Source organism: Pseudoliparis swirei, chromosome 10 (assembly GCF_029220125.1).
Source record: "Pseudoliparis swirei isolate HS2019 ecotype Mariana Trench chromosome 10, NWPU_hadal_v1, whole genome shotgun sequence".
Classification (NCBI taxonomy): Eukaryota; Metazoa; Chordata; class Actinopteri; order Perciformes; family Liparidae; genus Pseudoliparis; species Pseudoliparis swirei.
Window position 1 is genome coordinate 8,760,956 of NC_079397.1, and position 102,834 is coordinate 8,863,789.

Genomic DNA, 102,834 nt, shown 5'->3' on the forward strand with positions numbered 1-102,834 from the left:
ACGTTTACCCAGAAGCCCCTCTGCATGCCTACACTGGCGTGATTAAAGAATACTAGCCTTGAGCAGCGTTTAGTATTGACTTTCATCCCCACATGCCGATCACGTATTTCTGCCCTGCCTCTCATTGTTTTAAACCCCAAATGTCAAAAAACAGACATGTCAAACTCTTGGTGAGTTTGTTGCATATAATTCAAACAAAAGCATTTTGGCAACGATGCAGAACCCCAGAAAACATTTCTCTCAAACTGTCTCAAGAACAGCATCCCCCGGCTGTTTGGAAGCAACGGTAGTCAGTGAGATGCCTTTCTTCTCCGGGCCTGAGAAGAGATCCAAACCTCATCAGCCTCTTTCCCTGTTGGTTTTAAACACACGTGGCTCGGTGGAATGAGACAGTCTAGGAATCCTTTCCAAACCCCAGTCTGTTGGCTCCAACAATCACTCCTCTCTTTCGTGGAGCACAATTTAATGCACCCCCCTGCCCTCCTCCTCTCGTCCTCCCCAGCGTCCTCCCTCAGGTCCTCAGTTAGTGGGGGCTGGCGCGCTGACAACATGGAGCTCATGCAGCACCGAACAATGGCTGGCGTGATACCCGCTCTGGCAGAATTCGGAGCTGTAATCACGGGACGGAGTAATCCCGGTAGGCTTCTTTTTTTTTTTTTACGTATGTGCGTGTAAGCGGTGGTTCTAAAAGCTACTGAATCTGCTCGCATGCTAGCATGTGGGCGGCTGACTGGCCCCGTCACAAAGGGGTCCTCCAAGTGCCGCTAGAAGTCGGACGCCACTCGACGATCTGATGCGACCGTATAGCATCGACCCTCTGACCGGATTTCTTTCTCCGAGCCGTGTCTTACGATAGCCGCTTGTAACAGCAGCTCGAGACCTCCTCAAACGCATCACATGGGATGTCTGTTTTTTTTCCTTCACATTATTCAGACTCCTCTGGTTGTTTATACGTTTATGTCCATGTGTTAAAGCTGCATTCTCGCTCTTGACCACCAGAAAATCAAACTTAAAGCTTGAAAACGTCAGTCCACAAACCAATGGGTGGCGTCACGGTGACTACGCCCACTTCTGATGTGTCTACGGGGTTAACAGATACGTCACATGATGGGAACACAGACTTCAAAGGCCAGGGATGTATTAACGGAAACATATTGGTTTATTGTGTCTTATTTTTGTAGCACGCTGAAGATGAGGCTAACTCTCTGTGATAAAATTATATATACCATTATGTCACAATGTGGGACTGAAAAGAAGGCAACTCTCACTAGAAATACTCAAGAACTTGATATGAAAAAAATTAAACGTTCACAGTCAATCCCTACTTTCATATTAAGATAATCTACCGCTTCTCAAAACCTACACGGTACGAGAAAATAAAGCCCTATATTTACCAGACACGATGGTTCTCTCTTGTAACTGACACGGCCAACCCTGTGTCCTAATAATGACGTTCCCATACATGGAAACGTCATCTTCAAATACCTTTTAGAGGATAGGCATTGTCTCATTGCGGCCGCAGTTTTAAAACAAAGCTGATTGGTTTGGTAAAAGATCGTGGTTTGGGTTAAAGTGAAGTACATTTGTTACGTAATTTGAGTTACATAACAATTGTTTAGTCTGTCACATTGTCAGTGGTTTTACACGTGACGCTAACAGCGTTTGTTTTAACTGTATATCTTGCTCGATAATTACGGAAATAGAGATATAAATCTTGTCAAATTATTGACCTTCCTGCCTCCAAAAAAAGTCTGTCTTTTCTCACTTTTGCAAAAAAGAAAGACACTGATAATATAGTAATGTTCAATCATCTTGTGCGTGTCTGTGTGTGCATGTGTGTGTGTGTGTGTGTGTGTGTCTGCATATGTTGCTGAGCTCAGCTCCTTTTCACACTCCTCTCTGTTTTTCTTTCTCTCCAACACTCCCTGAGTAAACACCGTTTGCACTAATAAGCCTGACGCAGCCCAGTTTAATTGGGCTTTCATTTCCTAAGCAGGGGAACCGTGAACACGTACACGTACACACACACACACACACACACACACACACACACACGCTCAGCACTGGTTCGGGGGTTATTTATACGACCTCCTTTCTAATGCATGCAGCAGACCTGTTTAAAGGCCCTGGCTGCTCCACATGGTAAAGTGACTTACAGCAGCCATGAAAAGATTTGGTTTCCTGCTCCCCTGAGAGCAGCAAAAAGACCCACATATCTGGCACATCAAACACACACATACACACACACACAGTCCTTTCGTCTTGTACGGTGGTTATGTGCCACACCGCAACCGCCACTGAGAACTTTCTCCTTTTCATACCAACCGTCTCTTTTTCCAGCCTAAGCTTCCAGATCGGTCCAACTTACACACACACACACACACACACACACACACACACAAACACACATACACACAATCACAGTCGGGGAAGGATGGATCAGCGGTTTGGAAAACAGAGAAAAGAAATGTATTCATCTTCCAGGATTTGTTAACAATTTAGATTGTTATTTAAGCACGCAACATTTTAAAAACAATGTTATCTATGTTTTTATGTGGGGATTATCTTATTATTAGCTAAATAAAAGTTAGATATTACAAATTAAACTAAACTAAATACAAAATAGCTTGAGGCTATAAAGAATTAATTATCAATATTATCATTTATATATATTATTAAATATATATTATATAAATATATATATATATAATATATTATGTTCATATATTATATATATAAAATATATTATATATACAATATGTATATATCATATCAAATTTGTAATTTGTGATAATGGGCTACACAAAATAAACTGAATTTAATTTAATTGAAATATATATATATATTACCACCTCCTTTTCAAATAAGACTCACTAATCATTTTGTTTGTTTAGCATGACATATCACAAAATTGTCTAGCAGAATATATTTTATTATATGCACAAAGCAACATGAGTGTTCAGTGCGAGTCGTGTTTGGGTCCATGCGACGAATGTGAGTCCAATATCCGCTCTTTCTTTTTTGCTCCGTTTTGGGCTCCACCAACGGGCTCACTTCTCTGTTTCTTCTTAGTTTGGTGCAGTTGGCTCATCAGAGCCTGTTCCCTGACATCAGCCCATGAAAGCAGTGAAAAGTGAACTCAAAACCTAAAACCTGTAAAACCTAAACAGTGAGCCGAAAGAGTGTAAAGCGGACCGAGGAGCTTAGGGGAACCGGAGACTTGGTGTGAATTAACTATGAAGGACTTTTTGGAGTATCGCAGCTTTAAGCAAGTCAAAATATCTATTTTTTAAAGTATAAATGATTTTTTTGTTGACTCAAGCTGAAAAATAGATTGAATCCCTGATTTAGAAAAAGTCCTCTTCATTGCTCTTCAGTGCCCTGCAAAATCAAATCATCAACCTTTTATACTTCTGTCCTGTAAGTATTCATGTTTATGTTCATGTGATCTCTGTAGTCACAACACTGACGCTGAGGTCCAGTCGGAGGGAACGTGGAGACGAGGAGACGAGGACGGGCTCTGAAAAGCCTCCTTTGTCTCCTCAGACCTGGTCCAGGTTCATGTTTCGAATGGATTTCTCATGGAAGAGTGAAATTAAATGTCTCGCCAAAGCAGATGTTGGACAGAGGCCTGTTGGAGTGTGTGTGTGTGTGTGTGTGTGTGTGTGTGTGTGTGTGTGTCTATCTGTGTGTCTGTGTGTTTAAGTGCCAGTAAAATGGAAAATACTTTCCCAGTCTTAGTCCTTTGTTGATCGTTCATCTCTTGTCATATTCAATTCAATTCAGTTTAGTTTGTATAGCCCAATATCACAAATTATCCTCCGAGGGCTTTACAATTCGTGCACAAAAAACATCCCTGACCTTTGACCTCACATCGGATCAGGAAAAATTCCCAAAAAATAGAAAAAACCCTTTCACGGGTAAAAAAGTAAGAGCCCTTCAGGAGAGCAACAGAGGTGTGCCATTAAACAATCTGTATCTTTACCTGACGCTTCCCTCCTGATGACTCACGTTGCACTCGGGGTCAGTTGAGAAAAGAAAAATGTTGTCCAATCAAATGAGACTTGGAGCAACTAGCTTGACAAACCAGTCACAGGAAGTCACACTTCTCGAAGAGCAATATGAGAGATGTTTTTGTTTTCATTTCCAAAACGCTGCAACTGAGGTCTGATTCATTCAAGGAAAACGTAGATGCATTTTCAATGACCCGAAATGACCAACGGGCAGCCCGGGAGCAGCGAGGCTTTGAAACTCTAAGCCCCGCCCACTTTTAAGTGGTCCTAAGAGAAGGATTCACTTTAAATCCCTTTAAATGTTCATGTACTCCTGATTCTTATTCCTATAGTGTGTGTGTGTGTGTGTGTGTGTGTGTGTGTGTGTGTGTGTGTGTGTGTGCGTGTGTTTGGGTGTGTGTGTGTCTGTGTCTTTCTGTCTGTGTGTGTCTTTCTGTCTGTGTGTGTGTTTGTGTGTCTGTATGTGTGCGTGTGTGTGTGTCTGTCTATGTGTTTGTTTATTTGTGTGTGTGTGTTTGTGTGTGTGTCTGTCTGTGTGTGTTTGTTGTGTGTGTGTGTGTGTCTGTCTGTGTGTGTGTGTGTGTCTGTGTGTGTTTGTTGTGTGTGTGTGTGTGTCTGTGTGCGTGTGTGTCTGTGTGTGTGTTTGTGTGTCTGTCTGTGTGTGTTTGTGCATGTGTGTGTCCGTTTGTCTGTGTGTCTGTCTGTGTGTGTTTGTGCATGTGTGTGTCTGTCTGTCTCTGTTTGTGGTTGTGTGTGTGTGTGTGTGTGTGTGTAAGGTCAGATGACGATAGCAAGATAAACGACGGTGACGATTGGCTTACAGTTTTTGCCTATTGCTTACACACGTTTTGCTAAATTTGGCTCATTGTGTCAAAACTCTACACACAAGCAAAGAAGACACCACACTGGGAAATAAACCATTCACATCTATGTCAAATTGAAACTCTGCTATCAAAACCTAACAATCCTTTGTCAAAATGTCACTCTGATGACAAAATGATGCCCACTTGCATCATATGAATACACTTTCAGATCAGCAGCAAGACACTAGTCTACTTTATATAAAAAACTGCAGTCTTTTGTTTTCAATGTTTTTATTCAGTTCCATAGAGGGCATATTTTCACAACAACCAAAAAAATGAAATACTGAATTCAAAATCATTACATTAGTATATTTTAAAGTACAGTACATTTAGTTAAATCAAAAATAAAACAAACAATACACTACTGTAAACACAGAAAAACACAATTGTGTGCAAGTGGGCTTATGGATCCTGCCGTCTGTTGGGGTCTGGCCACAGGATCTCAACATCACAAGCAATGTCTTCTCTCGCTAAGCATCGGGGGAAATATCCCCTTGTGTGGCGAATCCATCCCTGGATTGACCTCACCTCGATGTCTCCGCAGGCCTGTTCCATTGCCTGCAGAAGAGGCATACGGGCATGTGGTTGGCGGTCATATACGCGCCATCTCCAAACGGAAAATAATTCCTCTATAGGATTTAGAAATGGCGAGTAAGGGGGCAAGTACAGAACTTCAAATTGATCATGGTTGGTGAACCAGTTCTGGACCAGAGCAGCCCGATGGAAACTAACATTATCCCAGACAACAACAAACCTGGGCTGCTCTGGTCCATCCTGTACAACTGCATCATGAAGTGCATCTATAAATGTGATTATGTGTTGCGCATTGTAGGGACCCAGTTTGGCATGATGGTGCAGTCGCCCTCGAAGACTCATGGCAGCACACAATGTGATGTTTCCCCCGCGCTGACCCGGGACGTGCAAAATTGCCCTTTGGCCAATTATATTACGTCCCCGTTGTCTGTTTTTTCTAAGGTTGAATCCAGCCTCGTCAATGTAAATACATTCATGCGGCTGGGCAGCTCCATCCATGTCCAAGATTCTCTGTAACAAAATGTTTTGTAGCTGGCTGATTGGTGTTCAGTTTTGTAAGTAAGTGTTTTCAGGTGTGTGTCTATGTCTTTTCAATTAACCAATGTGTGTTGTATTTTGAATAGATGTGTTTTCCCAATGGTACCCTGAGATTTCATTTTTGAACCAAGTGTCTTATGTATGAAATAGTGTGTAGGGTCTAGGAGCAAGTGTGTTGCAGAAAGGAGCAAGTGTGTTACAGAATTGCAACTAAAGTGCAAAGCAGCGCTTTTGTTTAAGGTATGGTTACACTTTGTTTCTAGACGGTTTTCCTGTTGCCGACCCTCCCTATCCCTGGTTAACCCGCTAGTCCGACTCCCTGTGAACCTACCAGCCCTTCGTCCTGTTGATACTCTGCCTGCCGTTTCCAGAGTGTGGAATATAAGTTCGAAGGATCCCTGGAGTCGAGGGTGCATTTGGGTCTACACACGAGTCGTTACAAAAAGCGACCAACCAGGTCAGACGGTGATGTTGGTAAATCATCTGAGGGGCGGGGCCAGACCGTGACATAATTCTCCCAATTCTTCCCATTCACTGATGTGACGTGGAAGGGAGGGTCCTGTGTGTGTCAGGCATGAGGTGTTAAACCCGGGATCAAAGCCTCCGGATCCGTCTGAGATTTGTTTCAGTTTCCGTCCAGACGTCAAGAAGGGGCGTCGAAGCCCGTCGGACCAGAAGAGTCTTCCAAAGGCATGCTGGGAAACCCAGGAGGCGGGCAGCTGCTTTCCATCTTCAACGTACGGACACGGTGGACAGCGAGAGACTGGAACCGTGGAAACACCAGACCAGATGGAGCAAGAGAGGTGTGAGGCCAGAAAAGGGAAGGGGGGGGCGGGGTGCAGGAGAAGTTCAATGTTGACGAGCACCTCGTGACTTCTATTGATCTCTCTCTAGCCACTGATCAGGAAACAGTTACAGTAGGTGGACATTTCTAAATTGACCATTTGAAACGTTTTCCTCATTTCCATCAGAATCACTTTTTTCTTCTTTTGTTTTCACAGATCCGAAAAACTTAATTGCTTTTCCCGGCCTCACCGCTCCGGACCAGCAGTTTGTCAAAGAGCTCCGATACGCCAGAACTTTGCAATGCGGTTTTCACAAATGGAAACTGTGGTGCTTTAATATCCCGTTTGGCCAAATCTTGGCAAACGTTTGGTTCAGTGTGTTCCCTTCAAATAATTACGTCAGAGAAAAATAAGACTGAACTGTTTTAGTACATTTAGTGCTTAAAAATATACTCTTACAAGGCGTGGATTGTGAAGTTCTCAATAAAGGTCTTTCTGCATTTCCTCCTGCGCCCCACCTGTAGTACCACTGCGCCCCACTAGAGGGGCGCGCCCCACAGTTTGAGAACCACTGGCTCAACCAATCATAACATTCTGGGACAATCCCTCATAGACCCACAGTCAATGTTCAGTTTTTACTATTTCTTTTGATCATGAAAATGATATAAATAACTTTAATACATTTAGTGCTGAAAAATATACTTTATAGAAGCCGTGGATTAGACTCTGAGTTCACGGTAGCTGTACGGAAAGTACTGGTAAAATATGTGGAGGGTCTTCAATCAATCCACACTCAAAAATCGGAAATCTCTGTTTGTGTGTCTGTGTGTTTGTGTGTATGTCTGTCTGTATGGTTGCCTGTGTGTGTGTGTGTGTCTGTCTGTCTGTGTCTGTTTGGTGTTGGTGTGCCACGTGATTTTTTTTTATTGTAAAGAATGTGCCAGAACAAAAAAAAGGTTGAAACACACTGCTGTGGAGGACGGGAACAGGTTTCAACGTGTCACCTCCATGATTGTCATCCTCTTAAAATGTTAAATATCATCAGTCTATAAGTGCGTTCCGTCGGTCACCCTCGGGTGCTGTCCGACATCTCTTGACATGTGTCCAGGATGTCTCGTCTACGTTGACGTTCATCTTCAGGAATCAGAAGACTTTTCAAACGGATGAAACGGCGGCGGATGTCACTTGCAGTAATTTGGACAAGTTGTCAAAGCCTCTGGCCACAAGACAAGCTTTTCTTTTTTTTAAAGCATTCGACCTTTGACCTTTTGGTTGCCCGCCCTGAAATCTGGAGGACAGCGCACCTGCCTGCCACGCACAGAAACAATGACTCCGTCAACAGTTTCTTAGAGTGCGAAACGAATCCCCCTGAAACTGACGTGCTGGAAGGAGCCTGAAGAATTTTAATTGTCTTGTAAAAATATTCAGAGGATTTTCCCTCAGAAAGCTGATCTAATAAACTCACCGCCATGTTTAGAGCTGCCAGCTGGCTGAGCCTCTCTGAGCCTCTCTGAACTACTTCCACCAGGATCTGGAGATCTGGATCTGCTCGTTAACGGAGGCACACGCACACAGCTTCATCTCCATCAGGTCGAAGGGCTACGACGGGCTCGCTGGTTAGCATGCTAATCTCCAGAGGACATAACGTCAACATGTATGTAACCACTTTGAGTTCTGTTGGTATTCAAATGAATAATCTGAGCCACATTTTAAACATTTTAAACATTGCAGGAGAAACCTCAAACTCATGAAAACGAGGGAAACGTGGCGCACGTTAAAAAAAAAGGACTTTCTGAACCAGCTCGCCACCGTCTAAAACACACACACGCCATGCTGTGCGTCCGGACACACACTCACATACTCACACACACTCACACACTCACACACACAATCACAGACACACTCACAAATGTATACTCACACACACATACTCACACTCACAAACTCACCCACACACTCACACACACACACGCATGCACACACACACATACTCACGCACACTCTCACACATACACATACTCACACACACATACACATACTCACGCACATACACATATATACACACATGCACGCACACACACGCATACTCACTTCAACACACTCTCACACATACACACACACACTCACACACTCCCCGTGCCTCGGAGTCCATGGCTGCAGACACTCGTCACGTTGCCTCTGATGGAAAGCGTCGGCTCACATCGTTAGTTCATATTCTGGCTGCAGCGATCACGATATGTTTCAGCGCCGCTGAACGATTGACTTAGCAGACACGCCGAGAGGCCGCGATGCAAAGGAATCCAGACATTACCCAATATCCTGAGAGGGTCAGGGGGGGTGGCTCCTTTAGGCCAACACACACCATGTGACCAGCCGACAGGTCTGGGAGATTCATCCAAAGACGTATGTCAATATTTGCTCTACAATACATCTAAGCAACATTTCCTCATACAAAGGTTAATATATTTAAGGTTGCATATGGATTTCAGAGCCTTACTTTTTATAGCTATAAATACGTAGAACCAATGAGATCAGCAATGTGAGACGCTACTTTCTAAACAGTATTTACGTGTTGGTTGGGGGGGGGGGGGTTCTCCAGTCAAAATAAGTGTGTCCCCTCCCCCCCCCTATCAGCACTCTTAATGTCTCAGCCAGCTGGCTGACCCTCTCACTCCTGACACTTCACACGGCTAACCTGGTGCCCTTTGACCTTTACCCTCCTCACACACTCACACCTCGGGGGAGCAGTAGGTTAGCGTTGGGTGGAGGTGGTGGTGGTGGTGGTGGTGTGGACAGTTTCCAGGAATCATCCCCCCGACCCTGCCCTCTTATCCTTTTTCCAGTTTTCACAACGGGCCTGGAAAGTGCGAGTAAGTGTTTCCTGTGGAAAAGAAGGGAAAAAAGTATTTTTAACAGTGATTTGGCTTCAGCAGCCGAGGTTCTGTTAACAGACGGATGAAAAACAGTCGGCCGGTGCAGAAATAAAAACGCTGTGTCAACTGTGAGAGCACCGATTGAATAAAGAGAGGGGGCAAGGGTCAAAGGTCAATGTTATGAGGATGCTGCATGGTATGCACTGTATAATGGGTATGTATAAAGGTGTTAGCCCTAAAGCTGCCTTCACACCAAAAGCGTTGCGAACTTTTCACGCGAGTCGATCCCATCAGCAAAGTCAATGTACAGACGCGAATGGTTGCGATTGACGCAAAATGTTGCCTCATTCGCCTCAAGGTGAAATATTTAAACTTTGAGTCTGAGTTGTGAAAGCCAATCAGTGTTGAGCTGCTCCTCCGTTGGTGAATCTAACTGCTGCTCTAATGACGCTGGAAGAGACAGTTATTCAGACGTAGTCTTTGAAAGTCACCGAGCTGTGTGAGCCTACGGGTGATGTTATGTATATATATTTACATATATATATACATATGATATGAAAGTTATGAACCTAAACACGAGGGCGTTAGATGTTCAGACGTTTGTGGGAAGTCCTCAACAAGTATAAAGAAGAACTAGTGGGAGATTCTTCCGTGGTGGATAAAGGAAATGATAACTGTTTCCATGGAGTAAAGCCACGGAGATAAGCCCCGCCCCCTCTAAGGCGCAAATGAAGCGAAAAAACCACAATTAGTCAAGCGAGTGAACTCGCTCTTTTGGTGTGAACGCAGCATAAGTGAGGCGTTAGCTTGCAACTCAAAGACAGAATTAGGACTCGTGGGTATGAAAGGTGAAATTAACGTATCCTTTTCGCAACTAATAAGCGTGAATGCACTTTACTTCCAGAGCATCTAGCAACTCATCAAAAACGCCTCCATGAAAGCTGCGGGGGAGAAAAATTGGCACGAATAAAAGATTGTTTTGGAATTGCAAAAGACAAACTCGGCTTAAAAAACGACCAGAGCAATAAGAGCGCGCCTTGATTTCTGCTCCAATCGGCATGCAGACGAGCGGGGGGAGTTTGGTGCCTCCGGGAATGTTTCGCCGTGTTCCACCTTATCACAGCCAGATAAAAACGTCAATTAAGCAGCAGCAAGACGTCGTCGAGGCTGGTGAGGGATGAAAACAGGGCGGGACCAAAGTGGTGTAAAACGTTCTCTCCTCAGCACCTCACAGGCGCCACCGTGTTTCAGGCTAATCTCATCTTCCTATCAACTATTATTACAGTTTAAAGAACACGGAGTGATTCATAGCTGCAGGAAAGAAGAAAAACTACACGCTTTGTAGAAACAATGTGTGGCTGAATGAGTGCTTGTTCATACCCATTCCAGACTTCTGCTCCCGACTTCTATGGATACCACAAAACAGAAAACACGCATGCAGAATGAGACATTATGTCCTCTTCATTATTACGCGTTTTTCTTTTTTCTTTTCTCTTGTGTGTAAACTTCCCGTTCCAGTCTCAGACTTAGTGACAGCCAGCTGATATGTTTATGAAACAGTAAATAATAATATTAATAACTTTACTTATATAGCACCTTTAAAAACAGAGTTAACTAAGTGTTCTACAGAGAATCAAGGAAAAACAAATGGAATGGTAAAATACAAAATAAAGAACAACAGACAAACTAAACAGGGTAACCAAAGAACTGCGTTAAAGGACGACGTCACATAAAAGCCGTTCTATGAAGATGGGTTTTAAGAAGTGATTTAAAAGAAGTCACTGATTCTGAAGGATTGACAGTCGGCTCATTCTTGGCCTATCCATGAGAACTACATCTCCAAGAAGCTGAGGTTTACTTACCGCGCTGGACATAATATGTGTTGCACTGAGGGGTTGAAGTGGGAGCGGTAGGCTCTGTGCTCCTATTGGTCGATATCATCGAACATGTTTCGGGGTAAGCTGTTAAATGTTTTAAAATAAGGCCAAATCAAAAGAGGATGTGCTACACGCCTGGAGGTGTCCCAGATGGTGACGTATCATGCTGGACTAAACGTCCACAGCCCCCAACCCCCATCTATCAGGTCGCGGCCATTACTGAGCTGATATTGAACCCTGAAGTAGAACAGTAGCGCATTCAATTCAATTCAATTTGAATTGAGTTTATTTTTGTGTTGCCCAACTTCACAAATTAGGAATTTACCTCAGAGGGCTTTACAATCTGTACACATCCCTGACCTTTGACCTCACATGGGATCAGGAAAAAGTCCCAAATAATAGAAAAAAAGCATTACATTGAAGCATTACAAAGTTACATAAACACATTCAATGAATATGACATCCAACTAACATTTACGCTTTTATGCATTTATGCGATAGGGAACTTGCGATTTGAGCCATTAAGTTAGGTAACCGAGCCTCTTTTAGTCTGCATGTCTTAATTAACTCTGTTATTATAAAGGAATGGCGTCATGAACACAGATAGTTAGCACTGTTACATATTTGGTGATTAAATACTGAGCCCTGGCTGAAAACATTCATTAAACAATTACTGAAATTACACTTCTGTCTCAGTAAACAACTGACCAATTAAAATCGAGGACACAAGCAACACACAAAAGACTTTTACAACCTGAACACTGCTTGGCTTTCCAGCTATGAACATACTTCCCACCTGCCGCGGGGAACAGCGTGACATCACAACAGTGGAAGCGATAAAGGTCTAACTAGCAGTTGAGGAGCAGTCTGAAAACACGGCACATTCTGTACTTTACGGTTGTTTTTCAGGCAAAGGCAGTGGCGGGCCGTCAGGGCCAGCAAGGCCTTCTCTGCTGGCCTAAACATCATCAGAATATATATTTTTTTCTAAATATATTTTCCCACAAATATGTATTCAATTATTTCCCAGAGTAAGAGTTATTCTCTTAATTTCATAGCGTTCCTCTTGGTTGCGCTGCTGCCAGCGTCAGGTTGAAATTTGGAGGGCTGGTCTTTATGTTAGATCTTTTATCCAATCATATTCAGCCATCGTGTGTTGCCAGTGGGCTAACATCTGCCCTTAGGCCTGCAGAATCAACATTGCGGGCGCTGGTAGCTTCAAGTGAATGGGAATGACAATGTTGTGTCAACCAATCAGCTTTAGAGTTGGCTCCTGTAGGCCTTCTAGCTGGCCCCGGAACCGGCACAGGTTCACGTCTTTTGATTGGATTACCAATATTGAGAGGCGGGGTCTATGGGCAGGTATATGTAAAACCTCAGAACTAGGAAACTGAATTTGATAAAGGAATTAATTCGCGGACTACAAAGCTGTTTTTTCAACCCACAATGAGGAAAGAAAGAAGGATGGATTTTGTGTTCAAATAATCAGTCTTTGGTGAGTAGGCATAGCCTACAATGCATTCTATTTTTTCTTAAATGTGTATGTATGTTTGGCACAAAATAAAATGGCAAATAGCCGATGTTGCAAATTATTTGTTTTCTTTCTTTTATATTCAGTGAATAGTTATGTGTCTTTATCATCAAGGTGAAACTGCTTTGGGTGCGACAATGCCCTGTTTAGTGAACAAACTAGTGCAAGTGACTTTTTTTTCTTCTTTTTCTCCGTCCTGATGCGCGCATTCTGCAGCGCGCGAGATGGAAAGCCGAGAGAAATGACATGCTGTTGTGTAGATACGATCAACATCAGACGGCTGTTTAGTTTAATAAATTAACAAAGACGTGCTATAGAGAAAATGACGGGGGCGGGCCAATTTTTTTTAATGTCATGCGATCTACCAATACTACGCCGCGATCGACGTATTGAGCAGCCCTGGTCTAAAGCCATGGCATCATAATGATAGTAATAAGAGGTGGATTAATTCGGGTGGGACTGTGTAGGACCTCACCGAAGGCCCAGGCCCCAGGCCCACGGCCCGCCACTGGATTTGATATGTACAGTTATTGAGGCAGCACCACCTGGAAGGTATGCGCTGTGATTAAGACAGAAGTCTGAACAGCCAGCTAAAAGTAATGGTAACAGTGCAAATATTTAAAGAGATAAATGTTTAGCTCTTTGATGGATTTGTGCCAGAATAGTGTTGATAAAAATTAATACATGGTTGACATAGTCAGATAAAAGTATGAATACTTGACAGTTAGATACAAGTATGAATACTTGACAGTTAGAAAAAAGTATGGATACTTGACAGTTAGATAAAAGTATGAATACTTGACAGTTAGAAAAAAGTATGGATACTTGACAGTTAGATAAAAGTATGAATACTTCTTGACACAGTCAGATAAAAGTGTGAATAATTGACAGTTAGATAAAAGTATGAATACATGGTTGACATAGTCAGATACAATTATGGATACTTGACGGTCAGATAAAAGTATGGATACATGACAGTCAGATAAAAGTATGAATACATGGTTGACATAGTCAGATAAAAGTATGGATACATGACAGTCAGATAAAAGTATGAATACATGGTTGACATAGTCAGATAAAAGTATGGATACATGACAGTCAGATAAAAGTATGGATACTTGACATAGTCAGATAAAAGTATGAATACATGGTTGACATAGTCAGATAAAAGTATGGATACATGACAGTCAGATAAAAGTATGGATACATGACATAGTCAGATAAAAGTATGGATACATGACATAGTCAGATAAAAGCAGTGGCGGGCCGTGCATTTTCTATCTAGGCCTTCAATGCCGTCTTACTACAGCTGAACAACCTAATGTAAGATATTAGTTCACCAGTGTTCCGGTGCGGGGCTTTTATTCTGAAGGAGCAGACGGAAAAAGATAAAGTTGTCGTGTTTCTTGTGTTATTAAGTAACGTAAAACCCTCAGTTACACTGAGAATTCAGAGAATCGTATCGTACATGTATATATTTTATCGATGTATGTGTGTATTTATACACACATACATCGATATAAATATGATGAAGATGAAAGTTCCTGTTTACCCAAACACATGACACAATTAATGAGTCTTTTCAATATGTCCCTCTTGTTCTTCACCTGTTCATTGTGCAGCTCCGTTGCCGCTTGTTCGTTGATCTGTAGATCCGCTCCGTGTCCCCAAAAGTTGTCAAAGCACCGATATGCTTGTAGGTGCCGAGTCGTACTCTAGTGTCTCGTTGCTGCCTCGGTTAGACAACTCAAGTTTGCAAAGCCAGTGTGGCTCCCAACACCAAATCGATCACTTGCAACAGGCATCCCCAGCAGTCCGGTGTGCAGAGCTTCACGGAGCCTGAGCCATCGGTAGCGCTCGTAGTTGGAACTTTGAAAGTGGCGAACGAACCCCTGTCCCGCCTGTGACGGGCTTTGTAGCGTCAGCGTCGGTCTTAAAGTTCGTTGAGAATGGCCTTATAATTATATCCTCGACCAAATCGATATCTTCTCCTCCTTCCGCCATTGTGGGTTGAACAAACAGCTTAGTAGTACGCAAATTATTTCGTTTATCAAATTCAGTTTCCTAGTTCTGAGGTTCTGCATCTACCTGCCCATAGACCCCGCCTCTCAATATTGGTAATCCAATCAAAAGACGTGCAGCACTCCGCCTGCTCGCTGCTCCTGTGCCGGTTCCGGGGCCTTCTAGAAGGCCTAGAGGAGCCAACTCTAAAGCTGATTGGTTGACACAACATCGTCATTCCCATTCACTTGAAGCTACCAGCGCCCGCAATGTTGATTCTGAAGGCCTACGGGCAGATGTTAGCCCCCTGGCAACACACGATGGCTGAATATGATTGGATAAAAGATCTAAGATAAAGACCAGCACTCCAAATCTCAACCTGGCGCTGGCAGCAGCGCAACCAAGAGGAACGCTATGAAATTAAGAGAAAAACTCTTACTCTGGGAAATAAGTGAATACATATTTGTGGGCAAATATATTTAGAAAAAAATATATATTCTGATGATGTTTAGGCCAGCAGAGAAGGCCTTGCTGGCCCTGACGGCCCGCCACTGGATAAAAGTATGGATACATGACAGTCAGATAAAAGTATGAATACATGGTTGACATAGTCAGATAAAAGTATGGATACATGACAGTCAGATAAAAGTATGGACACATGACAGTTAGATAAAAGTATGAATACTTGACAGTTAGATAAAAGTATGAATCCATGACAGTCAGATAAAAGGAAGGTAAATGGTTGAAATAGCTAAAAGTAAGGGAGGATATGTCTCAGAATGATAGCTTATCTAAGTTATGGATATGTGGTTGAAACAGCTAGCATGTGCTCCTGAGTAGTAGTTGCCCAAATGCAAACTGACCAACACATTGACAGTATAATTTGATAAAAACACGATTGTAAGAATACCATTTATCATATAATAATAGTGTGAATTAGCATCTGATTTAATATCAGCTTAATGGAATGCATTTGGACTTTGACGGATGATGTTGATGAAGGGGTACTTCAGTTGCATGTTTATTTGTGTTGACCTTAAAACAGAAAAGTTTCAGCTCATCAGGTGTACCTAAAAGTAGCATATGGTCACGGTGCAGGCTCAAACATGTTGGCTGTCCATATTCAATTAACCCTCCTGTTGCCTTAGGATCATTTTGACCCGATTAAATATTTAACCCTCCCACCGCCTTAGGGTCATTTTGACCCGATTCAATGTTTCACCCTCCTGTTCCCTTTATATTTACTAACATATTTTACCCTTTGGGTTAAATTTGACACCAGCAATTAAAACCTCCAGAAAATTATTAGAATTAATATTGTTTTCCAAGTTTAAGTGTGAGGCACTTTATGTTTGTTTGTTGACTACCGAAAGAACACCGACATTAAATATTGAATTAACCCTAAGGCGGCAAGAGGGTGTAATATTGATTCGTGTCAAATTGACCCTAAGGCAACACAAGGGTTAAAATCAATTCAGTTTATTTTATACAGCCCAATATCACAAATTAGGAATTTGCCTCAGAGGGTTTTACAATCTGTACACGTACGACATCCCTGGCCTGGGCATCAGCAGGACCATGACAGGAGGCACCAGACAAAGTCAGGTCCAATGGACCCTATGGGACGTGAAGTCACAAAGATTTCGGGGAGGAAGCAGAGTTAGTAATGTGTGATGGAGAGATGACAATTCATCCATAAGTAGCGGGAGAAGAGGAGATAGGTGCTCAGTGTATCCTAAAACGTCCCCCAGCAGCCTATCAGCCTATAGCAGCATCTCTTCTGTTGATTCAAGCCCTGGAGACTTACAACCACTATAACAACAGTAGAACATTGCAGCAAATTGCAATTATGTTTGGACTGTCAGGCATTTGTTTTTTCTCATTCCGAAGGTTGTATAAATGTTTGTGCCTCACCTTGAGCTCACACATCAATATGTGCTTGTGCTGGACTACAAAAGGGAGCTGCAGTAATGCAATCCGTTCAGATGCCGCTGATTTCTCAGGTGTGCTGAAGGCCAAAAGGGGCGTAGATTCACCGGCAGGTATTCAGTCTTTACCGATCAGGCAGAAAGAACATCGTAACAGCCGAGAAGACGACGTTCCCTTCTGCTGCTGCTTCCTCCTCAAGGCCTGACGCCACATTTGCCCGGAGGATTCGGTCAGGTCGAGTCAGGTCATTGTCTTGTTCATCCGTTGACGAGCGAGTGCAAGTTCGCTGAGTTTAGAGTCACGGTCGATCATCGTTTATTACCGTGGAGGGTCCAGGAGACGCTCAGTGCGGTTGACGATGTTGGTTTTGAGGATTTGTTTGTGATGTGAGGGATAATATGTCCTGCAGTCGTGAGGAGAGGGTCAAAGAGTAATTTTTGTCTTCAGCAGTGACGAAACCACCTGAGAATCCAGGCAGGGATCACATGTTCATGGGCTCGGGGAAGTCGGGGACGTTATTGGTTCTGACCTCCCTCGCCTTGGATCGTCTGAAGAACTCATTCAGCTCCCTGGCAGAGGGACACCCCTCACATTCGTTCAAGGGTCCAGTCTAGTATGTCGCTAGAAAGTGAGCCTCATACATGCTCTTGATACCGGCCCTTGCGGTCCTGGCATTTCCCCTCAGTCAGGGCTATGGCAGGAGGCACCAGACACAGTCAGGTCCAATGGACCCTATGAGACGTAAAGTCACAAAGACTCTGGGGAGGAAGCAGAGATAGTAATGTGTGATGGAGAGATGTAAATTCATCCATAAGTAGAGAAAGAAAAGGAGATAGGTGCTCAGTGCATCCTAAACGTCCCCCAGCAGCCTATAAGCCTGTAGCAGCATATCAAGGGGCTGGATCAGGTTCACCTAACTATAAGCTCTATCAAAGAGGAAAGTCTTTAGTCTATTCTTAAATGAGGTGACTGTGTCTGCCTCCCGGACTGAAGGTGGAAGCTGGTTCCATAAAAGAGGAGCTTGATAACTGAAGGCTCTGACTCCCATCCTACTTTTTACGACTCTAGAGGCCACAAGCCCCGCATTTAGTATTCATTGTCCCTTGTTACCAGAAGTGTCCTCATGACATGCACTCAAGGATAAGTATCTCACTACCGTCCTCATCCCGGACCTGGAAGTGCCTCTCTGGCTGAGACAGTGTTGTGATGTGAGCCACAAAGGCCAAAGTCTTCTACGTTCTCTTTCGTGGCTTCTACGGGATGAAAACAGCCTCCAACTACCAGGAGCATTGGCATCATTATGGCAGGAAAGGCTTAGTCATTCGCTTTCTCCATAAAATAATAATAAGTGGGAAAACGTATCCCTCAGAGCAGCTGATTGACGGCCGGTCCTCTTGGGATTCCAGGCTGTCTCGAACCTGCGTGGAAATAGAGAGCGAGGCTGGCTGCTGCCGAGCAGGCGTGCGCCTCAGCAGCTGAGACTCAAACGGAGGGGGAAAGCGTCTGGGAAGGAAACTCTGCTCACTTCATTTGCACTGGAGATTGGGTCAGGGAGACTCCCTTCCGAAAATACAACCAGATGGCTGCTTTTGAAGTGTTCCCGTGCATGGGTGTGTGTGTGTGTGTGTGTGTGTGTGTGTGTGTGTGTGTGTGTGTGTGTGTGTGTGTGTGTGTGTTTTCCACGGGCGTTGTCGTCCAGAAACATAAGCTTCATTCCTCTCAGACCAAAGCAAGTCTGGTTTACTGTAAGTGTTGGAGCAGACGAGAGGCCGGAGGCCAGAATCTAAGCTGCCTGGGAATCATTAACTGCAGCAAGGACTCTTTCATTCAGAAAGTCTCATCAGCACATGATGCGATGCGAGTGTTTCTGGTCTGTGTCTGTCTTTTGAGGTGATTTCTTCAGGTTCTTATTGAGAAGATGTGCTTTTCCTGGGTTTGTGACGTTGTCTTCCGTGGAGTCGTGGTGAGTTCCTGGCGTTCGCCATCATGGTCAGCACATACCAGTGTAATGCTAACATTGGTGCTTGACATGGGAAACGACAACAAATGTTTTACTGCTCTTTTTTCGGATTCTTTCGTAAAAATCTTCATCCAAAGGACCGAAGCTGCAAGAAAACTCACGTAGCGAGTTGGGTCGTCTTTGAGGTTTGGACATAAAAGCAACAGCTGCTGTGTGAGACACCTCCACTCATGGAGTCTTTCTTTAAAGTGTTGCCATCCTTCAGGCGGGGATGGGAAAATCAAACCTGCCCGACGACGTCAGAAACAAAACAGAAGGTCAAAATGCTTTTTTTAAAATCAACTATTGAATTTGTTTGCGTTTTCATCTTTTACTGACTGAACTTTACTCTGTAAGTAAGATATGGAGATGAAAAACTCTCAAAACAACAACAACATGTTCCTACTTCTGAGAGCAAAGTGTTGTAGTTCATCCAAGAATGAGTAAAACCAAGCGCACCTGAAGGCAACACGTTCATGAAGGTTTCTGACAGAAAGGTCCATCTCGCCCAAGTTCAATTCAATTCAGTTCATTTTGTAAAACCCATTATCACAAAATAAAAATTTGCCTCAGAGGGCTTTGCAATCTGTACACATACGGCATCCCTGTCCCACAACAACAACAACAACAACAGTTCATCAGATGGCACGTTACACCTGTATATATGGATATATTTATGTATCGTATGTGAATATTTACAGGCCAGAAAATATAAAACAGCAACTCTGTGCATCGGGGAGAAAAAAAACATCTCTTCATTCAGTAAATACAACAACAAGAAACATATCTTCATTCAGTAAAAAAAAAAAACATGTCTTCATTGCTGGGATCCTTGAATACATAGAGGTCGATTTAAGTTAGTTTTTTGACCTCAACCCATATTTTAGTCATGTTTCATATCGGGCCTACATATCATATCATATTGGTGTGGACGGAGATGTTTACACAAGCAAACTAAACATGTAGGTCAGGGGTGTCCAAACTTTTTGCAATGAGGGCCAATTGTGATAAAGTCAAGATGCCCGAGGGCCAATAGTTCATTTAACATTTTTTTAAACCACAAAAGTTACATGAATATAGACTGTTATAAAACAATGTATTTTAACTGTCACAATTACTTTTATTTTTTAAATGACAATGTAACCACATATAATCGAACCAAGTCTGCCTTTCATTCAGTCAGATAACAATGAAAACGCTGTATATAGAATACCTTACATTTCTATGAGTTACATAACGTTGCTTAATGAACATTTTAAATAGGAGTTATAAGTAATGCAAAGTGGTCTGTTATCATTACACTTACAAACTAATTAATTTTGCCCTTATCTTTTACGAGATCTTTTCAGAAACACAATAGTTTGTCACATCTACAGGTTTTTCACTGTTAATGACATATGTTACCGTTCAACACACTTCACATTTAGCTTATTGTGGCTGCAATTAACCTGTTTTGCACTGAATACCTTTTCAAGATAATATCAATAAAGTGCAACCTGTGACAAATTAAACCAAATAAGATCAAGAATTTGGGCATAAAGAGTTTTACTGAGTGTTAGTTACACTGCATATATTTTCAAAATAACAAAAACGCGCAACCTTTGAAAAACAAAACAAGTGCAGATATGTTTGAGTCATCACGTTTTACTCTGTGTGATAAAATGGGCTTTCCACTTCACCTCTTTTTAAAACGGGGTTGCAGGCTTGATACGGCCACTCTCCATAAAACTCAATGTTGAGCTCTTGTTTTGAAGGGCAACAGCTGGAACGCTGAGAGGTAACACCTGGCAAGTCGCCAATAATCTAGTCTGTGGCGAATGCGCAGCGTAACCGGTTAACGCTGTAACGTACACATTTACACGAAAGTAGACGACAGGCATTTCGCTCTTTATTTATTAATGACTTAGTTTTATGTCCGTGTAGTTTGTAATATGTGAAGTTCTCAAACAAGGTCTTGAAATAAAAGAATCTGCATTTCCCCTCGCGCCCCACCTCGTCTCTGCTCTTGAACCCGGAGCAGAGAGCGACTCTGAGACGACGTGTCTTCACCACCGTGGGAACGCAGAGGTGTCGGTTTGCTGTTCACGCGACATATTGGACGCTCTCTGCCGGCTGGTTGGAGCGCGCTCACCTGTATGTGCGCACCTGTCTGTGCGCATGGGGGCGGAGCTCCGCCGGGATACCGAGAGCCAGGAGAAGTGTGAACGCCACCACGTTGAGACAGAAATGACATGCCGCTGTGTCGATACAATCAATAATATACGACCGTTTAGTTGAATAAAACAACCTGACATTACTTATGTTGTAATCTGGCGCTATAGAGAACATGTCAGTGGGGCGGACCCCCACCCTGTTCTCATGGTAGGGGAAACACTCGTAATTCCCACCGCTCCTGAAAACGGCGGCCCTCACTGTCAACTTTTCTCCTTTTTTTTGCCGTCGCCATGGCAAATAGGTTTCGAGAAGGGTTCACGCCACGGATGCAGAGCCAGATACATTAGAAAGGAGGAATTACGTCTTTCAAATTTTTATGATTTCTTTATTCTGACAGTACTGGCGGGCCACAAATAACACATTATATGACCGATGTCGCGGGCCATATGCAATCTGACTGCGGGCCACCATTGGCTCGCGGGCCGGACTTTGGACACCCCTGATGTAGGTGAAGATGCACTAAAGGGTCTAAACAGGTTTTTGGATGGTCACTAATATAGATTTTTTGAAATCTTTTTTTCAATTCAAACTTGGGGGAGATGTTTTCTCTAAACTAGAGAATAACTATTAAAATACCACAGAGGCAGCTCTCGACATTCACAGCAGCCCAGATCCTGAGCACTGGACCATCACAACATCCAATAATTGTTATCCCATTCTCAACAAAGCCTCGGGTTCCTGTCCGCTAAGAGCCTGGGAGTGAATATTGGACTTAATAAATGTTGCTAAATAAGCAATAATTTAATCAACGGTTTGCCGTAGCGATTTCTGCCGGTTATTAGGAAAACTCAGAAATGAATTGGCCTGCTGGTCTTGGTTGTCTGATGCTTTAGGATCCCACAAACACCCGATCTCTCGGTGCGTTGAGACGATGGTATTTTTTATTTAGAAGCCAATCTAACATGTTGTTGGACACATTGAATTATTTCATTCCCATTTAAGTTAGCATTGGGATAACCAGAAGTTAGCATTGGAATAACAGAAGTTGGCCAATTAGCATTGGGCTAGGCAGAAGTTAGCATCGGAATAACCAAAAGTTAGCAAGTTAGCATCGGGCTAACAATAAGTAAGCAAGTTAGCATCGGTATAACCAGAAGTAAGCAAATTTGCATCAGGAGAGCAGGCGTTAGCGCGGATAACCAAATTTGCTTGTCAGACTAACTAGGCGTTGGCGGTATAACCAAATACATGTTAGCATCGAGGTTACCAGAAGTTAGCCTCGGGATTACCAGGAGTTAGCATCGAGATACCTAGAAATTAGTAAAATAGCATCAGGATAACCAGACGTTAGCCTCAGCATAACCATTTCTGAAATTAGCTTTGGGTTAACCAGAAGTTAGCTTTGGGAAAACCATAATTACATCGGGTTGGTTTCCACAGCTTTAGGTGGCGATGCAGATAGAAGACCTTTTGATCCACTTTCTGAAATGTCCGGTCTTTTTAGGCTATAACTAGAAATAGGCTCCTCCCCCGCTGTAGCCAGTGGACTAAAATAAATTAATTTGATTTAAAAAAAAGACATTTGTTGGTCCAAAAATTAAAGAAAATAAATGTTTATGTAAATAAAATCACTCAAGTTGAGGCTTTTTCCATCCGTCATTCTGTTCTTCTGAGTACTGAACGTTAATTTAGTCCTATGGACTAAAGTTTTATGGCCAAGACCCGTTCATCGCAAAAACGTGAACAGATCTCTGCACTTAAGATTTAAAGGTGAAACTTCATGACACGGTGGTTTAATGCGGTTAGAAAGGTTCTTCAAGGTAAAGATATTAACTTTTTAAGATTTAAGAGTCGCCTTTTTGAATCTCTAACTGTTGTTGAATCAAAACCCAACAGACGGCAATTACAGGAGTTCAAACAGCCTGCTGGTATTCCATCATCACGATGCTGTAATAACCTGAAGTCCTTTGGGTTGAAGTGGGCCTGATCACTGTGTATCGCAATGAATGGAGAACAAAGAAAAGTGATCACACAGTTGGCTTTTTGACAAACTTTAGTTTTTACTTTGCAGTATAGAAATCATTTGAGCCCAAGACGTGTTTGATTAAGACAGAAGAAACCAAACGGGCTCTCATCAATTCAATACTGCTGCAGTACACATTTTGGTCCTTCGTAAGCGATTACAATGAAGCACACGTCCCACCAGGCGGCTGCTAATGCTCCTCCGTCACTCACTGCATGATACGGGAACTCACATCTCTGATGCATTATGGGATCTACAGTCGCCCTCGCATGGTTTATGAGATGCGACGGAAAGGGGGTCGAAAGAAAACAGAAAACACATGGACATAGAAATATCACGCCCCTCCCCCTTCTGAACGCTGCTCGCATGATTCAACTTTTAAGACGCTTCTCTCTCACCCCGACATGAAATAATACTTGCAAAGACCAATAACTGATGTATAGATATTATTTATCTTGCAAATGCATTTTATATATTGACGGAACAATTGGACGACGACCCCCCCCCCCTCGCTGACACAAATTCCCCCCACTTTGTAAGAGTTTTATGAATTATCATTTTGCATCTTTGAATTATGCATCATCTCGACACGATGGGGCAGAAGAATGTCGGGTATTACTGTATAAGAGGCATAACCCCTAGTGTGGGTTTTAAACACCTAGCTCCTCCCCCTGAACCACATCCAACAACACTATATCATATCTATATATCATAAACTTCCTCAATGGGCAGCCGGCCCGTCGGTGTGTGAATTTTTGTGTAGTTTTCTCTTTTACTATTTTTGTGTAAGATGCCAGACGTCGTCGTCGTCTGTGGTGATCGGGGGCGATGTCGCGGGCGGCGTCTCCGCCTCTAGTCGCAGGCGTCGCCGAAGGTGTCCTGCTTCTTGCGCTCCATTTCGGCAAAGTCAAATTCTGAGCCCGTCAACCTCCGGTAGATGTCCTTGATGTCGTCGCACGTGGTCTCGAAGTGAGTCGTGGCGTCGTACGTGTGGGAGATGAAGACCTGGGAGAGAAGAACACGGATCAAGGAGGCCTTTCATTGGCCGAAGAAGAGCTCAGATGTCGTCTTATAGCTTCAGAACTAAATGATCTCAAACTGTTTTGCTTCTCGATTGAAGAGCAACTGATGTTTGTTTTACAGCCGGAAGGAATCAAGACCACAGAAGAATTTCCTGTGCAGACGGCGTGTTCTTACACAACAGCAAGTCATCACTTCCTTCTGTAACAAACCTCCTCCGTAAATCCTTCGCCGGGGGCCCAGATATTAATTTAAAAATTGTACGTTTACCAGGAAACAGCACAACAGTTTCATTCTGAAGTTAATTTATATCAAACGCAGTTGATAACCTCTAAAAACAATGAGCTGGACAAGTAGGATGAAGGGACCGGACATCCTACATTCTGAGCAGAAGATGTTCACCGTGAACCACAAACAACTTGTACGCCTCCACAGGCAGAGAGGAGAAGAAGAGCCCACCTGGCTGTCGGTGCCCATGTCGGTGGGGGCGTACTGGTCGCTGATGCTGACAAACTTCTGCTCGATGGGCATCAGCAGGTCCAGGGCCGGCTTGATCTCATTCTCGGGGTCTTTCGTCTCCACCGTGGTGCTGATGATGGCGATGTATTTGCCCTGGGCCGCCACGTTGTGCGCAAAGGAGATCATGCAGACGTAGATGTCTGGAAAACAAAGTTGTGTGACAGTTAATGTCTGCCGGTTTGTTCAAATAATTAGTCCATGATAGGTTTAACAGAAATCTAATTATTTAAAATGCACCACCGGTCAAAAGGTTTAGAGCACCCCCATTTCTCAAGTTTTTATTGAAATGTAAGCACTTCCGAGTCCAGTGAATAACCTGAAACAGTGTTGGGAAGAACTTCCTGAACAATATTTTATTTCCATTGTGGAAATATTGTGTGTTCGGCTGTTATATCTGAAAATGGTGTCAAACATTTAGATTTTGTTAAGCAAAACCATTCCATGTTTTTTAAAATTATTATCTCCAATTGTTTATTTTTTCTATGCATTTTTTCTATGCATTGGGAAATGAAACTGTGTACATTACAATAAAAACTGGAGAAATGTAGGTGTTCTCTGTTGAACCCAGAGGTGTTGCTCTGGCTTTGTAGTCTTCTAGATAATAAAGACATGGCAGAGTATTCATGCATTGCCCGTGTGCACTCACCGTGCTTCCGACCGAGCTGGCTCTGGGGGATGATGATCTGGCAGGAGTTGATGTCGCCCGTGTTGGCGACCGGGTGGTTCATGATGCAGATGACTCGGATCACCTGGCCCACTTTGGTGGCACGGTCCATGGCGTAGCTGGGGTCGCAGATTAGCTGCTTGCACCTTGCGATCTGCGGTCAAAGGGTCAGAGGTCACGGGAAAGGTTTAACCACCTGGAGGGGTGATGTCACTTGAGCAAACCGCTCACCTCTCCCTCGGACTTGACTCCCACCACCTTCCCATCCTTCATCACGATCTCGTCGATGGGCTTGTTCAACATGTACGTCCCGCCGTAGATGGCGCTCAGCCTGGAGTGGAAGTAAAAAAAAAAAAGAAGTGAGATATGTCGCTTCCTCTGGGGTTTTTGAGGGCTTCTTAAGCCTTAGTATTGTAAAAACAGACGATGACATAATTATTGTGGGACTTTAATATGAAGGATACTTGACGGCTCACAGATGAGTTCCTGAGTTTTAAAAAGGAGCCCATTGATTTTCCTCTGATCTTTAAGTAGATGTATGAACGTTATAATTATGTGTTAAGATTATGACTTACAAATATGACCACATTCGGGCCAATCACATGCTAAAGAACTTAAAAGTACATGAATTCCATGAGCTGTGTAGGCAGTGAACCACGTCGATAACGGATCACATGACAATATCTTCCTTTGCACTTTTGGTCATAAACAACTGTAGTTCTACACCTACTAACCGGCAAACTGCTCTAAGTATTTAAAGTTTGTTTTAAATGATGCAACACATACAAAGCGTCCCCTACCTGGCGAACCCCTGAGGCAGCTCTCCCAGGCCGTACAGCGGGTAGAGGTACGGGCTCTTGCCGTATCTGGCCAGAGACTCACTGTACAGCTTGATCCTGTTTATCGTCTCGATGCAGGGCTCATCCAAGTAGCTGCGTGGAGAGAGACGCAAGGGTATCACAATCACGTGCAATTAGGTTTATTGTCAAAACATAACATTTATGGAACGTTTGCAGAGAGCACTGACTGGTCTGTGCGGTAGAGGGCGAGGGAGTGGCCGGTGAAGGCCATGACATCATCGCCCAGTTTGAACTTTTGGTAAATGGTCCTCATGGTCGTCTTTTTGGGGTCCACGTCCTCCATGGATTTGGGGTTGTTCTCGTCGAAGTTGGAGATGAACTGGAGGAAGTTTTTGAAGCGCCGCTTCTCGAATATCCCCATCAGACCTTGGAAGAGGCCGAGAGTTTTAGTTCAGAGCGACTAAGTGAGTGAAGAGCAAGTTTTACAACGTTAACCGGCAGCGGAGGTTTTTTTCTGGGTGAGACCCAAACAACAAACTAACGAGTCACCCAGAGACACGTGCAGCATATCAAATATAAAACATCTCCTCAATAGATTTAAGCGTCAAACGTTGTTATAATCCCCCTTTGGTGGTTTGCCACAACGTCCTTAAATAACTTACTTGATGACAGAGCCTCGGTCTCGGTGGAGGGCACTTTATGGATTTTTCCCGCCTTGTACACAAAGCTGCCCTCGATCACTTTGAAATCCAGGTACTGGGTCACCTTTGTGATCAGCAGCATGCGCACCAGCTGACCTGAGGGGAGGAGACATTTTATATATTATACGATAGTGTAGCTCGCTAGAGCCTCAAACCACAGTCTGTCATCTAAGTTTACAGGTCCGCCGGTTTGCAAAGATATCACTTTGTTACCGTGTGAAGGCCAATATGCTAATGATCTTAGAATGGCGGGGGAGGGGCTTACAAACAGGGATGCAGAATGAGGGCTGTTGTTTCCAGAAGAATGTTTAAACCGGGGCTCCATTTAAGTTACAACATGCTAAAGCGTTAATATAAAAATGTTGCCTAATGGCACCAAAAATAAACTGCACATCCCAGCATCTGACGTCAGAGAAGCAGAAAGCGTTCCGGTGTAAATGTGATGCTAGTTCAGTAAGTGTTTATTTTGTTTCTTACAATTATGTAATCTCTCTTGTCCATGTTTCTATTTTTTACCATGTAAAGTGCCGTCTGCACCCTTTAAAGTGATATGCAAACCAAATGTATTATTATTATTCATTGAATGTCAACCTCCATGTCAATTTAGACTCTTTTGTTACTTGTGGTTCCATTAGCTACTTAAAAGAGGCATTACATTTCAAATATATAGATATATAATTAGATTTATTAACACCCACAACAAGCTAAAGCTCACAGCTTTACTGTGACTATTAAAACAGGTGAGTTAGCAAAGTAATACCATTGGCCATAAGGAACTTGGGGATGAGATCCACATTCCAGTCCCGGCCTTTTCCCATGGACTCAGAAGGTTTACCCGGAATGTCGAAGCGCTTGTAGAGCTGGAGACGTAGAAGCAGAAGTTACTCACAAAGAACAGACAACAACTTACAATTACACCTGAGGAGCGTCTCAGGAAACACAGACAGCCTTAAAATGAAAACAAATCAAAGTATGTTTACACATCTTGACTACTACTTTCTTATATATATATACACACACACATATATATATTAGGGCTGTCAGCGTTAACGCGTTAATCTATGCGATTAATTTGGCCGCGATTAACGCACTAAAATATTTTAACGCAATTAACGCAACTTTGTTTACTTCCGGTGTGCGTTGAAGTTTTTGCACTCCTGTGAGTGTCAAGCCGCGGCAGTCCGCCTCCTTCCTCCCGTCTGCTCCTCGATTCACAGAGAAGCAGAGGGTGACGTGTCGGTGACGCGGGACGGAAGGTGCAGGTGACTTTTTTTTTTGCTCCGCCCCGATGCGCGTGCAGACACGCCGGCATGGAGCTCTGCGGCGTGCGAGACGGAGAGCCGAGAAGAGTGAACGACACGTCGAGACAGAATGACATGCTGCTGTAGAGACGACCAACAACAGACGTTTAGTTTAACAAAAGAACAAAGACGTCTTGAAGAAAATAACCTTAGCTACATCACTTCTGCTGTAATCTGGCGCTATAGAGAAAATTACAGGGGGGCGGGGCCTCACCCTGATAGAATGGTGGGGGAAACACTGGGATGTGTCATATGCAAAAGCCTTTAAAAGGTGAATTTACATGTTTTGTAAAATCGAGAAAATGCCCCCAGCCTCCAGAGGGTTAACGTGACATATGTGTCAGTTTATCAAGGCCACTTGTTCTGCTGCTGTTCAGTGTTAAAGATGACAGGACCAATGGGGTCTCAAATATACTTTTTTTACTAATCTGGATGTTTCACTGAAGAAACAATTTATCATCCACGATATTAAATCCCTCACTGGCACTTTATAGATAGGAGCCTCTTTGAAAACACAGCTCTGTGTGAAGTTTTGTCTTTAAAAAAAGAATACAATTAAACAAGTGTCTAAAATACACGCTAAGTGATTACTCGTTAATTTAGAAGATTTAGTCTTTCGAAGAAAAGAAAAAAACTTTTAATCGCGATTAATGAATTTCAAAATGTGCGATTAATTAGTTCATTTTTTAAAATCGATTGACAGCCCTAATATATATATACATACAGACACATGGATAGATATGTATATGTATTATATATATATACATACTTACACTTGCATATATTATATATATGTATATATATATAGACACACACACGCATGTAATATATATACTGTTTTTAAAGGGGCTATATAAATAGTAATTTCTATTATGTAAATATTTGTGATGTTTATATATCCCGGAGTCTGCTGTTCTGGTCCTCATCACATTCCAACCAATGGGACGGCCCTGTGTCGCACAGCCAGCAGCATCAACTCACATCCTCCAGAGGCGTGATGGAGGCGCTCTCAGCTCCGTAGTAGGAGTTGCGGTCCATGTGCAGAACCTTCTTCCCCTTCACCGACATGATTCCTGATAAAATGCATTCCTGTTGAGAGGGAAAGAAAAGAGATGAAACAAAAGCATTAATAGGATCCTGATGGTGAAGCGCCATCACCATAGTAAACAGACGATCCACATTAACCACTTTGTTATTAAAGAGTTACCGACGGGCTGCTGAATGTAAAACTACAAATCCTGCTCCATTTTCGTACTGCGTAGCCTCGTTCGGATGTCCCCCTGAGGTTACTCACGATCAATATGAAGAGCGTGAGTAAATGATAAAGATGGCTTTGGACAATGAATTGACCAATTTACAATTTTTACAGAAATACTAGAGGGCCGTGTCCGAGAATCCAGTTGTGCCACACCCAGTAACAACATGTGTGACATGATGCTGCGGAGCCGGGCGGATGATTATAGCCTTCACATGACTTTAAGTCTCAGAGCTTTGGGCATGATGAGGGGAAAATGTGCATGTGGAATTCACACAGACCCAAAAAGCCATAACGTGATTACTGCATATATCATCACTTCACTCTAAATGTTTGACTACTCCGATTCACAGCTCTAAGGTATGGTAGAACCCGTTTCTCACATGACCAAACAAACCAGAACAAAGCTTCATAGCTTCGACTCGGTGACGTCACCACTGAGCACTCAGTGTGGAGACTGTGGTCTCTCATGGCACAGGAAGTGTCGGCGTGCCATTCGTTTCTTTCAGAAGAGACGGATTTCTGTTTGTCAACCACGAACCAAACACGTTTTACTATTTTGACAATACATGTCGTCTCCACACAATCTCCACGACAGGCTCACTAAAGAGCATGTACGGAATTTTGTTTTGCTGCTATCGAAACGTTTAAATCGTCCCCTTCACGACCTCAATGACCGACATCCTGCAACATCTAAGCCAGCTTTCTGCATAGGCACTCTCCCAAAATACCCCATGGGCCGGTGAAATCGGATCGCCTCTGCAGAAGTCTGGGTTTGCCTCTATTGTCTGAACATGCGATGCCGTCGACTAGAAGGACGTACAAATCAAATCTCTGGGGGAAGACGGTCACCGCCGCTCCTTTGAAAGCCAGCTGCTCGTATGAATACAGGCTTTGACACGAGGCAGCGGAGTCATCGCGACATCAGCCAGCTAGCAGGGGCCGTGCAGACAGAGGAAAAGACAAACTGAGCCACTGTACAGAAGCAGAACATCGAGCCAGCATGAACGCCAGTCACCAAAGGCAAAACTCCTCAATTCAACACGCAAGACCCATAAAAAACAAGAGTACGAGAGAGGCGGCAAAGTCCAGCGCTGAAGACAAGGGCTGGATGTGTCTCAGCGGTTCAAAACGACGCCATCACATGACGAGCACTTAAAATCACGGCAGGACTAGCCTTGCTTTCAGTTTACGACGCGGAGCAATTCAAACCCATTCGCCAACGCTTTCAGTCACAAGAATCTGTTGGACTTTGATTTGACGTGTTAGATAATAATGTAATAAGTAATAGATCGCGTGCAGCTTAAAAGGTATACATGCAAAACATGTGATGAGCCTATAAAATCAGATGGAAATGTGTTGGCTTCAGAGCCAATTGGATTTTTGACAATAGTTTTCCAGCTGATTTGGTTGAACATTAAGTTACAGTCGTAATGCAAATATGTTTAGCTTTGTACTGTTTGATTCTTTTTGAATGCACGCATTGCATCCATTTCCTCTTCTTTATTACCATTTACTTCTTTTGATGGGCACAAATATAGCAACTGTAGGAATGCAAAAGTTATCAAGTACTGGGGAAATAATCACTTTATATACTTTTATACACCGAATTACATTTTAAGGCCGCAACTCACAAATATTTTCTTTTTGGAGTAAACTACCAATTATCTGGTTGATAAATTGCAGATAAAAACAAAACACACCACCAAAAAGTCTTAAATCTAAATACGTTTTACATAAGATTGAGATGTGGAACAAGCTCCCAGTTTAAAAGGTTGGAACCGGAGAATGTTTGGCATCATGATTGATTAATTATCAAAAAAGTTCTGACCGGAGAATTCCACAGCACTTGTTTTTTTTGGAGGCTAAGTTAAGATGTGTCCATCACTAGTATGTTCCCCACTCCCACTGGAGATTTGCCATCAGTCAGTGTTGGCAACGAATTTCATTATCGATTCGTTGTGTCGTGCGATTATTACGGCGCTCAATAAGTCACGGAGTATAAACAAAGTTGAGTTGAGCGCAGAGCGGCGCAGGGGAAACCAGAGCAGAGCGGAGGGAGAGACGGAACGCTGCGTTGTGAGAGCCAATCAGCGCTGAGCTGCTCCTCTGTTGATGAATCTAATTGGCTGCTGCTGCTCACGTGGCGCTGGATGCGGAAGTCATTCACGTAGTCGGAGACATTCACGGAGCTAAGTGCGCCTCCGGGTGACGTCATGAACCCAGACACCAGGGCGCTACATGTCACGACGTGTGTGGCATTTCCACAAGAGGATAACGTAGAAAACGTGGTTATTTATTCCGTGGCGGATAGCGGAAAATATTTTTCCGCGGAGAAAGGCAACGGAGATAAGCCACGACGACATTCGCTATCTGCGCGTGCAGACAACATTTAACGGAGCCGAGCAGCGCGTGCGCTCTGATCGCTCTTTTAATGAAGTATCGATACTAAAAATATGCGAAATCACATCGTTTTTAACGTACGGGTACTTTGTTAGCATCACTACACCGTGCAGCGTGACAGCAGCAGATGTAGCGGACTACATTCAAGCTAACCTAACTTCCCAAACGCTGTGGACATCTGAACGCTGATTGGCCGAGACGAGTCTCACTGTAATCTCAACGGCAGCGGGCCAGGTGAAAAAAGAAAAAAAAATCGGAACGCGTCTCTGATATTGTTCAGGGGGCCACATGGGGACCACTGCTCAGGAGAGGAAAGCTGTCAGTCTGTTTGTGACGGGTTCATCCACATGCTGACCAGTGAACAGGTTCATCACCATGGTGACCAGTGAACAGGTTCATCCACATGCTGACCAGTGGGTCTCCAGGACCTTTCCATGACTTTAAACCAAATTTCCATGATTAAATATTTTGTGAAAACTCTGTCTATACGTGACAAAGTGAGAAGATGTAGTGTTTAAAATAACAATGAGAATTCCAAAGCATACCGTATATATACCGTGTAAATTAACATTTGAATAAAACAAATGTGCATTACTTTTCCAAATATTTTGGGATTTTATTTTTTTCAATTACTTTTCTAGGCCTGCTAATAGCCATTTAAAGATTCCATGACTTTTCCAGGTTTTCCATGACCGTACGGACCCTGTTTTGAATAAAGGGTTGAAAATTACAGTTTTTATGTTTTTTTATCCGATTAATCGAAAAAATAATCAACAGATTAATCGATTATCAAAATAATCGTTAGTTGCAGCCCTAGTGTGCACCTTTTATATTATGAGAGCTGGGTGTAACCTGTTGAGTTAGTAGTCATAGTAGTCCTAATATTAGTGTGTAACGTGAAATAGAAATCTGTCAGAAATACAGAAGTGAAGTCACTTCTTTAATGGAACTGAAACCCAGTGACGCTTCTGTGCTGCGGTCTGCAGGGCTCTGGAGGCTGGCAGTCAGTCTCGCTCTCAGATTACTAGCCGTGTACTTTCGCTTGCTCAGTCGTGGTGGAACCACACCCAAATGTGAACTAAAGCAACACAATTCCCAATAGAACTTCACCAACCACCTTTCTGCTCTGCGCCATCGCCCTGCTCCGATCCTGAAGCAAAACACTGCAACTCAACGATGTATGACGTCATGAAGAAATATAAATGTATAGAAACTTAACACGGCTGTGTTGAACCACAGATGCTATCAGAATCAAAACTGCATACTAGGGCTCTGCAGACTAAAAAAAAAATCAAGAAAGTCAACAAACTGCTCCAAGAGTTGACAGGAAGCTGCCCACTGGTATCACGCTACTTTCATGACGTCACACGCCAGAAGGACCGATGAGCCAGGAATGCGGATGTAGAAGCCGTTGTTATGAATGAAACAAAGCAGCGTTTGATTCCTTTATTTCCACACTACTCTCATACACCATCTAGTGTTAATCCGGATTCTTGTGAAAATATATTAGTGTATTGAGATGAGATTAAGATGCAAGTCAGGAGGCCTGTAGTACAATTAGGTCAATGCTGACACGTTTATAATCCGGGTAAACATGAGGAACAGCAAATGATCTGTCACACATCCTCCTCAGCTTGTCTGGATTTTAATATGCGAGATCAAACATAAGGAGTCCAAGTTATAAAGATCCTGACTGACAGTGACAGAGTCCACAGTAATCATGTGGCATCTGATAAGGAGACAATGTGGTCTTTCCCTTCAGAGGGACGAGGCGTCGTTCACTTTGAGACGGTTATTAAGATGATGTATTCTTACTCCTCCGCCTGTTGAGTCCATCGCACAACAGGAACTCAAGGAAGCCTTTGCTAGCTAGTTAGCGAGCTTCTTCGTGTTTTTTAATACTCCCATAAGTGGCTGGCTGTGACATTTACACCGAGACTGGGATAAAGTCGACAACCGGGTTGACAGGCAGATTAGCCAGTGACGCTGACACGTCGTTATTCTGTTGTTAGCAAGCCAATTAGTTAGCTTGGTTTGGGTCGGCTAACGTTAGCGGACTAACGCTAACCATCTTATCTCGACCGAATGTTTCGCGGCCTAATAACCGGTTAATTCACCGGGGCCTCTGCACGCGCACAGTCCCCGATACAACGCTGCTAAAAAGATACGGCAACGGCGTGTGAGTTTCAACGTAACCGGAGAACGCGAACGTTCACCGGTTATCTGCACGGGCGTCGTTAGCATGCGCAGCTAACCTGGTGCTAACAGGTAGTCGCTCGCTCTTAGCGGCTAAGCTACTTAGCGCTAGCGCCGCTGATCAGGCCTCGTTACTTCAAGGCGCTAACTGCGTCGGTAACAGGTTGTGAACATTACTTCCACGCAGCAAAAAAAGCGTCGTTTGAAATCCTTCTCACCGTGAGCCCGGTGCCCAGGACGATGACGTCGTAATCTTCATCCATTTTTCCAAGTCTTCGCTCCTCCGCTACTCTGAATATCGGGAAAGAAGAAAATGGAGCTCTGCGGGGCTGGAAATGAGAAAGGGGGCTGCGGTTGAGCGTCAGGCGCCTCGGAGGGGGGCGGGGCTTCTCAGCTGTCAGTGGACGAATAGAGTGGCGCAAAGGTGTCCGTGTGAAAGAACAATGCGCAGATATGCAAAAATACCAGAGGGATCAGCAAGGTGACATTACTTTTAATCATTACAGTGTCTTAAATGACCACTAGCCTCTACCTGTACATATCTTAAGATTCAGGTTATGCATTTAGATATTTGACTACATATGTACTAGATATTTGATTTAAATGAGTCAACTGGCCTTAAAATATTAATTAATTGTCTGCCACATGATCTAAAACAACCGGTGCTATTGTATATTATGTATTGTTCTCAAACACTGTATTGTGTTTAATACACGGTGACGCTCATTCAATTAAGTTTAACCTTTGTTATAATGTTAATTATTTGTAGAAACAAGTCACGTGTAACAATGTGTAAATGCATTGCAGTCATGTTCTATATATACATACATCCCCCCCCCCCCTCTGTTAACCCTCTCTCTCCCAAGTAGGACCCTACAACTACATTCAATATTCCATTCAGATTTCCATTACTTTTCCATAACTTTTGGGATTGTATTTTTTTTCCACGACTTTTCCAGGCCTGGAAAAAAAACATTTTAAAATCCCATGATTTTTCCAGGTTTTCCATGCCCATACAAACCCTGCTTGGTGACTTTTGAAGTTATATTTTGTCTAATTCAAGGTCAGATCCGATGTAATAAATGAGATTGGAGGTCCCCAGATTCTGTCATTCAAAAACACACAACACGGTACACGTTGAGGTTTATTCCACACTAAATTGATTGACTTTAATCACAAGGAAAGGTTTCGGGTGCCTGGCCGTGTCACTAATGTGACGTCACGGCAGGTCTGGTGGGCCACTTTCAAACACTCGCACCACGTCTGGTTTCCTGGCGTGCTGCATCGCGGTCGCGCCACACGTGTCCTCAGAGTCTCGGAGTCCCAGCTGCAGGAGGGTCCTGGCGGCGGCGGCATGCTGCCCAATGCAGGCCATGTGAAGGGCTGGTGGAGAAAGAGAGGAGAGCACACAGGATGACCTTTGACCCTTGGGGAGGCCATTTTTTACATTTTCAAAACTGTCGCATTGAATGTGGATCCCCCATTGGCTGTCACTCTTGAGCTGCTCCACATGTAATAATCACACATCATTTGGCAGCCTTTATGTTTTTATATTATTTGTAGGGCTGTGTAAACGATTAAAAATTTTAATCGGGTTAATCACAGGTTTTTGTGGATTAATCATGATTAATCACATATTACCGATATTCTCGGTATATTTTGTGAGAACATAGAGATTTATGACAAAAGACGGATATATACATTTATACATTCTTCTATACAATGGTGCTGCAACTCAGCAGTTATTTAGCAGTTTTCTTCCATATGGAACATTAATACATCTTCATCCTAAACAGAATGTTTAACCCTCCTGTTACCTTTCGGGTCAATTTGACCCCATGCAATGTTTGATGTCGGTGTTCTTTGGGGTCAATTTGACCCCAGGCTGTTTTTCACTGTGTCAAACATATAAGAAATATCAACTTTTTTATTTATTTAAAGGGCTATTTAGGTAGTCAACAAACAAACATAAAGTACCTCACACTTAAACTTGGGAAGCAATATTAATTCTAATAATTTTCTGGAGGTTTTAATTGCTGGGGTCAAATTGACGCCGAGGGTAAAATATGTTAGTAAATGTAAAGGTAACAGGAGGGTTAAACAGAACATTTTTCTCTTGTTTGTCAACCATTAACTCCACCATGATACAATCTAAAGGCCTCTAGTCTTCCTCTAGCAGCTGCTGAGGCAAACTGACTGTGGGTTTTCTTCATGAACTGGGCCGTGATGAAAGGGACGGCGCGGACACCGCTGCAAAGCTGAAACCTCACCGGCCCGGACAGGTGGACAGATTGACAAGTGACTTTTTGCTCGGTCGATGCGCGCGCGGAGCTCTGTGGCGGCGAGACGGAGATCGATAAGTGTTAACGCAACGCGAAGAGACAGAAATGACATGCTGCTGTGGAGATACGATCAACAACAGACGTTTAGTTTAATAAAAGAACAAAGACGTGCTATAGAGAACATGTCAGGGGGCGGGCCAATCTTTTTAATGTCATGCGATCTACCAACACTACGCCGCGATCGACTGGCAGGTCGCGATCGACGTGTTGAGACCCCTGATCTACAGGAAGTAAAAGTCGTAACAAGGTTTCCGTAGGTGAACCTGCGGAAGGATCATTACCGATGAACAGACCGTCTGCATGAGAGCGGACAGAGTTCAGATTGAAGTGGTGGATTGGAAGCTCATTCTGCGCATGCGTTAAATGCGTTAAAAAAAACCAACTAGTTAAACCTGTAATTGAATTAACTGAGTTAACGCGTTATTTTTCACAGCACTAATTATTTGTATTTATTATTGTCACCTGCTGAGAAACACACTCTGGTTATCGGGAGCTCTATAGTCAGGAACGTGAAAATAGCGAAGCCGCGGACCAGAGTCGTGTGCCTCCCGGGGGCCAGAGCGGGCGACGTGGAGTCTTGTTTGAAATTGCTGGCTAAGGACAAGCGGAGATACAGTCAGATTGTAATACACGCTGGCGGTAATGACTCCCGACTATGCCGGTCGGAAGTCACTAAAACGAATGTGGAATCGGTGTGTGCTTATGCCAAGACGATGTCGGACTCCGTAGTTTTCTCTGGTCCTCTCCCCAATTTGATCAATGATGACATGTATAGCCGCATGTCGTCATTCAACCGCTGGCTGTCGAGGTGGTGCCCAGCGAATAATGTGGGCTACGTAGACAACTGGAAGCCTTTCTGGGGGAAACCTGATCTGATGAGGAGAGACGGCATCCATCCCACGTTGGACGGAGCGCATCTCATTTCTGCGAACATGAACAAGTTGATCACCGGACTTAATCCATGACAACCCAGGGTTCAGATCAGGAACCGGGAGCAGAGTTGTAGTTTAACATCCTTCTCTGCTCTTCCATTCGAGCAGTTACCCACCCACAACTCTAGAGTAGAGACTGTGTCTGTCCCACGGCCACTTCAATTAAATAAATCAAAAGTAAACAGAAGAGGAGTCGTACAAAATAACAGTATACAAGTTAACACCATCTATTACACCTGTCCATCCTGGAGAGGGATCCTCCTCTGTTGCTCTCCTGAAGGTTTCTTCCCTTTTTTCCCCGTGTAGGGTTATTTGGGAGTTTTTCCTGAACCGATGTGAGGTTCTGGACAGGGATTTATATGTACAGATTGTATAGGCAAAATTTGTAATTTGTGAGAATGGGCTATACAAAATTGGAATTGAAAATATGAATTAAATATTTCCTCACGATCAGATTTAGGGAACAATCTAATATTGTCACAGTGTTCTCAAATGAACTGTATAAATAATCATACCTGCAAACTCATGAGGGGTGAGAAAGGTGACAACGGGGGGGACTTTCTTTTTGTTGTTGTCACGACATCCACGTTGTTTGAAGCCTCAAAGCTTTTAGAACCACAACTACGGTCATTTTATTGTTCTGACCACAAATTGAAATAATGATAAACAGTTTAAGAACAAAAGGTCCTCCTCTGACTCAGCCCTGTAATGATAGTAGGAACAAATATACATTGTCATTTTATATAATATGGTTAAAGTCATTCATGAACCAACTTCCTTTGTTTTGCCTGAACATTCCTCATGGACTTCTCCCTGAATCTGTTCTGTCTCTACCTGTTTGTCACGATACTCATATTATAACTTCTATACATATTACATACCTGCCATAAATATCATGATACCCGATACCAGAATTCAATACCATAAAAACAATATGGTACCATAAATACGAGACTGGTATATTTATCTATAATAGTAATAAATGAAACATCTGTATGGATCACTTTTTACCAACTTGTTCAACACTTAACAAATGTCAGTAATATTAGTCTTAATACAGCAGGATATGAATGAAACTACATGGTTCCATCATAGCATTGATTATACACTATGAGGCCGTTAGTCTCTGACCAGATGATACACAGTTCATCAGGATGAGCAGCTGGAGAGTTACACAACTTTACACACTGAAACATTTACCTTCTGGCATCTTTTCTTTTTTTTAAAGCCAAAAATTCCGCCACTTAACGCCTCTCTGTGAGCGCAGACAGCTCGACACGGAGCGGCTCTGATCGCTCTCTTGATGAAGTGTCGATCCTAAAGATATGCTAAATCACATCGTGTTTAACGTACGGTACTTCGTTAGCATCGCTACACCGTGCAGCGTGACGGCAGCAGATGTAGCGGCTAACATTCAAGCTAACCTAACTTCCCAAACGCTGAAGACATCTTGACGCTGATTGGCCGAGACGCGACACGTCCCATCAAAGATGTTTTATTGAGAAGAGCTCCACTCCACATTTTCTCCGCGTCTCACTGCAATCTCAACGGCAGCGGGCCAGGTGACCCCCCCCCCCCCCAAAAAAAAAAAACTCTTCGGATCTCCACGATTCACGTGGATGACCTATTTTGAGTTCAAAACGGTGAATTTCACCGAAAGGTTACAAGTTTGCAGGTATGAATAATAGTGAAAAGGACACAAAATGACAGAAGGTCGATTAGCCTGATTTAATTATGTGCTTTTCTCTGAACTTGAATTTTCATCGTTGGTTATTTACTCTTGAATAGTAATATTATGAAAGAGATACTTTAGATTGTAAAGCTTGCATTTGATCCAATGCTTACCGGTTCTTCCCTTTTGGTCCCGAGCGTGAAGATCAGCCCCGAGCTCCAGCAGAGTGTGTATCGTGGACGTGTGGCCCTCCTGGAAAACACACATTGTGTGAGGAAGGAGAGCATGTTTGCATATGGTGCAATGTACATGGTTGGTCTTGAATATTTCCATATTGTAATCTGATTACTGGCACTATTGTGTACACAACGATGGCATCAGTTATAGAGAGTGATAGATAATATCACATATGCTCAATTCAATTCAGTTTATTTTGCTAACTCCCCTCAGAGGGCTTTACAATCTGTACACACACGACATCCCTGACCTTTGACCTCATATCAGATCAGATCAGATCAGGGAAAAACTCCCAAAATGAGAATCTGTGTACCCCCTTAAGGTACAAGCAGGGTTCATACACATGTTGACCAATGGATTTCCAGGACTTTTCCAGGACTTTAAACCAAATTTCCATGACCAAACATTTTGTGAAATCTCGGTGTATACTAGAAAATTACGTATTTAAACTAACAATGACAATTCCAAACCATACAGTATAACCTTAAATGACACAAATGAATGAGAGACAATAGTTTGATTAAAAAATAAACATTTATATATTTTCAGTTACGGTGCGTTCACTTGCAGCGCTGAGAGTATGAAAGCGTGTCATTCTTTTAAAAGCATATTCATTATTTAAAACTCAGCGTAAATGCACATATATGAATAGAACACGACTTTTCCTAAACTTTGAGGATTTTTTTCTCTTTCAAGGACTTTTTCAGGCCTGGAATAAACCATTTAAAATTCCATGACTTGTCCAGGTTTTCCATGACCCTACTGACCCTGTACAAGCACCCTGGTTACTGCTCTGACCTTTGCAGCGTAATGCAGGGCGGTGAGCTGGACAGCGGTGGCCTTCTGGTTCACGTCGACACGTAAGTCCCGCACCAGGAACCGCAGCGCCTCCTCCTGGCCGGTGACGGCGACTTGGTGCAGCGCCTGAGCCCCGAGCACGTCAGCCGCCGTTGGAGATGCCTACAGCACGCACGCACACACACACACACACACACACACACACACACACACACACACGGTGCACATGAATACCTCTATTTCTGCAGAAGCCGAGGTGGTCACTGAACTGAAAGGCCTCGTTGTACCTGGTGTTTCTCTAGAAGCAGCCGGGCCACGGACACGTGTCCGTTCCTGACAGCGTCCATGAAAGGAGTGACCCCACAGCTGTCAGTGCAGCCTGGGACGTAGCCACATCTGGAAGAAAGAGGGACAAGGTGACCAGGGGCCTCATTCATAACGGCGTGCGTAGGATTTGCGTAGGAAGGTTGCTTACGTAGTAGAAAGCAAAAAAATAGGTACAAAAAATTTACGCCATTTTCCCATTCATAAAACCTTGCGTAAATGCGAGGGAAGTGCGTACCGCACATCCTACGCCGGTTTCCCTTTATAAATCACAATCAACTTGAAATGCGGAGCAGCTTTTATGGTCTTCCGTCACACCCATATTTGCCCATAAATAGTCATTGATACCATAATGAATATTCATCAAACTACACACAAACTACATCGAACATGGCAAACAAGGAAAAGAGGCAAAAAGAAACTTTAACAACTGTGAAGTAGAAATCCTTGTCGGAGAATCGAGACGAGGCAACACATTTGTTTGGTGGCCATAGCATTGGCGTAACAAATGCCAAAAGGCAAGAGAGTGGCAGCATGTGACAGATGCTGTCAACGCTGCATCAGCACAGGGTCGCACTGTTGCGGAAATCAAAAGAAGTGGTCCGACATTTAGGTGGGCGCTAAAACGCCTGGCATCACACAGGCAGAGTGTAAAGTGTGGGAACAGGAGCACCGGAGCTCACCCCTATGGATGAAAGGCTGGCCGGTATAATCGGCGAGTCCCTGCTGAGTGGAGTGGTGACGGAGGCAGATGGGGACACTGATGTTAAGGTTGCACCGACTGAACTAGGTAACCACATTTATATACCCGTGTTTGAAATGAGAGTAAACCAAATGTATTCAAGTTGTGTGATATCTGCTGGTATGTAAATAAAACAATACGTGTATTTCGAAAAACAAATCATAACTTTATTAAGAAAAAAGAATTAACAAGATGCTGGTTCCACCAGGGTAGGAGGACCTCGCGAGGAACCTCGTGCCTCGAGCCCCGCTGCCTCCACGGGCACGGCACCTCCTGCCTCCACGGGCACGGCACCTCCTGCCTCCACGGGCACGGCACCTCGTGCCTCGAGCCCCGCTGCCTCCACGGGCACGGCACCTCCTGCCTCCACGGGCACGGCACCTCGTGCCTCGAGCCCCGGGCCCGGCGTCTCCACAGCACCTCCTGCGCAGCCCTCCAGCAGCGGCCGTGTCCTCACAGATGCAGTCCTGCAGAATCAGAGGGACACACTTGCTGCAGTACACGAGGTTGCAAGAGAGCTGGGACAAATTCGTCATGTGTTGGGAGAAATATGCACTTGTTTAAAAGATATAGCCAATAAATAAGTTGTTTCAATACCTTGTTGTGTGTGTAGATTGTTACGCATCACATCCAGACGCTGTTGAACTCCACCTGGGTGTGGGTGTGGATGTGCATGGGGAAGGGGTCTGGCTCGTGGCGGTACATGCAGCCTCAGGGGTAACGGCACATTTTAAGGAGTGCCAAATTGTGCAGCACAGCACACGGCCTCACAATTTGGCACACCTTCAAATCAAATCAAATTTTATTTATATAGCACATTTAAAATAGATTTTCGGTCGAACCAAAGTGCTGCACATGCCTTGTCCGGTTTATAGCAAAGCTTTCCTCCTGTGGCATCGAGGCAGCGCCACCTGCCCTTTAGCAGGCCTATTGAGCGCTCTACCACAGCTCGTGCCTGGCTGTGGCGAGTGTTGTAATTTCGCTCCTCTGCGCTCTGCGGGTTGTTGAACGGGGTGAGCAGCCACCGCTTGAAGGGATATCCACTGTCACCTGTAGTGTTGATACATAGGTTATATAACGCAGCATATATACATTATTAATTATTTAGAGTTTTAAAATCTTACCCAAAAGATACCCATCACGCACAGCTCCAGCCTCAAGTCGGCCAACACTGCTGTTTCGCCAAATGAAGGAGTCGTGCGTTGACCCAGGCCACCGAGCAACCACATTGGTGAACAGCATGTTAGCATCACATATAATTTGGACATTAATCGAATGAAAGTGCTTTCGATTAACGAATGCACTTTCATTGATACTGGGTGCCCTTACAGCAATGTGAGTGCAGTCAATGGCACCGATTACATTTGTGAAACCGGACATTGCTGCAAATTGCATTTTTATTTGCCTGCTCATCCACCGTGTAAGGAAACTTTATGTATAAAGGCGACAACGCAATTATACCTCCCAACACATCTGGCATAATACGGCTGAGGGTGGGCTGGGATATCCCGACCTATCAGCCATTTCCTCTGAAACGTGCGGTTGCCAGAAATCCAAGTGTTGTCAATACTTGGATTGGAACCGCACGGCTCGGTTCCTTCGGTGCTCCGCTCTAACTCCGGACCCAACACAGCACACAGCTCTAGTAAACGGCTCTTGAAGTCGGAACCGGCTCATGAGCCACTCATCATCATTGGCCAGCAAATCTTGCCGGTCTCTGAAATTACGCACCCTCCACACTCTTCCATTTGCCAAGTCCTCTAATAGTGCCAAATCAGCCATTGTGCGTCATTACGCATTGTGGCACGTCATTTTATACACACCCGGCCACCTGATTGTATATGATAAGGTACAGGTGGTGAAATGACCCTGCTTTTATTGACTGGTCCATTTGCTAGCCATAATAAGACGGAGATTCGTCCTAATCATAAGGAATATTAATAGTTATATGGCTTCCTTTTCACTCTATATGTAAGGCACCTAAAGCTGAATCTGTGTTAACCCTTGTTTTAGCCTGCTACTGTTAGAAGTTATTATCGATAATTGATTTTAGACCATGAAGCCTTCCTAATCACAGAAACGTATATAGTTGCACACCGAGGTGTGCCCGTCACCAGACGCACATGATATATCAGTATAGACGTAATTCTGTCCTCCTGCTTACCGCATCATTTATGAGAATACATTTCATAACATTAACACAACATATTCGAGGTGGTTTTAAATAACATATCCGTATTTATTTATTTCTCCAAGTTATGTGTCTGTGTGCACTGAGGAGTCGCAACAGAAGTTTGTTTAATCATTTTAAGATTGGCTTTAATCAATGTTTGAAAAGTAGTCCTTCATATGATAAATGAGTAACATATTGATGGTATTATTTCCACATATTTCTCTCCATTCTTCCTTCTGCCAACGGTGTCGCAGTTTCTCGTCTCTCCTGTTGTTGTGCTTAGTGCGTACGCATGGGTTCGAGTTTGCGTGGAGGACCGCACCTTTTCCAGTCAAGTTAGTATTTTATAAATCGCAAACCTTGCGTAGAAACGGCGTACGCCATTTTTTCTTGCGTAAATCCCTTTATAAATGAGGCCCCAGGTCAAGGTGAGGGTCAGTCACACAGAAATATATCTGTGAGCTGCAAATCACTTTAAATCTCAGAAAGTACGGGGCTATATGTAAATGACTGAGAAGGTTCCGTTAAAAATGGTGACTATTTCCCGTAAACCTTTGTAAGTGACGTTGTATGTTTTGGGTCCTTTTATTTTGAAGCTCTTCTGGCAAGACAGGAAGTAGATGTAAATCTCCTAACATGACTTCGCAAAAAGTTCGTTATTTGAGGGAGTACTGAAGGAAAAAGTGTTCATGAGTATTTTTCTTACTCCATGAACTGCTAAGCACCGAGCTGGAACGGGAACAAGGTACTTTGTGTTTTATTTGGTCTTTGACGACATGTTTAGTGACTTTATTCTTTAATTAACTTGTAAAATATATTGTGATGAGATGCTAATGCTAGATTTTAGTATATACGTATATAAGAAAGAAAAAATGTTGTGATTAATATCCACGTGTATGTATGAATGTCATCTAATTAATGTTTACACTCGTAAGAGCTCATTTCTGTTTTATTTGTTCCATTAGCTCTTACGGTGATTTCTGGAAATTAAATAGAAAAAAAGAAACTCTTAAATGTATGTCTGTCAATAAGACTCATGCTTGAAAATGAATAAAGGAAATTGTGGAAACATCAGAACGCTTCACTATTGTCCGGCTGGGGACCGCTACACGATATTTATCCCATATAAAAATGAACACTGACCTTTGACTTTTCTAATTAGTTAAACCACAAGTGCAGGTGGACGTTTGCGCCACATTTGAAATGTGTTCACATCAACTTAAAAAATGGAATACACTTGCACGCAGCTGAAATTTAGCCTTAGCTAACGTTGACACATTTACCCCTGGGTTGATTAATGTGTACGGTCCCTGTACAAATAAATAAATAAATGATAAAAATGATAAATGATAAACTTGACTTTCCATGCAGTGGGTTTAATGTACACACTACCAACCTACACACAGAAAAATGAAAGTGCCATCTGGAACCGCAAATGGTTCTTCAGAGTGCTGCCAGAGAAGAACCATTTTTGGTTCCACAAAGAATCTTTCAAACCAGGGTTCTTTCATGAACCATTTCCATAAATAGTTATTCAAAAAACCTATAAAGGTGTCTCAAAGAACCTTGAAAAAATGGTTCTTTAAGGCACCATTTCCGGTTCCACAAAGAACCTTTCAAACCAGGGTTCTTTAATGAACCATTTCCTTTCAGAGTTCTTCAAAGAACCTATAAAGGTATCCAAAAATAAGCTTTAAAAGATGGTTCTTTAAGGCACCATTTCTGGTTCCACAAAGAACCTTTCAAACCAGGGTTCTTTAAAGAACCATTTCCTTAAAGAGTTATTCAAAGGTGCCTCAAACCAAAAATGGTTCTTCAGTAGGTGATGGTTCTTCGTAGAACCACAAAGCCTTTTAAGGAACCATTTAAGAGCCATTATTTTTCTGTGCTTACCTCTCCAGCAAGATCCGAACAACCTCCTCACGGCCGTGCATCGCTGGGAGGGGAACAGAGAGAGAGAGAGAGAGCTGTTTATGATCTGAGGATGAACACAAAAGTTCCCTCGCACTACAGGAGAAAACATGATGTCACTTATGTAATCTCCAAGTGTGTGTGTGTAGTGGGCTTCGGTATCCGTGGGGACCGTGAGGATGATTTCTACCTGCAGTGTGCAGCGGAGTCCTGCGCGTCTTGCTCGCCGTCCTCCAGACGTCCGGTGCGGCAATGAGCAGGTGGCGGACGACGGGGGGGTCGCCCTCCCTGCAGGCGACGTGGAACGAGTTCCAGCCGTCCTTGTTTTGCAGCGCGGGATCGGCGCCGCGGCGCAGCAGCTCCTGGACCACGCCGAGGTTCCTCCGGGTGCAGGCCATCATCAGCGGAGTCCTGAGAGAAGAGGCAACCAATGAAATCAGGTGTTGGCAGTCCAAGAACAAGCTCACGTCAATAAACAGTGAGGACAGTTTTCGGGGGGGATATCGGGGTCTCTACCTCCTTCTGTCTCATGGATTGTGGAGGTCTAGATCGCGGTCCATGCCTACGACGAATTATTCATACATTCTAATGTGTTTATGTTACTCTGTAACTCTGTCCATCTGGTCACTTGACATATATTCTTTTGTCCATCCTGGAGAGGGATCCTCCTCTGTTGCTCTCCTGAAGGGTTCTTCACTTGTTTCCCCCGTGAGAGGGTTTTATTTCTATTTCTTGGGAGTTTTTCCTGATCTGATATGAGGTCAAAGGTCAGGGATGTCTTATGTGTACAGATTTTAAAGCCCTCTGAGGGGAGTTTGTAATTTGTGATATTGAGCTGTATAAAATAAACTGAATCAAATATAGTAAATATATAGAATTTTTAAAAAGAAATTAACTTTTCAATAAAAATATAATGATATGAAGCCACCATATATAATGAGGGGGGGGGGGGGGAAGATACTTGCAAATAGAAGAATATACTTTAGTATATACTATAATTTGCAAATAGTTTAGGATAAATAAAATGCCTTTTTTTAAATTTTCAATTAAACTAATAGAACAGTCACCATCAAATTAACTGGACATTTTATTAAAAATATAACGGTATGAAGAAAAAAAGGTCTCTTTCGAGCCGGATTTGAACCAGCGACCTAAGGATCTCAGCCTGTTACCTCTACAGTCCTCCGCTCTACCAACTGAGCTATCGAAAGGAACTGATACACCACCCACAACAGTTCATTTTTAAAGCCGAAAGAGGGCGCTACATGTGTGCACGCAGGTGTGCACGCGCACGCTCACGCTCACACTCACCAGTCGGCTTTCTTCAAGCTGTCCACCGCGGCTCCCTCCCGAAGCAGATAGCTAACACACGCCTGGTGGCTCATGGAAGCGGCTTCGTGCAGCGGCCTCTTGTAGTCGTTGTTGTGCACCTCCACGTCCGCGCCGAGCTGCTTCACCAGATACTCCACGATGTCCAGGTGTCCCCGCCGGGCGGCGTAGTGCAGCAGGGTGTCCCCCGACCGACCGAAGTGCGTGCTGCCGGCGGTCTGAACCGCCGCCGAGCCGCCTGAAGATATCGCTTCCTCCATGGAGCTCAGCGGTCCCTCCTGCGCGAGCTTTACCAGCAGCCTGCACGCGCCTTCGTCCATGTTGAAGGCCGCAGCGAGAACACAACGAGTCAAGATGACAGAACAGTCAGCTGGGCTTCTTGAAGACATGCTTGAAAGCGTTGTTTACGTTGTTTACGTTGAATAACAATTATGTGGCCGACTATGACCGTACGCTGTTAATCCTGTCCACCCATATGCAGTTCCTACATGTTAACACAAGGTGGCACATTAACATTAAAAGGCATTATTAAAACATGTTGACCAATGGATTTCCAGGACTTTTCCAGGACTTTAAACCAGATTTCCATGACCTAACCCATGAAAACGTATTTAAAATAACAATGAGAATTCCAAAGCATTCAGTACAACCTTAAATTACACAAACGAATGAGAGACAATAGTTTGATTAAAAGAATAAACATGGATGTCTTTTCAGTGAAGGTGCGTTCACTTGCAACGCGAAAAATATGTGAGGATGAAAGAGCGTCTGACTATATTTTGAGCGTCATTAATTTAAAAGCATATTCATTATTTAAAACTCAGCTTAAATGTACATATATGAATATAACAAATTTCCATTACTTTTCTAAATCTTTGGGGACATTATTTTTTTCAGGACTTTTCCAAGGCTGGAAATAACCATTAATAACCCTACATATTATATGTAATATGTAAGATCACATCCAAAACCGCCAAAGGCTCCTTCCCCATCTCCTGATCCTCTACTTCTCAGAGCACAGTCATCTTCGAACTCATCCTTCATTTTTTATCTCAACTAACACCTGTACAGTTTCGTCACAGCTTCAATAGCACGGTTATTACCGAGGCAACACAGCCTGTCCACAAGCACTCAAAACCACTTCTGTGGACCCATTTTACAATGAACACACACAGTGTCACTGTGTGACTTCCTAAAGCTGTCGCATGTTGCATTTTAGAATAAATTCAATAACTTCCAACACTAAAAGCAGCGGGGTAGCCACTCCCACACAACTCATCACTGCATCTTTGTTCAAATATATATATATATATATTTTGTTGTTGTTGTTATCACTTACATTTTTTTTTTTGTTTAGACATATTACAAACAATAAATACAAAAATGTCAGACATAAACATAAAATATATATATATACATGCAAACACAAAACAGGACACAATTATATATATATACATACAATATAATATGTATATATACATACATATTTATATATATATACATATATACATGTACACACATACATACATACATACATAAAAATACATACATACCCCAAAAAACAAAAAGAAAACAGAAAAAGAAAAGAAACCCCGGTACCCCCTTAATTATCTTTTACTTGTAAGTGTGTATATAACACCCTGCATCTATATTTCCGTCATGAGTTTGAGCCAATCTGTGAGCGTCAAATATTTGTGATGGACTTTGCATACAGGAATGAAGAGTAATACCACCCCCACGAAGTTGGGGTGTATACAGAACATTACCTTCAGTTGCTTGGAGGTTGTGTAATGGTGACACGCTGTCACTATCTACAAAGATTGCAAATACAATTAACAAACAACCACGATAACATCAACTTAAAGCACATTTAAATATAGTAGGGAGTAAGACATGGAAACATGCATACAAACCAAATAAAATACAAAATTAGGAAGAAGGGATGGAGGGGAGAGGGGGGTGTCTCCCAGTTCACTAGTTCTCTTGTTGGATTGCAGCGCTGTTCAAATAGTTAATAAAAAGTCTTCCAGGTCTCTTCAAAAGATTCACTGGAATCTCTAAGTGCAAATCTGACCTTTGAGAGTTTTATTCAGGATCTCTTTTTAATCAACCAACTGTTGATGTGGGTGGGAGAGCGTGTTTCCACTTAGTATGAGGCGTCTATCTAAAGTAAAGGCCAGGATGCATCGCCCTGTCGATGGCACATTGTGTATTTCCGGTGGTCACTGCATCTTTGAAGGGGGCCAATAATAACCTGTCATGAGGTGTCACGGATGTCGCAGCGAGAGAGGACCCAAATGCCGACATAACTTCTGCAAAACCAATATTTTATTTCCACAAACTAGACAGGACGCCAAAACGCAGACCAAACGGTACGAAGCCACACTGGGAATGAGACGAACAGGGTTTACATACACTTGAATTCTCTGAAGACTAACACCATCCAAGTATTGCCACTTTTCCAAATGCTCTTCTTTGATGAGGTCATCAGTGCTAACAGGCATCCTCTCTGGCAAATCAGAGAATTGTTTTTCCCAGTCGGACTTCAAATCTCTAAATCCGTCAACATGTAACTGGAAACTGTTGCTCCTGGTTCTTAACTGGATTTGGGGTTTCTGTCCATTCAGATTAAGCCTCCTCCTCATCATCAGGTTTTCAGAACAACATGTTGCTGTTGCTGCACTGCCTGGATGTAAAAAAGCATGCAGACTTGGTCTCCCTCATTGGATTTCACCTGTATTGGTACGATAGGCGCTCGGTGAGTCGTTTGTTTGGCACGGCGGTCATTGATTGTGTTGTAACTCTGCAATACTTCCTTCTGGGCACATGACATCTTTTGCTTCTGTCCATCCTGGAGAGGGGTCCTCCTCTGTTGCTCTCCTGAAGGGTTCTTCCCTTTTTTCCCCATGAAAGTTATTTTCTATTTCTTTGGAGTTTTTCCTGATCTGATATGAGGTCAAAGGTCAGGGATGTCTTATGTGTACAGATTGTAAAGCCCTTTAATGGGAGTTTGTAATTTGAGATATTGGGCTGTATAAAATAAACTGAATTGAATATAGTAAATATATAGAATTTAAAAAATAAATTTAACTGGACATTTCAATAAAAATATACCGATATAAAGCCACAATATATAATGGGGGGGGGGGGGGAGATACTTGCAAATAGTAGAATATACTTTAGTCTATACTATAAATCAAATATGTCTTTTTTGAAATTTTCAATTCAACTAATAGAACAGTCACCATCAAATTAACTGAACGTTTTGATAACAAATATATGAAGCCATTCAATGAGGGGGGAAAAGAAACTTGCAAATAGAAGAATATACTTAATTAGTTATATCTGTATTACTTGGGAGATTTTCCTGATCTGATGTAAGGTCAAAGGTCAGGGATGTCGTATGTGTACAGATTGTAAAGCCCTTTGAGGCAAATTTTCAATTTGTGATATTGAGCAAACAGCGGACGTGTTCAATAGAAGTTGTTACAGTAATATGGTGACAAAGTGGTGAGACCTGGGTGAAGATGAATGTCATTGATCTGCCTGACTTCACTCTTTAGTCGTGATGGAGTGCAACTGGAGAAGCACATTTAAGTGGTTAACGAGGTTTGAAAGAAGAAATTCAGACGTCATCCACTGGCTTTACTCACGCTCTGTGCTGTCAGTGGGTAAGCGGCAGAAACCCGGGGAGCTGAGTGCTCCAGGCAGAGAGCGGCAAGGCAACACAGGTACAAATATATATTGTTTCTTGTTTCCGGTGATGTTGCATATCACTGTGGACTTATGTAGAGACTTTGGATCATTTTTTATAAAATACCGTATTGAACACTTTTTAACACTAAATGATTCCAACCATGTCTGATTGACCTCTCCGGTTGTTCTGTGTCCGGGGGGGAGGCAGAGATGGAGGCCTCGCTGGTGGAGGTACATTACCAGCATGCCAGTCTGCACTCTCGTGGGAGTCTGGTGCTTCTTATAATGCTCAGAAAGGCCTTCACTTCCCTTCCTGTGGCACGGCTGTAAAGCACATCCGGCGCCAGGCAGGCGGCCAAAAGAGCTGCGGACAAACTAACCCGGAGGTAAGGAAAGGGCAGATGGCTGGATAGATGACCTGTGGATGGACGTACTGTTGTGGACCAACAGTATGTCTGTTTTTGGGTCTTCAAGGTGTCCCTCAGAGGTCCATATATATATATTGATTTATTTATTTATAAACACTATATATATATACAATTATATGTGTATATTCAAATTCAAATAATGTTGCATGCTTTGTAGAGTAATCCTCCCTTAAACATGTTTTAGGCTGTAATAAGGAGGATTTTTAAGGAACATCCCAAATCCTTTTTGGTCACTTGCCATTGATTATGCAGCCGAAAAAACCTACAGCCAGACCGCTGCTGATTGGTCCATGGACAGGCTGCTGTTGATTGGTCCATGGACAGGCTGCTGCTGATTGGTCCATGGACTATGATGCAAATGAGGACGCTGACTGGCTGAGTCCTCTCCCCGTCTCTACCCTCTGCTACCGGTCTGCATCGGCTCTGTTTGGACACTGCAGGTACATATTTATATATATTAATCTGAATAATGTCCCCGGTTTAGTAAGATATTTTATTAATGTTTCGCTTGAATGTCACTGTGTATGTACTGTTGCTGCCCCCTGATTGTGTCTATTGTTTCTGCGTGTTATGCATTACATATAGCTCAGTACGCGAGACGAAGACCCGTACTGTGTTTCCTGCATGTTGATGTCGGCCCGCTCAGAGGATGGATGCTGTGGATCCGAGGCAGACGTGAGCGCAGCGTCCCTCCTCTCCGCCGCATAGCTGCCTGGCGCCGGGCACACAGCAGCACGGCCCGCGCCACCGGAATGCGGGGATTTAACCTTTAATTCCACCAGTGAGCCGGAAAGGTTTCTCTTTGCCAGGGTATTTACATCTATCCATATGTTTTATATTTATATATATTTACATATTTATATATATAAATTATGGTCCCGACGCTGCTCTCCAGAGGTGATGTGAGCTGGCGCCGCAGAGAGCTGTTCGTGTGCCCGCGGTGCTGATGCGGCTCTAACGGGGAAGCGAGCATGGCTGCCGGGAAGTTGCTGCTCTACGCCGGGCTCTCTCTCTCTCTGTGCGCCCTGGGCATGCTGGCGGTGGCTCTGTGCTCCGACCACTGGTACGAGACGGACGCCCGGAGGTACCGGGAGCGGTGCCGAAGCTTCTCCAGCCGCCGCAAGGACCCGGGCTTCATCTACATCCCCAACAAGAGCCTGCCGCTGCGGGCCGCCAGGAGCGGCGGCGGCGGCCCGCAGCGCCGGGAGGAGAAGCTGCTGCTGGCCCGCAGCCGGCGGCAGTTGTTCGCCATGAGCGCCGCGGATGAGTGCAGCCGGCGGTATAACTCTACCAACATGGGGCTGTGGAGGAAATGCCATCGGCTCGGCTTCGACCAAGGCATCGAGGACCTCATCCGTAAAGGTGAGGATGCTAAAAACAACATGTGTGTGTGTGTGTGTGTGTGTGTGTGTGTGTGAGATGTATATAATGCTGCATTGTGATGATTGTTAATTTGACCAAAGGGCATAACAAGGGCATCCAGATATGTTTCTTGCTTCATGTGGAAAACATAATGTTTTTTTCTCAAGGCTGCCTGAGTGGATATGAAGGTCTTGCTGTGAGAAGAGGGGGTTAATTATGACGTATGTGCCTGCTGGCCTGCTGCCCTGCAACCTCAAACGATGATAAATAAAAAATGCATTTCAGGATGCATGGGCTTGTCAGAAACCACAGGAAAAGGTGAAGGCCACTCAGCTGTTTATGTGAGGTCATGCAGCTTCCACACAGTTATTTCAGTAAGTGGTGATGGAGGCCTCCATCACGTAGGTCTGTGGAGGCTTAATGGTGACTGCATTCATCTAAATTGTTGGTACTTCATAATCCTTCTTTATTTCCATACTCTGGCACACTATGTGTACAGTGTTTTTTATATGCTGGAATAATGCATACAGACAAATTTGTATTTTATGTGTGCACAGCGTGACCATCTTAAAAATGGGGGTGGAGGGAGACGTTGTTAACATTGGGATACATAAGATAACATGTATCCACTGTTATCCACTATTCATTTGGGAATAACATGACAATATAATTCTGAAAAGATACTTGCTATGTTTGGTATCTATTTTTATTTTATTTTATTATTATTCTAAAACCATAACACAACAAATGTTGAGGATGACTTATTTTAATTCCTGCCAACTAAAAAGAGGCAACATGTTATTGTATTTTTACGTGACTGAACATACATTGCCGGTAATCCTTAAATTCCAGGCTACCCCACGTAACGTGATTGCTAGAACAACCTATGACAAAGGTGCAATATTCCTTCTTGTCAGCTGGTTTTGAAACTGAAAATAAACTGGGGCACATTTCTAATATTTACGATTAAATGTGTTTCGTTGTGACATCACAACTATACAAATTTAAAAGGCACAATATGTTAATATGGGCTGTGTGTATTTCTCCACCTATTGAGCCTCACGCTGTTTTAAAATATCACTTAAAGCTGCTTCATAATTAAAAAACAACGACATAAAAATCTCACTTAGGACTCAAATCTGGATTTAAAAGACTTAATGCTTTCTGTTGTGTGATAGAGCATTGTACTTTTTTTTTGGTAAGGCCTGATTTGTGAGACATATTAAGAATTAAGGAGATCTGCTAAGAAGAAGGCAATAGTATTAAACAAAACATTATTTTATAACCAAATGGTGAGTGTCGGAACGAATAGATGGTACATTCAGGACTTTCCTGCTCAGCTTCCTCGTCCCCTCAACAGTCCAATACAATGCTGGCATCACTGCTGACGCCTAGTTGTACCCTCACTCGTGCACCAGACCCGAGATACGTTAACTCCTTTCTCTTACTCCCATTAGAATTTCCATTTTTCATTTTGACACGAATACTGAGTAAAATCGACGTGTTTATTCAATCGACTGCTCTCTTGTGGACAAACACTTGTTTGGCATGATATATTTTGTAATAATTATTTATATAGCGCCTTTCAAAACTAAGTTACAAAGTTAATAAGATACAGAACCAGAGAGGTAGAGCAAAATGGACTTGAGATTGTACATGTAAAACTAATAAAATGGGTTATATGTATAAGCCATACGGTGAAAGTGAGGATACTGAATTAGCTCCTAATACTTCCACACAGGCCTGGTGTGTAATGAATAGACAGAGAGGCTGATGTCTCTGATGGAGGCTGCTGGTCTGAGTCCATGCTGAAAGAGGAAAGTGTGTGTGTGTGTGCGTGTGTGTCTCTGTGTGTGTCTATGTGTGTGTGTGTGTGTCTGTGTGTATGTGTCTGTGTGTGTGTCTGTGTGTGTATGTGCATGTGTGAGTATATGTATACGTGTGTGTGTGTGCTCATGTGTGTGTATGTGTCTGTGTGTGTGTGTATGTATGTGTGTTTCTGTGCTTATGTGTGTGTGTCTGTCTGTGTGGGTATGTGTGTTTGTGTGTGTGGTGCAGCAGCTGTGTCTCCCTTTTGAGGACACCTCAATGGCCTTGATGGCCGACCATCTGCAGCCCACAGTCAGTGATCAGATGAATGCCTCCATAGAGGATTCCGATCTATTCCACCTCTCGGCTCCATCGGCGTGGAGAAGTGCAGCGGGGGGGACGGGGGGGACGCATCGTGATTGTCATCACGATGCGTCTGACAATAACTTCCCATCGATGAGTCGATGAAGATGGAACTTTATGTTTCTATGTGCTCGACGTGTGCAACGGTGTGATTGGTCGTGCCACAGTGGCGTTCAGCCAGTCGACCAAAAGCAACTGTTGGTATCACCAGAAGGTCGTCCTTCAATCGGCGGTTCGATTCCTCGGCTCCTTCAGGCCACGTTGATTTTTTTAATTATTATTTTTATTCAAAAGGGACCGTGTACAGTTGAAACACCATTTGATGCACCGAACTACGGCTAATTTGCATCTATAATTCCTTGACAGACCATAATAAACATAAAACAATAACACACATAAAACAACAACAAACATAAAACAACAACAAACATAAAACAATAGTAAACAGTAAAATATAAGACACAATACAACAGTAGATGTGGTAAGAAGAACACAAAATACACACAATGTGAAGCCACAGTACAGCACATTAAAAGTAAGTAATACATACTATTAAAAGTAAGTAATAAAAACCCTTACAAGTAAGTAATAAAAACCATTACAAGTAAGTAATACGAGACATAATAATTTGGCTCAATGAGTTCAGCGCTGACCAGCTTTCAACAGATGTGTCCTGGAGCAAGACACCTGACCCCACATGGTCCCGTGGGCTGTGTGAGGCGTGTGATTGGTTAGTCCTGATGGACAGGTGGTACCTGGCATGGTAGCTCCTCCCATCAGTGTATAAATGGGTGTGAATGAATGAATGCTGTTAAAGCACAATACAAGTACCATGTGCTATGCTTCATCATTAATATACACATATACACATTCATACACACATATACACATGTACACATTCATATACACATTCATACACACATATACACATATACACATTTATATACACATTTATACACACATTCATATACACAAATACAAATTCATATACACATTCATATACACATTCACATTCATATACACATTCCTACACACATTCATATACACAAATACAAATTCATAAACACATTAATATACATTCATACACACATTCATATACACATTTATACACACATTCATATACACAAATACACATTCATATACAGATTAATATAAACATCCATATACACATTCATATACACATCCATATACACATTCATATACACATCTATATAAACATGTATATAAACATCCATATACACATATATATACACATTCATATACACATTTATATACACATCTATATACACATATATATATACACATTCTTATACACATTAATATAAACATCCATATACACATTCATATACACATCTATATAAACATTTATATAAGCATCCATATACACATTCATATACACATCTATATACACATTCATATACACATATATATAAATATGTATATAAACATTCATATTCACATTCATATACACATCTATATACACATTCATATACAAATATATATAAATATGTTTATAAACATTCATATACACATTCCTAAACTGTACGTTGAGTGTCTCTTACAAGGAGACATCGAGTAGGGCATCGAACCACCGATCTCCTGAGCCACAGCGACCTGAGTTAGCTCTGTGTGTTATAGACGGAACATAATGATCATTTTTAAGGGATCTGGGCTGTCAAAGGGAAGAGAATAAACCTTTTCCTCCATTTTAATCACTATGCTGTACAGACGAGATGCTTTCTGTCTGATTGGCCCAGTGCAGCTGTTCCATAACTACTGGCTGCCGGTATCTTGCGTACTGTTATGATTTATGTGAAAAGACAGGAAACATCATGTCATCATTAGCCACAAGAATAACACACAGTACAGGTTAAGACACAATACGACAGTACAGGTGCTAAGAACACAACATACACACATACATGCACCAAGTTTGTCCAAATATTGACTAATTACTCTGCAAAAGGGGAATGTTGTAAGAGATATTTATTTGATATTTGTATTTAGTTACAAGTAGTACTGTTTAATTATTCTAGTTGTTTTCTTAAGTAGGTTATATTTTTTGCTATATTAGAATAGCTTTTTCTTTTGATAGTTTTTAGTTTAGTTTAATTATTTGTTGTTGTCTAGATATATTTAGTCTTTTGGTTGTTCATTTGTTTGCTAATTGGATAACACTGTGTGCACCTGGGGTGCAGCGGGTAAAATAAGTATTGAACACGTCACCATTTTCCACAGTAAATATATTTCCAAAGGTGCTATTGACATGAAATGTTCACCAGATGTTGGTAAGAACCCAAGTAATCCATACACATAAGAAACCAAAACAAATAAGCTCAGAAATTAAATTACGTGTAATAATGTGAAATGACACAGAGAAAAAGTATTGAACACGCTTACTGATATTTATTTAATATTTTGTACAAAAGCCTTTGTTGGCAATGACAGCTTCAAGACGCTCCTGTATGGAGAAACTAGTCGCATGCATTGCTCAGGTGTGATTTTGGCCCATTCTTCCACACAAACAGTCTTCAAATCTTAAAGGTTCCGTGGGCCTCTTCTATGAATCTTGATCTTCAGTTCTTTCCAAAGATTTTCAATTGGATTCAAGTCAGGTGATTGGCTGGGCCATTCTAGCAGCTTGAATTTCTTTTTCTGAAACCAATTGAGAGTTTCCTTGGCTGTGTGCTTGGGATCATTGTCTTGCTGAAATGTCCACCCTCGTTTCATCTTCATCATCCTGGTAGATGGCAGCAGATTTGTATCAAGAATGTCTCGGTACATTTTTCCATTCATCCTTCCTTCAATTATGTGGAGTTTGCCAGTACCGTATGCTGAACAGCAGCCCCGCACCATGATGTTTCCACCTCCAAACTTCACTGTTGGTATGGTGTTTTTAGGGTGATGTGCAGTGCCATTTCTCCTCCAAGCATGGTGTGTATTATGGCATCAAAAGAGTTCAATTTTGCTCTCATCTGACCAGACTATATTTTCCCAGTATTTCACTGGCTTTTCCAAATGTTGTGCAGCAAACTTTAGACGAGCTTCAACATGCCTTTTTTTCAGCAATGGAGTCTTGCGTGGTGAGCGTGCATACAGGCCATGGCGGTTGAGTGCATTACTTCCTGTTTTCTTTGAAACAATTGTACCTGCTAATTCCAGGTCTTTCTGAAGCTCTCCTCAAGTGGTCCTTGGCTCTTGGACAACTCTTCTGATAAATCGTTTCACTCCTCTGTCAGAAATCTTGCGAGGAGCACCTGGTCGTGTCAAATTTATGGTGAAATGATGATCTTTCCACTTCTGTATTATGGCCCCAACAGTGCTCACTGGAACATTCAGAAGCTTAGAAATGCGTCTGTACCCAATGCCATCAGAATGTTTTGCAACAATTACCATGCGAAGGTCTTGAGACAGCTCTTTGCTTTTACCCACCCTCCCTTTCTTCATGTATTTAATACTTTTTCCCTGTGTCATTTCACATTATTACACATAACTTACTTTCTGAACTTATTTGGTTTGGTTTCTTTGTATATATGGATTACTTTGGTTGTTACCAACATCATCTGGTGAAAATGTCATGTCAATAGCATCTTTGGAAATATATTTACTGAGAAAAATGGTGACGTGTTCAATACTTATTTTACACGCTGTATGTAGGAGTAGACAGGTACAGGACCAGCATGCACCTGGGGTTATATTCAATTCAATTCAGTTTATTTGTAGAGCCCAATTTCACAAATTACAAATTTGTCTCAGAGTGCTTTACAATCTGTACACATAGAAAAAAGGGAAGAAACCTTCAGGAGAGCAACAGAGGAGGATCCCTCTCCAGGATGGACAGGTGCAATAGATGTCATGTGTACAGAAGGACAGATTTAGAGTTTAAATACATTCAATGAATATGCACCTGGGGTTATATGTAGGAGTAGACAGATACAGGACCAGCATGCACCTGGGTAGTCTTAGCACAGGAGAGATAGCATAAGAGGAGTTCCTTTGTTTCCATGCTTGTTTGCATGTTTTGTTTAGTGAAATATATTCTCATAAAAACAAAATCCCGAATGGACAACGCCTTCTCTTGGCTGAGTGAACCACAAACCCAGAGTGCAACCTGATTCATGTTTGTTTTTGAATTTTCGTAAAAATGGCTACTGCACACATGTCGCAGTTGCAATAAACATAATTGAATATTTAATTCTGAAGACAGAAGAAGGACTGTAGATCTCTTCCAATGTACTCGGGGAGTGTTTGTGCATCAAGATATCCTCTGTATGCTAACGCGCTGCAGTCATGTTGTATTCATGTAAAGCTGAGAGTGAGCTCATGCATGTGTGCAGACACAGGGTTCTCTCGTCTTCGTTAAATTATTCAGATGCATGTGGCCGCTCTCCTCATTAGTGCCCCGTCTGAGCCTTTTAGTCGCTCCTACACACATTTACACCACAGACACAAACACAATACCTCAATACCTCATTTCTACGTTTAGTTCAAGGATGCTAAACACAAATGCGATGAAAATGTATTTTCAATAAAGTCAAGTTAAGCGCACTTAAATAAATTGTGATTGGGTTCTTTATAGGACTGTACTGTATTAATTAATTGTATTATAGTACTGAAGCTTCAAATCTATGTTCAACATTGACATTCAAATTAATTCAAAATCAACATTTGAATGTTATGCAGCTACTTTTTTAAAGCCAGTATTTCTGCACAGTTGCAGATAATGAACAGAATTTACACTAATTTTATTATTATTATTATCAGAGCCGATTTGTCCTTCAATCCAGGGATCAGTGGTTTGCTGCCTAGCTCCGCTACAGCTCATGTCCATGTGTCCACACTTAACCCACATCGCTCCCGTACGCTGCCAGAAGACAAGAAAAGAGAAATTCAACTCTGTTTAGTTTGTATAGCCCAAATCCACAAATTACAAATTATCCTCAGAGGGCTTCTGTACACAGAGACATCCCTGACCTTTGACCTCACATAGGATCAGGAAAAAAATCCCCAAAACTACTTCTACTACTATACTACTACTACTATTACTGCTACTACTACTACTACTTCTACGACTATACTACTATTACTACTATACTATGACTACTACTACTTCTACTATACTACTACTATTACTACTTCTTCTACTACTACTATACTATTATAGTACTACTACTATAACAGTAATCCACGGAGCTACAGTTGTTCTTTCTCTATTACTCATGAGTAATAGGCCGCTCTTGCCTTCTTATATATTTTAAGACTCGCCAAACTAAGTGTGATTTTTCCTGATTGGTGGAACGCCAAATGCTTTTAAGCTTTCAGGATGTTTGCTTTAGGTTGCGGGAATGAATCTCTTCAATCTCCTACAATAATAACCGTATCAATCATTATCCACATCCACATGAGTATTACAATCTCCTACAATAATAACCTTATCAATCATTATCCACATCCACATGAGTCTTACAATCTCCTACAATAATAACCTTATCAATCATTATCCACATCCACATGAGTCTTACAATCTCCTACAATAATAACCTTATCAATCATTATCCACATCCACATGAGTCTTACAATCTCCTACAATAATAACCTTATCAATCATTATCCACATCCACATGAGTATTACAATCTCCTACAATAATAACTTTATCAATTTTAAGGACGAAACTTGATAGAAACTCAGAATACGGACGTAGTGCCCGGTACACTATAACAAATAGAATTGGCTTTATATTAGGCTCAGACATAGTATTTAAGTCTTCTATTCAATTGTTACCAATGAGGATAGTGTGTTAGTGTTAGCGTCCGGCCTTTAGGGATAACGCACTGGACCTAGCATCTTTTTTTCAGAGCCCTGGCGGTACAAGCGGCTGTCATAAAAGTTCTGATTTTAGTTGAACATCTCATAATTTTTCAGAAAGATGGTGTCTCCAGTGCCCTGCCGGTGTTTTTCTGCATGCACAATGATGCCATTACCATAGAAACAAGCCTCAGAGTACCCTAAATATGTGAGGTTTTGGGACAGGGATGTCTATGTGTACAGATTGTAAAGCACTCTGAGACAAATTTGTAATTTGTGAAAATGGGCTATACAAATAAACTGAATTGAATTGAATTGAATTAAATACAGTTCTGATCCGTAGCTAAGACTTCTCTGCTGGCCTAAACAGAATCACAAAGTTCAAGCTATTTTATGATTTAATTTGTTTCTCACAAATACACAACATATATTATAATTATTTTTTCCCTATTGGCTTGTTTTCTCATTGCAACGCTCCTGTCTTCCTCCGCCCACTGTTGAGACTCCGCCCACTCCTCCTCTCTACCTCCATCTGCCTGATGGATCGCGGAGGTCTCCATCTTGGAATATGCCTACTATGAACTATTCATACACTCTGTCATATTCATTGAATGTATTTTAACTCTAAATCTGTCCTTCTGGTCACATTACATCTATTGCATCTGTCCATCCTGGAGAGGGATCCTCCTCTGTTGCTCTCCTGAAGGTTTCTTCCCTTTTTTCCCCCCTGAAGGGTTATTTGGGAGTTTTTCCCTGATCCGATGTGAGGTTTTGGGGCAGGGATGTCTATGTGTACAGATTGTAAAGCACTCCGAGACAAATTTGTAATTTGTGAAATTGGGCTATACAAATAAACTGAATTGAATTGAATTGTTGCTCTGATTCCAGTGCAGCTTGTTTTAAGGAGAGCTTTTATCCAATCAGATGTCACCTCTATGGCTCTATGTAAGAAGAGAGGCCTTCTGGGTAGTACACAGGGGACGTTATCGTCTTCAACCAATCAGATCTTTAGTTTGACTTGCTGGGCGTATTCTTTGACGTGCCAGGGCTACCGAGAAGGCCTTTATGTACGACAGCGTTAACGTGCGCTGTGATTGGTCCGTGGGTCAGTGTGACTTTTGTCCAACAGAGAGTAAGTTAGCAGAACTCCGGAGTAGTAAGAAGAGTTCAGTTGAAACATATGTAAGAGAAGTTATGACATTTTTAGTCTTTTGCTTGATGTGGTTTTCCTTTTTCTAGCTGTGTTCTTTTACACTCAATGGCTGAAGGAGGCGGAGCAATGGACTCTGTGGCAACGCCTTCCTCACGGAGGACTTCTGATGTGAATGATATTTGAATGGCTCTTGGTTGTGCTGTGTTTTAATGCCACAGTTTGGCATGATTGTTTTGCCATGTTTTGTTCTGAATGTGACAGGTTTTAATGTGTTCTTGTCATTGTGTTAATGACGTTGACGTGAACTACGTGCATTGTTCGTTAATGATGCAGCATCCCGTCGTGAGCGTATTTATTTATCTGCACCCTGCAGGTAGAGTATTTGTAGGTGTTTTGCGCTTCATGTAACATTTTATTTCACTTGTCAAATGTTGCAGTGTTATGTGTTATGTAATAACCTGTAGCTGTGGCATCATAATGAGGTTATTAGGTTGATCAGGTATAAAATGCTGATAGCTATGATTGTTCCTCCAGCTTTGCAGATTCGCTGTATGATACCTGAGCATATGTCATATCTATGGAATAATAAACGGCTTTTGAGTACAAACAAAACACATTTTTTTTTTTTTGTGTGAAGAAGATGTGCCGCTGAGGCTCTCTGTCACATGTTACTGTCACTCTGTTTAAAGACCAGATCAGTTTGTTGTAAACTTCACTACGGAGCGTGAGTCGGTGGCTGAGACTTTAAACCCTACTTGTCATCATTCATCCATTCACACCCTGATCACATCAGCAGTAACCAATTCAGTTTATTTTATATAGCCCGATATCACAAATGACAAATTAGCCTCTGAGGGCTTTACAATCTGTACACATACAACATCCCTGACCTTTGACCTCACTCAGGAAAAACTCCCAAGAAAACAGAGAAAAACACTTTGACGGAAGAATCCTTCAGGAGAGCAACAGAGGAGAATCCCTCAACAGGATGGACAGAAGAATATATGTCATGTGACCAGATGAACAATATGTCACATGACCAGATGCACAATAGATGTCATGTGACCAGATGAACAATAGATGCCATGTGACCAGTTGAATAACAGAAGTCATGTGACCATATTAACAGAGTTACAGAGTTACATAAACACATTCAATGAATGATCGACCCAGCGATCCTCTGATTGAAGGACGACCCCGCTCACCACTGAAACACAGTCGCAGTACAGACACAAACCGTGTTATGATTTCACGTCAATGGACATTTCTATTCTTTAAATGTCCGCTCTGTCTCCAGTGGCAGCTCTCCAGCCTCGTCTTCCTCTCTGGCCCCTTTAATCAAATGCTTACGAAGTCAAGACGTGGCTGTGGACCTGTGGGAAGAGCCGGCATCAATCAGAGCCTTTTTCTGCTCTGCACAAAGACCGGAGCAGATGAAGGGAGCTCTGTGGCCACAGCTGCCTCCCTTACAAGAAAAGGCCTTTTTATCGCTGTAGACCGTGGGACAATACACAAATTATGTCCCATAAAAGGATCATTATTGTGAAAGTGGAGCATCCAGGCTGGATGTTAGTTATCTTTGCTTCGAGCAGCTCATAATATTGTCACTTCAAACCAGAGATTAACACTGGAGGAGCTGGATGAGAGCATCATCATCATCTGCCTTCTAAGAATGACTAAGCACCCTGGTTACATCCCCTGTTTTGTGTTGTCATGGCAACATGCTGTGACCATTTGACGGATGATATTCAGGCGAGGCAAGAGGGGATCGGGATGAGTGTTTACAGCCCGCAGCCAACAGCAGAAGGTCTGAGGCTGGCGATGATCCTCGGCCCAACGAGGAATCCGTCGACAAAATAAAAGCCTGAAAAGTGGTTTGAAGTTTAAGTAAAAAGATAATTTACTTTGAATTTGGTCAAAAGCGATTACACATTGAAAAAAATCAATATCCCATGGACTAGAGGTTCACAGACCGTAAAACTCTCGTAAAGTCGAAAAACTCAGTTTATATAGCTGCTTTGAAGTCCTTAAGTTCCAGTCTGTCATCAGACTGTGACCTCAAGCTGCGACCTCAGGCTGTGACCTCAGGCTGCGACCTCAGGCTGTGACCTCAGGCTGTGACCTCAAGCTGTGACCTCAAGCTGTGACCTCAGGCTGCGACCTCAAGCTGTGACCTCAAGCTGTGACCTCAGGCTGTGACCTCAGGCTGTGACCTCAAGCTGTGACCTCAGGCTGTGAACTCAGGCTGTGACCTCAGGCTGTGACCTCAAGCTGTGACCTCAGGCTGTGACCTCAGGCTGTGACCTCAGGCTGTGACCTCAGGCTGTGACCTCAAGCTGCGACCTCAGGCTGTGACCTCAAGCTGTGACCTCAAGCTGCGACCTCAAGCTGTGACCTCAAGCTGTGACCTCAGGCTGTGACCTCAAGCTGTGACCTCAAGCTGCGACCTCAGGCTGTGACCTCAGGCTGTGACCTCAGGCTGTGACCTCAAGCTGTGACCTCAGGCTGTGACCTCAGGCTGTGACCTCAGGCTGTGACCTCAGGCTGTGACCTCAAGCTGCGACCTTAGGCTGTGACCTCAGGCAGACTGTGAATTTAAAACATTTTACCAGTCTGGATATGCATGTCAAAATTAACAACTTTTGGCATATGATAAAGCCCCCCAAACATGTTCAAGGATTACACCGTAACCAGTTTGAGATCTGTGGAGGACCCACTAGAACCAGTACTTGTGTACGGGTAGCATCCTTCTGATCCGTTATAAACGTGTGGGGTGGGGTGTGTGATAAACCAGAGGCAGTCTGCATGTGGGTCAGCTCTGTGAGGGAGGTACTGCTTAGAGCTCCAGCTGTCTCACAGTTCGTAGACGTGGTGTGACACACATTCAGGAGACTGGCCAGAGAAATGTGTTGATATGGATTTCACATGTGAGATTTGCCATCGGTGGCTTGCACTGGCGAGTTTGGACATGGTTTGTTTCAAACTGTGGTGTATGGGGGTTGGATAGGATACGATAGACATTTAAATATTTGCACAAGTGAGTTGTGTGGTGTGAATTAAGCGCTCGTTGGTTTCGACCTTGGACTGGAGTTTCACAAATTGATGAAGGAACAGACTTTGAGACCCTGAGTTACAGAGTTAGTCTGTTAAAGGACAGAGGGTGTGATATGTTGAACAGATGTTGAAGCCCTTTGAAGCAAATCTTTGATTTGGGGATTTCTAGACCACAATTAGTCCGCCCACAAATTATGTTAGAACCACTCCCTTCCATTAAATGTGAATGATTTCATCGCGACCTAGAATGGTGGCAATTTCAGGCAAGAGACCCCAGGAAAGTTCTCAGTACCTTTTATGGTGCAATGGAGGCGACTATGGCTCAGTGGTAGCGTAACGGATCGATTTCCCGTCCCCACAAGACCATGTCAATGTTTAGATGTGCATCACATTTAGCTAACACTTTTATCCAAAGCGATTTACAATCATACACCATAGATACAGCTACGGGGAGCAATTCGGGACACATCGACTAGGGCGGGCCTCCAATCCTCTGATTGACAGACACACCTGCTAACCACTGACCCACAGTCTCCCACGTTGAACCCAAATTGCTCCCGTAGGCGTTCCGAAAGTGTGTGAATGTTAGATAGTCCCATGGGCAAGTTGCACCTTGCATGGTGTGAATGGGTAAATGATGACATATAGTGTTGAATTTCAATTCAATTCAATTCAGTTCATTTGTATAGTCCAATTTCACAAATTACAAATTTGTCTCGGAATGCTTTACAATCTGTACATATAGACATCCCTGTCCTAAAACCTCACATCGGATCAGGAAAAACTCCCAAATAATGAATGGTCGTAAGACCAGAAAGGCGCAATACGAGTACAGTCCATCTACTATTTAACACGGGGTACACCGCCTGACCATGACCCCTTGTCCATACACATTCAATTCAGTTTATTGTGTATAGCCCGATATGACCTTTGACCTCACATTGGATCAGGAAAACTCCCAATAAATAGAAAAAAACCTTTCAGGATAAAAAAGGGAAGAAACCTTCAGGAGAGCAACAGAGGAGGATCCCTCTCCAGGATGGACAGAACAATAGATGTCATGTGACCAGATGAATAATAGATGTCATGTGACCAGAAGGAATCATTACAGAGTAACAACACATTCAATGAATATGACAGATTGTATGAATAGTTGGTAGTAGGCATGGACCACGATCCAGACCTCCATGATCCATCAGGCAGATGGAGGTAGAGAGGAGGTGGGGGGGCCATAGCAGGAGGCCTCAGACACAGCCAGGTCCAGCTTATAAACAAATAGCAGCATATCTAGGGGCTGGACCAGGTCAACCTGATTCAGCCCTAACTATAAGCGCTATCAAAGAGGAAAGTCTTAAGTTACTCTTGAATGAGGTGACACATGCGCTGGCTTGTCATGATAGAGATTTGCATTTCCAATTCTACAGGACTAACCGCTGGAAGCAGCCCACTAGCAGCGAGTCAAGCCAATATCCATCTTTGGAGATGGTTATCTCGGCATGGTAATGGAAACGAAAAAGCAGTGCTAATATTTCACTGAGCTCAGCCAAGACTTCCATCTTGAAAAGCCCCCTCTCCACTCTGTGTATCCGAGTCGGGTGGCTGGAGCTCATGGGGAGAGAGGTTGTCCTGAGAACTTAAGCCGGTTCGATCCCCGCTCTCCCCATTAGTTTACATGTCGAGGTGTCCTTGAGCAAGACACTGAACCCCCAGTTGCTCCTCGGGAGCTTCACAGCAGACCAAATGTCATGTATGCAGGTAAAATAATATGTAATACAACTAATAAATGAGTAATGTAATGTAACAACATGCATATCTTTGTAAGCCAGGTTAAATTAGCTTGGCTGTTTGTGGCCTTAACGGTTTGCGTGTCTGTGTGTGTGTTGTGTGTGTGTTGTGTGTGTGTGTGTCATCCATCAAGCAGCTAAGAATTCTCCGTGTGAGCACATCCTTCCAGAACGAAACAGAAGCGAACTGAAACCATACTTTGACAAGCTTAAAATCTGATTTAATTTAATAAGTGTTTCATTGTTTTCACTTTGTGGGTAAATATTTAATTTCTGTCATGTAGGAGATTAGTACATTATTTAATATCGGACATAGGAGGGCACCCCGAAGCTTTACACTACCTCTATATATGTAGCGGACGAAATGTGTATAAACACAATGGTACCAACATTAATGAAGCTGCCATATTTATTTATGCCTATGTGACATTTTTTGAAGTGTTGATGGAGCAGCTGCAATGTGAGCAATGCCGAGCTCCTAGGCGAGTGCACAACCCCCCCTACTTTGCTTTTTGCACACTGTCTATATTTAATATTTTTTAATTTGATTTGATTTGTCATTGGTGTTGTGTTTTGTGTATGCATGTGCTGGATTTTCCCAGCTGCTCCTGAACGCATCATCTCACTCTTCCGGTAAGCTTTGGTTGCCAGCTCAACAGCGAGCATGACTTCTTCTTCTCTCCCTCCCGCTCCCTCTTGCTCAGTGTGTCTCATGTATAGTTATCCCCCTGCCTCCCTTAATGATAACGATACATGCAACAAGTGTAGTTTATTTGCTAGGTTGGAGGCAGGTCTAAGTGGGTTAGATGCACGGCCCGCCTGTAAGCTCAGACAGCTATGCTAGTTAGCCCGCCCTCTCCCGTAGTCGGCGGAGCTACAGTCAGCTGTTAGCTGTGCCCGGCGGTAACCGTGCAGCCGGATGGTTGGGTAACTGTTCGCGGGGTCGTAAGTCTACACAGAAGCCCGCTGTGCACCAACCACTTCACGTTTGAACCAGTTTTCCTGCTCAGCGACACACCCGCTGGAACACACCCTGGTTATCGGAGCTCTATAGTCAGGAACGTGAAAATAAGCCACGGACCAGAGTCGTGTGCCTCCCGGGGCCAGAGCGGGCGATGTGGAGTCTTGTTTGAAGCTGCTGGCTAAGGATAAGCGGAGATACAGTCAGATTGTAATACCGGTGGTAATGGAACTCACTAAAATTAATGTGGAATCGGTGTGTGCTTATGCCAAGACGTTGTCGGACACCGTAATTTTCTCTGGCCCTCTCCCAAATTTGCAGACAGACGAATTGTATAGCGAATGTCGTCTTTCAACCGCTGGCTGTCGGTGGTGCCCAGCGAATAATGTGGGCTGACAACTGGAAGACTTTCTGGGGAAAACCTGATCTGATGAGGAGGCGGCATTCATCCCACGTTTCATTTCTGCGAATATGACCAAGTTGATCACGGACTTAATCTATGACAACCCAGGGTTCAGATCAGGAACCGGGAGCAGAGTTGTAGTTTAACACCCTTCTCTGCTCTTCCATTCGAGCAGTTACCCACCCTTGACTTTAGAGTAGAGACTGTGTCTGTCCCACGGCCACTTCAATTAAATAAATCAAAAGTAAGCAGAAGAGGAGTCGTACACAATAACCTTATACAAGTTAACACAATTATTTCAGCAGTGCAACAAAATAGGTCTATTAAATGTGGTCTCCTAAATATTCGATCTCTGTCATCTAAAGCTGTGTTACTGAATGATTTAATATCAGATAATCACATTGATTTATGTTGCCTAACTGAAACCTGGCTGAGCCATGAAGAATATGTCTGCCTGAATGAATCGACTCCTCCAAGTCATATTAATACTCACATTCCTCGAGGCACCGGTCGAGGAGGTGGAGTACAGCCATCTTTGAATCGAGCCTATTAATTAATCCTCAACCAAAATTACACTACACCCCATTTGAAAGCCTTGTTCTTAGTCTTTCACATCCAACCTGGAAAACACTACAGCCAATTCGATTTGTGATTCTGTACCGGGCACCAGGTCCATATTCAGAGTTTATATCTGAATTCTCAGAATTTATAGCAAGTTTGGTTCTTAAAACCGATAAAGTTATTATTGTTGGAGATTATAATATCCATGTGGATGTTGATAATGATTGCCTTAGTGCTGCATTCATCTCCTTGTTGGACTCGATTGGCTTCTGTCAGAGTGTACAGAAACCCACTCACAGCTTTGGCCACACGCTTGATCTTGTTCTTACTTATGGCGTTGACATTGAGCATTTGAGCGTCTTCCCACAGAATCCTCTTCTGTCAGACCACAACCTCATAACTTTTCAATTTATACTACGGGTGTACTCCGTTAGTCAAAAGTTTCTACACTAGATGTCTAACTGATAGTGCTGTAGCTAAATTTAAAGCGATTCCTTCTGTATTTGATTCGATACCACGTCTCAATATAACAGAGGACTCCTGGTCTAACTTTAGTCCGTCCCAGATTGATCATCTTGTTGACAGTGCCATAGGCTCTCTGAGAATGACACTGGACTCGATAGCCCTCTGAAGTAGAAGACATTGTGGAAGAGGAGGCTTGCACCATGGTATTACCCTCAGACCCGGAAACTGAAGCAAGCGTCAGCTTGAGCATATGGCGTTCAACTAATCTCGAAGAATCCCGCTTAGTTTGGCGAGATAGTCTTAAAACTTATAAGAAGGCCCTCCGTAATGCCAGAGCAGCCTATTACTCATCAATAATAGAAAAATAAAAACAACCCCAGGTTTCTCTTCAGCACTGTAGCCAGGCTGACAGAGAGTCACAGCTCTGTGGGCCGAGCATTCCTATAAACCTTAGTGGTAATGACTTTATGAACTTCTTTAATGAAAAGATTTTAACTATTAGGGACAAGATTAATAATCTCTTGCCCATAACCAGTGCCAATCTGTCCTCAAGTGGAATGGCCTTGGAAACCGCTGTATGCCCTGGTGTATATTTGGAGGATTTTCTCCTATCAACCGTGACCAATTATTTTCAACGGTTTCTACTTGAACACGTCTACCTGTCTCTTGGACCCCATCCCGCGAGGCTGCTTAAAGACGTTTTGCCTTTAATTGGCGGCTCTCTATTAGATATTATCAATGTGTCTCTGCTAACAGGCCACGTACCACACTCCTTCAAGGTGGCTGTTATTAAACCTCTCCTGAAGAAGCCCACTCTGGATCCAGAGGTATTGGCTAACTACAGACCGATCTCTAACCTCCCTTCCTCTCCAAGATCCTTGAGAAAGTGGTCGCAAATCAGTTGTGCGACTTTCTACATCATAATAGTTTATTTGAGAAATTTCAATCAGGATTTAGAAAACACCACAGCACCGAGACGGCACTGGTGAAAATTACAAATGACCTCTTAATGGCAGCAGATAAAGGACTCCTCTCTGTCCTGGTCTTGTTAGACCGTAGTGCTGCATTCGACACCATTGACCATGACATCCTGTTACAGAGACTGGAGCAGTCGATTGGCATTTCAGGCACGGCACTAATTTGGTTTAAATCCTATTTATCAGATCGATCTCAGTTTGTATTTGTAAGCGATGACCTCGATAACCACCAACGTTAATCACGGAGTTCCACAAGGTTCTGTGCTTGGACCAATTTTATTTACCTTATACATGCTTCCTTTGGGCAATATTATCAGGAAACACTCCATAAACTTTCATTGTTATGCAGATGACACTCAACTATATTTATCGATAAAACCAGAGGAGAGCAACCAACTCTGTAAAATTCAAGCATGTCTTAAAGACATAAAAACATGGATGACCTGCAACTTCTTGATGTTAAACTCAGACAAAACCGAAGTAATTTTAATCGGCCCTGAGCACCTCAGAGATCAATTATCTGGTGATGTGGATTCTGTAGACGGCATTGCCCTGGCATCCAACACCACTGTAAAGAATCTTGGCGTTATCTTTGATCGGGACTTGTCCTTTAACTCCCACGTAAAGCAAATCTCAAGGACTGCATTCTTTCATCTACGTAATATTTCAAAATCAGGCACATCTTGTCTCAAAAGATGCAGAAAAATTGGTTCACGTTCGTTACTTGAGACTGGATTACTGCAACTCCTTATTAGCAGGCTGCTCTAATAAATCTCTTAGGTCCCTCAGTTGATCCAGAATGCTGCAGCTCGTGTTCTCACTAAAACTAAGAAAGAGATCACATCACTCCTGCACTAGCTGCTCTGCACTGGCTCCCAGTAAAATCAAGAATCACTTTTAAAATTCTTCTCTTAACCTACAAAGCCTTGATTGGTGATGCTCCATCATATCTTAAGGAGCTTGTCGTACCATATTGCCCCACTAGAGCTACGCTCACTAAATGCGGGACTACTTGTAGTTCCTAGAGTCTTAAAAAGTAGAATGGGAGCCAGAGCCTTTGGTTATCAAGCTCCTCTTTTATGGAACCAGCTTCCAATTTCAGTCCGGGAGGCAGACACAGTCACCTCGTTTAAGAGTAGACTTAAGACCTTCCTCTTTGACAGAGCTTATAGTTAGGGCTGAATCAGGTTTGCCCTGGTCCAGCCCCTTGATATGCTGCTATAGGCTTATAGCTGCCGGCGGACGTTTTAGGATGCACTGAGTACCTATCTCCTCTTTTTTTCTCTCCTTAAGGATGAATTTTCATCTCTCAATCACACGTTACTAACTCTGCTTTCTCCCGGAAGTCCTTTTGACTTTCGTCTCATGGGGTCATCGGACCCTATGAGGCGGCATAAATCTATCTGCCTGATGGATCGTCTGGGTCGTGGAATTCCTGCTCATGACTACGCCACTGTCCTGTTGAGACTCCGCCCTCCTCCTCCCCACCGCCATCTGCCTGATGGATCGTGGAGGTCTCCATCGTGGAATATGCCTACTATGAACTATTCATACACTCTGTCATATTCATTGAATGTATTTTAACTCTAAATCTGTCCTTCTGTACACATTACATCTATTGCATCTGTCCATCCTAGGAGAGGGATCCTCCTCTGTTGCTCTCCTCCAGGTTTCTTTCCTTTTTTTCCCCCTGAAGGGTTATTTGGGAGTTTTTCCTGGTCCGATGTGAGGTTTTGGGGCAGGGATGTCTATGTGTACAGATTGTAAAGCACTCCGAGACAAATTTGTAATTTGTGAAATTGGGCTATACAAATAAACTGAATTGAATTGTATATGTACATATATATTTTGTTTTGTATTTTACTTTTATTTTACTTTGTATACTTCTATATCTTTCATCCCTGTTTCTTATATTTTGTGTTTTGTTTTTTATTCTTGTGTGTTTGGTTTATTGGTGCTGCTACTGTCACGACAAATTTCCCCTTGGGGATTAACAAAGTATATATCTATCTATCTATCTATCTATCTTTACGGGGGCAATCCGGTCAAATTAAAGCTTTAAATGTTCACAACAACATCTGACTTTTTAGAAGACCATTAAAAAGGTTTTCTAAAATGTTTCCACTGCTGTGGTTCAGTGTTTCCACAGCTCAGCCTGTTTCCATTAGTATCACTTTGACTATCATTTAGACATCTCAGAATACCCCACATATCACAAGGCACAGGGACTCAGAGACATACGTAATTACACAGTGAATGACTCCCTTGATTGATTAGTTAATAACTTTTGAAGAACATCATTTTTCTGACAGCTATTGTGTCAGAGCATAGAAATGTACTAGATGTCGAAAGTGTTCACACAACAGCATATTTCTATTGTGTAAGGGAAGAAGTTAGCCTTTCCAAATAAACAATATGGAATAATGTTCTCCTAACGTGTTTTTCTCTATTCCAAAGTGTTTTTAAAACACCTTATTTATTTTCTCTGCAGGTTCCATTGCGAGATGTTCCAACATTAAGTATCACTACTCCTCTGCTACGTTAACCAAAAACTTCTCCTTCAACATCATCAAGACAATAAAGCAGGATGAGTGGCACTCCCTCCGTAAGTTCAACTTTTCTTTCTTCTGTGACAGCATGGCATGTTGTTGTCTACAGAAATGCTTTAAGCTACTTTACATGTTCAATCTCTGAAAAGTGCTCATACTGTCAGAGAGAAAAGGTTGACACGTGCAATTATTCAAGAGGACCAAGAGTCACTGAGCTGAACATCCGGTACCACAAACACTCTGCTGGTTCTCTACATCCTCAGTCCACTAGTGTCTACATGATGTCATCACACTAATGTCACATTGTACATTGATAGGGATGGGACGAGGGGGTCAGGGGGGATGTTCAAGCCTCATGAAGTTGTCTGCATCTTCTCTCGCTTTCTGACATCAAGTCAGAGGAGTTATGCGAAGCAGCAGGCAATTATGGTGACAATAATTAGCGGAGCAATCAGTATTTTTTTTTTCTTCATCTTGAGATATGGTGAATGGGCTGATTGGCATGACAAGCATTACTCGGAAAACACACTCGCACACTATCTCAGTGTCCCGTGCACATGGCAGCGTGGATCTGAAGGCATATGCAATGGTATGGATTCAGCCCCCGCTTGTTATGAATGATTGATGGAAAGCACAATTAAGCTTAATACACAGAGCTGCAGAATCACATAGCTGGCGGTCCAAGATGCACCTCATTAGACGGTGCGCGCCCAAAACATAAAACACACTCCAGTTGAGAGGAAATCAGTTGTTTCCAACATTGTCCACGGGCCCAATGATTCATCAGCGCTCAATACGAAGCTTCTGTCCGGAGGGAAGAGCTGTGAACTCAAGACAACCACAACATTAGTGTTGCACAATGTTGATGAACTCTACAGGGAAGTAAATAGAGAGGTAGGTCTGGATCAGCGTCGGAAAAACACAAGGGCAAAACTGCCTTGAAGACATATAATGTTGCTCCTGATATCACAGGAGAAGGGCAACAAAATGCCCCCATCATTTCAATAATGTAATAGTGTTTTGTTTTTGTTGTGTCTTGTGTGTGTCTTATCTGTATTGCCTGTACTAGTTATAGGTACACACACAAAAAGTCAATAAATATAATTTAGAATTTTAAAAAAACAAAGAAATAAGTTATTAATGCAAATATTTGTTCAAAAAATTTAATAACAATGAATAACCACAAAGAAAATAAGAACAACATTGAATATGATTGTCTGATTTATGTTTTCTGTTTGTTTTTTGGTCAAAAAATCTAAGAAAACACTTTGAATCTGACTGCTGCCTAATAGTCTTATTATTGCCTAATAGTCTTATTATTGCCATTTATATGACAATTGCTCATATACTGTAAGCCTAAATAAGTATATTTATAATTTTAACAAAGGTTAAATATTATTTTTCAAGTTTCAAAAAGTACCCCCAATTTTTTGAAAATGCCCTGGATTTCAGTCAGTGGGGGAAAAAATTTCCCCCTAAAATATATGTAAATTTCCAAACCTGATCTGGGTGTGTCGCAGACATTTGAGGCCTGCGCTCTTGAGCCCATCTGTTGCGGCTCCATGAGGCTTTGACAAAAATGAATATATATATATATGAGTTTGAGCTATTACTGTGTCACTGATACAAATACAAATGTAATATTTGTTTCACTAAATTGTGCGTCACATCCTATGATGTCGCTGGACCTATTTAGATGTCTGATTAATTGACCAGTGTATTTTTTCCCTCCTCTTCATAAGAGTTGGATTTTGTTATAACCGGTAAAATCAAAGTCATCTTTATTGTAAATTTTCTATTTGTTGAACATACAGAAGATCGAAAGTGGGTTTGTCTCTTGTGCAACATAAAGTGAGGAATAATAATAGTAATGAAAGTGATAAAGTGATAAAGTAATAAAGTGCAAACAGTTAACAACAACAATAAAAAACATTTAGAAGACATATAATTAATAAATTAAGAACTATAAAAAACTTTACATCTGTATTGTATGAGTCAGACCGAGTTTTTACCAGCATTTGACATACGAGTGTAAAAGTCTAAAAGCGAAGCAGTGGGAGGGTGGGGAGTTCAGCAAATAGCAATACAATGTCAACAATTGTCTTTATTCTGGTTCCATAATTTCATAAATACAACAAACTATAGTTTTTGTTTATATAATATGACTATATATATATATATATATAAAACTTTATACGCTGTGATATCGAATAGCTTTTGCGGGTCCGGACACTTTTTTGTTGTTGTAAAATATGGCCAAATGGCTCTTTGGGTAGGAAAGGTTGCTGACCCCTGCAATAGCCCGTTACCCCCACAGGCTAACAGTCAGACTGATAACCAATGGGGTCCCGGATTGGTTTGGTACAGCAGGAAGTGGTCTTATGAAAACACTGGACAATGTTTTAATGGTGTACAACTTCTGTTCTAGTCAGGTTGCATGAACATAATGTGTGGTACAGTGATTATTTCCACCTATACAGGATAATACCATACTCACTGTTTCTTCACTTTCTACTAAAAATAGTAAAGCTGTGGGTATGTCTTGCCATTGCAGCAGAAGATGAATCTACACATTCATCTTCCATGAAGTCAGTCTAACCGTTAATCCATTGAGTCACATTACAGATTCTGTATCCACCAACTCAGAAAATCCTCGAGTAATTTACCCTGACAGAAAAAAGAAGAAGAGAGAGAGAGAGCTTAGCTTACTACGACCAACTGCTACATACGATTCCCCAGTGCACTGCTGTTCTCCTAGTTTACTGTATAATTAGGTCAACGTTAGCTACCCAAAGGAACTGCGCTCCTCTCTCCCTCCATATAATAGATAGTATATTTACTTTCTATTAAAGTGACTATTTTGGTGATTAATCTCAGCCTCTGAATCTGTCTGTCTCAGCCTTAGAGATAGGGTAAGGAGATGAGTTTCCTCTGTAGGGCTCAGCCTTAGAGATAGGGTAAGGAGATGAGTTTCATCCGTAGGGTGGCCGGACTCAGCCTTAGAGATAGGGTAGGGTGATGAGTTTCCTATGTAGGGCTCAGCCTTAGACATAGGGTAAGGAGATGAGTTTCCTCTGTAGGGCTCAGCCTTAGAGGCAGGGTAAGGAGATGAGTTTCCTCTGTAGGGCTCAGCCTTAGAGGTAGGGTAAGGAGATGAGTTTCCTCCGTAGGGCTCAGCCTTAGACATAGGGTAAGGAGATGAGTTTCCTCTGTAGGGCTCAGCCTTAGAGATATGGTAAGGAGATGAGTTTCCTCTGTAGGGCTCAGCCTTAGAGGCAGGGTAAGGAGATGAGTTTCCTCTGTAGGGCTCAGCCTTAGAGATATGGTAAGGAGATGAGTTTCCTCTGCAGGGCTCAGCCTTAGAGATATGGTAAGGAGATGGGTTTCCTCTGTAGGGCTCAGCCTTAGACATAGGGTAAGGAGATGAGTTTCTTCTTTTGGGTAAGGAGATGGGTTTCCTCTGTCGAGGGGCCGGGCTCGGCTCACTGTTTTTACACATACATCGATACACAAAGATTTTAGGTCAAATATGAGGTGCTATTGTTAAGCTTGTCTACAGATGGCTACAATTCTCGTTTCCTCCGTTTCTAATAATAGAGACACAACACAGCTTCACGTGAATTTCTCAAACACAAATTTGGTTTCATTCGCTTATATGAGAATGTTGCATAATTCGTCTCCACATGAGAGAAGGATAAGCCTTGTGTTGCTGTATGCGTGCTCCCAGGCCAACATGTTTTGACCTTTCTCTTAAGCGCAGCGTCAGCTTCCTTCTCACCTCCCCCATCCTCCCCCAACCAAAGCTGCTCACCCATGACGTTGTCGTCTACTTGCAGAAGGGCTTGGAGCTCTTTCTCTTCCTGCTCTTCATATTTCAGCCCCACTCTGCAGCCAGTAGTCGTCTTCATCATCTACCAGCTTCAGAGCCTTATTTACGCACTTCTGTTGCTTTCTGTCTCTGCCAGGTGGACCAGATCTATAGAACTGTACACGTAGAGCCGAGTTAAGATGTCAGTAACGATACATTGAAGTAGTCTCTGACTCAGTTCCCTGTGGACTCACTGCATAACTCTGCAGATCAGTTATGTTCAATGTCCAGTAATGTCATCAGAGACATTGAGAGTGTATTGGGTTGTATGAGGCAATGTATTTACCCACAGTAGATTACTGTTGGCCATCCAATAATTTTCAGTAAACATCCAAGTATGATTCAATGCAAAAAAAGTATCAAACTTTGTTGTTAAATATTTAAATGTATTCCGACATACAATTCAGTATATTAATATATATCATATAATAATATTCATTATATTATGACATATAAATACCATATATCTATACAATATTAATATTTTATAATATGAATCACACACACATATATATATATATATATATATATATATTATAACAGAGGAAGTGCAGGAAAAGCATATATTTTGTGCAGGTATGTTATTTTACAAATATTCCTGGGTATATATTTAATACCTCCAAAACACAAATATTGTCAGTTTGTAAATATAGTGAATATCATTTTTTGTGGTTCAAGGTGGGTGGGGCCAGGCCCCGGGGCCCTCTATTGGCGAGCTGCCACTGATCAGTTTACAATTAGTCATTAATTGTGATTTTAAGGACAGCTGGATGTGTGTAGTTGGTTTTGTGTGCGTTGGAGTTTTTACAGGATCACAATGCATGCTGATGTGTTTCAGCTGGAAGTGTGTAGAGCCGTGTGTGTCATGTTCTGTCTTCAAAGCTGCAGCATCCTGTTTTCAGTGTTGACTTTTTGTGTTCCCTCAGACTTGAGGCGTATGACGGCAGGTTTCATGGGCATGGCGGTGGCCATCATCCTGTTCGGCTGGATCATCGGCGTGCTCGGCTGCTGCTGGGACCGCGGACTCATGCAGTATGTTGCCGGCCTCCTCTTCCTTATGGGAGGTGAGTCACACACACATACACACACACACTGTTATGCTGTGTGCTGCACATCTTTGGCTTGGCAGGAAACAACTGCACACTGGATTATAATGTGCGATAGATTAGCGCCGTGCCCTAAAGTTACGATAATGAACAGGCAATTAAAAAGTAAATTGTGTTGCAATAAAGGCACAATAAATATTCTAGGTCAGTCTGCAGTGGCTACATCAGGGCAAAGCAGCCTACAGCGTAACAACGCTCCCAAAATGAGGCCAAATTTAGAGCTGCATCTCCAACTGCTTCTACAAGACACAGTGCAAAGTAAAGTAACGTGGATTATTGAAACGACGTGTTCTCCTTTTGAACTGCTGGCCCATAGTTAGAGTTTTGATAATGGATCCTAAATCATTCAAAGATCACCCAGGGGGAGAAGATGCATAGAGACACATTCAGGGTTCGTAGAGTCATGGAAAACCTGGAAAAGTCATGGAATTTTAAAATGGCCATTTCCATGCCTGGAAAAGTCCTTTAATAAAATGTAATCTCAAAATGTTTGGAAAAGTCATTGAAATGTGATATATTCACATGTTAATTTATGCAGTTTGATTCAAAAGAATAAACATTTATATAAATATTTATTATTTTTATTCAAACTATTGTCTCTCATTAATTTGTATCTTTTAAGGTCATACTGTAAGCTTTGGAATTCTCATTGTTAGTTTAAATACGACATTTTCTCATTTTTTCATGTTTGGAGGTATTACTTCATGCACCGAGATTTCACAAAATGTTTGTTCATGAAAATTTGGTTTAAAGTCCTGGAAATCTATTGGTCAACATGTGTATGAACCCTGGTCATCATAGAATGTGTCAGATTTAGATTTCATTGACAGGTTTTTATGTATTTCACTCCTTCGTCATCTCGTTGTGTCTCTGTAGGAACCTTCTGCATCATCTCGCTCTGCACCTGTGTTGCCGGCATCAACTTCGAGCTGTCACGTTACCCCCGTGACCTCTACGGCCTGACGGACGACATCGGCCACGGCTACGGCTGGTCCATGTTCTGCGCCTGGGGAGGACTCGGCCTCACGCTCATCGCGGGCTTCTTCTGCACCCTGGCTCCCTCCGTCCAGCCGGTAGCCCAGTCCACCTGTCCCAAGTCCCGACAGGAGAACGGCACCGTCTGCTGAAGCTGAAGCCGACCGACTGAAAACCAACGAGAGTGATAAAGAAAAAGAAAAAGATGTTCCTTGTTTCCATCCGTCCGCTCATCTCAAAGTCTCTCCGGGACACGGATTTCTCTTTTTTATTTGTGTGTGTGTGTGTGTGAGATGATGATGATCTGGTATCTTGAAAAAAAGAAATATGATCAAAAAATGTGAAGTTCTGTTTGTTTTATTGTTGCGGAGCAGATGAGGAAATAGACCATGTCCAGAGAAAGTTTGGAGGTAATACTTCAAGAGAAGTCACTGGAAGACATTGGAGATGGACAACGGTGTTCAGACTGGGAATTGCTTCCATTACATGGTTCACTGGCATTTTGGAGAACTCAATGAGGAGAACTCAGCAGTGATGGAGGGAAACGTGGTTCCTCTGAGCCTTCTGTGGGATCATTCACGAGGGAATGGACCTGATGTGAAACCGTGTCTGGTCTGGGGTCAGGTTCTGTGGCCATCTGCTAACTTTCAGTTATCCAGCTTTAGGGGTAGGACATGGAGAGGTGAGGAGATCCAGGACCTTCACAGAAGGGACAAACGGGAACTTTTATGTTGGGCCATTTACATTTTGGTCTGATGATCCCATCTGCCATTTAAGATTTGATACATGCGTTCCTCTTTCATTCAAAGTGTATTTTCCTTTTTACTGAAACCGTCATGTGGTGAAAGAAATGTCAACCAAGTGTACGTTCAGGGCAAAGTGTGTGTTCCATTTCTTCCCCTTCTAGTCATAGAGGTGTGTGTGCGTCTGTGTGTGTGTGTGTGTGTGTGTTCACCAACAGCCGAGACCTGGCAGGGGCTGCATTCTCTGAGAGTACATAATCAAGGGGTAAGTCAAGGGTTAAAAAGAGGTCAACTCAAGCCGCGTTCACACCAAAAGCGTATTGCGAATATTCTCAACGCTTTACGAGTGTGAGTTTACTCGCATGAGGGGCGGGGCTTATTTCTGTGTCTTTACTCCGTGGAAACAGTTATCATTTCCTTCATCCAGCACAGAAGAAATAACCACTAGTTCTGCTTTATTCTTGTTGAGGACCTCCAGCCCCATTAGAGCAGCAGTTAGATTCACCAACGGCGGAGCGTCTCAACACTGACCAACAGCGAATATTCGCAACTCGGCGAAAATTTGCATCAAACAGGCTACTCGATGAAAATGTGCGTCATTCGTAACCAGTCGCGTCTGTACGTTAACTTTGCTTATGGGATCTACTCGCGAGAACAATTTGCAACGCTTTTGGTGTGAACGAAGCTTCACAGTCTCAATGTGCATCGACTGAAGAACTAGAGTTAAGTGCTCAATTCTCAAGGCTTCAGACACCAATCATAAGTCAAAACACACATGAGCATGGGATTAAATATCCCTATTCACAGTAGGGGAGATGATCATAATGAAATACGAAAAGGTTGATATGTGGACCGAGATCATTTATAAAAAATAATGCTGAAAAAGCCTCAAACAAAAGCGCATCGATGTGGATGTCGCCTAATTCAGTGGTTTTAATAATTTTATTGTTATCTAGCGACAACTGATAATCAGAACTTCAATTTCTCATTATCTGGGGATAATTCTGTTCTATCCATGCGTGTTTCATTCATTCCTCTGAGCCTTCAAACAGACGAGAGCATAAGTGACAGGTAATAAACTGAGTATATATTAAATTAAATTCAGTTTATTTTGTATAGCCCAAAATCACAAATGACAAACTCCCCCCAGAGGGCTTTACAATCTGCACACATAAGATCCCTGACCTTTGACCTCACATTGCTTCAGGAACCACTGACCTCTCCCAAAAAACTTTTTAACAGCGGGAGAAAAAGTGAAGAAACCTTCAGAAGCAACAGAGGAGGATCTGTCAGGATAAACAGAACTGCAATGCCAACACATATAATAACATAATCTCAACAGTTCTAAAGCCTGAGATAAAGATGAGCATCACAATATACAAAGGGTGAAAGGTGAAATGTGTGTGTCTGACCGCTGTGCTACAGTGCTGTGTAATAGTTAAACGCAAGTTGGCATTATCATCAAACTTGAAGTCCATGATTTTCTTTCAATTGTATAAGGAGAATTTTAAAGTCTGGTTTTAGGTTGAAAAGAGGATTTAATGGGGATGATTCAGTGAAAAGGAAATATGAACCAATGATTTGTTTAAAAAAAGCTCAACTGTTTGAGGCTCTTTTCTATTACATTCTCGATATTTTGATTTAAAAATGCAGTGTTGTCATTTTTTTATTTTTCTAAATGACATTTTATTTGTATATTTGTTTTATCTTCAACGACGTGACTGACAAACAGCGAGAAGCAGCAGCAGCCTCGTGGAGCTGAAGAATGAGAGAATCAACCGTCAATAATGATTTGAAAGAGAGACATTTTTTTCGTCAGCCAAGATCAAATTGTCAGAACTCATAAAAGCGATCATAAAAAGTGATCCATCAACCTTTAACCATAAGTAATGTGTCTGTTGACTAAATAAAATAGGAGGGGGAAAAAGAAAATGTTTCAACTGTTGAATGTAAAATACCAACAAAATAAATCTCATTGGTGTGTTTACTGAAGCTACAGGTCGTGGTGAATGTTGGTGGAGTCAGAAAGAAGAATAAATAAATTGTTTGCATTGAAAGATCAACGGCTAACCAAAAATAGAAACAGTATCCCCCTAGGAATGGAAAAGAACATTTCCCTTTATGAACATCGACATGTACCTTGAGATGCTGAGATCTCTTGATATGAATAAAGAGCTTTATTATGCGCCACTTAATACCGGAAACATTTATATTTCATCTTCACACTCAATGCTGTCAGCCTACTTAGCAAATTAGCAAAAAAAGACAAGGGATTCTTGTTATTTAAAGTATGACGGTATCATTAGTATGACGGTATCATTAGCTCTTATTATCATGTCATTATTGCTGCCTCCTCAACGAGATCGAGTTAATCGGCCGACACTGAAAGCATTTCAGGTTTGTCTCTTTAAAGTTTTATTGGTGAATGTGGCCATAGTTAATTTTTTCAATTCAGTATATCTTGTAGAGCCCAATATCACAAATTATGAATGTGTCTCGATGGGCTTTATAATCTGTACACACACACACACACACACACACACAACATCCCTGACCTTTGACCTCACATCGGGAAAAACTCTCAAGAAATAGAAAAAAAACCTTTATGGGGAAAAAGGTAAGACATCTCCAGGAGAGCAACAGAGGAGGATCCCTCTCCAGGATGGACAGAAGAATATGTCATGCGTACAGATGAACAATAGATATCATGTGACCAGATGAACAATAGATGTCATGTGATCAGATGAACAATAGATGTCATGTGACCAGATGAACGATACACGAGGGCCGTCTGCGCCTGGTTCTGTGTAAAGTTTCTTAAGTTTCACTTCCTGCTCGCGGACCTGGCCCCGCCCCTCAGTGTTGCCAGTTCCGCGGTTTTCCCGCGGAATTGGGCTACTTTTGAAGTGTTGCCGCGGGTTGAATTTTTTGTCCGCTGGTTTGGGTTGATCTATTTTGCATGCAAATTACATGAATATCTTTAAATAAAAATCCATATTTTAAACGAAATAATTTATTTATACCCAAATCCTACCAAACTGACTCCAGATCAGCACATACACACATTTTATTTATGATAATATACTGTATCTAATTACACAAGGCCATTTTAGGACCTAGGTGAAATAACTGTTTCGGGAAAACTGTTTTTAATGCTGCCATACTAAACATTTGGTGTTACTTTGTAGATATTACAATACATTTGGCAATGATAGCAATGCTGTTGGACTTTAAAAGCAGTGTATATGGTTTGGCACGGGCATATTTTGAGTTCTGATATTGGGCTGGTTTTTGGGCTGGTTTTATTGGCCATTGGGCTGGTTTTGTCACACAGACCTGGCAACACTGCTGAGGAGGGGCGGCAGGGTTGCCAGGTCTGTGTGACAAAACCAGGTCCGCGGTTTTCCCGCGGAATTGGGCTACTTTTGAAGTGTTGCCGCGTGTTGAATTTTTTGTCCGCTGGTTCGGGTAGACCTATTTTGCATGCAAATTAAATGAATATCTTTAAATAAAAAGCCATATTTTAAATGAAATAATTTATTTATACCCAAATCCTACCGTAAACTGCTTTTAATGCTGGCATAATAAACATTTGGTGTTACTTTGTAGATATTACAATACATTTGGCAATGATAGCAATGCTGTTGGACTTTAAAAGCAGTGTATATGGTTTGGCACGCGCATATTTTGAGTTCTGATATTGGGCTGGTTTTTGGGCTGGTTTTATTTGGCCATTGGGCTGGTTTTGTCACACTGACCTGGCAACCCTGGTTAGTAGTCTTCGCCGAGGTAAAACAACAATGTCGTCAGTTGAGAACATGAGAAACTTTGTCCACGAGCGGCTGACTGCGGCTGCGGAAGAAATATTCGGAGTTTTTGAAAAAACTATCTTCGAGTACCAGGAAGAGGTCGACCGTCAGCGCAGACTGCTGGACATCGTTTGGAAACCTGAAATAAAGCTACGCAGAACAGGTGTGTGAAATATAGCTCATCCTTTTAATTATTGCTGCAGTCACGTGGATTCATGCAGATGGTCGACAGCAAATGAGAACAGGTTGGTACAATGAGGTGAAGCAGGCAGAGAATATATAACCTACCTTCCACGGTACACTTGCCGTCCATGGAATACGATATATTCCTTTCAACTGTTTTATTTAATTATGTATTTAGAATATAACGTTATAAGAAGTAACATTGTGCTTTCTCTTGATATTCTATTGCACATTAAGCAACTCTCCATTGTGAGGGAGAAGAAGATTGAACAAGTTAAAATATTTGATCCAATACTGATGTTGGTTTTCTCCCCTGGGTTCACACAATTTTACCATCTTGTCCTCGTCCACTGTCAGGATAGCCGGTGTGGTGAATGCTTGGTTTCACTTGTTGTAATTTCATTTTTATCATAAGATTATTACCTATTTCCTTTTGTTCTCTCTCCCTCCAGAGCTCCCAGAGCAACATGTCTGTAAGGATGAGGAGGAAGAAGAGGTTCTCTCTGAGCAGCAGCTCTGTATTCAGGAGAGGAGCTCCAGTCTGGACCAAGAGGACCCAGCGCCTCCACAGACCAAAAAGGAACAAGAGGAACTCTGCACCAGTCCGCAGGGAAAGCAGCTTGAGCTGAAGCAGGAGAAGGAGACCTTCATGTTGACTCCTACTCATGAGGAAACGGACCACAGTGAGCCAGAACCCACAACTGACCACCAGCTCGTAGCTGAGAGCCCAGATCGTAAAGGAAGTGAGCATGAAGACTCTGAATCAACCAGAAATCCAGAGCCAGAACCAAAGAAAATAGATCCCAAAAATAGAAGTCACTGTGACGATGAGAACTTGTTAAAGATTCCCAATGATACTCAAATCGGGAAAGCACTTTTCCAATGTGATACTTGTGGAAAAACATTCAAGTGCAGGTCAGGTTTGTCTACACACCTGAGAACCCACACAGGTGAGAAGCCATTTTCTTGCAAAACATGTGGAAAGAGTTTTGGGCGTAGTGGTAGCTTGAGGGTCCACATGAGAACACACACAGGTGAGAAGCCATTTTCTTGCAAAACATGTTCGAGGAATTTTGGAAAAAGTAGTCATTTGACGGCCCACATGAGAACACACACAGGTGAGAAGCCATTTTCTTGCAAAATATGTGAAATGGATTTTCGATATCGTTATCACTTGAAAAACCACATGACGACACACAGGTGAGAAGCCATTTTCTTTCAAAACATATGGAAAAGATTTTGGACGTAATGATGACTTGTTGGTTCACATGTGGAGAGCCCACTCTGGGTAGAAGCCGTAACTGCAAGAAAACATCATTTGAGGCTACTCTGTTGACGAGGCTCATAAGATCACATACAGACACGTAGCCTTGTGTTTGCAAAATGAAGAAAGAAACCCTCTCTTTGTATCGGTGAGTCAGTAATGTTGACATTAGACAACTTCTGTTTTCTGTCTACCTCATTAAACATGTCCATGTAGTTTGTAATTTTATAAACTTGAAACAATTATCGTTGTTTTGGATTTTAAAAGTGGCCCACAAACAAATTGTAGGTGGTGTGCAACACGGTGCTGTCAAAGAATCAGCCGGAGCAATAGTGAAGAAAAGTGAATGAAAAGTAAGAATCAGTGCTGGAAGGGAAGTGGGCAGCAAAATGCAGTTATTTTTCTTTCCTCTTGTATGTATTCTGATGATAAAGTGATGTGAGGTGATGAATACCAGATTCATGCTGAGGTCTAAAGCTTTAAGTATATTATGTTCATCAAGGCTGCACATGTGTCTCACTGACATGAAGAGAAAAAGTAGTCATAGTGAAGAACTGTTAAGTTATACCATACAAGAGTTGTTTTAATGTTGGAGCTCACAGACTGTTTATTGTTAATTTATGACTTAATACCGTAGCTGATGGTTTGATCAGTGGGGCATCCTCATGTTGAACAAGCTGTGCTGGAATGTAACTGCATGAACTCAAATACTGTAATATTGTACAACGCTGTCCTCAGATGGCTAAGATTTCATTTAAATTCCACACATAGAATCTTGAGCTTAAAAAATTTAAATACATTTGAGGTATATTTGTACTTTTATATTTCTACTTTACTATGTTTTACAGGCAAATGTTGGATTTTTTAAGCCACTCCCTTTTATTTAACAGCTATAGTTAGTTTGCTGATTAAGATTTTTACAAACGAAAATTGATATAGTGCCTTCAATCTGTTTTCTTGTTAAACTATGCATCACTGTGAACCTTGTAAACAATTAAATCGCTCCACCTCAGCATACTGTTGTATTTGTAGACCCATACCATTGACTTTTTTCTTTCATCTCTTGTTGCTGTGAAGACTTGCATATCAAATTCCTGATTGCCATATTGAATTGCATCATTCTGCTATAATAGCTCTGCAGTGCCCTTCTGCTGTCCTCATTCCCAGACAGAAAAACAATACCACCATTGTTCTTTGTCAACACCATATACATGTTTATTATGAGAACAGAAAACTATTAGTTGATTTGGAATAGGACTGATCCCAGTGATGTAATCAGGAGAAGGAGCTCTAGTCTGGACCAAGAGGACCCAGAGCCTCCACAGATTAAAGAGGAACAGGAGGGACTCTGCACCAGTCAGGAGGAAGAGCAGCTTGACTTGAAGCAGGAGACTGAGACCTTCATGTTGACTCCTACTCATGAGGGTGTTTTCCTCCAACAGCTCTTTGGCTGAAAGCAATTGTGTACGATTACAGAGGGTCATTGCTACAGGGTTCCTCCAGCATTACAAAAAATGTTTTTTTATGTTCTATCTTAAATCTTTTTCTTTGAAATAACTCGAAGATATCAGCTGACGTAGAAAGGAGAAAAAAATGTGAAGAGGCGGAAGGGAAAGAAAAAAAACTCGTTTCTAATGTCGGAACTTGACAGTGTGACACCCAGCGGAAGTAAGCAACGGAGTTAGCGGGGACACGATGTAACGTTAGTAGTCTTCGCGGAGGTAAAACAATAACGTCTCATTGCTGTCCGACATGAGACCATCGTTGATGTCCAAAGGGTCTGAGAAGACAAGTACACCAACGACTCCATAGGGTGCTGCATTGATGGCCTGAATGAGACACATGGCATTTGAGGAGGTTCTCTGTGAGCAGCAGCTCTGTATTCAGCAGAGGAGCTTCAGTCTGGACCAAACGGACCCAGAGCCTCCACAGATTAAAGAGGAACAGGAGGAACTCTGCACCAGCCAGGAGGGAGAGCAGCTTGAACTGAAGCAGGAGACTGAGACATGTTGGCTGTGTCTACTACCGCACACTTCACGAAGTACACTGCAATGCAGTGCACTACATTTCAGTGCACTGCATTGCAGTGCACTGCGTCGCTGATGAAGTGCTGTCTCAAATGGAACACTTAACCGTTCACCACTTGGCGGAAGTGACGGACGCAAATCTGTTCACGGCACCCGCGAAATTAAGCCGGGAGTGACGTATGCAAATCTGCTTGCGATACCCTAACCCTTAAAGTGACCAAATGAATGCACTTCTTGCCCTCTTGTTGTCCCTTGTTTACCCCTTTCTCCACCCCATGTGGAAACTGCGATACCTCCACAATCGCGGCAGGAGCCTCCGCCTTCTGGCTGAAGTCGAGATGGTATATGTAAATTTAATTGTGATTTTGCCTTACCTTCACAGCATAGCTTCATGTAGTAGTTGCAATTAAATTCTCCTCGCTAGGTATGCTAAATTCTCAATTATCTTTGTCAGAAGTAGCCTTCTTCTTTGCAATCCACATACACACCATATGGAAATTAAACATGACAAATCTGTACATGTTTGTCCCTAGATTCAATTAGTTTTAAGAATTATCCACTGAAATGATAGTCATCATCTGCTTGAATTCACACAGTAATAGGCCTACTTTGACTGACTGTACTTTTATACACATCTCTGTTGTAGTGAAGTTTACCCTGATACAGGAATCAATTAGCAATTGAACACACAGGCATATTAATTATTGTTACAAACATGCATCAATTCTAATATAAATCAGAAAACGCAATAAAAGACTACAAAACCTCAATGACAACATTTTATTGATAAAATGACTTGCATATTAATATAATCTTCCCTTCCCTGCGCTTCGCCCGTCTAGCTGGGTCGGCAGCCTTCAGCAGAGTGGTGGGGGCTATTTATGGCTGCCACGTTAGAGTGAAGCCCCCAGCGGAGGATGCTGCCTGCTATTTTAACAGGAAGCTTTTTCATTCCATCCAGCTGCAGGCCATCTGTGATTATAAGTGCAAATTCATAGATGTGTGTGTGGGCTACCCAGGCTCAGTGCATTATGCCAGGGTCCTGAATAACAGCCCCATCTTCTATGAGCAGTCATCCCCTCCACCAGGATACTGTATCCTTGGGGATGGTGGCTACCCCTGCCTGTCCCAACCCATCTGCCTCATGACCCCCTTCAGGCAGCCTGTCCACCTCCAAGCTACAACTCCTGCCTGTCAAAGGCGAGGTGTGTTGTGCAGAGGTCCTTTGGGATACTGAAGACGCGATGGCGGTCCATCTTCTTAAAGGCCCTGGAGGTGGATGTGAGGTTTGTGCCAGAGGTCATTGGAGCCAGATGCAGATGTCGGGAGGGCAGCAGAGGACCAGCACCAGCACCTCCAGGAAACGTCTCTGGGGCAGGAAACAGAAATAGGATAGCCATTCAGTGCTATGTCCCAAACCACGATTACATTTAAATTAATACATACTCGACATTAAAAAAACACAACGATGATTGAAAGCTACAATTATTTCTAGAAGGACAAGCTTAGATAGCTATCGTAAACGGTATTAATTATCGGGCGGCGTGTGGCCAAACGTTCACGGTGTCATGTTAACCCGTTATTAAACTGAGCATATCCATTGTTAATCCATAATTAAAATTGCTATTTCGATTGGTTAACGTTGTTTAACACTGTCCGATGACTGACATAGCCATCTGTCGTCGGACTTGCCGCTGGAGCCCGCCACCTGCCCCCGCTCGTCAAGCGAAAAGTGTCCGATAAAAGTGCACCTTCGTCGGACTGGCTAGCTTATCATAACTGCCATGCAGATCCAATGGCATCTAATGCTACCTAGGTATGCTAACTGTCGGTATACATCATAAACATCGTTAACTCCACCAAATACTCATGTCGCTGGCTTTAATCTGAGAATGGCATGTTAGTAGTACATTTTAATACCAGTAAATGTTTAATTACCGCTGATACTTGTTTAATTACCGCTGATACTTACATGTACGGTCTGTCGCTCCGTGGTCTACCACTTGTTCTACCGTAGCCATCTCGTCCGCCATTGTTTTAGAAATAAAATGAAAAGCTGGCGAAAGGGCTCCTCCTCTTCCGCTACGTCACCAAGATGGCGGCCGCTTAGTGCGAGTAGTGTCCATCGTTTTACACTACATTTTTGGCCCGTTTGCAGTGCACCATCCGGGTACTTTCAGTGCACTGCATTTTGCTGGTTTTGTCAGTGTGGCGCACTTCGAGCACTTCGAGCACTGAAAGTCAGTGCTCGAAGTGCTCAAGTGCGCGGTAGTAGACACAGCCGTTGACTCCTACTCATGAGGGTGTTTTTCTTCATTTGCTCTCTTGCTGATAATTGTTTACAGGGTCCTTGTTACTTTTATCTACCGGCTAAAGTTGTATTTTTTATGTTAAATGATTGTCTTTGAAATAACTCAAACATCAGTTGACGTAGAGAGGAGAGAAAAAATATATTAAAAAGGCGGAACCAAAATAACAACTCGTATCCAACGTCGGAACTTGACAGTGTGACACCCAGCGGAAGTTAACGGAGTTAGCGGGGGAAAGATGTCACGTTAGTCATCTTCGCGGAGGTAAAATAATAATGTCGTCAGTTGAGAACATGAGAAACTTTGTCCACGAGCGGCTGACTGCTGCTGCGGAAGAAATATTCGGAGTTTTTGAAAAAACTATCTTCGAGTACCAGGAAGAGGTCGACCGTCAGCGCAGACTGCTGGACATCGTTTGGAAACCTGAAATAAAGCTACGCAGAACAGGTGTGTGAAATATAGCTCATCCTTTTCATTATTGCTGCAGTCACGTGGATTCATGCAGATGGTCGACAGCAAATGAGAACAGGTTGGTACAATGAGGTGAAGCAGGCAGAGAATAAATAACCTACCTTCCACGGTACACTTGCCGTCCATGGAATACGATATATTCCTTTCAACTTTTATTTAATAATTTCTTTAGAATATAACGTTATACGAAGTAACATTGTGCTTACTCTTGATATTCTATTGCACATTAAGCAACTCTCCATTGTGAGGGAGAAGAAGATTGAACAAGTTAAAATATTTGATCCAATACTGATGTTGGTTTTCTCCCCTGGGTTCACACAATTTTACCATCTTGTCCTCGTCCACTGTCAGGATAGCCGGTGTGGTGAATGCTTGGTTTCACTTGTTGTAATTTCATTTTTATCATAAGATTATTACCTATTTCCTTTTGTTCTCTCTCCCTCCAGAGCTCCCAGAGCAACATGTCTGTAAGGATGAGGAGGAAGAAGAGGTTCTCTCTGAGCAGCAGCTCTGTATTCAGGAGAGGAGCTCCAGTCTGGACCAAGAGGACCCAGCGCCTCCACAGACCAAAAAGGAACAAGAGGAACTCTGCACCAGTCCGGAGGGAAAGCAGCTTGAGCTGAAGCAGGAGAAGGAGACCTTCATGTTGACTCCTACTCATGAGGAAACGGACCACAGTGAGCCAGAACCCACAACTGACCACCAGCTCGTAGCTGAGAGCCCAGATCGTAAAGGAAGTGAGCATGAAGACTCTGAATCAACCAGAAATCCAGAGCCAGAACCAAAGAAAATAGATCCCAAAAATAGAAGTCACTGTGACGATGAGAACTTGTTCAAGATTCCCAATGATACTCAAATCGGGAAAGCACTTTTCCAATGTGATACTTGTGGAAAAACATTCAAGTGCAGGTCAGCTTTGTCTACACACCTGAGAACACACACAGGTGAGAAGCCATTTTCTTGCAAAACATGTGGAAAGAGTTTTGGACTTAGTGCTAGCTTGAGGGTCCACATGAGAACACACACAGGTGAGAAGCCATTTTCTTGCAAAACATGTTCGAGGAGTTTTGGAAAAAGTAGTCATTTGACGGTCCACATGAGAACACACACAGGTGAGAAGCCATTTTCTTGCAAAACATGTGGAAAGGATTTTCAATATAGTTATCACTTGAAAAGCCACATGAGAACACACACAGGTGAGAAGCCATTTTCTTGCAAAACATGTTCGAGGAATTTTGGAAAAAGTAGTAATTTGACGGTCCACATGAGAACACACACAGGTGAGAAGCCATTTTCTTGCAAAACATGTGAAAAAGATTTCCGACGTAATTCAGCCTTGTTGGTTCACATGAGAAGAGCCCACTCTGGGGAGAAGCCGTGACTATGAGACCTGTGGGAAAACATACTTTGAGGCTATTCCATTGACGAGGCTTATAAGATCATACATACAACAAAATACCACCGTTATTCTTTGTCAACATCCACTACATGTTAATTATGAAAACAGGTATTTGCCATGAGAACAGAACTTTTCGGACACCACCAAACATGTAAGAGCTGGTAGTTGATGTTCTAAAGAAACCAAAGACTGTTTTTTTTCCTTTATAAATGCATGACAATAAAATGGATTGTACTGTGTTTTATTGAGGTGGATAATGTCTCATGTCATTAGCGATCATTATTTCAATTACACACGCACAAGTCATGAAATGGATATTTTGGACTTGGTCAGCAGTCTGACCTGGCTCACCACTCCCTCTGATAACTCATCAGATTGGACGAGTTTTTCAACTCTTCATGGTTGAAGATGTCCAGTTTCACGTCACGGGAAAAATCCTGATGCAACAAGAAATTAAGACAAAATAATGTTCCACTGCAACTTCGCTGCGTCATAACACCAGATTTTATGAGGAAAACCAATAATTGTATTGAAAGAGTTGGTGTGTCATTGGAAATCATATATTTGTCATGCTTAGCCTTAGCAGAAATGTGAAGTATAAATGAACTCTTTGATGGTGTTTCTTTTCGAATTTTAACGGGTTAACTGCTTAATAATGCTGCGGGATCAACTTTAAATGCAGCTAATGCCTGCATTGTCTGGCAGACACCCAAACACCTGCACCGGCCTTAGATGAAAGACAATAGTAGCATGTTTGTTTTGAATGAAACCAACCAAGATCTTAAAGAAAGAAGATGGATGCTGTTGAGCGCATGTAAAAGGTGTATATAAAAAACGCTTTATATTCAAATGAATCCATCCATTATCAATACCGCTTCATCCTCATTAGGGTCGCGGGGCGCTGGAGCCGATCCCAGCTGACATAGGGTGAAGGCAGGGGACACCCTGGACAGGCCGCCAGTCCATCTCAGGGCACACATAGAGACAGACAAGCATTCACACCTATGGGCAATTTGACATCAATTAACCTGCTGCATGTCTTTGGACTGTGGGAGGAAGCCGGAGAACCCGGAGGGAACCCACGCTGCCACGGGGAGAACATCCAAACTCCACACAGAAGGACCGACCCGACCGAGAATTGAACCCGCGGCCCTCTTGCTGTGAGGCGACAGTGCTAGCCACTACACCACCGTGCAGCTCATATTCAAATGAATGCCCATTAAATTCATGTAAAACTAAGTCAACCTGTTGTTGAAAACAGATGTTGGTTTGAACCCTGGACCGCCAACGTTGTAGGTACAGTTGAACGCTCCCTCCCATGAAACGAGAGCTGCTGTTCCACCTAGCTCACTGAAAGGATCAATGGAACCACAAGCCAGAATTCATTCATAACCAAACCCATTTGGGAATGTATTAATCCCACAAGCAGACGTGTCTCATCACAAACCAGATTAGCCTGTAGGCATCCTCAAATCCGATTAGTTGAATTGGAATAGGAGGAATCCCAGTGATGTCCTCGACTGGAATTATGTAGGTTTCCTCTGCAAAATAATTTTGAAGTATTTATTGGAAAATTCAATTTAAATGACCAGATTAGATCTTTGTTGGGCTCTTTGACGCTGTTGTAAAAGTCCCTCTCTGGATTGTATTGGAGTCAAAGTGCAGCGGTAGTAGAATAAACACACAATACCTGGTTACCTTTGGCAGCCAGGTAGGGTGTGAGCATGTCTCCATAATGAGTGTTAAAAGAACCTCTCTCCACACCAGACGGCGGCATGTACCAGGAGTGAGGATACGTCTCATTGCTGTCCGACATGAGACCAAAAGGACCCAGAGCCTCCACAGATTAAAGAGGAACAGGAGGAACTCTGCACCAGCCAGGAGGGAGAGCAGCTTGAGCTGAAGCAGGAGACTGAGACCTTCATGTTGACTCCTACTCATGAGGGTGTTTTCCTTCATTTGCTCTCTTGCTGATAATTGTTTACAGGTTCATTGTTACTTTTATCTACCGGCTAAAGTTGTATTTTTTATGTTAAATGATTGTCTTTGAAATAACTCAAACATCAGTTGACGTAGAGAGGAGAGAAACATTTTTTTTTTTAAAGGCGGAAACAAAAAAACAACTCTTATCCAACATCGGAACTTGACAGTGTGACACCCAGCGGAAGTAAACAACGGAGTTAGCGGGGAAAAGATGTAACGGTTTTGCCGCGGAATTGGGCTACTTTTGAAGTGTTGCCGCGTGTTGAATTTTTCGTCCGCTGGTTCGGGTAGACCTATTTTGCATGCAAATTAAATGAATATCTTAAAATAAAAAGCCATATTTTTAATGAAATAATTTATTCATACCCAAATCCTACCGTAAACTGCTTTTAATGCTGGCAAAATAAACATTTGGTGTTACTTTGTAGATATTACAATACATTTGGCAATGATAGCAATGCTGTTGGACTTTAAAAGCAGTGTATATGGTTTGGCACGCGCATATTTTGAGTTCTGATATTGGGCTGGTTTTTGGGCTGGTTTTGTCACACTGACCTGGCAACCCTGCTCCTCAGCGCGTGCTCTGCTCTCGGCATCATGTCGGATCACGGAGCAGCTCTACAGAAGCCCTGAAGGCGCGGACCTCCATGAAAACCGTGAGTTTGATGCTTGTTCTCGTTCCTAATGTTTCGTTACACGGTGACTCTTCATACCATGTGTACATGTATTGCTTCTAGACACAGCGCTGTGCTGTAACGGAACGAGCTAACGGTCGCGCGCAGGAAACGAGCAGCTAACAGCACACGCTGCAAAGTCAAGTGAAACCGACCTGAGACCAGCCTTCTGTTATCTAATTACTTCCAAAGTCAAGTGAAACCGACCTGAGACCAGCCTTCTGTTATCTAATTCCTTCCAAAGTCAAGTAAAACCGACCTGAGAACAGCCTTCTGTTATCGAACTACGGTTAGCTACTAATACATCATTTACACATTGTGGTTTTTTTTACAGTTACAATTAGTTTAATGGGATTTGGATTTTTTTTTAACTGATGTTTTATCATTATCATACTGTCACACTGAATACGGGTATTATGCTCAACAAAGTGATGTTTTGTGTACTTTTTGGAACAAGGGGGATTTTCTCATCTCCTGCGTCGTGAATATATATAATATAGAGAATGTATTCTCTATATTACATATATATAGAGAATATATATAATATAGAGAGCATGATTAACAGAGAGAGCGAGAGAGAGAACTATGTTATAACTATAGTAGAGCCTCGTGCACATTATGAGCTCTTCTGTTGTCCTGCAGAGACTTAATGCTTGTGATTTCAATTCAATTTCAATTCAGTTTATTTGTATACCCCATTTTCACAAATTAGAAATTTGTCTCAGAGTGCTTTACAATCTGTACATAATAGACATCCCTGTCCCAAAAACTCACATCAGATCAGGAAAAACACCCAAACAACCCTTCACGGGGGGAAAAAAGTGAAGAAACCTTCAGGAGAGCAACAGAGGAGGATCCCTCTCCAGGATGGACAGGTGCAATAGATGCCATGTGTACAGAATGAATCATTATACACAAATCAAAACACAGTAACAACACAATCAATGAATCTGACAGATTGTATGAATAGTTGGTAGTAGGCATATTCCACGATCCAGACCTCCATGATCCATCAGGCAGATAGGATCGATGACGTCTCATAGGGTCCGATGACCCTATGAGACGTGAAGTCAAAAGGACTCCGGGGAGAAAGCAGAGTTATGTGCAATAGAGAGATGCAAATTCTTCCACAAGGAGGGAGAAAAGAGGAGAGAGGTGCTTAGTGTATCCTAAATGTCCCCCAGCAGCCTATAAGCCTATAGCCAGGGGTGCACTCAGAGTGTGCACCCCTGGCGGTGAAATTTATTTTATTATAATTGTGAAATCAAAGTGTTCCACCGACATCCGACAATATGACCTTGTAGTGCCAACAAGTGATCGTCACCCCAAAACTCATTCCCCTGGCATGCTCCATATATAGGCTGTCTAACCTCACCACAGCTGGATCAGTTATAACATGTATGTCTGTGGTAATGACTCATCAGGCATGTATGTGATTACAGGTTTCTGGTGTTTATACATAACTGTCATGTCAGATTTCACTTTAAACTGCAAATACTTCCGTCGACACAATTGTGATTATTCAATTACAAGAATTGTTTCACGTAAGACTTACTGTAGTGGCCATTTGTCTTTAGAAATCAAATAAAAATATAAATCAAATTGCCACTGACGCACCGTGGGTTTCGGAGTTGACGCAGCCAAAAAGAAAGCAATGTCCATTTCCGTATGTTATTATTCTGATAATTTATTTCCTAAACAAACAAAAAAACAAAACAAAATGCTGACACTGCCTCTCTGTGCTGGTAAAAAAAAAAAACATAGGCCGCCCTGGTGCATGCTGGTCCTGTGCCTACCCACATCTACATATAACCACAGGTGCCCAGTGTTACCCAATCAGTGAACCTAAAACTAAATATATTTCAACAACAATCATAATTAACTAAATTAAAATTATCATAAGAAAAAACTCTTCTAACATATCGAAATATAACCTAAATAAGCAATGATTAATCAATATTACTTTACAATTAAATACAAATGTTAAAATAAATAGCTCCAACATTTACCTTTGCTTTTACCACAGAATGTCTAGAAATAACAACGTTGGACTCACACAGGTTATTACATCACATTGTTACAGTTGTATTGCATTGAGATCAAATTAGTTTTAGTAATACTGAATCACGTGTCAACTTTTAAAATATAGTATCCAGTATTTCCCCTACCATTCTATCAGGGTGGCGGCCCGCCACCCTGACATTTTCTCGATCGCGCCATATTACAGCAGAACACTGGTATCTTTTACATGCAAGCCGATATTGTAATTGAAATGGGTAGTGTGGTAGAATATTTAGCCTCGTACTTTTAGACCAGACATAGATCGTGTTACTATAATGCAGCTTATAAGACCACAACATTTGAGTCTCGGTCAAAATGGGATAATAGCTGCTCAGGCGATACATAAATGATTCATGTCGTCATTTTAATTACATCAAATTCAACCACGACCATGAAATACAGAGTCCTGTGACATGTGGGATGCTGAATTTGGACTGAATGTGTGTCTTGTGCTTACAGGAGGATGGAGCATGCTTTTCATCCACTGGTGGCAGCTCTGAATGCACAGGTGAGAGAGGAGACAGCCAGGTGGTTGTATATTGAGGTTTGTAGAAAGTTGTTTGTAAAAGTTTATAATATTGTACTGAATACTTCTGGGTGTTATTGGCGTCATTAATCGTAAACCATTTTTAAAGTTCTCATCCTCTGTAATATATTTGCAGGCGCTGATGACCCTGACCAGAAGGAAGAGGTAGGATGTTTTGGATGTTTTGGGTTCTTAATTGACAGTTAATCTGCTCGACTGTGTAACTAGAATATAAATAAAAACAATGCTACAGTTTTCATTTCTTACAGACAGACTACAGCTAGTTAATCACACATAATGAACTTAAATTGTTACTACAGTGTATCCCACTGAATTAGATTATGTTCTAAGTATTCACGAGACTTAACGTAATACCAGATTGAACAGGTCGGTTTACACCGACTAGGATGTACGTGGTGGTCTCGAAGTCTTTCAAGTCCCTAAAACAAAAGTAAATGACTGCACCCCCCCCCCCCCCCCACATTATTGATGACAAAGTCCTGCCTCTCGCACCTTATTGCTTTTATAATACTGTTTCGTGCGACATTATAAGTAGTAAGTAAATAGTAAGCTGCCTTTCAGCACAAAATAGTTGTTGCCACTAAAACGTTGTGTATCGCATTTCAGTAGCCGAGAGAAAATAGTTCCCGGCTGTTTTGTCTGTTGCATAGCAACAGTCCGAATCTGTGAATATCTTTCCAACTTTACCGAACTTTGTTTCGTCGTGTCACTGACGTCTCCGGGTTTTTACAACGCCATCACAAACATTGATTGCGGACGTGAACGCGCGTCATCAAACACCAGCACCGACTCAACGGTCAGACGTAACTGCTGACCCCCGAGTCCCTTTCCATTGCGCACAGTGCCATAGAAATCACACCGCAGTATTTCATTCGTAGCGTCTCTGGTTCTGGTCTTCAGGTCTAGTTACTGGTTTCTCTTCGCACTCGTTGGTGAAGCAGTTCAGTGCCCACTTTGTTTGGCTGACAGTGTTTGTTTTCGTTGCGCAACACTTCATAGGTCTCACTTTCTTTCTTCTCTCTGGTAGCATGACGTCCACCTGAAGTTTCCTCTTCGGCTAACCACTCATCTAAAGTCATTCCCCAATATGTAAAATATTACTTATTTAAATTTAAATGAGAGTGCCAGACAGTTTTGTGCTGAAACAGGCAAATCATGAAGTTTGAAGAATATCTCCAATGTGCAAGATGGAGTCCAAAAGGTGTGAATGTAACACATTGATTGACGTGTGTAGAACTTGTGTTGATGCCCATGTAAAAGGGGAATCCTCTGCAAGGCTTTAGTTGATGGGACTGAAGCATACTAAGGACTTTACTGTAATGAATACCCATTTACTAAATGAGATCTCTTATGTTTACAAACAGATCAATGGGGTAAAATTTAAAAAACAGGACTAAACAAAGACCCACATCCAGCCAAAAGGAATATTTTGTGTAAACCTGAAGATTATAGCAATTTCTAAATCAAATTAATTTCTTGTAAACAAAGCACAGTGACATTGCTAGCCGCAATCATTTGTGTTGCACACTTGGACAATCAGGCGGGTTTAAGAACCTTTTTACTGAAAGCACATAAATACATCAAGATCAGCAACAACTGCATGCTGCTGCCGGCTGTTTGAGTCTATGACCAATACAACTATCCCCAAGCCTCCATTGCAGATACACACATGCCAGGTAAACATAGGAAACCATTAACAAACAATACAAATATTAAATACATGAACATATTGGGGGGATCATTGTGCAGTTCCTGTAATTGTGTCCATTGTTAATGAGGGCCCCACAAACGTGTGTGTGTGTGTGTGTGTGTTCATTAGGTGGCCTTCAATTTCTATGGAAAGAATTAACAAAAACTACACTTGTATCTCTGCAGCTGCTTATTTAAGGTACTCATTAAATACTGATTCTTGTTTCCCACTTCAGCTATTAAATTGTTTTTTAAGTAAATGTTCCTAAAGAGTGTGGATGAGATGTTTTTTCCCCAAATAGACGAGAAGTGTTACCGCGACACGTAAAGACACAAATGACATGCTGTTGGTTAGAGACGATCAACATCAGATCGGTCAAGTACGCAAAGGCGCGAAGTAACACAAGTGGCATTACGCATTGTTGATTATTTTCGCCCATGCTACCTGCTTACCAGTTATGTGCACCCCTGCACATGGTCCAAACTCCAACCAAACAGGACGTGTGGCGCCACCCAGTGGCTCATATCAGCAACTGCACTGAACCAAATGTGTATAAATCCGCAGCTGGAAAAAGTCCCTGACAAATGCAACTATTTACTCCTCCTGCGTTTACTTGAAACCACAGTGCCCCAAAAGAAGTCAAAGAACATTCTAAAGTCTTAATAAAAAAAAAAGTATGATACATTCGTGACCCATTGTTAAAGATTTCCATCTTTGTTGAATGAGCAATGAGCTTGGGGCTGATTGAGGCGGGGGGAAAGGAAAAGTATTAACGCATTATTGACATGGGATTTGTTTACCATGAGGACAAAAAAGTAACTGCAGTCTTACTTTGTGAAAAAAGGTACGCTATAACGGACCCTAAATGGCCACAAGATAACGGATACACACTTACTGTGTAAGCGGCCCTCATATATTACCTTCAAGAAATCAACCATGACTATTTCAGAGGCATTTTAATTGATTGATTTTTAAGTGAGATTTTTCTAAAGTAAAATATTATGTTACATTTCTAAATATCCCACACTTGCAGATACTGTCCCTGCAGTACACTGCATCGGGTACGTGGAGAGTTGGCCGAGCAGCCAGCCGGACGCGGAGAAGGAAGCCATAAACCTGACCTGCCTGGTGACGGTGTGCCGCCTCCTCGCCCACGTGCCCCACCGGCCTTCCAAAGACCTCAACATCAAGGCCCCCGAGTTCGTCACCCACCGTGCCATCGACGGAACGTTCACCTTTTGTAGAGCAACCGTGAGTTTCCTCCGATAAGAACCGCCTCCAGCTGCACACGTAGCCATTTCTCTTCCCGTTGCGCGAGTCATGGATTTGTTACCGCCGAGAAAGGAATGGCAGAGTTCTGTCAACTCAATCATCAGTGGATAAAATCCTCATCCATCTTTGCCATTGTTTCTCAGAAGGAGCGATGCATCTCGACGGCACCGCATGAGAATCTCTTCTCATTTCTTGGAACGGAATTTAATTGTGGAAATTGGTGTTGGAAAGCAAATCCAATTTCAATTCAGAACTTAATTGAGACTAGTGTATACCCCAAAATATCTGTGTTTGGAGATGGAAAAAATGCGTCACGTGTCTGTTGGTTGTTGTGGAGAGGATCAAGAAACTGACCCTCCTTGACTATTTTCTGTCGTAACACTCGAGTCAAGTCTCTTCGCAGGTCTTCCAAGCAAAGAGAAGATCAAGACCCAGTGCTACAAGTTGAAAAGGAAATACGGCTCCTACGTTTCCCTCCAAAGTCAGTGCTGTAGTTTCACCGACCCATGGACCAAAGAAGTGGAGTTTATCGTCTCTTTAAACAGGGTTGTCTCGTAAGTACCGATTCATCCGTGAAGATGTTGGCTGTCTCGGATGCAACATCACAACGGAGAGAACGTGTGTTCACAAACTATTCCTCAGCTCCCATTTTCCAAAAGCTTAGTTTCTGTGCTGATTACTCATCATGTCCCTGTAGCACAGCTTTAAGCACTTACCCGTAATTCCCAGAGTTTCCAGAGGTGTGGGCACTGTGATCTACACAGGCAGCATCGGGACCCAAATTGCGAATGAGCTCATCGACTCCTACAGGTGCATTGTGTGGATATAATTATATTAATTATTATTAGGGTCCTCGTCGACTTCGTCGTAGAGGAACCTATTGTTTTTATTTATTGTATTTTATCCTCATTTTTGGATGTGAAGCTGGATGCTATTTGCACAATTATGTCTGCCATTTTTCAGAATTATCTGCAGTTTATTATTTTTCCTTTGCCGTTATAAAACATAAACATACACATGTGACTTTTGTATTTAGACTGAATGTTCTTCTGATTTGTAGTTCCCATCACAAAAGGTCGTAAATCCTAGCTCGCATTAAATGAGTAATTTAAGAACGGATAGTCTAACTGGAATCTCTGGGATGATACCGGGACAGAGCCGATATAATAAGTATCCGATTCCTTTCTAATGGACGCCCGCCCTATTCCACGATCCAGACCTCGATGATCCAACAGGCAGATGGAGGTAGAGAGGAGGAGTGGGCGGAGTCTCAAAAGGGCCATGGCATGGTTGGTAGTAGGTCCATCGGACCCAGCCGAGTCCGATGGACCCTATGAGACGTGAAGTCAAAAGGACTCCGTGGAGGAAGCAGAGTTAGTAATGTGCAATAGAGAGATGAAAATTCATCCATAAGGAGAGAGAAAAGAGGAGATAGGTGCTCAGTGTATCCTAAACGTCCCCCAGCAGCTATAAGCCTATAGCAGCATATCAATGGGCTGGACCAGGTGAACCTGATTCAGCCCTAACTATAAGCTCTGTCAAGGAGGAAAGTCTTAAGTCGACTCTTAAATGAGGTGACTGTCTGCCTCCCGGACTGAAGGTGGAAGCTGGTTCCATAAAAGAGGAGCTTGATAACTAAAGGCTCTGGCTCCCATTCTACTTTTTAAGACTCTAGGAACTACAAGTAGTCCCGCATTTAGTGAGCGTAGCTCTCTAGTGGGGCAATATGGTACTACAAGCTCCTTAAGATATGATGGTGCATCACCAATCAAGACTTTGTAGGTTAAGAGAAGAATTTTAAAAGTGATTCTTGATTTTACTGGGAGCCAGTGCAGAGCAGCTAGTGCAGGAGTGATGTGATCTCTTTTCTTAGTTTTAGTGAGAACACGAGCTGCAGCATTCTGGATCAACTGGAGGGACCTAAGAGATTTATTAGAGCAGCCTGATAATAAGGAGTTGCAGTAATCCAGTCTAGTAACGAACGCGTGAACCAATTTTTCTGCATCTTTTTGAGACAAGATGTGCCTGATTTTTGAAATATTACGTAGATGAAAGAATGCAGTCCTTGAGATTTGCTTTACGTGGGAGTTAAAGGACAAGTCCCGATCAAAGATAACGCCAAGATTCTTTACAGTGGTGTTGGATGCCAGGGCAATGCCGTCTACAGAAACCACATCACCAGATAATTGATCTCTGAGGTGCTCAGGGCCGATTAAAATTACTTCGGTTTTGTCTGAGTTTAACATCAAGCAGTTGCAGGTCATCCATGTTTTTATGTCTTTAAGACATGCTTGAATTTTACCAAGTTGGTTGCTCTCCTCTGGATTTATCGATAGATATAGTTGAGTATCATCTGCATAACAATGAAAGTTTATGGAATGTTTCCTGATAATATTGCCCAAAGGAAGCATGTATAAGGTAAATAAAATTGGTCCAAGAACAGAACGTGGTGGACAAGGAAGGAAAGGAGGAAATAAAAGGTAGGAAAGGAAGCAAAGCAGGGAAGGAAGGCCAGGCAAGTATTCAATGAAGGAAGGAAAGGAGGTAAGAAAGGAAAGTTAGGAAGGAACTTAGGCAAGGAGAAATGGAAGGCAAGGTGGCAAGGAAGGTAGAAAAAGGAGAAAAGAGGTAGGAAAGGAAGAAAGAAAAGGAGGCATGGACAGTAAGAAAGGAGGAAAGGAAGGGAGGAAGAAGGGGTAGGAAGGAGAGGTTGCAAGGAAGCAAGCAGGGTTCTTACACATTTTGACCAATGGATTTCCATGACTTTTCCATGACTTTAAACCAAATTTACATGACCAACCTGAAATATTCAAACTTCTGAAAAAATGCAGTCCTTGAGATTTTTGACACACACACACACACACACACACACACACACACACACTTTACCTCCTATGTAGCCTCAAAAAGCAAAAGACTCTGGTAATGGTACTCCTGGTTTACTGGGATGGGGTTCGATTCCCTGCAGTGTCCTGCTACTTTTTTGACAAACATTGAAGGCCATTGTCACTGTTACTGAACATGGTGTTTAATGTTTCCTACATTCACTAATAACCTGTATCTAGATCTATTTTAACAATAATTCAGATGGGCATAAAATATGTATTTTCCTGACTCCATTGTTTTTCCGAATGAAGCATTACTTTATGTTTTGACCAAAACAGAGAGGAGGTGGACTTTGAATATTCGCTGTCCGACAAAGTTAATGTAAAATGCATTTATAATGTTACATTTTTTCTATGCTCGACTATATTATCTGGCCGGAGAGCTTTTTTTGTTGCTGCAGTTTAAATTCGAAAGTGTAGTCTTAGACCACAGGCTAGAGAATCAGTTGGATACATATTTATTTTACTAGACTACATTTCAACATGTAATTTAAGTGTTTAACTGAGTATACGGGTGACTAAGGAGGTTTTATTATGACAACAGTAACTCAGTTCATCCACCCATTCATCCATCCATTCTCATCCGCTTAGTCCGGGGTCGGGTCGCGGGGGCAGCAGACCCAGCAGGCTGACCCAGCTCCCGAGGCGTTCTCAGGCCAGCTGGGAGGTATAACCCCTCCAGGGATGTTGGACGTGCCCTGCGGTCCCCCTTATTGGAAAATGGGAACCACCAGCCCCAGACACCACACCACACCACACCACTGTTCCTGACCCCCATGCAACATTGAAGAGGCGTGATCTCATCCACCCCCGGGCCCCTTTTTAAACCAAATTTCCATGACAAAACTGAAATCTCTGTGTATACATGAAAAAGTGAAAACATTTAGGACTATGGGTCAGTGGGTAGCAGGTCCGTCTTTCAGTCAGGGGGGTGGAGGTTCAATCCCCGCCCTAGTCGATGTGTCCTTGAGCAAGACACTTAACCCTGAATTGCTCCCTGTAGCTGTCTACAGTGGATGAATGTAACAGGATTGTAAGTAACTTTGTATAAAACAGTCAGCTAAATGACATGTAATGTTATGAATTCCAAAGCATACAATACACCTTAAATGAAACAAATGAATGAGAGACAATAGTTTGATTAAAAGAATAAACAATTATATACATGTTTATTCATATAAATATTTATTATTGCAATCTAACTGTTATCCTTTATGTGCAAATCCATCTGTTTGGACTGTAAATAGTGGTTCAGGCTTTGATCAGATAGAATGGAAAGGAGGTAGGAAGGAAAGCTGCTCTGCACTGGCTCCCAGTAAAATCAAGAATCACTTTTAAAATTCTTCTCTTAACGTACAAAGCCTTGATTGGTGATGCTCCATCATGTCTTAAGGAGCTTGTCGTACCATATTGCCCCACTAGAGAGCTACGCTCACTAAATGCGGGACTACTTGTAGTTCCAAGAGTCTTAAAAAGTAGAATGGGAGCCAGAGCCTTTAGTTATCAAGCTCCTCTTTTATGGAACCAGCTTCCACCTTCAGTCCGGGAGGCAGACACAGTCACCTCGTTTAAGAGTAGACTGAAGACTTTCCTCTTTGACAGAGCTTATAGTTAGGGCTGAATCAGGTTCACCTGGTCCAGCCCCTTGAGATGCTGCTATAGGCTTATAGCTGCCGGGGGACGTTTAGGATGCACTGAGCACCTATCTCCTCTTTTTTCTCTCCTTAGGGATGAATTTTCATCTCTCAATCACACGTTA

At 42.4% G+C, this 102,834-nt stretch overlaps 4 protein-coding genes and 3 long non-coding RNA genes across 8 annotated transcripts in view; 3 read left to right on the forward strand and 4 right to left on the reverse strand.

Moving 5' to 3' along the window:
- LOC130200849 (uncharacterized) overlaps positions 1 to 7,236 on the forward strand; it is an 8,099-nt gene extending 863 nt beyond the window's left edge. Inside the window, exons 2-3 of one of the 2 annotated variants that reach the window (XR_008833091.1) lie at positions 6,211 to 6,750; positions 6,949 to 7,236. This is a non-coding gene — a long non-coding RNA (uncharacterized LOC130200849). Of the gene's footprint in view, positions 1 to 4,642; positions 6,751 to 6,948 lie in introns of those variants that run through there. The other variant, XR_008833090.1, reaches the window with a different exon arrangement.
- Positions 7,237 to 23,131: 15,895 nt separating this feature from the next.
- On the reverse strand, positions 23,132 to 34,327 carry gdi2 (GDP dissociation inhibitor 2). Its single transcript, XM_056425267.1, has 10 exons — positions 34,197 to 34,327; positions 29,106 to 29,213; positions 27,584 to 27,683; positions 26,785 to 26,919; positions 26,350 to 26,548; positions 26,123 to 26,254; positions 25,554 to 25,653; positions 25,305 to 25,476; positions 24,599 to 24,798; positions 23,132 to 24,124 (listed from the first exon to the last, which is right to left on the reverse strand). Exons 1-10 carry the CDS (start codon positions 34,239 to 34,241, stop codon positions 23,972 to 23,974), a joined length of 1,344 nt encoding a protein of 447 aa, XP_056281242.1. The 5' UTR covers positions 34,242 to 34,327; the 3' UTR covers positions 23,132 to 23,971.
- A 782-nt stretch (positions 34,328 to 35,109) lies between these two features.
- On the reverse strand, positions 35,110 to 46,898 carry ankrd16 (ankyrin repeat domain 16). Its single transcript, XM_056425273.1, has 7 exons — positions 46,421 to 46,898; positions 45,300 to 45,520; positions 45,092 to 45,134; positions 40,247 to 40,355; positions 39,960 to 40,121; positions 39,098 to 39,176; positions 35,110 to 35,361 (listed from the first exon to the last, which is right to left on the reverse strand). Exons 1-7 carry the CDS (start codon positions 46,825 to 46,827, stop codon positions 35,198 to 35,200), a joined length of 1,185 nt encoding a protein of 394 aa, XP_056281248.1. The 5' UTR covers positions 46,828 to 46,898; the 3' UTR covers positions 35,110 to 35,197.
- LOC130200762 (uncharacterized) lies at positions 41,167 to 41,629 on the reverse strand. Its single transcript, XR_008833075.1, has 2 exons — positions 41,344 to 41,629; positions 41,167 to 41,295 (listed from the first exon to the last, which is right to left on the reverse strand). It is a non-coding gene; the product is annotated as an uncharacterized LOC130200762 (long non-coding RNA).
- A 4,043-nt stretch (positions 46,899 to 50,941) lies between the features above and the next one.
- tmem178bb (transmembrane protein 178Bb) lies at positions 50,942 to 80,493 on the forward strand. The gene is made up of 6 exons (XM_056425333.1): positions 50,942 to 51,002; positions 51,148 to 51,372; positions 51,458 to 51,924; positions 71,752 to 71,865; positions 76,604 to 76,741; positions 77,660 to 80,493. The coding sequence occupies exons 3-6, from the start codon at positions 51,534 to 51,536 to the stop codon at positions 77,908 to 77,910; spliced, it is 894 nt and encodes a 297-aa protein (XP_056281308.1). The 5' UTR covers positions 50,942 to 51,002; positions 51,148 to 51,372; positions 51,458 to 51,533; the 3' UTR covers positions 77,911 to 80,493.
- Positions 80,494 to 82,262: 1,769 nt separating this feature from the next.
- Positions 82,263 to 90,202, forward strand: LOC130200727 (oocyte zinc finger protein XlCOF22-like). Its single transcript, XM_056425227.1, has 3 exons — positions 82,263 to 82,473; positions 82,946 to 83,443; positions 89,011 to 90,202. The coding sequence occupies exons 1-3, from the start codon at positions 82,302 to 82,304 to the stop codon at positions 89,943 to 89,945; spliced, it is 1,605 nt and encodes a 534-aa protein (XP_056281202.1). The 5' UTR covers positions 82,263 to 82,301; the 3' UTR covers positions 89,946 to 90,202.
- Positions 86,550 to 88,060, reverse strand: LOC130200728 (uncharacterized). Its single transcript, XR_008833066.1, has 2 exons — positions 87,757 to 88,060; positions 86,550 to 87,153 (listed from the first exon to the last, which is right to left on the reverse strand). It is a non-coding gene; the product is annotated as an uncharacterized LOC130200728 (long non-coding RNA).
- Positions 90,203 to 102,834: the final 12,632 nt, after the last annotated feature.

Bases quoted from the DNA above. Each gene is read 5' to 3' on its own strand.
- gdi2 (XM_056425267.1), bottom strand. From the start codon at position 34,241: ATGGATGAAGATTACGACGTCATCGTCCTGGGCACCGGGCTCACG. The intron at 26,549-26,784 runs GTAAGTTATTTA...GCCTCTTCCAAG, and splicing joins GACCGAGGCTCTGTCATCAA to GTCTGATGGGGATATTCGAG. The intron at 24,799-25,304 runs GTGAGTGCACAC...TTTGTTTTCCAG, and splicing joins CCAGCTCGGTCGGAAGCACG to ACATCTACGTCTGCATGATC.
- tmem178bb (XM_056425333.1), top strand. From the start codon at position 51,534: ATGGCTGCCGGGAAGTTGCTGCTCTACGCCGGGCTCTCTCTCTCTCTG. The intron at 51,925-71,751 runs GTGAGGATGCTA...TTTTCTCTGCAG, and splicing joins CGAGGACCTCATCCGTAAAG to GTTCCATTGCGAGATGTTCC. The intron at 71,866-76,603 runs GTAAGTTCAACT...GTGTTCCCTCAG, and splicing joins GGATGAGTGGCACTCCCTCC to ACTTGAGGCGTATGACGGCA.
- LOC130200727 (XM_056425227.1), top strand. From the start codon at position 82,302: ATGTCGTCAGTTGAGAACATGAGAAACTTTGTCCACGAGCGGCTGACT. The intron at 82,474-82,945 runs GTGTGTGAAATA...CTCTCCCTCCAG, and splicing joins AATAAAGCTACGCAGAACAG to AGCTCCCAGAGCAACATGTC. The intron at 83,444-89,010 runs GTGAGAAGCCAT...CTCTCCCTCCAG, and splicing joins ACACCTGAGAACCCACACAG to AGCTCCCAGAGCAACATGTC.
- ankrd16 (XM_056425273.1), bottom strand. From the start codon at position 46,827: ATGTCTTCAAGAAGCCCAGCTGACTGTTCTGTCATCTTGACTCGTTGT. The intron at 45,521-46,420 runs GTGAGTGTGAGC...CTCTTCTCTCAG, and splicing joins AGCTTGAAGAAAGCCGACTG to GACTCCGCTGATGATGGCCT. The intron at 39,177-39,959 runs GTCAGAGCAGTA...TGTGTTTTCCAG, and splicing joins CCCTGCATTACGCTGCAAAG to GAGGGCCACACGTCCACGAT.